General features: G+C 40.0%; 3 protein-coding genes and 1 long non-coding RNA gene across 9 annotated transcripts; 2 read left to right on the forward strand and 2 right to left on the reverse strand.

Moving 5' to 3' along the window:
• The first annotated feature begins 3,703 nt into the window (after window positions 1–3,703).
• On the forward strand, window positions 3,704–27,252 carry LRRC72 (leucine rich repeat containing 72). Its single transcript, XM_020781968.3, has 9 exons — window positions 3,704–3,748; window positions 6,213–6,286; window positions 11,619–11,688; window positions 13,398–13,479; window positions 14,256–14,369; window positions 20,205–20,294; window positions 23,115–23,273; window positions 24,741–24,768; window positions 26,976–27,252. The coding sequence occupies exons 1-9, from the start codon at window positions 3,704–3,706 to the stop codon at window positions 27,139–27,141; spliced, it is 828 nt and encodes a 275-aa protein (XP_020637627.3). The 3' UTR covers window positions 27,142–27,252.
• A 3,584-nt stretch (window positions 27,253–30,836) lies between these two features.
• ANKMY2 (ankyrin repeat and MYND domain containing 2) lies at window positions 30,837–53,319 on the reverse strand. The gene is made up of 10 exons (XM_020781484.3): window positions 52,991–53,319; window positions 49,660–49,724; window positions 42,776–42,914; window positions 41,364–41,462; window positions 38,663–38,823; window positions 37,570–37,784; window positions 35,444–35,579; window positions 33,475–33,603; window positions 32,722–32,863; window positions 30,837–31,490 (listed from the first exon to the last, which is right to left on the reverse strand). The coding sequence occupies exons 1-10, from the start codon at window positions 53,055–53,057 to the stop codon at window positions 31,267–31,269; spliced, it is 1,377 nt and encodes a 458-aa protein (XP_020637143.3). The 5' UTR covers window positions 53,058–53,319; the 3' UTR covers window positions 30,837–31,266.
• Window positions 53,320–53,324: 5 nt separating this feature from the next.
• BZW2 (basic leucine zipper and W2 domains 2) lies at window positions 53,325–106,881 on the forward strand. Of its 6 annotated transcripts, none has more exons than XM_078377164.1 (12): window positions 53,325–53,504; window positions 74,007–74,071; window positions 75,280–75,456; window positions 76,918–77,021; window positions 77,568–77,633; window positions 85,011–85,146; window positions 86,599–86,708; window positions 90,417–90,587; window positions 91,713–91,859; window positions 92,769–92,907; window positions 103,394–103,516; window positions 106,450–106,881. In XM_078377164.1, exons 2-12 carry the CDS (start codon window positions 74,014–74,016, stop codon window positions 106,485–106,487), a joined length of 1,269 nt encoding a protein of 422 aa, XP_078233290.1. In that variant the 5' UTR covers window positions 53,325–53,504; window positions 74,007–74,013; the 3' UTR covers window positions 106,488–106,881. The 6 variants fall into 6 exon arrangements, with proteins under 6 accessions (XP_078233290.1, XP_078233291.1, XP_072859363.2 ...); XM_078377165.1 differs by lacking the exon at window positions 53,325–53,504 and adding an exon at window positions 53,553–53,670; XM_073003262.2 differs by lacking the exon at window positions 53,325–53,504 and adding an exon at window positions 53,557–53,614.
• LOC144583437 (uncharacterized) lies at window positions 98,469–101,110 on the reverse strand. Its single transcript, XR_013537199.1, has 2 exons — window positions 100,954–101,110; window positions 98,469–99,860 (listed from the first exon to the last, which is right to left on the reverse strand). It is a non-coding gene; the product is annotated as an uncharacterized LOC144583437 (long non-coding RNA).
• Window positions 106,882–114,247: the final 7,366 nt, after the last annotated feature.

The raw sequence follows: 114,247 nt of genomic DNA on the forward strand, positions 1-114,247 counted from the left end.
CCCATTAGTGTCACGGCACTACTCTGGGTGAGCTACAACATATATAATAGAAAATAGAAATAGAAATAGGAATAGACCTCCCCCCTACCCCCTGCCCGCACTCCCCCCACACAGCCCTTTTGCGAATGCGCGCACGTGTGTGCCTGCAGGAGCATTCCCCCACCCCTTCGTGCAAGTGCACAAGTGCATGCGCGCCTGCACGAGTGCCCTCCTATTCCTTTGTGCATGTGCACAAGCACAGGGGTTCTCGCCTTCCCCAACCAGTCCACGGGGTTAAAAAGGTGGGGGCCGCTGCTGTAAAGGACCATAATGTTTCATTTGTTTATTTTTTATCATTAAAGGGGGCACCATTTGAAGTGCTGGCCTGAGGCACAGTCGCCAGCAAAACTCACCAAAGTCCTCTTGTAATTACCTCTGACCACAAAATTTCAGAAGAACTCTGTGTGATTACTTATCACTAAATTCAAAACTCTACAGAGACAAAATGCCAGTTTCTGTAGTCTTTCACATATCAAATTATTGTTCATAGGTACTGCTTTAAGATTTGTTGTCTTATCTTGCCCATCTAAGTCAAGAAAAAAAACCATGAATCGAGATTTGGCTTAAATTAACTAGGATAATCAGTCTTTGCTTGCAAATGTCAAAAAAAGATTACACTCTTCCTTTTACACATAAGGTAAAAGAATGAGGGAGGACCCCACCCTTTTGTAATCGTAACCGGCTTTAACTGAGAGTATGAAAGGGAGCTTAGAATTGTTCAAGATATTAAGATAAATACGTGTTAACTAATAATCTGCAGACTCTGTGGGCAGTATCCTACCACTGGTCCCACCCAGAGTAGACCCATGGACTGAATAGGATTTTTACTAGTGTCGCCTTAACAGTTAGCAATTGTTTTAATGGGTCTGCTCTTAGCTGGGAAAACCAATAAGACACTGGCATGTTTATCAAAGCTTGGTCCCTGGCAGACATAGGATCACAACACTTTGCTGTGTACTTTAACTTTTTTTAATACTTATTTTTTAACTACTAGGAATAGGATAGGGAATATAAAAGGTAAACTGAAGTGGGGGGGGAAGGGAAAGGATTAAAGGGATAGGAGAACACAAAGTATACAATTGTCCATTCTATTCATATTTCTATAACAAATCAACTTCCTGCTTTTTTTTTTACTATTTGATTGCCCTCAGCTATCAAATTACAGTTATGTTTTAGTTTAAATCTAAGTTACTCCAACACTATCAGGGAACCGAGGCCATTTGTAAAATACACCCCATCATTCAAGTTCCTTTTATTTGGACAGCCATTCAGCACGATTGAAAGAGCATCCATTTCTGTCGCTTCCCATACTTTCGCAGTAAGCTCCTCTTGTTTCTGTAGCTCTGCTTTCTTCCAATTTTTGGAAGAGAAGGATGAATCCAAGACAGTAGTCCAATTTTTAACATAACATTTTCTGACTGTAGTAGCTAAATAGCTCACTGGGTAACTCTCTATCCCATCTATGTTACCTGGTATCGTGCTCAATAAAAGCAGTTCTGGAGTTAGTACAGTTTCATTCAACTGTTGTTTAACATCTGATAATTTCTCTTTCATCAGATCTTCTGTCTGGCTAAGACGTTCATTTACCTGTTGAAATCCTGCTGTTATTATATTTTGCATGGTAGTCTGCCATTCTTTATCTGATTTTTGTGCGCCTCTTCCCAAATTTTGAGATTGGGCAAAGTCCCCAACATTTGATATTTTAATTTTTCGGAGGTCATTTCAATCTTTCCAATGAGTAGGGTCTGTATAAATAATACTATATCCTTGACCAAAATGGCCAACCCGCAAATATCTTTCAGAAATTTCCACTATTTTATCAACAAACCAAACATACAATCATAAACCTCCCCTAGGTTCTTCCTCCCATCCTTACACAGATATTATAATATATAAATCAACTTTTAGCCCAACAATTTAAAATACAACCGTGGCAATATTATCAGTGTCCCACACAGTCCAGCCAAAAAATATCCAGACTAAACAGCAGACACAGGGGTCAGTCTCTCCAGTAGATATCCTTATAATCCATCTAATGTTCTTTCCATTAATCCAAAGATTCAATAAAAGAAAAAAAATCCAGTTCTGATTTTTCTAGCTCCTTGGTCCAGTCGCCTACATCGTGATGATTCTCAGTCCATTTTCTTGCTTCCAAAAGCTTATTCCTTCTTCTCCAAAAAACCAACAAGATTCTGTTATCATAGTCCCACACAGTCTAGGGAGAAAGGTCCAGGCTAAACAGCATTCACAAAATTTCAGTCTCTTAAAGCCTGTCCAGTGGTATTTCACTCTGGGATTTTTTCCAGAAACAATTTTTTTTCTGTCTCACTGTCTCTCTTTGGGCCTTGAATCAGCCTGCTGTTTAAGAATCAGTTTCATTTTTGAAGAAGCAGGCTGGTAAGCAAAACTTGCTGCTTTTTGTCTTCTTTTGACCAAATATTTTCACTCTAATTTCTTTTTCAGCTTAATGGGGTTGTTCATAAATCAAACGTTTCGACTTACTTTGTTATTGTATATTTTTAACACAGTATTTTGTTCTCCTCTCCTCGGGGGGGGGGGTTTGCTCACAGTTCACTGCCAAAATGGCTCCCGCATCCGATCTGTGCTCGGGTGAATTTTCAGAGGAAAGAAATACCGGGCTGCTGCCCAATCTTCTTCCTTCTGTTGCTCACCAGCTGCTTCAGAAAGACCTCTCCTGGTCTTCCCTCCGATCCCCCATTTCTAGAGGGACCCCAGACTGGGCAGTTCCAGCTTTTCCTGGGAGCTCTTCCCGGAAGCTGCTGGCAGCACCGTGACGAAGCCCCGCCTCCCTGTGTACTTTCACTTCACCTACACAAAGTAATATTTATTATTGATTAATTAACATGAAGATACAACTCTTCATTAAATCTGACCTCACAATCAGGAAGGTAGATTAGAATCCAAAAATCATCCTTCAGATTACAGGGAAATGAACAAGATTTTGTTGTTGATTTTAAAAGCCCATGTTGAAGAATGTGTGATACATACAGTGGAAGCAGACTGTTGCTTCTTAAAATAAAACCAGAATAGAAAATTTCAAAGTTGTGAGTGTAGTTATAGAGTGTAGAACTATGGATGTGTCTGACAAAAGCCTTCGTATTGCCTTCATGGATAGACCTAACAAGCATCAAAGAGAATGCTCCTCGCAGTTGTCAACTTCTACATGTGGAAAATAACATGTCTGCAAAGGGGATCCTGGTGGTGTTGCACTGTTCATGTGCAAATAAGAACTCTGCTCTCCCTCCTTTTAGCAGACACCTCTCCTCTGCAGATGCACTGCTGTCCTCATGTAGACAGTGGAGAGGGTAGGGGCCAAGCACCCTCCTTGAGGCATGTTCATGAAGATAATATCTGAAAAGAACTCAGGAAAGGCAGGCATTAAATGTACAGCTTCTGATTTTACAGCCTACACTCCATCTTCCAACTGTCAATGAGGCTGTGTTCTCTCCCCCTCCCTACCCTGATTCCATCATGGAAGAGAGAACTTTTATCTTCACAGATAGCCCTCAGGTCAAGCTGCTATAACACAAACCCAATTGTCACACTGTTACCCCACTCATTCCTTGATTAGTATTCTTTTATTTCCCTGACAAAAAAAAAAAGGGAAATATGAGAATGGTTGCTCAGGAAATGGGTATCCAAAATGGCAGCCACATCTAGGATCAATGAAGGTCTCAAAAGCAGACAGGTGAGTGACTCAAAGTCTCCATTTATCCCCATACAGGGAAGCTTTTTCTTCCTTTCCCATAACCACCTTTCTCCAAAAAGTGGCTGGATTGGGACGGAAATATGCAACAGAGCTAGGAAAGTTACTTCAGAAAAGGAGCTAATTCAATGCCCAAAGCTAGTAAGGTAACATTTTGCTTATATTTGTCAAAGTAAGTCGTGTTGAGCAACTGAAATTGCTACTTGTGCTTAACATTTTTAAAGTAACATTTGAATGGCACAAGCTGAGGTATAAAATGTACTTCCATCATTCTTATTTATTTATTTATTTATTTATTTATTTATTTATTTATTTATTTATTTATTTATTTATTTAATGCCCCGCCCATTTGGCACACATGCCCACTCTGTTATAGACACTCTCAGTGTCTATAACAGAAGCATGTAATGAGACAGCAATATCTTACACTTGAATTATTTGATCTTCGTCCTCCCTCACTTACTGGGGCCACAACCATGTAACTGTAAAAGTAATGAAAGAGTTACAGTTATATTACAAATAAAGTGAAATCATCCCTCTTTAAGTTACAATTGTAAAACAACCGAATTATGCCTTTGTTATTCAAAAGACAAACAAAATTAAAGCAACTGGTTACATAGATTGTGCATGGACCAAGCAAGGAGATGCCTGCTCCTGAAATCTGGAGGTGAAGCGAGCTATACCATAGGCATCCTTCAGTCTCGAGAGACTACGGTAACGTGCTCTGCATGGAGGACTTAGAACAGTGTCTAGTGTGGCTGAGGAGGCCAATTCGAGAGTGACAATCCCTTCCACACTGAATTGTCAGAGTTCATTCAGACACAATAAGCTTCTATCAGAAAATTCCTCAATAATACATTCCTCATATTGTTCGTTGTAAAAGTCAAACACAAACCATTCCATTGAGTCCTTTTCTTAAAGAATCCCACATGTGCATGTCTCCCTTGATTCCCTTGGAGGTCTCCCTGTTTTCTTGTGACAAACACCTGGATTTAGAGATTAATCAAAACTGATGACAATGGCCATGGGCCAACTGAGCTGACACTAGGCCAGCTGAAGTTGTGTTGAACCAAAACTCTTCCTGGCCAAAGGTTGTTGGAAATTCCTTAGGATCCTTGCAGACTCACATAGGACCAGTCTTGTGGGATGTATTCTTGGGCTAGAAGAGGGCTGGATGTGGAGTTACACAGCAATTCCCTTGCCCCCTCACTTTCTCCACTTCCCCTTTTTTGGTTCTTCTGCCAGTGAGTCTCCTTGGTTTGTACAGGCACTGGGGCATTTCTGCTTGCATGAGAGGCTGGGAATGGTGAATCTTTGGCATGTCAGATGTTTTGGCACTCCAAACCCCACAAAATAATTGCCTTTATAATTGGCAATACAGGCTGGGAATTGTAGTCCAAAACATTCGGCTTATCAAAGGTTTGCCATCACTTGTCTAATCCCAACTCCTTACAAAGGGACTGCACTGCCCAATAGTTGCAATCCAATCTGTGCAGAATTTGTGTGAAACAGTCATGCTCATTTCCCCTCTGAGGTGGTGGCGGCTTGTGCGAGGGTGTTTTTTTTTACCACAACAGTAGACTATTCCTCCCTTTCCTATGTATCATTAGAAGTGGCTTGCCTATTTTAAGATTTATCTCCGTGGTAAAAACCACATGTCATACACAAAAGGTCCCAACTTCAGTTCCTGGAAAAGACTTCTGATGGAATTATTGGAGATGTGCCACCAGCCAGCATAGACCAGCCTTCTGCACTTCAGTACCCTTCAGATCTGTTGAAATATAGTTCACCGTCTTTGCCAAAGGGACAACTGCACTATACTAGGATGATGGGAGTTGTGGCTCAACATAGCAGAAGGCACCAGATTGGATGAGCCTGATGTGAACAGTGCCGAGCTAGATGGACTGATGGTCCCACTAGCTGTAGGCAGCATCTTACATTCCTTTAGCAGCCTCCTCCACATTCTCCGCTTTCTGAGATTTGATTTAGCAAATGACTCATCTGCAAACTTGGAGGTCTGTCTTTTCAACTCTTAGTTATCCAGGCTGGGCAAGAGAACAAGTTTTAAATATTCAGTCCACCAAGCAGCTTGCCTGCCTCCTCAGATCACACAAGCTAAAAGAAGAAGAATTAATAGCTGAAAGCTATATAAGAGTTCTCATATCTACTGTCTTCCAGGAGCCAAAATTGCCTTAGGCAGACATTCAGTGCAATCTTTCCCATAAAAAGGTTGAAATGCAGGCAGTAAAACAAAATAAAGTAACAAGGCTAAAAATGAGAATGTAATTGCTGCAGGTAATTCTTCTTTTTTAAACACAATTCTTAAAAAAACAAGTCTCAGAATTTCACTTTCTGCTTTCAAATATGTCAATGTATGTTGTTTGATTATAGCTCAATATAAATTATTGTAGTGCAGTTACTATTGCTGACACACAATCTATTTTAGGTTTTAGAAGAACAGTTGAAGATATGTGGCTTTAGGAACGATACAGAAGTCACAGATTTGTACCTCGGTGAAAAGTAAGTTCACTGTTTTGCAGGAATGTTGGCAAGTCTTTGGATCCATGTCTGGGTCTGGCACCAAGTCCTGAGTCTCACGCCCGAAGCCTTAGTCTCTATTAAAAACAAGATCTTCTCCCCCCCCCCCCAAAAAAAGGGTGGGTTCTGAGCCATGAGGCGAATCCCAGTGATTGGAAAAAAAAAAACCCTCAGGAGTTGTGTTCAGGTTGAGTTGTTGGTGAGACCTAAGTCCAACTTGACAAGTCCCCACCCCTTATTTTTTGATGGGGGAGAATGTAAGGAAGGATCCATTGCAAACTCCAGGCTGACATTTATACATAGGTTAACAACAAAGACAACAAATATAATAATGGGAGAACTTGAGAAACGTACAGTTTTGACTCCATGTTGAATGTTGCCTGGAGGATTCTGTAAACTGTAATTAAAGTATTATTTCTGGAAAAATAGGCAGATCTTTAACGTCACTGGCTAAAAGAAGCTTCTTTTAGGTTCTATGGAAATATTGCTTTCAATATTTTAAGGACTAGTATGATACAGTTTCATTTGCTCTTTTTTATTTTTCAGGGCCAAAAACTCTCTTAAGGCTCATCCTAACAGACTCCAAATATCAGAATTTAGAAAAACAGTACAAATATGCTGTTTTATGATGATGAACCTGTATGAAATCATTCAGTAATACATCTAGCAAATTTATTTCTGTTGTTCCTTTGAAAGCCTCAAGAAAGTCCATCTTGGTTTCATCCTTCTATCCTAAGCTACAGATTTATTTGTTAAGGGAGGATCTTCTGTTCCCAGAAAAAAAAAATTATGAAAGATGTTGCTTTTCAGGGAAGCTTTCTGCACCACCCCTTGCCCCTTGCCCTTTCCTACGCCTGCTCTGGGTTTATATGATTAGTATGTGCCATCTGTTTTTATAATTATTGCTGTTATTTTTAATATTATCTTTATTTTTGTTCTCTATTATATGTGTTGTAACCACCCAGAGTTGTGTCTCAGCACTAATGGGAGTGGGATACAAATTGAATAAATAAATAAACAAACAAACAAACAAACAAACAAACAAACAAACAAACAAATAAATAAATAAATAAATAAATAAATAAATAAATAAATAAATAAAACGTGGGGGGGGAATCACAATAATTCCATATAAGCAGCCATCAGCTAGTGTGGATAATGAGGCCAAGCCCTCTGTCTATATTCCGCCATATTTTTACCTCATTTCTAGTTTCCCTGTATCTGTCTTCCATGTCAAGAGAATGTATGGCAGACAATTGTTGCCTGTCACATGTTTTGACCTCCTCGCCCCCTGACAAAGATATGGTCACCAACTTTGCTGACCCTCTGATCTGACCCTTTTGCTGATTAATGCCAGATCTGTTAATAATAAATACCATCTTGTTAATGACCTTGTCTGTGAGGAGAGTGTGGATCTGGCTTGTGTAATGGAGACCTCGGTGCGTGATGAGGGTCGGCTTTCTCTCCCCCAGATGTACCCCCCTGGTTTTTCTCTACGGCATCAGGACAGATCAGAGGGGTGGGGCGGGGAGAGTCTCAGTCCATTACAAGGATTCCATCTATCAGCAGGACAGCTGTGCTCTCAAGCTCAGGCCTAGAGTGTTTATACAGTACTTGACAATGGGGCTCATGGATAGGTTGGGATAGTCCTGGACTGGTGTACCGCTCTCCCTGCAATCCAGTGCTCTCCCTACCAGGTCTGGCTGAGTTCATCTCAGTGGTGTCCTGGAGTTTCCATGACAATCATGAACCTATCCCAGCATGTCATCATCCTCAAGCATAAAGCGGGCCATACTCTGGACCTGGTATGTTCAACAGCACAGAATGAAAGTGACCTGAGGGTGCAGAATATGAAGTTCTGCCCATTGTCATGGACAGATCACTTTCTGCTGAGATTCAGCCTCTCTACTAAGACCCCTCTCTGCAGGCAGAATGGACTTGTGAAATTGGTCTGCCCTTGCAGGCTTCTTGACCCAGAATAGTTTTGTGAGATCTTGGGAGGTATTGGGCTGACCTGGTGGACAATCCTGTTGAAGCCGAGGTTGACCGGTGATATTCAGAGATAACCTGGGCTATTGACACGATCGTCCCCAAATGCCTTCTCTGCTTTGGAGCTTGCCTTGTCCCTTAGTATACCGAGAGGCAAGCTATGAAATCAACAAGGAGACAGCTAGAGAGCAGGTGAAGGAGAGACCAATCAGCACAAAACCTGGCTGCTGTTTAGAACAGGACCAACAAATTTGATCACATAACCCCAGTGCTGGCTAGCCTCCAATGCTTACCCATTGTGTCCCAGATCAAGGTTCAAGGTCCATGTACATGACACTCATGTATAAAGCCCTTCATAATTTGTACCACATTATTTGTCAGAGCATCTTTTCCCAATGTCATATGTGCAACTCACCAGATCTTCGCAGGCTGGGCTCCTCCATGTAGGTTCTCTATGGGTGATCTTCGCTGGACGATGAGGTATTTCCCCCATTGGAATGCATTGACCAGTTTTCAATGCATTTCAATGGTTTCTTTTCCCCCTGCTTGACGACGATTTCGCTTAACAGAGATTTTCCTGGAACGGATTATCGTCGTCAAGCGGGGCACCACTGTATCTACTTCTGTGTAGTTTAATCATCACAGAACCACCCAGAATAATGCTTAGGCACTAATGGGGCAGTATATAAAGGAAAGTAATAAGATAAATAAATAAATATCCCCCAAACACAGGCTAAATGTAGTGTGTTGAGAATCTCAATCATAAGTAAAGCCCTTCCTTCCTTCTCAAAAAGAACTGCATCTAAGATGAAGAGGAAGAAGCAAAATTTAGTTCAGGAGCCATTAGGCTCTCCCAGAACTACTATTGGACTCATAATATAGCTTGCCAAAGCAAGCACTGTTTATGTTTGATTATCAAATAAAAATTGCTCATCTGGATCTGATCTGCTTTGCATTAAACCAGGAATAACCCAACATGAATCTGAGTAAGGGGAAGGAGCAGAAAGTAAGTCCAAACCAAATTTCCACTCCTTCCACTCCTTCAGATCAGTATTTGCTGGACAAGAAACATGGCACCTGAACTAGCTCATCTGATTTTCTGTTGAGTAGAGCAAAGCTCGAACAGAAAGCTCATAACGAAAGTCTCAGTGTTCACATTTCCAGCACTATTAATGAAGCATAGGAAACTCTGCCTCAGAGAGCTGTCATCTTTAGCAGTAAATAGGAAGAGAATGCTGGAGGCCTCAAAAGCGGAGTTTGTAAAGGGCATGCAAAGACTAGAAGCCAGGCACAAAGAGGCAAGTTTGAAAAGAAGTTGGAATTAAACTCTATTTGGAACAAATTAAATGCCTTTGGGTATAATCCTCAGATGAATTTCTCTAGATTTGTACCATTGATTTCAGTGGAATGTCTCAAGAGTAAGTGAGTTGAGGATTGCAGTCTCATCATCAAAAAGAGGGCAAGAGGCCTGGAGATATAGAAAGAATGAAACCAATTAAAATTGAGTTTATACTTCTGGAGGGAGAAAAAAAATGAAGACAATTTTACATGCTGGAAGTTGAGATAGTTTTCTTTGGTCTTCATATTCACTTTTTTTAAAATTAAAGTATATTGGGATTAACAGTTTTACCCAGGTGTAGGAATTCTGGCCACAATGTTTTAACCCATAGTTCTGTTTTCAAGGCACCATTGCCAAAACAGAATTTGCTAGCTTGAAACAGGAATGCAAACCAGCAAGAACATCTGTTCCAGGCTGAGTTTTCACAAAGGATTACACCGACCCTACTAGCCTTTATTTGACACTACTTTACTAGTTCCTAAAAACTGGCAACAATCCAAATGGATGACTACTTGTCATCAGTTCTTCTATATCCTCCATGTGCAAGAAATGTTCTCCTGTATAATTTCATCTCCTCCAGATTGTCATTAGCTAATTTTTGGTGGAGGATGGGTATATAGTAGTCACATTACAAGGGAAGAGAATGTGTGGAAATAGCTATGTTTTTTTTAAAAAAAGATAATGCTGCACTCTTGTAATAATCAAATTACTTGGAAAGTTTTCAACAGGTAATCCCAATCTATACTGTTGTATCTGCTGCCTTCTTTGTCTTTTTTATTATGATGTAGTTTCAGTATCTTTATTATAATATGTATTTTAGTGATAGTTGTGTACTGCCTTGGTGTCTATAGGAATCAAGGATTGTTTTGCTGTAATAAACTAATATGGGATCAAATTGGTCAGTATATTCTACTTCCATCAGAAACAGAAACATGTGGAGCAGGGTGGGGAGAAAAATTAAGCGTTCAAAGTGAGGAATCCAACCAGATACATTAATTAGTGGCAATTTAATGCTATGAGTTATGTAATTCCCAGCAACACTATACAATAGGATTTTGCCCATTGTTTCCAAAATTGCAGGTGAATGTTGTGTTCTTCCCCCACCCCTTGTAACAATGAATGTTTTGCTTGTTTTAATTTGTAACTTTTGAGAGGCAATTTTAGAGTTTCATGGGCATTTTAATAATTCTTAAGTGTTCTGATTGTAATGATCTTAATAAATAAAATTAGTATGCCAACATAAATGTTATATTTTACTTCTGACATTTTAATGTAGCAAAATTCTTTAACCATTTAACATAGATCTGTTAGTGATAATGTAAATACTTCCGAGCTAATCAGCCATTATGTCTTATTTTGTCTGAACTGAGAAAGCATAGTTACAAATTTGGAACAAACCAGGATATGAAATTCTCCTATATATATAGCAGTTGATTTAATATCCATGGTTTAAAATCTTGGCTTCTTCTGGAAATATGACAAACCAGGAAATAATGGTTAGAAGTTTTTGTTGCTTATTCTGTGAATAGTTGAATGAAGATGCTGTATGGCAGACGGAATAATTGTTTGTAATCTTGACTTATTAAGATACAAATCTGAAATGAGCCACTGCACATATACAGAAACTGAAATGCTTCAGTCATGTAGTTTGAAGCAAGAAGTGTGAATTGTCACCAGTAATCATTCAAGAGAAAAATAAATGGGAAAACAAGTGCAAAAGGAAAAAGAACATCTTAGCTAAAAATAATAAGAACAAAAAATTAAGGAACACTTTGGTGCAAAATAACATCAGTCTTTGGAGCTGCCACATCCAAAGTCTGATTAACTATGGTCGTGTTTAACTTCAGGAAGAAGAGAATGAGAACAATTAGTAGTGGTATCCAGAAACAAGCCACTGAGTGTTTTTTTGTTTTTTTTTTTTGTGAACTACCAGGGTATAAAAGCTTCATCCACATGAGAAACTGACTGATATAACTTTTCTTTCAGAGGATTAAGGGAAGTTCCTGATTTATCACAATTCCAGATACTAAGATGCTTATGGCTAAATAATAATAAGGTAATACATAATAATAATTGTATAATATTAATGCTTTGGGCTAATTTTTGGTAATAAAACACCTATTAAAATGAAATATTAATGTTTAATATTTAAAAATATAAAAAACATTAGAAAACACAAGAAACAAAGATGCAGAAACCACTATGGCCCAAGAACAGTTCCTTGCTGGAAAAACAGTGTGAAGCTCATATATTTTCTTCTCCCCTTAGGCTGGGGAGTAAGGAGAGTGATACACACACACACACACACACACACACACACACACACACACACACACACACACACACACACACACACAGAGAGAGAGAGAGAGAGAGAGAGAGAGAGAGAGAGAGAGAGAGAGAGGTGCAATCAACCCCCTCTCTTCCTGCAGTCTTTCCACTTGCAAACACAGTCTTTGCCATCACCTTGCTCTCTTGAACAGGACTCACTCTGCCCTTGCCAGCATCTCCCCCTGTGGCCCCTGCGCAGGAGGCTGTAATTTTTAGGGATGCAGGAGTGGATGGGTGAGTAGGCAAAAACAACAACAACAAACAAAAAAAACAGAAGGGAAGTCCTTAAGAGAAGCTTACAAAGTTATTCCATGAATGTGTACACCGACACAAAACCCAGATGATGTAATATCGATTTTAAAAAATTTGAATTGGCTCCTAATTTAATTCAACAGTTTAGTTGTACCTATAGATTGCTAAGCGCAGATAAACTCTTTTGAGTGACAGATAATAATTAATGTTTACTCTCATAATCTTGTTAAATACACCATCTACTAAATGATATTGCATTTTAGGGACTAGCAGATTGTAGACTTTGCTCACGTTCTTCTTTTTCTGTGGCAAGATATTTGTACCTCTTCAGGACAAAAAGTGGAGAGTATAAAGACAGAGTTTTTCCAAGAGATCCGCTCCCCCCATGAAACACAATTTTATTTATTTATTTATTCCATTTATACCCCACCTATCTGGTCATTGCGACCACAACCAAAATGCCCCCCACCCTAAATCAAGGTGCACAGTACTCAAGGTCAGTCAGGTGGTCTTGACGGATGGGGCAAAAAAAATCCCACAAATGCCTCTTTCCCTTTCCCGTCATTAAAAATAGAGTAAATATGTAACAATGTGATGCCCTCGTGTAAAGTGCAAAACCAGCTGCCAGTGGTAGGTGCCTCACTCCATGTAATCATATCAGGCAAAATGCAAAGGAAATCAAAACCAAAACCCAAAAGAGACAAATAGACAGAAACACGTGGCACCTTAAAGACTATTATATTTTAATGTGAGCTTTTGTGGATCAAATCCACTTCTTCATACTTTACACTTCTTCTGTGTAATGTTAGGGCCAGGTTGGGTTTTATAATGATGCAGCAAACTCAGTTTATTCTGAGAAAATCAGTTTTGTCTCCCGTGCTGTGGAATTATTTCTATGTCGTGTTAAACTAAGATAGAACTAGACCAGTCTCATCATCAGATTGATTTAAAGACAAGTTTCCCAAAACATGACAGTCAGATGACATGTGAACTACATAGGTATGTGGTATATGTGTAAAAAAATTTACATCCACTTTTTTTTTAAGCACTAACATTTATTGATCATTTTACATTGTGTTTGGCGTTCTTTTGGAATCTCCTTGGGAGATACAGTGCACCAAACCAATTAAGTTGTGACTTTTTACCAACGCAATAATGTCATTATTATAATTTACACTTTAGATTCAGAATCTGCCCTCCCTGAAGCATAACTGCTGCCTGACTGAATTGTATCTCAATGATAATGAAATCCGAAGTATAGCAGGTATTGTATTCAGCTGATCCTTCTCGGATCATGAGTAAGGTATAGAAGGCCAGAGAATGGATACTTGGACAGAACTGTATGAATGTTTGGAGATAAAATATATAGTGCTTGGTGAAAATGAAAACACAGCTTTCTTGAAGAAAGAAAGAGATGAGCTGGTGGAGTAAATGCCATGGTAAGGAGAGGAAGAATAATATTTTAGCCCAACAGTTTCCAACCTTGCAAGTGAACAAGAGAGAAAGGAACACACTGGTTAATATGACCAGTGAATTATCTGGGTGTGTGGGATGCTACAGCACTGCTGAAGTTCAGTGAGTACAGATCTGGAAGTTCCCCAGGAAATAAAGGAGCCTGGCCTGCACATTTAGGCTGTGGTTTATAGAACATGTATATGTCTTCTGCATCACCTCAAATTCTGTGGTGCCCAACCTGATGAAGACCCATGTGAGATTAATAGCTAGCTGCTGTTTGCGATTTTTAAGTGGTTGAATAAAGGTATCGTCCATCCTTGCCTTCAGATTGTGTGCAAGAACCATACAAATGTTGTGTCTTCCTATTCAGTGGCAATAGGTATCACTTTTCATTATCAGCTGCTGGGAACTGTCAATGGGGGGGGGGTGTGTCGCTCTTTTCATAATAACTTTCTTGTATGCCTGGGGAATGGAACCCTGTCCTGCATTTTGTTGCCATTTTAGCAACTGGTGTTCAAAAGCATTTTGATTCAGCAATGCTTGGTTATATTAGAGACCCTATGATACTTCCTGCTGTCATTTTAGGTACTTTGAGACATCTGCATTCCTTAAATATTCTGCTGCTTCACAACAATCAGCTGAAAAACCTAGAGATGACTGTGAAGGAGCTGGAAAGAATGCACAACCTACGGACCTTAAGTAACAACTTCTCTCTCCCTTCTCTCTCTTTTTGTCATTTCCTGTATAGAACAGCATTGACAGGGGCCAGTTGCTCATTCCTTTGAAAACAATTTTAAGAGTATGGAGTGAAGCCACTCTATCTTTTTTTTTTTTTGAGGGGGGGAGGGTCTTTTACTGAGCAACTAGATTCTATAATTAAACATTCCAATATAAGTTTTAATGAGTATCTGCATTTTTGAAAGCTATACAGAGCAGCGTAAGGAGTAGATGAAAATGCCTGAGACTCTGAAATTTCATATGAAGATAAACAAGACAGTGCTGGCGCCACTACGTTTTGCTGTATGTAATTGCCTCCAGGGAAGTCGGATTAGAAATTGTTAACCTGTTGAAAGTGAAAGTATAAGCAATCTTTCTCCTTTTCTCTCTCTCTCTTTAAAGAATGCCCTCATAGATCATGCCTTCAGAACTTGCAGGCATAGGAACCAATTCAATGCTTTCGTCAAGTAATTAGCAGAGGTGTTTAATATCATCCACCCAGGCTGGGTGATTGAGGGCAAGAAATACAAAGGTGACTCGAACCTGAAGCTGAGCCAAGTTGAAGCTGAAATGAAGTCAAGTGTCAGAAGGATCCTATACCAGTCAAAGTATTCCAGGATGGTTTCATTAGGAATGCCCTTTTAAAAAGATCCTTTTAAATATTCCATGTTTTCTGGGGGCGGCCAGGTGCTTATTGTCAGGTTTGGGGGTAAAGGCAACGTTGGTCCTGGAAAAGTGGTGGCAGATGTTGGGAGGCAGCACTAAACTGTAGGAGGAGAGAGCCATGTGTCGTGCAGCTTGCCTTCTGCAGCCCCTAAGCTAGCCTGGTAACATTCTCCCTGCTGCTACCCACCTGCATATCCCAGCTGCTCCTCAGTTGGCTATAATTTTGGGAACAGCTGACCCAACATGTTGTCTGTTCACAGGCATTAATCACAGACCCAATCAGGGAGCAGCGAGGCATGCGGGCGGCCCACAGGAGTGGGAAGAAAGAAGCCAGAAGTGGCCATCTCAGCAAACAGTGGGCTTTTGTGGGGGCAATTACATACAGCAAAAAGTGATGGCAGCAGCACTGCTCGTTTATCGTAATATGCCATTTCAGCTCCTCAGGCATTTTCATCTACTTCCTACTGTGCTCAGTATAGCTTTCAAAAATGCAGGTACCCACAGCCTGCCACCCGAGGCTACAGCCTTGGCATGGCCTATGAAACTGAGTGGTGGGAAGTCCAGGACAGATAAAAGAGATTCTTAATGAAACACACAGTTGAACTGTGGAATTCAGTGCCACGAAACTAGAGATGGGGGTACAGTATTCGTATTCAAATACGAATACCCCCGCACAGGTGGCAATAACAAGTATCCGGCCCACAATCCTTCCTATCACTCCAAAGCTTGCAGTCAGCAAGCCACTCTTCGACCTGGCAGGGAGGCTTGTCATCCTGCCTCCTGCCAGGAGTGGCAAGCCGATCGCGAGCTCCAGAGTGATAGGAAGGATTGTGGAGCTCACGGCAGCAGTGGAATTGTGAGTGGGCTGTCCGGCCATATGGGGCTGGACCCTCGTTATCGCCACCTGTGCGGGGGCACTCGTATACGAATACCCCCATCTCTACCATCAATTTTGAAAGCGAACACAAATCACTTATATGAGTAAAATGCATAAAGGAACGCCTCCTCCCACCAAGGTCTACCCGGATCACCCACGCGAGTCAGGAGGTGAGGTTGAGGAGCCTGACGCCGAGAGAGGCCCGGAAGGAGAAGACACGAAACCGGGCCTTCTCGGCGGTGGCTCCTCGCCTCTGGAACAATCTCCCTCCGGCGATTCGCGCGGCCCCCACGCTGGGCACCTTTAAAACCCAATTAAAAACATGGCTGTTTATTCAGGCCTTCCCTCCAGCCAACTCTTGATTTTTTTCTTACTTTTCCTTTTTATCTTTACTGCTGTTCTTGTTTGATTATTATGTATTTGTCTATGTTTTATTATTTGATTTTATATTTAGAAGCCGCCTAGAGTGGTCCGGTGGGCCAGATAGGCGGGGTATAAATTAATTAATTAATTAATTAATTAATTAAAGAAAGAAAGAAAGAAAGAAAGAAAGAAAGAAAGAAAGAAAGAAACCTAATACTACAACACAAATATAGTTGTATTTCTTTCCTATTGGGATCAATGCCATGATTAACCTATCTTATTGATTTTAGTGTGATCTAGCTTCAGCTAATAAATCTTAATACAAATCAACAAATGCATCTTCATTCAGACAAAAGTGGATAACTTTCAACCAATTGAAGTTTGGCACATTATACAGTATTTAAAAGAACAATGTATATTGCCTAACAATATTAACATTATGTCAAGAGATGTTACAGAACATCTATGTTCATGCTACAAAAACAGTGTTCTTTCTACTGCTGCCACCTTGTGGTTTTTTTTGAAGAGAATTAATTAGAATAATTTTCTTGTTGATTTTTGAGTGAGGGGGAATTAATAGATTGATAACTTTTTGCAGGATTGTGGCTTATAGTTAGATATTGCCATTAATACAAGGAGCCTCTGAAAACTTTAGTGATAGACCAGAATTCAAATCCCCACATGGCCATGGAAACTCAGTGAAAACCTTAAATATTGCACTTACCTTGAATGCCCCATGAGAGTTGGTTCCAACTTGATGGCACAAAACTAACTAACTGATACCTTCAAAACGTCATCCTACACAATCAAAATCCATGGCAGTGTAACAGTGGCTTCTGCTGTGATCCATCTCAAACTTCTAAAGCTTTTCCCCAGAAACATGAGAAACAAGAGATAATAAAATAAAATTCATTCTGTTGAGTGATCCAAAAAGGCTATGTGTGAAGTTATCTCTGGTGCAAGGTGAGGAGTAGCAGCTGAACACAAAAGGGGAGCTATGTCAGCAGACATGCAAAAGTTCTTGCAAGCCTAAAGGAGGCCTTTGCAGAACTTAGAATGCTAACCTCTAAAAGCTATAGCTGCAGACAACATAAAGCAGTACCTCCAGTCCCTGGGTCATTCATTGTATATTCCAGTCAGCATTCAAGGAACAGTTAGTTGGGAGTAAGCACCATTGAACTGAGGGAGACATTGTCTTGCAAAGTAATAATAATAATAGTAATAATAGTAATAATAGTAACAACAACAACAACAACAACAACAATAATAATAATATGATGTCCATCAAGTCAATTCTGACTTATGGTGACCCTTTTTGGGGTTTTCCAGGTAGAGAATACTTAGAAGTAGATTACCATTCTCTTCTTCTGGGCATGCCATGGGACTGTGCCGCTTGCCCAAAGCTGGCGGTATTCTAAGAGAGACAGAGGAGAATTGAACTTCCAGCCTCTGGCTCTGCAGCAGATAGCTAACTCATTGAGCTATTTATTTATTTATTTATTTATTTATTTATTTATTTATTTATTTATTTATTTATTTATTTATTTATTTATTTATTTATTTATTTTCTGTACTCCCCCAAAGTGCAAATGCACTGCATGCATACAGTTGGGCATGCAATATGTATGGGTACATAAAATAGGCATACGAAAACAATTTTTTTAAATTATTTAAGTCAATGGTAATTTATCCTTCTCCATCCAAATCCCATTAATTTCCTCTGAAACATTATCATAAAGTAAACTATTGGAGCTAGAACCATAATGAGTAATTAGAAACTGTTATTAGACAATGTTAGTCATTACAGAGCCTGCACACATAGTTTTGAAGTGATAACATTTTAATGTAACGAGAAAATCCTCCTGAATATTGTGTTTTTAAGAGAGAAAAGGTGGCCATTTCCTTTGCCATCAAAGGAAATTTTCTTCACAAGGAAAATATTCTTCACAAAGAAAATATTTGCATTTCAGATTGACATTATTGCTTCAACAATGAAAAGCAATAGTCTGGAGCAGCATTAGAGTAACACATCAGACAATTTAATCATACAACATTGGGCAGAGATAGGATTGTAGGAATAACAGCCCGCCTCAGATTCTGAAGCATATTGGCCACATAGTCATTGATCTTGGATAGTCTTCTTCATAGTAGAATTTTTACAAACAATTAGCATTTATCGTTATAGTTAATGGGATAAATGAACCAGAGACAAATAACTGCATTTTCACACAGGGCATACTCTGTGGATGGTTTGTAGTCTCAGGGTGAGCCCCCCCAGGCTGTAGGCAATGAGCCAACTATGGCATAGTTAAACTATGGAATTTGCTGCACAAGAGGTAATGATAGCCACCAATACACGCTTGAATGGCTTTAAAAGAAAATTAGAAAATTTGTGATGGCTACAATGACGTGGTGGCGCTGCGGGCTAAACTGCAGAAGCCTGTGCTGCAGGGTCAGAAGACCAAGCAGTCGTAAGATCAAATCCACGCGACGGAGTGTGCTCCCATCACTTGTCCCAGCTCCCGCCAACCTAGCGGTTGGAAAGCATGCAAATGCAAGTAGATAAATAGGGACCACTCCGGTGGGAAGGTAACAGTGTTCCGTGTCTAAGTCGCACTGGCCATGTGACCAGGGAAGATTGTCTTCGGACAAACGCTGGCTCTATGGCTTGGAAACAGGGATGAACACTGCCCCCTAGAGTCGAACACGACTGGACAAAAATTGTCAAGGGGAACCTTTACCTTTATCTTTTTACAATGACTGCAGATCAGGTAATTGTATATTCCTTTGGTGACAGTGACAGTATGCCTTTGTATATTAGTTGCTAGTAAAAATGATAGAGAGGGAAGTGCCAACTTGTGGACTTAACAGAGACATCCAGATGGCCACTGTGGTGGTAGAATAGCCCCTTACTTTGATCAAGCATGGTTCAGATTTAATCTTCCTGCCTATCTTGGAATATTTATGTATTTGCCAGTATACAATTGTAAATATCTGATCCTAGAGTCATATTTATATAGGCATGTTGCTGAAGACAAAGTAATCTGTAAATGCTGAGTGGCATTTTTAATTGGGCCCACATTGTTAAAAAGTCTTCTACTTCTTTGACTCTATCAGTGAGCTAATGTCAAGTATGATATGCCACTAAATCAGGTTTTGTTACTTGATCTCAGGAGAGAACAGTGTAGTTGCAAAGCTGAGCTCACCTGAACTCCAGAACTCAAGACTGAAATATAACACTCAGTAATTCAAATGCTACTAATTGTATCAAAGTCCATTGAGAACTGTTGTGACTAGTCTGACCACAAACAAAGGTAAATGTTCCTTCTGTAAATTGCATTGGCAGGGGGAGATTTTTAGAGATTCTCTTTCTGTCCCACAGCTCACACGGTCTGTGTACAATGAGACATAAATCAGATAAGCTGTGAGGCAGAAGTAGAAACTCTTTTAATTGCCCCAAATCTCCACCCCTCTGGGGCTGACATCAGCATAATTTACAGAACAGGATTTTCACCAATATGTCCCATGTACGAGTGGAGGAATCACAAGTCTATTGTGACCAGTCTACAGTTGATGGCTACTAGATATTGTTTTGATTTTTCGGGGCTAATCTGCTTCATTTGGGAAGGCACATCAGTGCCATGCCTAATGGGAAAGTCATGGGTCTCGTCCTCCACTGGAATATCAAAGTTCCCCCTCACTCCTCCGCCCGCCCTTAATCATAAAGGATAAACAAGAAGTCAAAATATTTGTCGCTGCTTTTAAAAGTTACCTCACAATGTTCAGGACAGAGGCACATTCTGAATATAAACCAGGAGATTGTGTTTGCATAGTATCTGTTGAAGAGGAGGAAGTTGCCAAATTTTGCTTATAACTTTTGGCCATTGTTCTTTTTCTTTTAACTCATGCAGACCTGTTTAACAACCCCGTGTCACAAGACTGCAGATATCATCTGTATGTAATATACCACATTCCTTCTGTAACACTGCTTGACAGAAAAGGTAGAAATTGTTTTGCTTTGCCTCGTGGTTATGATTTATAATTGCAATAGTGAATAAGAAGCATTATTCTGGGGGATGCCCTCATACAGTAAAACTATTTGTAGGATTTGATATCCAGGATTTGTTTTGCTTTGCTCAGCCCCATTTCTTTAAATTTGGGATATTAATATTGGAAGTATGCGCTGCCCATAACTAGACTTCATGTTATTTTGGACATGCTTTAAGAAATCTGTGTGGAAATTATTTTGAAAATCCAGACAAGTTATAGCTGATTTATTTCACTTTCTGGAAAAGTAGCTGCGTCAATCCATAGCAGCAAAGGAACAAATAGTCTGATAGTTCCTTAGGACTGGCATATTTATCATCTGTACACTTTCATGTTAAATATCATCCACAGTTAACAGGTGTGTATATAAGTAACCACATAGAGAAACAGAGGGGAAAAAGGAGTTTGAATGTAGCTCAGGGAAATAACATACAAGAATATAATTAATAATTATGTAAAATAGAACTGTCTGCAAAGCAGGGAAATCATCATTCATGAACAGTGTTCATGATTATGACAGACATTAGCAGTTAAAATAAATATGAAAAATAAAAATAGAAATAAAGAACTAAGAATAAAAAATGAACAGTTAATTGCCAAAGTTAAGTAATAAATCTCAGTTTGCAAAAAGCATGCTTAGTGAGATCTGCACAATTTAAAACAAATACGTACTAATATTTTTCTTATAAAATACATGTTAAATTAAAAATTTAATGCTTAATACATTTTAAATTAAAAACCTGTGGGCGGGGAAACAAAACAAACATGCTTTATGAAATCACCTGAAATGGCCACTCCAGTTTCCCACTGGAGCAAAACATGGGGGGTGGGGAGTGGGGGAGGTCATGCAATTGGTATTTCACCAAATGTGAAAAGTAATTTTTCTTATAATTATTGCCCAACCAATTTATCAGTATGCAAGGGGTATTCCTAATGAGCTGTTAATGCTCTCAATAAGTGTCTTTGGACTGGATCCTCAGCTAGTTTTTAGAGATCAAAATCTAAGAACAAAGGTAGCAAGTCAACCTTTCAACCACAACTGCCAAGTATAGCAGGAGAATACTAGATATTTTGGCACTTCATATATTTTACTCACAACTCCCACAATCCCTTATCATTGACCTGGGCTTCTTCATGTTGTGGGAGTTCCAAAATATCTAGTGAGCCAAGAATTCTCCACACCTGAAACATAGTCTGCCAAATCTGTAGCTTCTGTTATCATTGCTCTTGAAAACAGAGGCGCTGTCAGAGCTGTCAGCTGGGCTAGGAAACAAAGAGCAGGGAACATGAGATGAGGAAAATTTCCCAGGTGGTTTGCATGAAGGAAGGTTTAACAAAAGAGGGAAAGATGTAAGAATGCAAAGCTTTTATGCAACCCCTCTTTCATTTAAACAAATGAACTCAAAAACTAAAGAAAGATAATCTTTTGCCCCCTATCTCTTCCTGTATGCCCCAAATTCCCATTCCTACCAACCACAATCTTTAGGTCCTGGATTTGGCCTAGATATCTCCAGCTGATCCCTGTTCATAGTCTTGCCTTCTTCTAAATCCAGGAGTGTTTATTTTTTTTTTAAAAAAAAATCCTTAGAACTCAATACATCTTTAAAACCTCTTAACCTTTTCTGGAAGAGCCATTAGTTGAGTTAACCATGTTAAAGTAACACAAAATTGATTTAAATAAACCTTAGTTGGATTAAACCAGCACATACCAGTAACTGCCCTAATGGGAATTACATAACTGCCTATGAAAAAGTGAGTGACAGTTAAATGTAAACTCTCTCATGGAAATCAATACCACGAACAAGCTAAACAAACTGCATTTTGCTTGGAGAATACTTGTAATGTTTACACTACTGGTATCGTGGAGCTAAATTTGTAAAAATAAACGATAAAGTCTTCTTTTCATACTAGACTTCAGAACCTATTAAAGAAAACCTTTCACGTAATAACAGTAGGAAAGGTGCTACACTTCTTAACAAAATTAGCTGAATTACAATTGTGAGCTGCTCAGGAATATTTTTAAAGCAGATGGCGACATAGTAAGAGAGGCTGATACTGAAAGAAAAATGTTGGAAGTTACACTCTATGCATAGAAGCCTCTTAGTGCATTTATAGGTGTACTCCTGACTCTACTTCATGAAAAATGTATCTGAAAAAATGGGGTACTCTAGGTTTGAGGCATATTTGGCATGCCAGATAGTAAGAAATTGGGATCCCGGAGTGTTGCAGCAAGCACCAGGGCAGTGAAAAGCTAGGCTATGAAGCCTTTCAGCTGGGCCTTTCTCCAGATGAGTTACATCTAGATTTCTGTAGGTGTGACTCTGTCAGGTAGAAGTCCCAGAATGGAACAGAAGTCCAAATCCAAATGGCACACCTCTAGTCTGCTCTGACCATGACCACCCACAAGTAAATTAGACATCTGTGTGATCTGAGGAGCTTTGCAAGCAGTTGACTATCCTGTGTGGACAACCTTTCACACAATAAAGTTAAGGCAAGATTTCCCAGACGTGGGAGTTGTGTGCTTAGAAGCTACTAATCAGAACTTTGTATTTAATCATGTGAATATTTGACTGATTTTCAGAGCCCATGTTTTCAGGCTGCAATGTTTGAACAGGGCTCATGATTTAACAGTATCTTGCTATACTGAACATGCAGAACCTATATGGAGGATATTTCATCTGATAAGCAGAGTTATCTCAAATTGGTATCAGCTGGAGACTCCAATATGCTAGCAGATGGCTATACTTAGATAACTTGGACTGCGTATTTTACAGAAGTAACCACAAAAGAAAGAGAATCAGCTCTGCATATTTACAACCATCGGAAGACACTTGTCCTCCAATCAATAGGCTTTGGGAAGAGAATAGATGTTCCACTATTGCCTAAGCCAGCATTTAGCCTGACGACTACCAAAGTGTTGCGTTTGCCTCCAGGTATTTCACAGTAATTTGGAGAAAATAACAATTTTTATTCACTCCTGTTTCCATTAACATGGCTTTTATAATGTATTATTAGCATCTATAATTTCCTTACTTTTAGATGTCTACTTGAGAAGACGTTTTGGAGGGTTTGCTGGAATTTAAATGCTTTGTCATTTTATAAGCTTATGTAAAAGCTTTTCTTTTTTTAAAATAACAAAGCATTACTGGATCATTCTTCAAGGCATTTACTTCAATTTAAATATTCTTGGCTTTTCTACCTTTTTCAATATTGAAGTATACTTAAGACTATGAACCTTGAAAAGAAAATCATGTTTATAAAACATGCTACATCAATAAGACTGCATTTTTTGTTTCTAGGGCAAACATTTCATTTAAACTCTTGGGGGGGGATATGAGGGTTTTTAACCACATTGTAATTCTTGGAAATGACTCACCAAAAGCCCACGATTAATGCTTAGAAAGGAAAGTTCTCTAGTCACTGGTCCTTTTCTCTCAATATGTATGCAGCTGATGTGGTGTTGGCTCTACCACTAGGCAGAGTGTGGTAGCTGCCTTAGACTACAGATGCCAAGGAGAGCCGCCTAGAGTGGTCTTAAGTGACTAGATAGGCGGGATATTAAATAAATAAATAAATAAATAAATAAATAAATAAATAAATAAATAAATAAATAAATAAATAAAACTAACAAGAGAAGTTGGGGATTTTTTTGTACACTTCAAATACACAAGATTTATTTTTATGAAAATAAAAACCCTTGTAAACAGGAATACATGTTTACTAGGTCCACATTGCATTATGCACACAACGATGCTGCATGCAATTATGAAAGATTTTCTTAGGAGTCAAACAAGAGAAGTTTTCGGCATGTGCTTTGTCCTGTTCTCACTAAGCTTAGGGGGCTAGCCTCAAGGGCACTGGTGCGGAAGAATATTGTCCTTCTTGTCTGTATTGAAATATTGTTCAATGTCCTGTCTGATTGACTTTAATAGATGGAATCAAGGGATGGGATACAACAAGGCACCATCTTTTCCTAGTAGCAAATTATTTGAAACAGGTCTGAGACTGAATCATGCTTTATTTGAAAGAAAAAGAAGAAAATCCTCAGTTTACAAATAAACACCAAAAACTGATAATAGGCAGTAGCCCCAGATGTTCTTGGACTACAACTATTATAAGCCCTGATTATTAACTGTGCTGGCCAGGGCTTCGGGGAGTTGCAGTCCAAAGTCATTCTGGTCTTTAAGTTTTGAAAACTCTGATAAATATCAGCACCTAGAAAAAACTCCCTAACTCAAGAAATATGTAAGTAAGACAATTTAGTGCAAACTGCAAAAAGTCAAGATTTATTGTTTAAAATGAATGAACACAGGTATGGCTTCACTTATATAGTTTTACATAACAGTTGAATAAAGTGATATACTTACTTACTTTAATAACTTTTTCTAAACCTACTTTAGGATGCGAGTTTGGAAATCACCTGGTTAAGTAAGTAGTCTGCCTTCTTACAGGATCTTAAGCATTACAAGGAACATTGAGAGTGTAATGTCACCTTAAAACTAACAGATTTATTGTGCTTTAAGTTTCAAGCAATATGTATATGTGTCTGCCTGTTTTTCTATCTATAAAATGTGCCCATCATTGCAGAATTCAAATGGAAGAAACTAAAATGTGATAGGTAAGTCATACTCTGTTGGATAAATTCTGTGGCAAGAAGGACGTTTGAGTCCTATGACCCTGGGATTGCCATGGGCTCTCCTGTGAGCCCAGGGCCTTCAGAGGTGCAAGGGGCTGCATCCTGAGATGGATGAGGGTTGGTTGCAAACCTGGACAAGGAAGTCAGATTCCTTCCTATTCTGTAAAAGTAATGTCAACAAAATGAGAGGAAAGGGCAACAGATACTGAGAGGGGTAACACAGCTCCATAGCAGGTATTCTTATGAGTAGAGGGTTCCCTTTAGAGCAATGGTCCCCAACCTTGGGCCTCCAGATGTTCTTGGACTACAGCTCCCGGAAGCCTTCACCACCACCTCTGCTGGCTAGGATTTCTGGGAGTTGAAGTCCAAGAACATCTGGAGGCCCAAGGTTGGGGAACCACTGCTTTAGAGGATTTCCTTGTGAGCAAATTGGCTTCTTGAGAGTCACCCCCTCTTTACAGCGTGGCCTAGAACTAGGTGGCTCACACTTGGGTGGAAGTTGCAGTAACAATAGCATCAGAAGCAGCATATAAGCAGTTGACTGTCAAAATCTCAGTTCTGGAAATTAACTGTTCATTATAGTTTGAACTACCAACTTTGCTGCTGGATTCCTTGTTGTGAATGGCTGAGATTGCTCAGTGTGACTCGGTGTACCTCCCTCACTGACCCCTTTTTATCTCCACCTGTTAATGATCTTGGACTGTAGACTTTGGTTGGATGCTCCTTGTTTACACCAATGCCACCAGTACAATGTTATGAGTTGCCTGCCCAGACTATGTATTATATTACTTAATGAAACTTTCCCACTTTTTGTGTGCTTCTGCAACACCTGTTCTGACTAGGAAATAGGACAGCGTGTCTTTAAAGTATGGGGGGGATCTATTCTCACAATAGCTGCATAACACCCTGGAATGCTAATTTACCATATTTTTCCATGTATAAGATGATACCTTTGTCTAAAATCTTTAGACTGAACATTGAGAGTCGTCTTGTACACTGAAGTAAGCTGAGGAGAGAACTGCACAATTGCAAAACTGCCCATACCTTGCTTCTGCAAACAGGCTTCTTTCAATCACAAGGCTTAGCTTCCTACAGTCAGAAGACTTAGCTTTCTCCAGTCACGAGCCTTATGTAACTAACATTAGCTGATGCTGAACAAACCAATTGGAACACACCTTGTTGGAGGTGGAGCATGTAGGCAGTGCTCAGATGCAACAGGGACTGGTAATGTTGGAGCGTTCTGAGCCCAAAGGCTGAATAGTGATATGCTCAAAGCTAAGTGATGCATAACATGACAGTACTGGTATGTAAATATTGCCTAAATATTAAATAAAACTGTGTTCTATTTTATGTTTAAAATACTGATTTCTTAATTTTGGGTTTGAAAAGTTGGGGGTGTCTTATACATGGGGGTGACTTATAGGAAACCCTTGCTTTTACTCAAACCTAAACAAGTAACATAAAAGTTGACTCCAACATATGCAATCCTATAGGGCACACTGTTCACTCTAAACTTCTATACTAGGCAGTTATTTACCTTGGCAGCTAACAAGCAATATCTGGATTAGAAGTTGTGTAAGGCAGCTGTGCTGGCTGTTGGTGATGATAGGAGCTGTAGTCCAACACGACTGAAGAGTACCAGATGTTTTGTGCAGAACTGTAGTTTTCCATAATGACAATCTGATTTTATCAAAAGAAGAATAAAGATGGTACCAAAGGCAAATAATGCAATCTAGTTACTGATCTTTTAAGATCCACTGTTTGTCTCATGAAGCACATGTAATTTTTGTGTACATTGGTTTGGCTGAATCACACTGTAAAAATTGAGCCTTGTTAGTTTTTTGACTTGGCAATATCTTTTCAGGAGGGCAGTTTACAAAATTAATTTATCAAAATGTTTAAAGTGTGTTAGTATAATAGTGTCAGAAATCCATCAAGTGGATTCTGGCTGTGTGGCAAAATTTCTTGTCTTTTACAAATTTGTGTTGCTCTGTTAAAGAATCCCATTCGAAGATCCAGAAGATGCTGTCCATGTGAGGGCAATGAACCGTTCCGTAATGGAGTACTCAACTTTTGACTGGGGAAAAATGCCCACGTCTGAAGAAAAATGCCTTGGCAGCAATCCAGAAAAGAGACCAGAGAGACTGACTGTCAAATTCAGATAATTAAACCTTTCCTTTAAAAAAAAGCAGTCTTTTAAGAACCTCTCTTTTGCTCTTACTGAATGTTCAGTGTTGTTCTGTATCTCAATTAAAGGCATTTCAAGATGAAAAAAATGTGTTACCATTTTAGTGTTTAACATACAGCATTTGGAATATTTCAAGCTATAAACGCTAAAACTTGTATCCTGTACAGATACAGTGCAGGATGAAAGTTGAAGAATGGTCATAGCTATTTTGAGAGGTGCCATCCAAACAGCCATGACCACTTTTGCAGTGCTTGTTCCACAAATGGTAATTAACCTAAAAATTTAATATATATCTATGCTCTGTATATAGAATAGTTACATAATTTCCTGTAGTCTGATTTCCTAACAGATATTAGGAAAACAAAGAAAACATCACAACTAAAATGTTACATAGTATAAATGGAATAATGGATGTAAGCCCTCTGAAAATATTAACAGATAATATATATCGATATGTAGTATAAAGAATGGTTCAATATTTTGAGAAAGACAGAGCATAATGAAAAGGTACATTAATCCAGCAGAAATGATGCTACTATTGATATGGATGGAGTTAACAGCAAAACAGGACAATGTAACATTTACAGTATTTCCCTTCTCCATTCCAACCAGCTCAAGAAAGGATACTTAGTTGAACTTGACTACTTAGTTCTCCTCCCTCCCTGCAGAACAGCTCAGGCTGAGACTGACCAGCCCAAGACCACCCTGTAATGGCTGAGCTAGAGCTGTAACCTCCATCTTTCAAATCCCATTGCAACACTCTTAACCACTCCAGCGCTCAAGCTGGAGAAGGTTCCTACCTACTAGGTGGACTCAAGTCGCAGTATCTCTCTCATACCACCCCAGTGCCAGAGATGAGTGCAGCACATGCTCAGTACACTCGGACTGTCTCAGAGCATTTCTGGAAGTAACAGCATAGGTGTTGAGTGGTGCCAGCAACTCTACAAATAACCTGGTCGCAAACCAAGATTTCTGTATGTTGCCTGAAGTCATTTAGGCAGCTTCATTCTGACTCACTGGGCAGTATTATCTATCATTTCCTTGCTTTACTCTTGGTTTAGAGGAAAACAAATTGTCTATTGGTCCATCTTGTTCTATCCATCCCATTTTTCATACAGATGCACAGCCCGGTTTTATGCTTATATTTCTATGGAACATGCACATAGCCTTGTCAACGTGTAAGTCCCAAATGGCATCTAGAAGCTGGAAACAGTGAGTGTGGTTCTATTTCCAAATCCTTGTGTGCACTTAAAGCAGAAACCATGTACCGGAGTCCACCTAGTCAACAATACACAGGTTACTACAACATATTGTTTTAGTACCTACTGCTACAAGTTCCAAGGACATTATTTCATTAAAGCAGATGTGGTTAGAGTGGAAGAGATTCTAAAGGTGGAAAACCCCAAAAGGAATGAACGTTACCTGCTGACTTGCAACAAGACCTACCATATTTATCCACCTTTCACATTTTTCTCCCATATTTCAAGGAGAGGTACATAGTAAGGCTTAAATGCACCTTGATAATTTGCTGAATGTTAATACTTTATGCAAACCTCACTGGCTAACAGCATTCACTATAATTGAGTCTAGTAACTCACTGAGTAATTAAAGATTAAGGACCAAGTGTAGGCAATACACTCTCTTCCCTAGGATGTATCTACTCATGCCCAGACATAAAGAGAAGGTGTGAGCTGACCCTTATAATAAAGGTATAAGAACAGGATTATGCTATTATGTAAAAACACTCTCCCTAGGTTTGCATGTACAGTAAACTGACAATAAGGCAATAGAACATTGGTGTCCATCCCTTGATTGGTAGGGTCTCTGCCTCTTTTGAGTCTCTCTGTTTAATTAACACCTTTTTCATGATTCAATGTGTGGTGTAATAGACTGCCTCTTGTAGCTCTGCCTGTACTTCCATTAAGTACAGCATTCACAGCAATTTATTGACCAGTTTTCTTCTTTTTTTAAAAATCCAAGCCAGGTTTCTTAGCAGGATGGATACCCTGAGCTACAATTTCAGAATTCCAGCTATCTTCAGCCTTTGCATGATATGAGCTGTCAAGAATCTATCAATCTACGCTGGCAGGGAAATATTTTTCTTGCCCTTCTTTTTTTGGGTTGTGTTTATACTTTTCCTGCAAATTTGAGGGACCTATAGATCAGATTAGCTTAGGCATCCTTCAGTCTCGAGAAACTATGGTAACATGCTCTGTATAGAGGAACAGCATCTAGTGTGGCTGAGAAGGCCAATTCGAGAGTGACAATCCCTTCCACACTGAAGACAATCTATCCCCTGTCCAACTCTCTGATTTTGCTGCTTTTGTGACTGCCTCTTTGCCTTGGCCTGCTGGACAAGAGTCTCTTCAAATTGGGAGAGGCTGTGATGCACCAGCTGCCTCCAGACTGAATGCTCAGATTTCAGGGTTTCCCATCTGTTGAGGCCCATTCCTAAGGCCTTCAGATCCCGCTTGCAGATATCCTTGTATCACAGCTGTGGTCTCCCTCTGTGGCGATTTCCCTGCACTAATTCTCCATACAGGAGATCTTTAGGAATCCGACCATCCGCCATTCTCATGACATGCCCAAGCCAACATAAACATTGCTGTTTCACTAATGTATACATGCTAAAAATTCCAGCTCGATCTAGGACTATTTTATTTGGAACTTTTTCCTGCCAGGTGATACCAAATATGCGTCGGGGACAACGAATATGCAATGTGTTCAGCTTCCTCTAATGCCATGCACAAAGGGTCCAGGACTCACTGCAGTACAGGAGTGTGATCAGGACACAGGCTCTATAGACCTGGATCTTGGTATATGCCATCAGCTTCTTATTGAGCCATACTCTCTTTGGGAGTATAGAGAACATGTTAGCTGCTTTGCTAATGCATTTATCCAGCTGAACATCTAGGGCGAGAGTGTCAGAGATTGTTGAGCCAAGGTGCACAAAGAGTATGAGTTAATGTAAGGCATACTGTTACAGGTGCAGCCGTATGTTTGGAGACTCACTTAGTGCTCTTCTCTATAATATTGTCCCAACTGAAAAATAAAACTAGCATGTGAATGGAGCAGTTCCCCCCCCCCAGTACCTGATCATCATTTTATATGGAAAACATGTTTCATTAAAATCAGATGGACTAAAGTGGAGTGTTACATTTTGTATAAACCCTGTAGCCTTAATCGTCTCTAGACTGCACCTATGGCCAATAGTGAAGTTTAGAACCTTTGGAACAACTATCTTGCATAATTATCTTGCAGAGAGAAATGTGACCTTACTTCTTCTACTTCCTTTTCAGAATATGTGTCTATGCAATTCACTTTTGCACTGCTTTCATTTAAAAGAATGAGCACTTAAGAATATAACTAATGCAGCACAGTTCAATAAATGTTCTTACCTTCCCCCTCAATATCCAACCTTCATGCTCAGACAGACCTCTCATATCCACACATTGGTATTTTGAAGATCATGTACAGATCAGGGTTTTGTGGCTTTCAGAAAAAAAATTGCTATGACAGAACTTTCCAGTGTGTAAGAGGACATTATTGTTCTGTGAACAGATTTTCTTCAAGAAATGCTATCTCAAATGTTAAGAGGTGATGTTTCATAACTGCAATGACTAACTCTGTTATTTAACTAGCAAGTGACAGTTCAAGCAAGTCAAGCCAACATAGATTAGCAGCATTGTTTAATGGAAATGAACAAGTAGCAAAAATGAATCTTCAAAATTTAGCTGAAGACCCAGCTTCTTTATCCTTGGATGTTACATTCAATACAACAATAGAATTATTTCAACTCCCCTGAAATCTATGTTGGTAGAATTCTGTACAGATCCAACTTAATATTCATGTTTTCTGTTTCATTCTCATTTTTATTTCCATTTTCCATGACTTTTTTTGTGAATCATTATAGTTACAATGATAGATTTTGTGTACTTTTAGTATTCTAAGCAGATGGTTAAGTGCTTGTCCTCACAATCTAGAATGATGTGGCAAAGTTACAGTTGACAAATGAGTTGACATATGCTGGGTTATAAAAGAATGCCAGGATAAGCATTATAACTCATGGACTGTACATTTAATGTGCTCCAAAAAGTACAATTCACTCCTCAGATTCTTGTGCTTTTTCAACAGCACTATTTTCTAAATTAGTTTCTCCTCCAAGAACATGGTCACTTAAAGGAGATGATGCAGGTGCCTCCTGGCTAGGAATAGTCTGCTCAGTTCTCTCTCCTGCACATTTTAGTTCCACTTCTTTATTTCCTTCAGATTCAGAAACCACATTTTCTTCACTTGTTAAAGCAGATTCCGCTGCTTCAGCTGCCTCTGGGGAGGAAAAACATGTTTAGTGTAACAATTACATAACATAACACAGAACCCTAGAACTCTCAGCTCAGAAACTAACAGCAATATCGGAAGCTATTTGATAACATTTGTAAATGAAGAATACAATTTAAAGTAAGTCCAACAAGGAAAACCACCTTCCCCCCCCTTTCCCCCCTCCTCTTCCCTCCCCTCTTTTCCTCCATCCACTCTGATATTAGTCAGTACCATCTGGTTTTCTTTTTTCTTTCTTTCTTTTTTTTCAGGTTTACTATTATCAGTTTTAATATTTCTATTTTCATTTGTGTTTTCTATTTTATGAGTTGTAACCTGCCCAGAGTAGTGCTGTGACACTCATCAGAGCGGGATACAAATTGAATAAATAAATAAAATATAAATAAACAATAAAGACAACCATATAGTGATTCCACAGACATTGTCAGAAAGCAGCTATGACTTAAGGAAATTCTTAGGAAGGTTCAAGCAACATTTGCTTCCACTACTCTAAACCAGCTGGAAGAGCTTAGGGTGTGCGCAACAACTACTGGAACAAAATAAAGAAGAAGGGGAATGCAATATGTGCAAGTGGCCCACCCAGACCATGGGAAAGGGGAAAGATAATTAAGCTAGGGGAAAAATGATTGATGCTGTGTTATCCACCTGGAACAACACACTAGCTGCAAGGAAAGAGAAAGAGCGAGAGAGCTCAATGCCAATTAAGCTGACCCTTTTCTGCTAACTGTGACTCAAATAGGGGTATGGGTAGGACATGGAAGATCATTTATCCAGATGAGCTCAGGTGACAGGCAGGAATACGGAAGGCAGATCTTTGTATATTCTGGGTTCCAAGCCAGTTAGGTCCTTCAAAGGTAAGGCCAACTGGGTAAGGCCCTTTGAATGATAATTATTCAAATGCAAGATCATAAAAAATGAAATTTACCCCCATCTTGCCTAGTGAAATTGTTTTCTTCCTCAGACCCACTTTAAACACAACATTCAAATCATAGCCCAACTGGACTTCTTTCCTATATAGTGTCAGGGGAGTGCCATTTAAAAAACATAAGCCCAAAAGCATAAAGAACTAGTTGGACTATTTTTTGCAACATAGCTTATGTGCTTTACCCCTCCTTCCTCTTAAACCATAGGAGGGGAAAAAGCATTGTAGTTTCTTTCAAATCTTTCATCCACGAGTGACACATTAATGAATACTACTACAATACTGATGTATCTCAACCTTTCTTGTGTTTATTCTCCTGTCGCTTTTTTTCTTTTGCAGCTTCCAACTCCTGCTTCTCATGGACTTCTTTTAGCATCTTGCATACTTTCTTGTGTGTAAACCAGTGCATTTTCTGGCAGTTTTGATCACAGTAGATCACCTAAAAATGGACACAGTCTGTTAATTGTTTTGGTATGTATTTTAGGCCCATACAGTAGTACTCGGTTTGCGAATCATTCAGTTTATGTCATTTTCAATTTACCAACTGAAATCCATAAGAAATAAAGCCTCGGTTTACGTTGTTTTCTTTTTCTTTTCCCCTGCACTACAAAAGGGTTTTCCCAGGGTACATTGCGCCTATAGCGCCACTCCTTTCGTAGTGTTTCGGTTTGCGAAATTTCCGTACTACACAACATCGCGTAGAATGGATCCATTTTGCAAACTAAGGTACTACTGTATTTTAACTATCTAAGGCACAGAGTGCTTCTTTCCACTTCAATAAGGAGAATTAAAACTCCAAACGTCGTAAAAACAAGTCCATCAGAACAAAAAATTAAATTTGTTTCTGATAGATTGTGAAAAAAGCCTGAAATCAAACAACCAGTGGGTATTTGTTCATGGGTTTCTAAATGATTTTGCAAATTAAGGGATAATACAGCACCAGTAGCATGTTATGATGCTGAAATCTTCTTTAAATTGGAAATGGCTGCATAATGGTAAACTATCACTAGTATTTCAGACCATCAGAGGTATTTACCTGTCGATTCTTACCATTTTGCATACAGAACATCTTTTGGCTGCACCTTTTTCACCACATGCTGTACAAAACTCTGCTTCCACAAATCCTACTTGACCAGTAATGGCTTGTGTAAGTACAGAGAAAGCTGTAGGATCAGAACCCTAAGGATGTGGGAAATAGAGTACATCAGAGCAAGTTGCTACAAATACACCCATTTATGTCAGAAGTCTGTACCTACAACACTCAAACCCAAATTCAGAAAAAGAACTGCTGATATTTTGATGCATATTTTGGCATGTTGTGCTACTCTTAACATTTAAGCTTTAGCTCATCCACGGAGAGACACAAAGAAAGTTTTATTTGCTACTCTGAGAGTTACCTTTCCAATTGTTGACCTTTCCAATGTGTGGTGTATTGGTAATGTTCTTATAAGCTGATTTCTCCATATTGTAAATAAGTTTTATTATGCAGTCATAGACCCACTTATAGTACTGTATTGACAAGATACGGAATGGAAGACTGAGCATTTTCTATCTTTAGAAGAAACAAAAACAATCCTTGATGATAATGGGAGAATAAAAATGCCTAATTATATGAACGTCAAGCAAAGACAATTATGAGAATGCTTACTGCAGGTGAATAATACACATGTTAAAACATCCTCCTGGTATTTTTACCCTTTATCCAAATATTGGTTACAGCCTATTATTAAACACATGTTGTTGTATTCAAAAAGAATGCAGCAACAACTTGTATCGTTACTGTGCCACCAGATCTCCCCCTATCCTTGGAGGCATGACAGAAAGGTTCATCTAGATTTCCCATTATGCGTATTATTTTCATTTTTTTTGCACATTTGCAAAGTTTGCTTTCCATTTAGAGAAAAAAATAAGGAATCCTCAGCAGCACTATAAGATTTGTGACTACCTAATCAAAGTATGAGACAACTGAAACAAAAAGTTGAATCAATGTCTAATACTCTTCTGTACTGATCTTAAGAATAGACTGAAACACTTTTCAAATGAAGTGTTTGCCAAATACATCAAAACACACACACACAGGCAAAATAAAAGAAAAAAATAATTGTAGCACTTTAAAGACTAATAGTTTTATTTCAGTAGGAGCTTCCATGGATTAAAATCCATGTACAGTGGTGCCTCGCTTAGCGACGTTAATCCGTTCCGGAAAAAACGTTGCGAAGTGCTTTCATTGCTAGGCGATATTTAAAAGCCCATAGAAACACATTAAAACGTGATTAAAGAATTCCTATGGGCTAAAAACTAACCTTTAAGCGAAGATCCTCCATAGGGGCAGCCATTTCCGGTGCCTCTAAAGCAAGAAAACACAGTGGGGGCCATTTTGTTTTCCTGGCAGCCATTTTAAAACCACCGGTCAGCTGTTAAAAAGGGTCACTTTGCCATGATCGCTTCCCAGTGATCATCGCAAAGCGAAAAAAAACCCCATAGGGACCATCGCAAAGCGATCGCTTTTGCGATCGCAAAAACTCCGTTGCTAAGCGATTTCGCCACTCAACGGAGTGATCACTAAGCGAGGCACCACTGTACATCTCCTCTGTATTTATTTAATGGTGGTGAGATTCATATCCAGATGGGGATACACATAATATTTGAAGCAAAAATGGTTTGTTAACAAGTGGATGGGATTATCAAGCTGTTAATTAGCAGATCTTAAGTAGGTAGACTTGGTTGTCATCAGAAGGCTTGGGACAGAGGTCAGAATCTATCAGAGAGACAATCTTATATCCGTAAGAAACTGCAGAAAGAAACTGCTGACTTCTTAGCATGCTACAAATATTATCAAGATAGCTTTCTGTAATTTCTTATGGGTATAAAATAGTTGTTTTCCTGGACTCTGACTTCTATCGCATAAACAACATGCCAGCATATATACTTCTCTGGAAACATACAGAGATGTAGATGTCGTGTATTTGCCAAATAAGTACAGAGCACACAGACAAGTCAGTCAAGCAAAGACACTCACAATTTCAACGGGAGCAATGCTTCTCACAAGCTGCTGGAGCAAGGTAGCTTCACAGTAAGGAAATTTCCTAATGCACTCCCTGATGAACTTCTCTTGATATACTGGAAAACCATCTGTATCTCTGCCTTTTAAAAGGCTGAAATTATTAAGGCAGACAATGAATAAGGAAGAAGTAATGGCAGTACTGTTCGACAAATTCCTTCCACTTGTCGTCCACAAAATGTCCTTCCCTACATATAATAACGTATTTAGGAAATCATTTAAAGGTCCAACTCCATGCCTGCAGCATCAGAGAGAGAACACCTACCAGTGCATAAACCTGGTGCACATTTTAGAATATATAAACAATAATGCATTCCAGTTCTGTTTATTTTCAATGCACGGTCAGCTGAATAGCATTTTTTTCCTCTAACACAAAACCCACTGAGAACCTTTTATGTAACAGGCTCCTGACCAGTTTAAATTCCAAAGCCTTTTTGGAAATTGTGAAGGATTGCATGGTAAAGTGGGCTCAAAATATAGAACATAATATAGAATTAAGTGCCTGGTCACAAATTTGGGAATGAAATATTAAAATGACTAAATCTATAAATCTAAAATAAAATATATACAAAATTTTTTATAGATGGTATGTAACACCAGACAAATTAACAAAAATGTATAAAAATGTTTCTAACAAGTGCTGGGAATGTGAAAAGAATGTAGGGAGCTTCTATCATGCATGGTGGATGTGCAAAAAGGCCAAGGAATTTTGGAAAATAATTCATGAAATGATAGAGAAAATTTTAGGGGTTAAAATTGCTTTGACACCAGAAATCTTCTTATTGAATATATTACCAGCTACATTAAAAAAAAACAAGACCTACTTGATCTTGCATCTGATAACTGCAGCTAGAATTGTATATGCCAGTAATTAGAAGACTACAAAAGTGCCGATAAGGAAGGAATTTATTGAGAAGATTTTGGAACTAGCAGAAATTGATATTTTGACAGATACATTAAATGATAGACTGGATAATAAATAATGGGAACCTCTTCATACCTGGATGAAATCTACATCCACTTAAGTAGAATAGATTAGATCAATACTATGTTAGAGAGTATAAGATTAAATGAATGGAATATATTGTAATAAATCACTCTGGTTGCAACGGATCGAAAAGTAGAAAAACTACAATAAAAATATTTTTAAAAAAATAAATAAATTCCAAAGCCTCTCATAGCAGGATTTTGAAACGTTAAATATGGCACTACTGTAGCACAACATCTAGAATCAGAGCCAGGAAAAAGCCGAACACATAAGATCACTATGAGATACATTATATATGTTGGTCCCAGAACCATAACAAGGGCAGGGTGACTAGTGATTTAAAGCAGGATGCCAAAATTTAGAGGATGCCAAAATCTTCTGCAGGAAGGGGAACAAAATCACCTGCCTCCCCAGGTGCATAAACTGCCTCAACTATTCTTCTCTGGGAAGAAGGAAATACAATACACAGCCTCAGCGCAGAACAAACATGGACACTGTAAACCTAGACCCAGTGATTCCTTCCCATTCTTCCATCCTGCCCCTAGATATGCTGATCTCACATGACCCAAACTTAGCTATAGGGCAGCAGAGGCAATATTGCTAGTTAATGGTTGTTCTTGGTCCTTCCATAAACCTGAAAATAAAGGACAAAGACTGAAATCAAGGATAGTACTCAAGTGATCAAAACAGGAAACAAACAGTAATAGAGGAGGTAGGCCAGAGAAGGAGACAGAACAGAAGACTTTCATTTTGGGTAGGGCTAATGTGTATTGCTGGATCTGGATCCACTAACCCCAGTGGGGGCTGGTGAAACCAATTTTACCCACTCATCCCAAAGTAGAAGACCCTTTCCCCCCAAAGAATGGCTCATCCTGTAGATGAATACAATGAACCTCCTTCTAAATGCTGTTCACACGGCTGTTTGAAGGTACACATTGTACCTCCTAATGATCTCCCACTGAATGGAAAGGAAAACAGCTCCAGTTTCCTAGTCTATGCTCAAATATGTTCCAAACCAAGGGTCTTCCTGTGTGCAAAAATAACATGTAATAATGTCATTCTGATGGATTCACTGTAATTTATCATTAGATCGTACCTTTTTATTAATCCATCCAATTTATCCTCTCGCTCTTTAAGGAAGAGGATACATTTTTGGAAAAGGCAGCTGAGGTAGTGCATTTTCATTGCCAAAACTTCATTCATGTCCCTTTGCTTCATGCATTTCTCACAAATCAAATCCAATACTTTGTAGCATTTCTGCATCGCTTCGACTTCTGCCAGAAGAGGATTTTCTTTCACTAGCAACACAATCTATAGGAAACATTAGTAAGAGATGTATTCCAAATGGAACTAACAGATGACTATAAATAAATAATCAGTGGGGCTTTTCCCCAGCATGATAAATAAATTGTTTAATGCAGATGCTCCAGGTAACTTGCTAAGAGTTCATCTTTTTGTCTTACTGCTCTTTATCACTGTTAAATAAAACTGTTTCATTTAAAGAAACTGGCTAAGCAATCAATACAATATATTGTGAATGTAGCTGAAGTACTTCAGTGTTAGAAAATACGCACCCTGATTGCAAGAAGTGATTATCACATGAAAGGTCTGACTCTTTGATCAAGGAGCTGCAAACAGTTTTCTAAGAGACAAAGATTCTTATTTAAATGTTCAAAGATTCACAAGAGCAGTTCCAGAGCACAGGAGAACATCACATAAACTCAATCAGCCTCCTTCTTCAGGTAAGCCCTCATATAAGTTACTGAGTTACTTTGGCTGAAGTAAACCGATGGAACTGATTATACAACAAAAAAAGTGGCATGACTACTGGCATTTGTGTCCTGGGAATTCTAGGAGCTGCAATAAAAAATAACATTTCCAAGCTATGTTGTAACTGAAAAGGTTGATAATCTTGAAGGAAATATTCTCATGCAAACCCTGCCTCCATCCCCTTGGTTACCACAGCAGAAAAATACACTTCTTTCTGATAAGGTAAACTCCCAAGTATTTCACATGGAGCTTATTTTAAATGAATAGTTTTCCATGTGAAAATGGGGCCAATGCAGTCAGTCTTGGGCAGTGGGATATAACAACTAACCAGATAATGTTTGATTTTCGCTATCATACTCTTTCCAAGTCCAATAAAGCTCACATTCTCTGGAAGAGAAGGCAGAGAAAGGACATGATACCTTAACTGGATGTAAATTTGTAGTCGTTATGATCTTATGCAGAGGTCCAGCTAACTTAACAGGCAGTTTGGGTTCTTTGTCAAGTCCTTGTGGTTTTGTGTAGTAATCTAGTCTTTCCCGAGGAAAGAAGTTGTTGATGATGGTTACACAGTCATGTTGACCTAAAAAGAAATTTGTCTGATTATGAAGGAGGAAGGACCATGAAATGGGTAATGCATAAAGCTGGCCAAGCACACTTCATCCTGGAGATCAGGGAGTATATTTTTTGACAAACTGGTGAAGAGCAGCTGGTTGGACAGCTCAGTGGGTTTAGTATCTCGCTGTAGAGCCAGACATTGGGAGTTCGATTCCCCATTGTGCCTCTGCGAGTATAGCCAGCTTGTGTGGCCTTGGGAAAACTGCACAGTCCCAGAGCTGGCCCCAGAAGGAGGGAATGGTAAACCACATTTGAGCATTCTTTACCTGGAAAACCCTGAGAAGGGTTGCCACAAGTCATAACTTTCTTGATAGCACAGAGCAGAGATACATAGAAATACTTGCTTATGAAGTTCAATAATAGGTTTTCAAGGATTGAAATACAACATACTGTATTAATAGATCCAAGCCAACTTTCCTATTCAGGAAATGTATGAACTGATGAACAACAACAACAAAAAAGAACAGTTCTAAAATTACTTCTACTTGTATAGGCCTGTGTTTATTTGTTCCCATTCACTGTACAAATTATACCTAAGAACCATCTCTGGTGCTGGTAACCAAGCAAAGATTAAGTTATGCTTGAAAAAGGGTAGTACATTTCATCAGCAGATTTGAAAATGGCTTATATAAGATTATGTGATTACACTTTGCTCCCCTCTTAAATAACTATGGATACATGGCAATCAAATTTCATTAACAGGTTTTTCTTTTTAAGGAACACTGACCACAGGGGTTCGTGTGTAGAGAATTGCCCCACACCTCCATCCAGCCTAACATACAACACTTATTTAGTCATGTAGACAAGTTATGACTCAAAAAAAGTGTAGCAACAGAATGTTAGTCTCACTGCCTGTCATTGTTTCCACCTGAAGAAGGACCTGCTGTAGAAAAGACAGTCTGCTATACACAGAACTTTGTCTCTTCTGATTTTTCAAGATCTATTGTGCGGAGAGACTCCATGTGTAGCAGAAACTTTTCTCTTCGAACAGTCCCTCTGAAGAAGGGATACTGACAAGCAGATAGTGGGACAAGAATTATCTCGCCACTCATGCTTTAATTTTAACCCCATCTTCTAATACCTGAATAAGGCTATAAAAGTGAATTATATTTTAAAAGGCTGTTCCACAAGGGCAGTTGAAGCTACTAAACTAGATCGTAGACTTTAGTCTCTTTTGACCTCCTCCATCATTTTTTTGCTGTGTGTGAAGTCTTAAGTAATACTTAAGAGGGGGACATCATCATCTCATTTCACAATTCTCTGTGTATATGTGTTGCTTTCAATGTACCCCTCAGAAAACGTAATGCTTGAGAATATTTTTCTAAAATTGCTGAAGTATTCCTCCTCATTCCTGGAGAGGCCTTCCATATAGATACTATTTTTTTCCTTGAAAGCTATATTTGAATAAAAATGAAGTGGATCATTTATGTATATAACTTTTCCTAAACTGGGTAGTATACCCCCTACAAGTGGGCTTGAAGGTATTCCAAAGGGGTGTGTAAGACACAGAGTTTTGTGACAAAACATTTTTATCACTTCAAGCACATTTCTAGATAGTCATCCAGATGAGAATTTCCATTTCTCAAGAAAAAAAATCTGTTCTTATTTTTAATTTAAAACAATGTTTTATTAAGCTTAGGGAATTCTTTTAATTTTCAATCATGATTTGAATTTTTGTTAATGGGGGCTAGATGATAGTAAAAGAAAATTGGGGATTCATTAGAGTTTCTCAAAGATTTTAAAAAAAAGAACCTGATTCCCATATTTCAATAATCAAAAAGCAAAGTGTGCTGCTTATATACTGCCCCATAGTGCTGAAAGCACTCTCAGAGCAGTTTACAATTTAATTATACAGGCTACACACTGTCCTCTGGAAAACTGGGTAGTCAGTTTACCAATCTTGGAAGGATGGAAGGCTAAGTCAACCTTGAACTGGTTACCAGAATCCATTGGGACTGGTTATGAGCAAAGTTTGACTGCAATTTAACCACTGTGTCACAAGGCTAATCTCTAATGTATATAAATGTTTTGCATCACATATTTCAACCCACAAACCCTACCCCTATCTAGTAAACTCTGCTAATGATTACCAGCTCCCAATTTTGAAAAAAAAAATTGAATTGGTTTTTTTTTCTCGGATGGTGCTGCTGCTGGTTAGTGGAAAAGAGAAACTGACAGAAAAATGTTGCTAAGTGCGAAAACCAAATCCCATTTTGAGCTGGAGCCATTTTGATTCATATCTGGTTCCAGCTGGAAATAAGGTGGCTTTTTGTAATGGGAGAACCCTGCTTCAATTTCTCCTGCTCAGTTCAACCTGCTAATATCAAAGATAATTAGCAACTTCATAGTAAATGAGCAACTACGCGGTGAATGTTTTTAATTCAGCATGGGAACAGTGAAAGTTTACTACTTCAAACAATTAAACACAATGTTAAAAAAAATTCAAATTCTGCCATCTCATAGCCTTAATGAAGTTGTTGAGGTGAAGACCGTTTTTCTACTTACCCACAAAGGCAGCCATCTGAGCTGCTGTCCTCCCCACAGAGTTGACTACATCTGTCTCAGCTCCAGCTTCTAACATCATCCAGGTTATTTCTTTGTTGCCTAAATACACACAAGACCAGGTTTTATTTAGATTATATTTCAGTCTTACAAACGCTTTAGCCGAGTAGGTGTTCTTCAATCCTAATTACATCTTCATCTTTCTTTGTTATATTATGGTGTTAACAGAACTGAGATCCAAAAAGCAGAGGGGAGAGAATGGGAGGGAATAAAGAGACATATATTAATAATGAAAAATTGTTCCCAATTTGAAGCCAAGGTATGGGGAACATTTTTCCAATTCATACTACAACTATCCTGCTTCCAACTTAATTGTTTATTAATACAGGAGAAAGAGCTATAATTTCTAACACCAAAAGTTAACACCTAGGATTTCTGTATATTTTTTTATTTTATTATTTTATTATTATTTTATTTCTGATCTTACAGTTTTATGCAGAGAAAAGCACAAGGAATATACCTGACATTACTTTCTTATTCCTGCAGTATGTCTTATGTATCAATAAATACTGTTTACTCTTTGTCTGTTATGCTTCTGCCATTTGCTGAAAACAGACATTTAACAGATCTCTCGAATCAAATGCAATTTGAGAAATATTACTCCACAGAAAAAATCTTCCCTCTATGTCTAAGCTCCCTAAATTGAGACAACATGCATTTAATTTTGAAAGTTATTTTATAATGACAACTCATCACTCTCAATGATGGGATATAAGAACAGATTGGCTTAGATCCACTATTAAGTCTCAATTAGAGTAAATCCATTAGACCAACAGGAACTTGACAAGTTAACACTTGAGTAAGCATCACTGATTCAATGGTCTACTCAGCATAAGGCAAATAAGTGAATTTAGGCCACTATAAATATTGTAGCCCAGTGTATATACAGTATTTACCAGCCTCCCTGTTAATTATTCTAAATTAGTGGTCCCCAACCTTTATGGGACTGTGACAGGTTGGGGGAGGCGGGGGCATACCTGCGCTTGTGGGGTGTGTGTCACGCTTGCAGAGGTGTGTGTCACACTCGTGGAGGGGTGTCTCACGCTCACGGTCATGCCCCTCCGCAAGTGCGACACGCCCCTCCGCAAGGGCAACATGCCTATTGTGCATGTGAGAGGGGCCGAGATCCGTGTCCATGGCCCAGTTCAAGGAAGCCCACGGACCTGCACCAGGCCGCGGACCAAGGGGTTTGGGACCCCTGTTCTAAATGACACATTATATTATCAAGAACAGAACAGCCAGATGTCAATAATAACAAGCATATCGAACCAAGTATAACCAATTTTGCCTATTGTCTAAAAGACAAGTTCTTGACCACAGCAATTATGCCATAAACATAAACAGAAAAAGCTTACCTGAGAGTCCAGCAAACATCAGGGCAGTATATCCATGCTCATGTTCATTGCAATTTACATCAGCCCCATGGCGCAAAAGGAGCTTGCACACATCCACTTTCCCTTTGTATGCTGAATGCATAAGAGGGGTCATGCCATGCTAATCAGAGAAGAAGAAAAATGCAAGTGTTTTAATATGTAACAGTTTGTTCTGCTTCAGTGGTAGTTAAATATCTATGAATGAGGTCCTGATTTGCGACATGAACTTGCAGAAGAAAAGCAAAGAGCTTCTAAAATGAAAATTTAAGTCTTCAAACATTGTTATACTGGTGTTCCATTTTATTCTCATGCTTTTTGCAAACATTATCTTTAAAATACTATTTCACTGCCTTTCAGTTCTTAGCAAACAAACTATCTTCTCCTTCTGTGCCAGACAATGCTTCTGTACCTATCGCACTTTAATGACATGGTGGCCGGCAGCACCGGCAGCCACAATTTCTTGGGCAAGCCTATCAAAGCCCTCCAAATGCTGTGGGAGGGGGTTCTAGAGTCAAGCAGCCATTAGACAAATGGGTAGCAATTGTTGAGGATTGGGGGAGAGGGAATGTGGAATTGCATGGTGCGGTTTAAAGGCAAAGAGAGCAGTTAGGAAAGTTCAGGGAAAGGTTAGAAGAGACACAGTTGTGACTGAAACAGTATTTTTCAATCATCCAACCTACCACTGACTGGGTTTTGTTCACATCTTGAAAATAAAATCTGACTCTTTTGTATTTCAATCGCAACTTGAGGCTTCTTGGTAAAGGGAGCTATTACTGGACTGCTGCCGTGCACTGACAAATAACAGGGAACACACCACCCCCTCCCCTTGGGAGAACTCTTGTTTCCTTTAAGACCCCCAAGGTGGGTTCTGGAAAAGAGAAAAAGGATCACAGGCCAGGAAAAAAAAAAGAGTGGACCCTATAGGGATGCGTGGTCACAGGCAATATGCAAGCTTGTAATGAGAAAGAAGTTTCAGCCATGACTACATGGGTTGTGTGTGTGTGCAGAAGTAATTCTTTTATTTCGAACACATATTTATGGTACTTATTAAGATAAGGACTATAGTATTGAGAAATTTTGACTGTATGTTTTGTAATAGCAATTATGCCTCGAAGGGTCACAGGCATACCGGCAAGTACAGTAGTACAGCCCCTTTACTGCTTGTCAAAAAGACGAGCAATGCCAAAGACTTTACATTTCCATTTTTGTTTGTTTCAAAGGAGAAACATGGTATCAAGCCTACATTGAAGTAGTTAAGCTTTTAATAGCCATGTAACCATTTTCATAATAACCGAGTGAAGCATTAATCTAAAAAACCCCTCCAGAATCTAGATATTAGAAGGATGAATTCAAAGTCCCCTTTCCAAAAACATGAAGCAGAACTGATTTTTGTTACTACAAAAATATTCCAAATGGAGAGGCAAGAGAAAGACTGCTATTGGAAATCACTGTGGAAGTGGACCAAAGAGACCACAACATCCAAGAGTCTTTATGCTGCTAGCAGTATGGTTTTAGCCAACAAGATGCTTTTTATCTGTGTTGCAGGTTTCACACCACCAGGGAACCATGGGTTTTATGTTCACTGCAACACCATACTCAAGCATAGCACTTTTAATCTTTTTCCCTTACAGTGGACCCTCGACTTACAGACGGCTTGACTTACAGACTTTTCGAGTTACAGACTTCTCTGGCTGCAAAATTTAGATTCGACTTACAGACAGAGAATCGACTTACAGACCAGAAAAAAACCAAAATGGAATAAAAATAGAATAAAAACCACTGGTTATGGGATTAATCGGTTTTCAGTGCATTGTAGGTCAATGGAGATTCGACTTACAGACTTTTCGACTTGCAGTCATCATACCAATACGGATTAATTCCTTAAGTAGAGGGTCCACTGTATTTAAGTTATGGGAGAAAATACTGTAAAGTACTATACCTGGGCATGGGAAGGGGAGAAACGTTCTCCTTATCACAACAATTCTCCTAACCAGGAGAGTTACTCAACCCAATTCACCCAACATGTAACCAGAGGAATGTCTAGTCCTGCCCGTGTTTGTTATCACTTTATACAGAAGGAAAGGATATGTCTGGAAGGAGGTACTTATCTCCATGCAGGAACATAAGCAGGAGCCTCCTCTCTGTAGATGCAACGCTTTCCAATCCATGAGGATTGTTAAACTGATGATGGCTGCTTCCCTATTTGCACACTGGATAAAGCAGGATGCATAATGGCTGAATAGGGCTTCTGCTACAACCCACCACTAATAGGACTTCTTTTCTTCATAAGAACCTTTCAAATCTACTCAATTTGGGACTAATAATTGCATTTAGCCTAGTATTTCCAACTGGGGTCGAGCATATACCAGTTGCATTACTAAAGTGAGAATTGCATTCATAGATATGTTGACTGCAAAGTCAGCACGCATGCATGAATTATCTGCTACTGCTAAATAAGGTTAAACACAGCACAACCACTGTTCAGGGATTATAGGATCTGTAATCCAGAATCAGTGCAAAGGACCAGACTCTTCACTTTCCACACTGCAAGGTGCAGCCCCTCTTAGTCTCTACAGCCAAACAATCTCTACAGAAGGGCTGTGGAACGTGTCACCTTTCAGCAGATGATATTGGGCCTTCATATCCATTATCTTTATCACTGGATATGCTGGCTAAGGCTATTGATACCATTTGGAGAGTTTCACGCAAATGAAACAATTTCTTCTTTGACTTCATTCCTAGGGAGTGGAAAGGAGAGGGAAAAGCCTTGTACTCGCATCATTTAATGCTGGTTTACTGTTCACTATTTCAGAAAATTGTGTATTTTGGGAGAGATGAGTGATCATTCCCACTTTTTACAGTTGCATTCATAGCAACCTATGTTGAAAAACTGGCATTTTAAACAGTTATTTACTTATACTTTTATATGTGTCAGTATCACACAACATGCACTTAAAAGCTTAGAAAAGCACAATTACACTAAGGTCCCTGCTTACACTGTTTCTTCTTCCCAATAGTTTTTATTGTCTAGCATTCATTATAAAGAAGCTACCGAAATATAATTAAGATAAATCATTTTTTAAAATATTTTCCACATACTGAAATTATCACTGAGATTTTAAAATAGTGGGAGGAAATTCTGCATTAAATTAGATTCTCATAAAGAGCACTGTTATATATGCAAGCCACCTGCATAGAAATTCACCAGGGGAATGAATTTCCCTTGCCTTAATATATGCCTTACAAAGGGATAACAAACACAAAAAGAACAATCTGACTACAGGAATTCTCTGAGAAAAAGCTACAGGAGTGCTGACTCATAAGAGCACACCTCTTTGAAGTTTATTTTAAAAACATACAAATAATTAATAATTGTGTTTTAAGTGCTAATAAAACTAACACAACTGTACAGTATAACACAATGTTATACAGAGAAAATGTAGATCTCCCTAATGAACATGAAAAGTAGGGTCCATAGAACACCAACATAGCAGCTGGATCCCAAAAAGTTTATTTATTCTGCTTTCCATCAATGCAACTCCCGGAGAGGCTTGCATAAATCAATAAAAGAAAGACAATCCCTGCAGATGTTAGTGTACACTTCTCCCTTGAATTGCATGTTTCTGAGCAGCATGGTTTTTGTTATACATGGATTTCCCCCCAATAAATAAATATTTCAATAAATACATAAATATTGAACAAAAATATTCAATAAATAGTGTGTCTCTGGACCCAGAAACAAGAGCATGAGTCCAACACTGAAGGTGTCAAAATGCTCTACTTGCCCCCCGCAACACAACACCTCTAATTCAGCCTCTAAATCAGGGAGTCAAAAGACCTTTAAGGCTCATTAGACATGGTACTGTACGGAATGGACTGTCAACACTATGGAAGAGAACTCCAACAGAGATAATTGTTATCTCTCTCTCTCTCTCTCTTTCTCTTTCTCTTTCTCTGTGTGTATCAACTGTTTATGCTTTGTAATGTTTTGGGGGGCATAAATTTTTCACTACTCGGGTTCTGGTGCCCTTAATCCAGCATTGTTGAAGGGGGAAGTGTATACTGTAATTAGAAAGATACTGCACAAAAGCAACAAGGCAGAAGGGGAAAAGACAAAAAAGGACACTCAAATAATGCTTCTTTAAATTACTTAGTGTCTTCTTATGAGAACCAGGTAGAACAGTCTGGGACAAGAACAGTCTGGGACAAGAAGCAGAGTGGATGTTATGTTACCCCTTTCTATTGATTCCTCGGCTGCAGCCTGGCAGAGAGTCTGCTATGGGAGGCAGCTAATGGAGGAAGAGCCTAACAGACTGAGACAACTATAGTTTCCATTGAAATCAGTGGGACTTATAACTAGGGCACAAATAAATTATTAGGACAACTTCATTAATGCATTTCTTAGCCATTTTTCAAGACTGCAGACGCCATTTGCAGACTTAAGTGTGAATACATCCAGAATGGATACCATTTTCCTTACTTGAAAACACTGGACTTAGACTTGTATCCAAATGGGACCAAATGCATCCACATACTCCATTCCAAATGTACCAGCTAAACATGTATCTGCACAACGTATGAATCACTCAACCACATGTAGTGGAAGGCAGTATTTCCAAGTCCATAGACCAAGGAAGATGAATGTCTAACCACCACCCACAAGTTGCCAGATTACAACTCTGACTCAGTTCTAGCCAGCATAGGCCCCATATTCTCAATCACTGTTTTACAAAACTCCAGCATTTTCCAGACCTTGCAGTACCACAGTGCAGTGTGATTCTGAACATGGTTACACAGCTACTGAAGCAGGTTTTCTTGATGGAATCCTATTATTGAAAACATAGAAAGCACTTTTCCCAGGGAAAATTTAGAGATGAACAGCTCCCACAGAGACAAACAATTCCAGAAAAGTAACAAAGTGCAACTTTATAAGGACAACAGCCACAATCAAGGATAGATGAAACATGCTTAGCCACAATCCAACACAGATATTAACCAAAGGGCACCAACTGTATTATGATACACAAATATTCTCATGCAGAAACTGATTTATGATGATGCTTGCAGCTTCCCACCATGGTAACCACCATGAGAGTCCCACCTTTGACTGAAAGAAACAAGGTCAAGTGGTAATAACTATCAATATCACAGCTGACATTTCAAAATAAATTATTCATTCGTTTTCCATTGGGTGAGGGAAGATCATAGGTCCTGAGGGTCGGTGGCCCCTCCATCGGCAGCTTAGGAAACTCCTTCTCTTTTTGGGGGGGGTGACTCTTGCAGCTTGGGAGTACTGTATTTTTCCATGTATAAGACTATACTTTTGTCTAAAATCTTTAGACTAAAAATTGAGGGTCATCTTATACACGGAAGTAAGCTGAGGAGAGAAAAACAAGTGGAGGGGAAAGCAGGAATCAAAGTGATCCTGCAGGGCTTTGATCCATATTTTCCCCTCCAGTTGCTAAGCCACACTTAGATTTCTTAATTTTGGGTTAGAAAAGTGGGGGGCGTCTTATACATGGGGGCGTCTTACGGTATGTCTGGACCCGGTGCTTACCATGGAAACCCAGGTGGCATCAGTGGTCCATTCTGCCTATTACCATCTGTGGCGGATTGCCCAGCTGTGTACCAATCTTGATGGCGGGGCCCTCATCACTTTGGTCCACCTGCTTGTAATCTCAAGATTAGACCACTGTAATGCGCTCTACGTGGGGCTACCTTTGAAATTGATGCGGAAGCTTCAAATGGTGCAGAATACGGAGGCCAGACTACATAGTGGGATGAGAAGATACCAGCATATCTCTCCCACTCTGGCTGCCTTGCATTGACTGCCCATTCATTTCCGCATGGATTTCAAAGTGTTAATGATGACATATAAAGCCCTAAATGGTTTAGGACCTCAATACCTAGCAGAACGCCTTTTCCCACCTAGATCTACTTGAGTCACTTGCTATAGCCAGAAAAGATAGCTGAGGGGCCTAACGCTGAGAGAGGCCCGGAAAGCAAGAAGAAGAAACCGGGCCTTCTCGGCAGTGGCCCCGCGACTTTGGAATAGCCTGCTGTCAGAGATCTGCCTGGCACCCTTGCTGGGTGCTCTTAAGAGCCAATTAAAGACCTGGCTCTTTAGGCAGGCCTTCCCTCCTGTCAATACTTGACTTTTACTTTTTACTTCATCTTTTGTTTCATATTCTCTATCTTGATCAATATTAATATTGTCAATGTAAATCTTTGTTTTAATTGTTTTAATGAATAATTTATTGTGAGCTGCCCTGAGTAGACATATGTCTGGAAGGGCGGGATAAAAATCTAATAAACAAACAAACAAACAAACAAACAAACAAATAAATAACAAGTATTTTAAAAACAAACCACTATCTCATTTGTAATATGTTCCTCCTGTTCTTCAATTAATCTTGAAATTTGACTGAGAAGTATGAAATTTTATCTCAGAAGATGATTAGCAAAACTGACATTAACAAAAGTAGTAAACCACTTCTTTCAAAGCTTCATGTAAATCACAGTTAAGCCCCATTAAACTCAGTGGGGCTTACTTCTGAGTAAATAAATTGCATTGCAGAGAAAATTCTAAATGCAATAAAACTTAAATGTTACCTTATATTACACAACTCTATTCTAGCATAAAACATTTGTAACATTAAAACAGAAAGCACAAACTTTGAATATTAGCTTATCTACGATTATTTTCAGATATACATTCAAGAGTGAGGAAAAGATAACAAAGACCTATTATGATTTCTTTGATAATATTATTTTCCTTAAGAAAATATGTCAGACTTTGAATTTCCTGATATTTGCTAATTTGACTCTCCCCAATCCAGAATCTTGTTTTCAGTCAAGTCTTTTACCTCATCCAAACAATTCACACGGACATTCTTGCTGCCCAGTAGTCTTGCGGCTTCTTCAGTATTTCCTAAAGGAAGAAAAAGCTCATAAATTCGAAGTAATTTTTAAAAATATACAAAAATGCAAATTACATCTAGTTATCACTTTGCTTATTTTGATGAACTCATGACATCATATATTATACCTACAAGGTAGAGATCTTTATTCTACTGTACCATCAAAAGTATGTTATGAGGCAACTTAGCCTGAGCTATCATGATCCATCCAAGGTCATACAATAACCTTTACTTGGATCTGTCAGTCCTAGTTCAGCATTTCATCCAATATAACACCCTATCATTTTCTAAATTTCAGGAAGAATTATTTAAGCAACAGTTAACTAGTTATTTAATGTAATGTGTTAGTAACAAAATACAATGGGCACACAATTATAGCAGGTAAAAAAATCAATCAAGTGCATAAGATTGTTTTATCCTCTTCTGCACTACTTTATTTTATTTATCTGTTTCATTCCCAAGTGCCTTTCTCTGAATGAAACCAACTTCTTAACTTTGGTTAACAAATGAAGTGCAAATGAAACAGATATAACTCCCTTTCTGCACCCAGTTGGTACTATCACTCCCTCCCTTGAAGGATGCAGAAACACTGACCTTAATGGCAGTAACACCAGTAGCCTGGTTCCCTTCCTAACCTGAATCCCACGACAGACCTAAGAAAGACCGTGGGTGCCCACAATGCTAGCAGCAGCGCAGCAGTTTTCCCCCTGCCACTGATCTAGTATGTGGAAGAAACTGGAGGACATATCTGCACAATGTGGCAGAGGACCATATGAGTAGTGCAATTAGTGCACTCAGATGTATAACAATAATTATGTGCCATCAAGATGATCCTCATTTATGGTGACCCTCCCAGCATTTTCTAGACATAAAGCATACAAAAACTGTCTACTCTTCCTTCCTTCTGGTACTGATCTAGGACCATGTAATTTGCCCATGGCCAAACCGTTGGCAAGGTGTGCAACCCCATTAGCTGCATATTCTCCGTAAGATCTCAGCTGGCCTCCTTTCCGGGCAGCATAGTAGGGTCTTGAACCCTCAGCCCCTGGCTCCATACCCAGACACTTCTATCCACAAGCTATACCAGTTAAGATTGAAGTACCACTCTCTTCCTTCAAGAGGGGGAAATACTCACACAGTCTTTAAAAATGGTAATTTTTCTATTTGGTTAGTTCATGGTATCTTGCTATATTCATAAAAATGCTAACAAGCTGGCATATTCTGTATCTTTTTCCTTTAAGGGCATTCTTTGAGGCAGGAAAACACTTGAGATCGGCTTAATTTTGCCACAAGAGTTCTGCAATGAATAGTAACAGTTGTCAAACATTCACATTAACACACAAACAGTAAGGTTACTACAATGTTCTTGCTAATTCCCTCCAAATGAATGCTCAAAATGGAGGCCCGTAGCCCACAAGTTTTGAAAATCTCATGCCTACTAGGGATGGGATGGTCATATTTCAAGGACTCCCAACCTAGAATTCACTGGGAATCCACCAGGAAGAATTCTGGGAGTGGGAGAGCACATATGACCAGCAAAAGAGAGGCCTCCACACTGTCATTCTACTCCATTTCACATGATTCAGGTTTGAAGAGGGAGGGAGCCCTACTGTGTGCTGGTAATACAGCAAGGTTGCATGGACTTTCTATAAGGCTGAATGGGTAAGGGAGTTCTATGAGTGGCTCCCTGTGTAGAGCCTAAAGGGTAGCAAGATTAGGCTTCCCATGCAGGTGAACAGCACATGCAAAACTCTGCATACACTGAGTTTTAACGGACTGTTATTACTTAAGAAATCAACAGCCTGCTAAAACTCCCTAGCTGCAATTTTAAGCAAGCAGCTAGTCATCACATGCCTAACTTGCATTCCTGATGTTAATAAATTGCATTTAGTAGAAATAGTGGGTATTAGAATAAAATTAAGTTGGCTGGACAGTTCAATGAGTTAGATGTCTGGTTGAGGAGCCAGAGGTTGAGAATTCAATTCCCCACAGTGCCTTTTGGGAAAAGAGACAACCTGTGTGATCTTGGGCAAGCTGCACAGTCCCAGGGTGCCCTCAAAAGAAGAGAATGGTGAACCACTTCTGAGTATTCTCTACCTCAAAAACTCTGGAAACGGCACACACGGCATGCATACAAAAAAACTGGTTGCACAAAACTCTACCAACCCTTTAGATTACACTTTGTTACTATCATCAAGAGCAATCATGGAATTTTGCTGCACTAATCTATCAGTTCATTAAGAAGAAGGGGAGATTCGTCTACAAAACAAGAAAGCAATCTTATACAGTAATGCTTATATTTTTCACCCACAAATTTTGCCCAGCCAAACCAGCAAGGCGGTCAAGTAAGTACAGTAACTCTTTCCTAGTCAGTGGTACTTCAAATAAAGATGCTGCTTTGGACGAGCCACTGAGAAAGATTGCCAGTGTACTGGTTTTCACACAGCCAGGTTGTCATGACCTTTCTCATGACCGAGAATGAACTTTTGACACAAAATAACACAAAATAGCCAGAAAGCTGTGTAGTGTAACAATTACAATGTAAACGTCAAAGAGGAACCAGGTTCCAAACATCAAGCTCACGGGTGACCTTGGGGCCCTCACAATCTCTCTCATCCTATCCCACTTCCCTCCCTCTTAGTGAAGCTAGGATGGGAAGGGGAGGAGGAGAAGAAAATCACCCCATTACTATGAGCCCCAAAGGTCCTTAAAAGATAGGATGCTAAATGCTTATCAGAGAAATAAAAGCGTTTCCTCAGGTCATGACTGTTCCAGAGCTGCACACAAGCATGCCACGACGCACGTGATCCAAACAGGAACTGTGGATAACACGAGACCTGCTGCCGGCTGTTGCATACGTGCGACGACACGAGACTAACAGTCCACCGTTGCATACGTTCAGAACTTCAGGTCGCCTTCACACGAAACCTCCAGACGGTCCAGCAACTGCCGGTCAAAACGCCACGAAGGGCAGCCTCCTCTACGCCAGCAGACTAACCTGCTCCTCACACCTCCCCTCGCCTTTGCTAGACCTGAGCTGCACTGCCTTCCTGGCCACCCCCTCCAAAACAGCGGCATGACTGCGGGGCCTCAAGCAAGCGACGCGATTCGGGGCTTCGAGCGATTTCTGCCGGGCTGCCACGGCGCCGTCGGCCCGGCCTGCCCCACGCACTCCTTCCTCTCCCCCCCCCCCCCGGTTGCAAGGCCCACGACCTGCAAACCCACCAGCTTGGCCGAAGAAGGCGTCCCCCCCCCCCGGCGTCGGCACACGCCTTACCTTTCCCAATGGCTTCCAGCAGTTGCTTCTCCTCCTCGCTCAAGTCCCCTTTCTTCGGAAGCGCCATGGCTGGCTTGAGGAGTTACACTCTTTGGTTTCTCGCCCCACTCCACCGCTCCTCTCCTCCCTTGCGAACCTCCCTCCTCACAGCCCCAACATGGAGGCTCCCTGCCTTGTTTTCGCACTCGAGGAAAGGCAGACCCAGGCAAACGCACCAATCCTCAGCCGGGGCCGCGAACGCACGAAGGCGCACGAGCCAACCCCGCCCGGTTCTCCCCGGCCAGCGTCGCTGGACACCCGGCTCCCGCCTCCTCGCGGGCAGCGCTGTCACTTCTCCTCGCAATCCTGAGCAAGAGAGGGGGGGGGAGAGGATTAAACCATTCCCTCCAAGGGGAGAGAGGGGTACACACTCTTACACTCCCCGCCACGGGCTAGCAGCACAGCCGAGGCGCTCTTGCTTTTATTCCTTGGGCAGCTCAAAGCAACCAGGTAGAACAAACAAGAGACAGCTAAAGTAAGGCACACGTGTTTTCCCATTTGTTAGCGTTACCCCCCTCCCCTCCGCTTCATGGCACAATGGTACGTCCGGGTGGCGAAGGAGGAGGGGCCGGAGCTCGTTCGGGGGTATGTCAATGTGTCTGTCCTTCACGTCTCCATTGTCTCTGGCTTTTGCAGTTGCGGTGGGTGCTGCTGCTGCTGCTGCTTCGCTTCTTCTTCTTTCTTAGAGAAGAGCCACTTCCCCGACAAGAGGTAGAAAGGGAGGCTGGCTCGCTGGCGGGCTGGGTGGGTGAGAGGATGGACGGATGGACGCGGGGACCGCAAGTAGAAAGGGAGCGGGGGGGGGGGGCTTGTTCAGCGCTGTAACGGCGCAAAAGAAGCCGGAGCGGCGGGCACGCTGGCCACCCTTGCTTGCAGCGAGGGAGAGGTGCCAACCTGGGGACCCGTCACCCGAAAGCTAGTCCTTCAGCCGAGGTGATTGAGGCGGGAGAGCGCCTGGGGTGGCCAAGGGCAGCTTCTCTTTGTATGGCTAACTTCGTGGTTGTACAGTACTAGATGTGCTTGTGTATATATGTTCGTCAGGTGACACGGAGCAGCGGGGCGGGGTAGTGAGTGGTTTTAAAATGGCAAGGTATAAAAGCCAAGCTTAACGAGAGCCGGAATAAAATAACCCTAGGGCTGGGTCCTAAATGGTGTTTGGATTTTTGGGGGGAGAGAGTAGGAGAAAGCCATAGACTTCCTTGGTAAACTACGGTGTAAAGAAACGTGTTGTGCGACGGAGGTTCTGGGGTGGGGGTGTTCAGACGTTCGGTCGCGTTCCTCTCCTCCCTTTGGCATCTTTATGGAGGCCCTTGGTTTGAGGCACCGGGTTGCGAAGAAAGGAGGAGTTTCTTTGGGTCACTTGCAGCCCGCGCACGGACTCTTTGGAAGAGGAGACTGGCTTGGCTTGGTCTCTCCCGAGGCTTGCGTTCTGGTTGCAGAGCTGGTAAGGATGTCACCCCCTCAGCGCCCGTGACACCAAGGCTCTGTGCGGAAGCTCTGCAGGCCGTTTTGTGTGTCCTCCCACCCCCACCCCGTAACCCAGGCGCCATTGAAGTTCAGGAGTCCTGAACCCGTCTGAATGGATTAGGGCAGCCTCGCTTCATGAGGGAGCTTCCCTTTACCTTGTCCGGCGATCTTGAGGCTGCAATGCCTGAGCCACTCACCTCGAGGAAGTCCCTCACTGGGAGTTACGTTGGAGTAGACCAGGCAAATGTTTCATTTAAATACATATAAGATTTAAGATTTATATAAGATACATATACTTACTTGTAAGCCATAGGTCATTATAAGTCCATGGATCTTGATGCATTTCTTTCAAGATTTTATATATATATATATATATATATATAAATCTTGAAAGAAATGCATCAAGATCCATGGACTTAAAATGACCTGTAGCTTACAAGTCAGCAGATATTTAGTTGGTCTAGTGGATTAGTTGGTCTAGTGGTTACAGGTGGTTACAGGTGTCTTGTAAACCTCCCAGTGGGGAACTTCTGCTTATCACTAAGGCAGGTTCGTTTCTCTCAGTTGCCTATTTTCTGCTCAAATTAAATCAGGGAGCTGACTGTTTAAAATGAATTCTAGTTTGCCCTCTTTCACCTTAACAAATAAATATATAAAAAGTCCAAGGCAGCTGGCTGCTCAAAAATAGTAAAGAATCCATTGAAAATGAATTTATGCACTTGTCCATAATAATGCAGCAGAAGAGACTGCCCTTATTAACCTGTAAATTTTAGTGAGATTTAGCTGATTTTTTTGGTGTTTTTCCCATCCTTTTCGGATTGAGTAGTTTTTGGACTGCAGCTTAAATGATGATTGACCTGTGAAATAAGTGGAAAGCCTTTTGGTGCTCTTTTTTTCAGCTGAGGATTAATAGAATTTCCATTTGCCATCTATGGTTTGTGAAGTGGTTTGCTTTCTGAATGCTGCTTTCAACTGCTTTCTGTAGCTAAACTACATTAAAAGGATTTAATTTAAATGTAGCTTTTAACCTATAAGGACCCTGACTCTAAATGCTGACCAAACCTGAACGCGTTTACTTCATCATAAGTCCCAATATTATGTTCCATGGTGAGCTTCTGCTAAGTGTGCTTACTCTTCCAAATACAGTACATATTTTCATTTAGATATTCTAGCATGCTCCTTTACAGTGGTGCTTCCTTCTTTCGGTGATTTTGGGTGAAATGTGATGTTAAGCAGTATTCACAGCTTCCATACCTGTTAGTATGGGTTAGACTGGTTTATATTTACATCTGAACAAGATAGTGTACCATTATACTGTGTGATGCCATTAATACATTTCCTTGTCATTAAAGAAATCAAAACATCTGGTTTTCACCATGTTTTCTGGTTTATGGGGACCAAGTTATAATCCAACCTTATGTTTTCATTTTTCCTATCTCAGTTATGCTGCACAACATCTCGTTGAGATTTACAAATATCTCGTTAGCCACTGAGAACTGTCTCTCAAGATTTCCCTTTACAATACCTTGTGACAATTTGTGCAAAATTGTTGAATAGTTCTTGTTTGTCTATATGAGGTAATGGTGGTAACGTACGAAAAGTCTGCAGAAGTATAAATATCTTCTCCACAGATTAATTTATTAGACACTGTATGTAGAGGAAGGGCTTTATATGAAAGGAAAAAAAATGTTGAAGTTAGTGTAGCTTAACAGTTTAGGAGTTTATGAGCATTGTTTGTACCTAGCCAAAGTTTCTACCAACGACATTAGCATTGTTTGCTTCTAGCTGACAACTCAGGATGATGCAGATTCCTGAGGCAAAATAGAAACCCCCCATTGGAGTCTGCAAAGTCTTGCACCCAAATTCACCTGAGTTTTTCCTGCTCGTAAGACCACCAAGTACCATTTTCCCTGGAAGAAAAATGACTAGTTTAGATGTCATGGATATCTAAACATACACTAGACCGGAGAGATCTGAATTGGACCAACATGTTTGACTTGAACAAAAGTTGTGGGGTGGGGAGATAAAATTGACATCAGTAGTTATCTTTCTCCTTTGGACTACTCTGAGAATGTCTTCTGCCACCCCTTCCCTGTCTGTCCCTGTTTTTTAAAAAAGCAACCCCCTCTGTAGATAGTGGGGGTGCCTGCTATCGCTGCAGCTTTTCCTTGTTGTGTAACTATTACATGCACCGAAGACACTATTTAAACTTTGCTTTCTCTTCTTCTGTAGTTTCTTTTAGAAGCACAAAAAACAACTGCCTCTGAAGGATAATATTATACAAAGTATTGTAGGTTACTATTTATGGTATGCAGTATTTTATTTGGCATATTTAAGCATGATCCTGTTGCAGATGCTAATTCTATCTATAAGTAGATAAATATATACACTGGGTAGGATTCAGACTTAGTCATACTTTGAATACTCCCACTCAAATTGATAGGACTTAAGTTAGTCATGACCTCAATGGGTTTACTCAGAGTATGACTATACTGGAATCCAACATGTTATCAGCTTAATCTTGCCAACTCAGCTACGTGTAGATTGAGTGATTGTCTCATTTATGTTTCTGTGAGAATGCCTGTTATGGAAAAACAAATTGTATCTCTGGTTCTTTTAAATGTGCAAATATGTGGTTTAAGAGCCAGTATGGTGTAGGGGGACAGAGTGTCAGCAGAGTTTAAAAGGCAACGCCTTAACCACTATCACAAGGAGATGCAGACAGCAATTCACATACCATGTGACTGTCACATGGCTTTAAATCACAGGAAAAAACTCCTATGCATATTGCAGGGTTAATCGGTAATGTAGATAAACCCTCAGATTAGGATACAAGATATTTATATTCAAGTCTTTGCTCAGCCATGGAAATTTGTGGGTGGTAGTGGCAATGGAAACATAAATGGCTTCTTTAGTACCTGGAAAACCCTGTTAGGGTTGCTGTAAATTGGAAGTGATTTGATGGCATGTAATAGCAACAAAGAATTGGAAGAAGATTTTCCATAGAAATAAATAAAATTACAGAAAGTTCAGTGATTACTGAACAAATATCCTAGTTGGAACTAAGCTCCTCTTCTAAAACAACACTCTTCCCCATTAAAGCAGGATGAGACATTTTTAATTTATTCCCTCTTTTGTCATACTGACAAAACTGTCTTTGCAGAAAACTTCAGTTATATTTGAAATACAAAAGAATGTGATAAGAACTCGTTTTGCAACCTGGTGGGGTAGGTGGATGCCATAGGATGAAATGGAGCCTTCAACTATGTCACGTTTGAGGTCTAAGAGTATTACCTTTCCAGAAATGTAATAGTCTAACAGTTGTGGAAAACTTGAAATTTAGTGGTTTTTTTTTAATTTAGGGGCGACTCAATACATGAGGTCCTCCAGAGGTCCAGAACTGTAGCATATGTGTACACCTGACACAAACTATAGTGGTGCCCCGCTTAATGATTACCCCGCTTGATGACGAATCCGCTTCATGACAATGTTTTTGCGATTGCAATTGCAATCGCAAAATGATGTTTTAATGGGCTTTTTTTGCTTCCCGACGATCGGTTCCCTGCTTCGGGAACCAATTCTTCGCATTACGACAATCAAAACAGCTGATCGTTGGGTTTTCAAAATGGCCACCAGCTGCTCAAAATGGCTCCCCGCTGTTTTTAGGAGGCATTTTTTGCTGCACAGGCACGTGAAAATGGCAGCCTTATGGAGGATCTTCGCTGGACGAGCAGGTATTTCGCTCATTGGAATGCATTGAACAGTTTTCATTGTGTTTCAGTGGACTTTTTTATTTCGCTTGACGAGGATTTCACTCTACAGCGATTTTACTGGAATGGATTATCCTCGTCAAGCAAGGCACCACTGTACAGTATACGGAAGTCTAATGTCTTTTCCTTCTACCCCATATGTGAGAAAGAATATGCAAACTTTATTTGCTATTATGTTTCTCTCCCGGCTTTCCAGAAATGAGCTCATAACTATCTTCTTTCTTGCTTTGTCCTGTGAGGAAGGTCACACAGAGAGAATGATTGGCTCAAAGTCTCTGAGTGAGCTTCGAGGCCAAGTGAGATTTTGAACCCAGCCATCCTATCCTAATCCTGCATTCTAACCAGTTCACCACACTGGCTCTTATTTTCCCCACAGTCAGAGCTAGTGACTAGAATCCTGTGGGTGTTTTTGTAAGGTTTGCATAACCTGCCAAAGCAAATTGCAACTAATTTACAAGATGATGCTCTGTGTCCCAGTCATGTGTTCAATCCCCTGCCTGATAGTGTAGTTGAGATCTGCCCCAGGACCTCCTCAATTAGCCATGGCAAGTTTTGAAAAGCTTATGTGAACATCAGTAGGATTCTGACCGTTATTTGCCAATTTAAATTGCTCTTATAATTGGGAATTTGGATCCTGTACAGTCATTGTTATTTTGCTTTTACCCAAATAGTAACGTATGCTATCTGAAAAAATAAAAACAAGGCAAAACAGAAAACAGACATGGCTGTGATTCTGACTCCGATTTCTGCAGGTACACACTTCCACTGTTTCAATATAGCAACTGATGGTAAATGCATATGCAGAGGAACTGTATGTTAATACAGATAATTCAGGAAGGGATGGGAAGGAAGAATAAAGAAAATGCTGAATATATCTGCAAGAAAGTGGTTCTGATTTCAGTGGAAGCAGCCCTCTCAGGTACTGTACTCAGGATGAAGATATTTCAGATAGATTTTTAATTAACTTTCTGTACTTCGTCACTGAAGTCTGTGGCCATGCTGTAAGAATCTCCTGTATTTGTCTTTCACTAAAGGCAAGTAAATTTATGGCAGAAAGTTGTTTCCTGTCTTACACAAACAAAGTAATCACAAGGGTGAAGGATTCATAGGGGCCATATCACTACTCCATCTACCAGCACCTGAGTTTCAGAGCTTGGAAAACAAGATTGTAAACATAGATACCTGTTATGTGAAGGTCAACTGCTTGGTTTGATGAAAAGTTATGCCACCTGATTTTTTCAAAAAAAAAATTGCATTGTTGCAATCCACGATAAATCCACAGTCACCCTCATGTATATTTTATTTTTCCAGAATCATTATATTCATGTGATCTGTGGTTAAAACAAAAGTGAACATTTTATTTGTTTAGACAGTCACTCAAATTTTAACAGTCAGTCTCTTTTAGACAAACATCTTTTATTCTGGAACAGGAGAGGATGTCTAATATATTACATATTTCTTTTAAAGAAATCAGAAGCAGGAATCACTGTATTAAATGGAAGCACACTGTAGTGGCCTTAAATACAGTGGCTTGGATCCTGAGGTAAGTTAGGATATTCAGCAGAAGAGAATTCCCAGTTGCCACCTCCTTTTTGAACACCCTGAAAATCTTGCCTGGAGGTTTGAAAGAGGTCTCCTGAACATTTTGGGATGTGAAAAGGCTGCTCAGGGAAGGCCGAAATGAAGCTGCAATAAATGTACAGTACCTTAGGATCTAAGCCAATGCCTGTTGAATTTCAAAAGACAAAGTTCCAGGAACAAGATCTAAATAAATAGAAGAGTCTTGGCTTTATAGTGAGGAAAGTTTCCTTGTTATATATTAGAAAATAGGATGATGCAGGAGTGAAACATCTGTTCTAGTTTAATATGGTGTTAATAATAATCTTAATAATCTTAGAACTGAAGAGCTTGAAGGGACCCTAAGGAGGCCCCATCAAGGAGAAACAGTGGGGAATTCAACTCCCAACCCTTGGCTCCACAGCCAGAAACCCAAACCACTGAACTATCCAGCAGATCTCAACTTACGTCTTGATACAGCACATTCAAGTGTGAAGAGTGACGTGAATGTTCATTTTCTTATACATAAGAAACCAGTGTGTGCACACATCTCTGCCTAGAAGGGAAAAGGGACCTGTTAGGTGGTCTGAGGTAAAACTTAACACAGACTGTCTCCTGGCACTGTTTCAACTTTCGTCACTTTGCTGCTGGTTTTTAAATCTTCAGAACCTCAAATTCTAGTAATCTATGCTACTCTCTGTTTTGCACCTGGCAAGAAGAAATCTGGTGTGTACTTCAGTCTTAAATAGGCTCATGTTTCTTGAGGAAGGCCCGCTGAACACAGTGAGAGGCAATTCCAGGTACGTACTATAAGCTCCCCCCCCCCCAATTTTAAGGGTCATTCAGCCAATCAGACATTTGAAATGTTAAAATACTAGGATGGTTAGGTAAAGGTAAAGGTTCCCCTTGACAATTTTTGCCAGTCGTGTTCAACTCTAGAGGGCGGCGCTTATCCCCGTTTCCAAGCCGTAGAGCCAGCGTTTTGTCAGAAGACAATCTTCCGTGGTCATATGGCCAGTGCGACTTGGAACGCTGTTACCAGAGCCAGCAGTAAATTTTAAGGAGGGAAAACAAGAGATCAAGTACTAAGTTTCTGCTGGTAGAGGAAGTCGTTAGCCTGGCATCTAAAACTATGTAGTGCAGGTGCCGGACTGTTTTTCCAGGGGGACAGCAGACCTCTACTGAGAAGTTGGTTCCCTAGTAGCTACCTGTCCTATTGTTATGGTCAACTGTATCTAAAGAAGTTCCTCTAGTGCTGATTTTTATGATTGGACAGGAGCGTATTGATTATTATTCCTCCTGCAGGAAACTTGTAGGGAACTTAAACTTGCAGATTCGTAACTAATGGCATTTTAATTCATCCTTGGACTCATAACTTTAATTCATCAATTCATTCATTCAGCCCAGAAACATTTACCAGCCTGCAAAATGAAAAAAAAAGGTTGTAAAAAGCCTAGCAGAGGATACTTCTTTTCTCTGGGGCTTTTCTTTAATTACACGCTCACTTTCAGTGCTGGGCACAGGAGAGTGATAACATGCACTGGTATTCCCATCTACCCCCAGACCCCCACTGCACCAATCATTTGCTTAAATGCAGAGAAGTGCTTATAGGCAGAAGACCTCAGGCTCAAACCTCAGTCTCTGGAAGAGTTGCAAGGAAGTATATAAGGATGGTTAGCAGAACACAGAATATTTGTTTTTTCATAAGTTTTCTATGTTTTTCAGAGCTTAAGAGGGTTTTGTGACAGTAGTTTTTAGCTAAGCATTTGCCAAAGCTGATACTGTAGACTGTAAAGGGATTATAATGATTTCGGTGTACTGTGGTGGCAGAATCTGAGAGCAGACAAATACCTGCGAACATGGTCACCTTGGCTGCTACCTCTGCATAGTGGATAAAGGCAGATCACAATCACCGTTAAGTCAAGTTAGCAGATAGAGCTCAATAGGGAGATGTTCACGCAGGAGAGATTTGCATGGAACCTGTGAGAAAGAGGTGATAGAAAGCAGCTGCCGTGAGGGGTTTAGACTGGCTGAATGTTGGGAAATGGAAAGACTGAAGACAATGAACTACTCAGAATTAAGCTTTACTGGGGGGTCAGTGGAGCCTACTCCTAGATAACTGGGTTGAGGATTGGAGCCTTAGCTGTATTCATTCATTCCTTTTTTTCATTGCCCATCTAGCAATTTGCTACTTTGGATGGTGTATCACAAGTGAAACATTCATTGTACAATAATACAAACAATAAACTATCCAAGACATAAATCATAATCCAAGACAGAGAGGGAAAGAATTTCCAGAACACACTAGAATGGTGATTTATTCCTCTCCTCCTTCGCAAAGGCTTATCTAAATAGTTCAGTTTTTAGGAGCTTTTTAAGTATACGAAGGGAGGGTGCCTATTATATTTCTTGCAGGACAGCATATCATAGAGACGGTGCCACTGCAGAGAATGCCCAATTTCTGGTTACCATTTTCCAGGCTTCTCTGTGAATCAACACCTGCAGGCGTGAGGTCTGTGAGGACCAAGTCAATCTTGGCAGAAGATGTGCAGACAAGTAGCAAGGTCTCAAACCATTTAGGGCTTTATATATTAGAACCAGGACTTGGTTACAGTGGTGAGCAGGTTCTAAATTTGTTTTCTGCATCTACTGTATTATGTTAATACAAAAAGACTATTATGGATAGCATGATATTCACATTAGAAAAGTTGAATGTTCTATTAAAATGTATTAGTCAACAGTACTGAAATATACAAGAGAAGACCTCATAAAGTGGCCTAGAAAGATTGTGGGATGGTAGTAAATACAACTTGGGACTTTTCCCACATACTGTAGTTGGGAAAAAAGCTGATTCGTCATTATTTCCATTATGTGGTACCTTTATCCATCCATTTTCCTCTTGAAATTGGGAGAAAGGTAGCCTATAAAATAAGATAAACAAACAAATACATAAATGCAAAAAAGGCCTTTGCATTTATATTTCTCAGGACTGCCCAAACCGTTTCTGAAAATGAGGAGACTTGCAAAGGCAGTTTGTGCTTGGGAATCAGCTATTCAAAGAGGATTTTAAAAAAATTCTTATTTGATTTTCTCAATGCCTAAACTTGAGACACTAGTCTTTTGATATTTATTGTTTCAAGTTCCCTTCTTTTAAAAATCCTCCTCCTACTTCTGATATCCATATCCTTTTTCTAAAAAACCCAGCTAATGGAACCTTTGTTTTCTTTACTGTTTGTGTTTTCTGTTTTTATCCCAAATTGCCTTTCTTAAGCATATACTTTAAACACCTGCCTGGGGATAATATGCAGCCTGCAGTTCCATTTGGAGAAAAGAGCATACTAGCAGTTATTGAAGCAGTATTGTGATTTTTATTTCTTCTGACCGCTTTAAGAATACAACAGTTAGTTATTGACTTATAAAGAAAACATTGCATATATTTTAGTTTTCCCCATGACTTTTATACTCTTTCCATCCCATACCCCAGTAAGTGCTTTTGCATGCTTTTATACTCTCCAAAAACTTCATATTGAAAGCAAGGCTCTAGTTCCAGTTTTCCTATGCTACCTTAAACTGATCAGCGTGATCAAGAGATATGAGAAGGGAACCCATATACTGAGAGCACAGGACGGCAACTTCTGAATCTTGTGCAGTGTTAACTGCCCAAATAAATCATGGTTCGGAGGAACTGAGTTTGTATGTTGGAACGGAGGCAGTAGTAAGAGTAATACAGTGAGACCAGTTACTTCTTCAGAAAGGTTTTGAACTTCAGGATCTGCCGGGATTGGAAGGTATTGTTAGTTGGTTGTTGTTGTTTTTAAAGTTGAAGCAAGATTAATTGACAGTGCTCAGGACCTCCCTTTAGTAATTCATCTTTATTGGTTCTTTTCTTTCATGTATGAAGAGTGCTTTGCTAGGGGATTGTTAATCTGTTCTGAAACTTCTAGACTAGGCTGCAGTGAGCTTAGTTGGACAATGAAGTTGGGTTCAAATGCTGCTCCATACCTTTAAATGAGTTTGGGAGGCATTTCATACCCTTTTGTGCCCATTGCACAGGTTGCCTGTATCTTTCCAAACTTATTTCCCTAACCTTCAGCTGGCAGAAAGACCATGGCTTTGTGTGCTTACTTTTTATATGGAAAGGGGTCGTTTTTTGTGTATCTTTTAACTTTAAACATTTAAAATGACTAGCCTTTGACCTATATTGACAGTTTTGGCGAGCTTGCAGACTTTTTAAAGGAGAACATGGAAACCCTGTTACTTGTCTCCTGATTGACTGTTCCAGAACAGGGAGCCTCCTTCTGCTATGTGTTCTGGCTGCCATCTGCACCGTCACTCTAATCTTTGTAGTTTTTAAGAACAAAATGTGCTACTAGAGAGAATATTCTTGGCTGATAGCTTGGAGGGTAATATCGAACTTATGCTTTAATGGTCTTACCTGTGATTAGTTGTGCCAGGTTGACAGTGTGCATATTTGAATCTGAAACCTGAATTGAAAGCAGTTCTGTGTGGATGGGCTGCAGCAGTACATGGATACAGTATGTATGTACTGTTTGTGCCTATAGTTCTTGATTCTTCAAGTTATGTATGTGCAGAAGCTTATTTACTTGTGTGGATCTTTTTAGCTAGACTGGAACACATTTTGGAAATTGTTTTCCATGAAACACACACCATGTACCACTATAAGTAACTATTACAAGAAATACTATATAGCTTTATCCAAGTGATTCAAAACAAACATTGGTGCATCCCAAGAAGGTTACTTCAAGAATAACTTTTATTTATTATGTGTGGTACTAGTGTCATTTTTTTATGATTTTGCAGTCCCTCTTTTATTCATTTCATTTCCACTGTATCTTGATTTCATTTTGACATGCTTTAATGCTGGATTGTTTTACGAAGATACTTAAATAATCCTATTTACTGGCTTAGACAACAGCACAAGTAATACTCTTAGGCTCAGACATATTAAATGTTTGGTGAAAAGATCAAATCCAGTTCCTTGAGTTCATCCTGCTTAAAGCATTCCCCCCCCCCACGGGGAGGGGATTTAATTTTTCTAAATAATTATTTAATTATATATAAAAATATGGTAAAATACGGTTGCATTATTTTTACTGCTAAGATGTCAATTATGTATTGATTCCTCTTTTTCTGTACTTTTTGTGTACTTACACTCAGTGCCATTCAGCTTGAATAGAACTATTAAATGAATGATGTTAATGGAACATTGTTTATTCCTAGGCTTCAAATTAATTCAGCCCAGTTTTTCATTCTCTCTATCACTTCTCCCTGTCAGTCTCCCACCCAGACTGTGGTGAAACACAGCCTAGGCTGATCTCTCCCCAGACTCCACTGCCACAGACTCCCACTCCCCTCTCTTTATTTTGTTTCTCTCCCAGCCAATCAGAACCATTCTTACCAACATTCAGTGCTCCTCACTTAACCCATCCCATCCCCTCCCATGGTTACCAAACCAATGCATTTCAAGCAATAAATTTACCATCACAATATAAACCATGTGTTTAAATATAACTAGGCATCACAGCTACCCCTGAACTCAGTTCAGAAACTTCAACTGGTGGAGAGCATAACCTTCCAGTTGCTTGTTGAGACTAAGAGGTGAGAACACTGATAAGGTAGCAACTGTGTTGATTGTTGAGGCATTGCTCAACTGAGCTTCTGATATTAACCTTTTAAAGTCTTTAATGGCTTGAGATTATATTATTTGAACCCTGCCTGGCCCCTTCTGCCCAGGAAATGCCAAGGTCAGTTGCAAAGATGTGCTTATAGGCTTGCCTGTGAATCCAATTGTTTCTGAAGGTGATAGAGATGAGGTGTTTGTTTTTTTCTTGTTGTGGCTCCATATGTTGCATTTGGTATCTGGCTGCAGTGCCAGAGGCTGGGAGTTGGATTCCCCACTGTGCCTCTTTGACAAGACTCAATGATCCATAGGGGTCCCTTCTAGCTCTGCAGTTCTAAGATTATTATTAATGCCCATGGAACTTTTGTTTGGTTCTACCTGTAGTGTTTTGTTTTTAAAGCCATGGGAGTCTATTTTCAGCTGCTGTTAGATCTGACTGCTGTTGTCTTAAATTATTCCCTTCCTCCCTATGCTATTAAAAATAATTTTGTGCCATCATGTCACTTCTGACCTGTTATACCTCCTTCCAGGGGCTTTGAGGTATAGAGTATGAGAAACTGATCTGTCACTCTCTTCTTCTGGGACACTGTGAGCCCACGTAGTTCGTTCAAGCAACACAGGCTGGCTCTTCTGTGAGGCAAAGCAAAGCTGCTTATATATACCGCCCCATAGTGCTTCAAGCACTCTCTGGGCGGTTTACAAGTTAATTATGCAGGCTACACATTGCCCCCATCCCCAGCAAGCTGGGTACTCATTTTACTGACCTCAGAAGGATAGAAGGCTGAGTCAACCTTGAGCCGGCTACCTGGGATTGAACCCTGGGTGGTGAGCATAGTTTTGGCTGCAGTACAGTAGTTTAACCACTGTGCCACGAGGCTCTTCATGGGAATCAAACTCCACAGCTAGGTGGGATTGTCCTTACAGCCTGTTAGAGTCAAGGCAGGCCCTGTCAAGGCTCTTGGTTCAGTTGGTATATTAGAATGACTGAGGAATTGGACTTCTTCAAGCTGATATTGATCATCTTAGACTTTAAAACTCCTCTGAGAAAGACCTTGAAGTTCACAGAGCTAAGCATTCTTAATTTTTTCTCCTCCTGGATTTTGCTTTTTCTAGAGTGTGACACTGCCTTGGATTAGGTCTCCTTCTATAGTCACTCTCCCACATTACCCTTCTTGTCCTGGGGTGGGTGAGTCCAGTAATGAGCTAGCTGGAGGGGAGACTATGGACCATGATGGAGACTATGTTACTCCCAAATACTCCACTTTACTCAGTTCTGGCACTGTCTCTAGGGAGTTTAAAACAAACAAACAAACAAATTACAAGACTAGGCACTTATTAGAACAGGAGCCAACCTTGTAAAGTTGAGAGCTGCCACCAAACTCACTCACAAACCCCCAAATCCCAGTAAACTGGTCAAGGCAAGACATGGTTTTAGTACCATCACCAACACTCTCATTCAAAAATCTTAAAAGATTTTTTTTTTGTATTTTCCTTAAAGAAGGAAGGTTAAAGTGCAAATCTTCCCAAAAGGTTGCAAAAGATACTTGTAGCAAAATACCAAGACAGTCTCAGGCAATTTAAGAGAAATACAGCAAAAGCAACAAAGGCTAAACTTATCTACCTAATGCTCATACTTTAGCAGATTATTAGCTTGGATCTGGGACGTACACAGAGTGCATCCTTTCCAGGTATGGCTTCATTGAACAGCTGTTGAGCAAAAGCTCCCCTCCTTAGAGGAAAGCTGAGTTATCTGGTTGTTGTGGGTTTTTCAGGCTCTTTGGCCCTGTTCTGAAGGTTGTTCTTCCTGACACCAGCATCTTCAGAGGACTGGGGTAGGAACTCATTAGGTTCCTTTTTGGGCTGCTGTGATATATATGCCTTCTGATAAAAGATAAGCCCGGAAGTGTCGGTTTCCTTCCCAGACTTTTCTTTGAAGTGTTCATTAACAGGAGGTAAATTGAGGGTGTGAGTTGTCCTTTTTTTTCTGAGCACCTGCTGACCTTTGCCTGATTGGCCAGCTTCCCAGGCACTCACAAAAGAAGCATCAAAGCTTCCAGTAACTGAATTCCATATTCTCCACTTCCTCAGTTTCTTCACAAGTTAAATGCCTCCTGGTTTTGGTGTACTGTTCTAATTATACAGCAACTGTTGAACCACATCAGCTGGTGGCAAGAACTGCTACCAGCTCTGTCTTGGAGAAGGCCCAGGCCACTGGGGTCCAAGCAGCCCTGGCTATTCAGGTCTATTCCTGCTGTACTCCTGCTGCAGGAATTATCCAAGGACACTCACATTACCAGCCAGCAGCAACAGTGGCTAAAGCAGCACTTGTGGTGGTGACAGCAGACTGCCCAGCTACAATAGAGACTTTCTCTGTTTTCTTTTCTTCTCTCTTAAAGGAGGAGGAACACAAAAGAACAGGGAGATGCCACTGATTTTTGTTCATCCTCCTCCATCCAGTGACAAATGGTAACAAGAGCAGATGACAAAATGATTTGGGTCAGCTCTGAATTCCTCCCAGATTTGGCAGTTCGTTATTAATTGGTATGTTTAGGTCAGGTGTAGGAATATGTGCATTTATATATATACACATACATAAATTTTTAATCTATGTCCTGAAAGGTTGAGCATCAACTTGTCAGTAACACTTAAAATAGCTTGCTTATAAATGAAACGTATTGAATTGGAATTGCATCAATAATTGCCTAGCAAACATCAAGCTGACACATCCATAAAAATGTTTTCTCCGGGCCTTTAATTATCCACTTTCTCTTCACTGTGTATTTTAGGGATAAGTGTGCTGATGAAATTACTAGGTCCTTGGAACATGCATCATTTCACAAATAATTCATTCGTGACTTGTCAGGCCTTTCAAACTAGTTTGGGAAAACAAGGATATAGCTATGTGGCAGAGGGGCACATTTCGATAATGAGTGAGAGCTTGTTCATTCACCCTAGGCAACTGTATATTGTGAATCTCTCCACAGTGGTGAATCAAACTCCCAACTCAAGTGCTCCAAGCTCCTGAAATACCCAGTGAGTTAAAATCCAGTTATAAGGATCCTAGGAACATATGCAGTACAGGAAAATAACATAGATCTCCACTATATCATTTATTTATGTATTTGATTTATATACCGCCCCATTAGTGCATGCTCTACTTTGGGAGGTTTGCAAGCTAAAATTTGTGAAGTTACAAATCTTGAATACCTCACACAACAATACATATAACAATATGGTAATTTTTAAAAAATCATAAAAAAGAAAAAACAAGAAAAATAAAATATTTTAGCAGCATCTGGAAGACTCAATTGTCCAAAATAGTTTTGATTAGTTCTGTTTTTAACAGTTTCTGAACATTAGGAGGGTAAGAGAATGCCCTGTTTCCACTGGTAGCTATTCCAGAGAATAGGAGCCACCACTGAGAAAGCCTGATTCCTTGTCTTCATCTCTCAGTGCAGCCACAATTAACATAGTGGATTGAGAGGAGTGAATGAAACAGGTAGCTGATTTCTGGGAGAGATGTTCCAACAGTATCAAGGTGCTAAACTGTTCAAAGTTTTGTAAGTCATAGCTAGAGATAGGCACAAACTGCCAAATCTCTAATCATAACCATAATAATGTATAAGCAGTTCTCCATCATATAAAACATATCATGATTACCATATATTTAGCAGCAGATATGAGTGCTTTGTGCCACAGCTGCCACGTGGACCTTCTCCCCACCCCACCCCGAGTGGTTGGGCCACTTATCTGTCGTCACGCATCACCGGGGTCCTTCTGCTCTGTTGGTGTGGCAGTCTGGGCAGGAGCTTGGGCTGCCCATCCTCATCTCCTCAAGCAGCCAAACATTCTGTCAATGAGGTGGGACAGGGATTATCCCCATGTAGCTGACAAATGATTGGCTGCCTGAGGAGGCAGGGAGAGATATCCCGAGCTCCTGCCTGGATTGGAATCCCGCAGGAACAGAAGGACCCCAGCGAAGGTCTGGGGAGAAGCTCTGCATGGCAGCTGTGGTGCCACGATGATAGCTTTGTACAAAGCTGTCGGTGGCACAAAGCACCCATCTGTAATTAGGAATTCATAATTAAATGATTATAAGGCATCCTGATAATACTTTCGCCTTGAATTGCATGAGTTTGAGTAGCACAGTTTTTGTTATGCAGATTTTTTTTCAATAAATAAATGAATAAGTTGTTTATGTGTTTTAGTTATGTTTGGGGGGCATAAGAGCTATATGTGGATTTTGATCTACATGGAGATCTGGCACCCCTAACCCTAGCATTGTTAGAGGGAGAAGTGTATTTTGCTTCTGCAGAGGAGTCTTTATCAAATCCTGTTGGAAAATGGCCTGGTCCTTGACAGAAGACTTATCATTCTTTTTTATACCCTTCAAGATTCCCATTCATTTTTATGGGTCTATTCATTGGATTCAGCCTTGTTTTCTTTTTTGTAGTAGTTTATAGTAAATTATTTCTCTACCAGTCTGACAAGCATGGAGTCACAAAATCTGTATATTCCCTAGGAGTACTTGATGAGCATTTGGGCATTTGGCAAGAAATTGCTGTTCTATCTCATCCAGCTGGATCCTTTCATCCTGCCCTCACCTTCCAGTACTTTGCTTTTTCCCTGTTGAGTGATGTGAACAAATTTAGTTACTGTCTAATTTTAGGTATCATCTACATTCCTGCACAGCAGCTTGGGTACTTCATTGCACTTTTTTTCCCCATACACTTCCCTTCCCAACTTTACATGCATGCTTTTTTTTAAAGGCTAACCCATCCACTGGGCTATGGTTTATATAAGATCTCTCCCCCCCCCCCTCAGTAACTGTGTTGGTGTGATGCTTGTGGGTGTTAAGATGCAGGATAATAACTAATCAAGGCATTTTGAATTTCTTGTAAAATATCAGAGCATCCCTTCCTCCAAGAGTAAGTGTGATTTCATATCCACATTCCCATATCCTTGTTTGAAAATGCTACTCCAGTGTTTTCCTCTGGTCAGTCCCCTGACATGTGGCCAACAGGTTCCTCAGTCAAATGGGTCCCATGCCATATGGACTGTGACTGGAGAATGGTATGAACCTCAGTTTGGAGGTTTGTACTGGTTCATTCTCTTTCATCACCTCCCCATCCAGTAACCCACTCATCAGTTGGAGTGTCCTCCTCTCTTCTTCCTTTTTGGCTTTCTGACCAGTCTCCAGCAGGAGTATGGGTTTGCCTGTCCTGCCTCCTTGTCTGAGTGGGCGAACAGCCAAGGAGGCAGGACGGGGAAGCCCATGCTCCTGCCAGAGGCTGGTTGAACAGCTGGAGAGGAGAAGGAGAGGAGCGTGTGCCAGCTGGAGAGTGGGAAATCCAGCTGGGGAGACGGGAAAAGGGAACACACAGCACCTGTGTTGCCACGTGGATGAAGCAGCACGAACCTCCAAACTGAGGTTTGTGCCCATCTCTAACTGACCGCTACTGAGTCTGCATTTGATGCCAAGTTCAGCCACTTGGCAAAAAAATGAGGACAACACTTTTCAGGGCCCTGGTTTTTAGCACAGTTCTGCCCACATTGCAGAGTCTGTGATGCCACATGGCAGAGATGAGCATTTAACTTTGCTTTGGTGCCATGCAGTTTAGGCTATGTTGTTTGACATACTTGAGAACTGAAGTATTGCACAGTTAGGATTTGTTCTTCAATACCTGTGGCCAACATGGGACTTGATGGTGTAGCTGCCATGTAATCTGAGAGCCAGTAGCTGAAATGTAGTAGTAAAGTTCAACTAGAGTAGGCCCATTGAATGAATCAGTGTGCCCTTGATGAGACAGCTCTGTAAATTCCATGGATTCAGTGCAACTACTCTAGTTCTGATTTACTGCTGTGTTGTAGTGGTTGGAGTGCTGAGTTTGAGCTTGGGAGACCTGGACTTTCGCACACACTCCTCCAAAAAAAAAACCCTGTGAAATTGAAAAGGTGACCTTCAGTCTGTTGTTCACTCTCAGTCTGACCTACCTCACAGGATTGTTTTGAGGAAAAAAATTGGGAGATTAAGAAATTTGTGTGCTCACTTAAGAAAAGGCAGGATAGAAGTATAACTAATACATATTACATAGTTGCTTCTGTAAATTTCAGTGACAAACTGCTGCAAGTTAAGAAGTTTCCATAGGTTTTGCATAGGAGAGATTTGCTAAGAATGGGGACTGGAGTAAACCCTTCATTAAATATAATGGCACAGCAAGGGATGGATATAGAAGGCAATGTCTGGTGCTTTTCATAAATCTCATCCCCTCTATTTGACCTCTGGCAGCCTTATTTAGCCCGATGCAGCCTGCTCCAATGAGCCCATGTAGTCTCCAATGAGCCCTAAGTCTAGCCATTATGTCCCACTTTGCCACTTCTAATTGTGACTGTATGTAAGCTGATGACATGTTCCCTGAGAGCAGTGTTCCTCTTTAGCCGCTTTGGATTACAATTCCTGACATAACTTGTTTGTGGGAGGTGTATCCTGGCCCATCTGTAGGTCACTAGTTTATGACACCTGCCTAAAAGAAAGTGTGCTTCTTTTACGCTTTCTCTTGTCCTCTTCTCCCCTAGCACAATCTTTAAAATATTAACTTGATAAATTACCAATATTTTCAAATGAGATACGAGAAATACTTTCTTATTCCAGTCAGACACTGCTAGTGTATGGCTTCTGCTTGTTCTCACAGAGCAATTCTGTGTCTATTTAGAAGTAAGCTTCAGTTTTTTATGTAGATTTTTACATCTCTCTCTCTGAGTAAGAACTGTGGATTCATCCTTGACATTCCTGAGGTACATCTAAACATTGCTACTTTTTGCTTAGTCCTTTCTCCTGTCTCCTTCCCAGTCAGATGCCTTTATAAGCTACTACCTTATAAAGCCTGACCAAAGCAGATTAGAGTGTGATGCATTTTAATGCTAAATATAGAAACCAGATCCTATTTTGGTCCTAATAACCTCTGGAGTGACACTCCTGTTTTGCACTGAAACTCAAGTTTGTTAAATCAGCTACAAGTGGTGAGTTTGCTTTTTCTCCTTTTGGTTCTTTTGCTTTAAATTCTCCACTCCCACCAAGCTATCATTTCAGTGGTTTTTGAGGGCTCATACTGTTTTGGAGAGATACTAGCTGTCCTGTCCTTACCCACCCACAAAGAGGAACTTGCATTAATATAAATTAAGATAGTGTGCACTTGGAACAACTGTTTGAGAATCTTTCGTCCTATGGAAAGACAAATGGGTTTTGTTAGTCTGCTTGCCTAAATTTGATTTAAATGCTTCTTTGTCCCAGGAAATAAGGGACTTATGTGCATAAAAAGAAACTTTTATATACTTTAGCTGTTTATTGCAACAGAGTCAAGACCCTGTTGTATTTATTCCCCAGTTTGGATGTATCAGTACCAGTGGCTTGTTCTGGGAAAGAAAAACATAATTATTGAACTATACAAATTATTGCTTTTGTTGCACAAGGAAAATGCCACTACAATCCAAGGGAGAGGATGGTTTAGGACAAACATATAAAGACCTTTCCTGTGCTTGTAATGGCATGAGGAACAGTGTTCTGTTTTTTCCCCCCTAAGGCAATTTATTTACCTTGCGTGGACCAAATTATCAGTTTTGTTCTGGGGTTCTTTAAAAAGTATAGAAAGAAGTGAGGTTTTGCTAGCAACCAGACTGAAGGAAGGGAGCAGCTGCCAGAATCCTATTCTTGTTTATGAGTTCTGGTTTGTTTTCTTACATTACCAGTTGCCCTTCTTTGAGGGCAATGTTTGCTGAACTGATCTTACGTCAGAATTCAACTGAGCTGGAAATTCTAGCATGTGATTGGTAATGTTTATCCATTCCTTCCTTTGAGTACATGTTCGGTATAATTACACTGTGGTGAAGGAGAAATATCCTACATAAATTCACAGATATTGTTCTTCTTATAATTATTGCATATCCTCTAGAATTCAGCCCTAGAAATAAAGAAGGTTCTAGAGGGGTGTTCCAGGATTTTCCTTAGGTGTCATGTGTATAGGCAAGATTACAGTAATCAGATAGCTGTTAACACAGAAGAGGGAAACTGTGTTGCTGCAGAGCACTTATTAAACCAAAACCAACCAACTAGACTGTGTAGTGGTACTAATACAGTATGGTTGGTATTTCTATAGCCCAGACCATATAGTCAAACATGTTTCATGTTTGATGAGCATGCCCATTTACCAGTTGTGTAGCTTCTTGTGAAGTTCCAATAATAACAGCTTTTTGTAAGTGATCTCTCGGAATCAAGATTCAGATATCACAGACTCATGGAATCATAGAAAAATGAAGTTCAAAGGGGTCTACAAGGCCATCAAGTCCAACCCCCTGCTCAATGCAGGAATACAATCAAAAGATATCTGCCGGGTTGATTATCCAAGTTTTTCTTGAATGCCTCCAATGTAAGAGGCTAATTTGTCCTACTGCTAATTCAGTGTATTTGTTTGCTTATGCTAAGCTTATTTTTATATATTTTTAAAATTTAAATTGGTATTTAAAATATTCTAAATTTGTGTTCTAGAAATTTTATGAATAAGCATCAGAAGCCGGTGCTAACAGGCCAACGGTTCAAAACTAGGAAGAGGGGTAAGTTTGCTTGTTTCATTTTGTGAAAATTTATGTTACAGTTCAGAAGTCTTTACATGACATTGCTAGCTGAGTTATGTCTTGCTGTTCTCCTCACCTGTCAAAGCAGTGGTTAATATGAAAAGAATGGATGAATTGAGTAGCTTTAAGCTGGTAACAACCACGTAACTATTTATGAAGCTAAATGTCATGTATATTAATCATACCTGGAATACTGCTCTAAAGGAGTGTCTATTGTTTTGACATACTGGCAAACTGCAATTTATTTTAAAAAGCCAACTTGAAAATGTGGTTGTGTCAATCTCACTCACAGAATCTCCCTTCATATTCCATACACCAGCCTTTATATCCAGCCCCCTACCCCCTTGGCTCCACCTTCTATCCTCTCATTGGCTCCTTCTCCACTGTTTAGCAGTGACGGACAGGTGAGGGCAGGGCTGTTCGCTACAGTGGTTGATCCTGGTTTGCTTCAATAAATCATAGTTAATATGATTAGCTGCTAAAATGTTTATCATAGCTACTGAACAACAGTTAAAGTATGTCTATAGTTGTAGTTTTGAGAGATACAAAGAATTCTCTGCTAAGTGCTCTAGCACAGTGGTTCTCAACCGTGGGCCTCCAGATGTTCTTGAACTTCAACTCCCAGAAATTCTGGCCAGCAGAGGTGGTGGTGAAGGCTTCTGGGAGTTGTAGACCAAGAACTTCTGGAGGCCCAGGATTGGGGACCACTGCTCTAGCACACCCTGCTGAACTATAGCACTAGAACTCTAGCAGAGAATACTAATTAGCTCACCAAACTATAAATCCCAGGATTTTGTAGGATGGAGCCATGGCAGTTAAATGGTGTCAAACAGCTATAGATGTGTAGTGTAAGATCCATTTTCAATTCAAAAGAGCAGGGTTTCTTTTAAAAACAAAACTCTTTTTTTGAGGCTGGAACCACAGGAGGGGTAAGATTGTAAATCTAAGGCTCAGGCAAATAAAACTGGCCAATTTATTTATTTATTTAGCTTAAATAAATTACATTGTACATTGTCTTCTTGGCCAGTACAACTACATACCAATAAAATTTATACAATATTTATGAGCTATGGTGATATCCCATCTTTTTTTCAGTATGCTCAGAACAGCGTACATATTTTACTTATTTTAATGTTAGGCATGCAAATTCTATTATAAAGGACTGAGTACTGGATCTTTTTTTGTAGATGAAAAGGAGAAATTTGAACCCACGGTCTTCCGGGATACAATTGTCCAAGGTCTCAACGAAGCCGGCGATGACTTGGAAGCTGTAGCCAAGTTTCTGGATACAACAGGCTCAAGGCTAGATTACCGTCGCTATGCCGACACTCTTTTTGACATCTTGATAGCTGGCAGCATGCTAGGTATGCATGTGACATAGAAAATGTCAACACTTTTTTTAGAGCTAATCCTGTAAACATGCCTTCTTGGTTTTGTCTGTCCGTCAGCTAATGTTTTGCTCCTGTATTAAACCCCTTCCTCCTCCTTCATATGTGCATATCTTAAGCTTGCTTGCATATTTTTCATAAATCTTTGTATATTACGAGAAGCTGTGTTTTGATATCTGTGGCTAATGTAACTTGTTGAAATAATATTTTGTGTTGAAACTAAAATTAGATGCAGAGAATATCTTTAATCACAATTCTTCAGCCTTATAGAAGATGACAGCATTCTGGACCCCAATGACCTATATAATTAGTTGATCAATGAGATGTCAATAAACAGAAAGTTATTCAGTGGGTTTTATGAAAACTATAGAGGCCAGGATCCATTAGTAATTTACATTTGCAGAAGTGAAATTACAGTGAGTAAGTCGCAGTGGCAAATTGCTGCTAATGAATGAAATGCCAGTTGTGTTCCTGGTCATGTGTTTATCGCATGACTGGGCATGTGACCAGGAATGTTACCAGCATTTAGTTAATCAGTGGTAATTTGCTGCTACAACTTACATAGTTTCACTTATGCACATGTAAATTGCCAGGTGGATTCTGACCAGTGTTTTGTAAGTTCACAACACCACATTAGTGGTGAGACTGGATGGGACCAGTCCCATCAGGAAACACCCACTGCCCATTAGCGCATTTTTTTTCTTTGGGGGATTTTCTGTGTCTATTTTCCATCCAGTCTCTAAAAAACTCTGGTACCATTTCATTGGAAAACATGCAGCATCCATAGTTGTTTTTCACTGGTATGTGGTATTTATTGTTTTTGAGCCTTTTGTACAGAGCCACTGTCGGTGAGTGGGGAGAGTTAGCCAGCACCATCTAAAGCTTCGTGGTGCTATTCCATAGTAGGGAGCTGTAGATGCCTCCATGAAAATACTGTATGCTCCATGTGTATATTATATAAAGTATGAACACCAGCTATATTAATGCTAATAAATAATTGTGTGCCATCAAGTCAGTTCTGATTTATGTTACGTTATTTTGATATGTTACATTCTTTTATGATTGTGATGTTTATTTTGTCACTTCTATATATTATTTTGGACTGAATGTTTTGTTACATGTTCTTTTGTAAGCTGCCCAGAATAGTGATTCACCCCTAGATGGATGGGATATAAGTAAAATTAATTAATTAATGTTGACCCTCTTCAGGGTTTTCTAGGTACAGAGTACTCAGAAATGGTGTACCATTCTGTTTTTCTGGGGGCATCGTGGGGCAGTGCCCAAGGATAAATAGGCTGGCTCTTCTATGATGCACAGTGGGGAATAAACTTCCAGCCTCTGGCTCAGCAACCAGATACCTAATTCACTGATCTACCCAGCCAGCTGTAAAGTAATATCTAAATTTACATTGTTTTTGAGATCGTTGTGTCTTTTCAGCCCCAGGAGGGACAAGAATAGATGACAATGATAAGACCAAGATGACCAGCCACTGTGTATTTTCTGCAGAAGAAGACCATGATGCCCTCCGACATTATGCTCAGGTTAGATCAAAAGGCAGCTGGTGCAGACAATGAATGGACTTCAGTAGGTGTTTATTTTAACTTGAATGTGGGGTACAGTAGTGGGTTTTACTACTACTACCCAGTCATGAAATGACTACAATAAAAGAGTTTGAATTTACTACTGGTAGTCTTTGTTTTTGACTTATTCTGTAAAAATGAAATTTATTTACTGACTGCTTGGTGAGGTCGGGAGGGTGGCATAATTATTCAAATATGTATTGTTTGTGCTGCTAGCTTCTGATTTAAGGACAAGATTGATGTATGCTTTTTTTGCACTGTAACACAAACAAAATCTGAATGTAACAGAACTAGATTGAGAGGCAATGTGATCCTTTCACGTTTACATCCATAGTATTCTAAGTTTTTCAACACACCTGCAGTTTAGCTATTTACAAAGCAAACTAGATTTTAGTAAAGGACCTAATGCAGAGACATATATTTTAAAATGTATTTCAGATTTATTGTAGAGTAGTTGTGTACACTTGTAGAAATATCTAAGTTTCTCTTGATATTGGCTATATTTAGGTCTTCAATAAACTCATCAGGAGATATAAATATTTGGAAAAGGCATTTGAAGATGAAATTAAAAAGGTAACATTTCTGATATTTGTATCCTGGAGATTAGTTGTTAATACACACTGGCTGATATCCTGTTTGTATAAGTTCTGTGGGGTTGAGGGATGAGAGGTGAAAAATATTTTATTATTAAAAATTGCCATTGATTCCTGATAATGAAATGAATTACTTGGGACCTAAGAGCAGAAGCGGAAAATGTTTAATTTTCAAAAAATTGCCCTGGTATATGATGCCATCAGTCTTATGCTGTGGAATTTATTCAGACAGGATTTCACTTGATGTCTTTTTTGTCACATACAAACAGAATTAGCAAATATTTTAAGATACCTGGCTGCTGACTTGTGAGCCTCTGTAGTGACTCCATGTTTACGTACATCTAGTAGATAAATCCAGTCCAACTTTGGTGGCAACAGGGAATCATCTTTCTTTTAAAATCTTAACCAGTGGAATGCAAGTGTTGACTTACCAAATTCACATTGATTTTTGTTTGGACTAACAATTGGATTTAGGTCAATGAATGAAACAGCATGTGCAGTCATGTGACCTTTAGAAGGGCAGCACTGTTCGACTTGTATATTGGCAGAGCGACAGTTCAGCAAAGACTTTAATTGATGCTAAGTGCTTGATGTGCTTTATATGCAACTCTTCCCACTCTATAAGCATAAATGTACTGTTAATTACAATAATCTGTTATGAGTAATCCTGACTCAAGCACAGGGAACACTTCATGCTCATTCAAGTTCTTATTTCTCCTTTCCACCTCCACCTGATTATTGGCAGTGTTTAGCACAGTTGTGGCAAATGATGCCCAGTGTATATAATTGCAGGGTGTGTTTTTTTTTTTTTTTTTAAACACTTCATGCTTGCCGTTTGTTGAAGACTTTGTGTGCAAAGTAAAAAATGGTCAACAGCCAGTTTATTATTTCAATGTCTTTTGAAATTACAATAATAAGGTGTATTTTCAGTACGAAAGAGAGTTTACTACAGCACTCATTGTACCCTATCTGTAGTTAACCAAGGGCACAGCATGATGTAACATATAGTATGCATAGAAAGGGCACGTGTGCAGAACCATATTTTACAATACGGCTATGCATTTGGTGTGACCAACAGTAAGTAAATAATGTGGGCTAGGTGGAACTGCTCTTCTGAACATGCATTTAAGAAATATGTTGCTCTGCCCAAGCTTGCTGGACTGCATTTTCCATCAGTCCCAGCTAGAAGTAATGGGAATTGTAATCTGGAGTACCATGCATTTCAAATCTGTTTAAATGCTTGCTTCTTTTTCTCTATTTCTTTAGGTTAGCTCATTGGGTATTTATAATTGCTACACCTGGGGAAGTAGGCAATTGCCTCTGATAGCTCATGACAGAATAAAACACTTAAATTGCAGGGATAAATTCAGTTGTGAATCCCAACTAGAGAAGACAGATTGAATCAGTGGGACTTCATAGTGTTGATTTACCAAGTTCCATTCTTTTTCTCAGATTTGCTGTAGAAGGATTACCTAAAGACTTCCGTGTGTTCTTTCATTTGATAGTGTGTATGCTTTGCTTATGGAAGCTCTTGTGTTTAGTCCCAAGAATTTCCAGATATAGCAGTGAAATATTTATTTATTTATTTATTTATTTATTTATTTATTTATTTATTTATTTATTTATTTATTTATTTATTTATTTATTTATTTATTTATTTATTTATTTAATTTATACCCCGCCCCTCTAGACTATGTCTACTCGGGGCGGCTGAAATGTTAAAGACCAGCTGCTAGTGAATGTAAATAGTCCTAAACTAGACGGAATAATCCCAGGGATGTGGTGGCGCTGTGGGCTAAACCGCAGAAGCCTGTGCTGCAGGGTCAGAAGACCAGCAGTCATAAGATCGAATCCACGTGACGGAGTGAGCTCCTGTTGCTTTGTCCCAGCTCCTCGCCAACCTAGCAGTTTGAAAGCATGCAAATGCGAGTAGATAAATAGGTACCATCTCGGTGGGAAGGTAAAACGTCATTCCCTAGTCACGCTGGCCACGTGGCAACGGAAACTGTCTTCGGACAAGCGCTGGCTCTATGGCTTGAAAACTAGATGAGGACCACCCCCTAAAGTTGGACACGAGTGGACTGAAAATGTCAAGGGGAACCTTTACCTTTTTAGATGGAATAATGATATGATTCAAAATCTTCACTTTAGTAGCCACTCTATTAAGAACTGAGCAGATTTCTTCTCTATCTCTTGGGAAAGAAAGTTGCCAATGAGACATGTGTGCTTCTAATAAAAGTTACATTGAAGCCCAAGTAGACTTCTCATGCGAAGCAAATGTACAGTGACAGTGAACTACTCATTTAGAGGAAATGGACCATTAGATGTGCTGCTGTGAACATTCAACATCTTAAAACTTCTGCTGCAAAAGGTGAGAGTTTGATCAGGGACTGAGAAGGGAGATGGTGGTTTTCTAAAAGCCAAGCTCTGTCCATACAGCACATGTAGTTATCCCAGTGATTGTCTAATGGCAGACAAATTGGCGCCCAAGAGCTGAGAGTTCAGTATTATAGCTATAAAGTAGTGCAGCTATGCTGCTGTGCAGCAGAGCAAATCAACGTTCTACAAGGCAATTCTAAAAATGGGGGCAGCCCAAACAAAAGCTCATAACTTTGAAACTGCACTTCAGAGCAACCCCAAATTTGGCACAGACATAGCAGACAGTTGGCTCTTGCTGTTTGTCAGATATGGGGAAGTTTAAGGGATGGGTTTTCAAGCTATGATTTTTTAAATGTAAACCTCTTCCCTTTCCATGCAGAAATAAGGGATCCGGATATCCTCAGATTTAAAATAGCTCATATAAATTGAAAAGCCTGATCTTGTTTAATTTGAAAGAGAATGGTCGGTGTCTCTTTCTCTTTTTTCTTTTTTCTTTTCTTTTCTTTTCTTTTTTCTTTTCTTTTCTTTCTTTTTCTTTCTTTCTTTCTTTCTTTCTTTCTTTCTTTCTTTCTTTCTTTCTTTCTTTCTTTCTTTCTTTCTTTCTTTCTTTCTTTCTTTCTTTCTTTCTTTCTTTCTTTCTTTCTTTCTTTCTTTCTTTCTTTCTTTCTTTTTAAATTTGGAAAGAATCTAGGCTATAACGTTCCTCAAAAAAAGGCCTTTTGAAAGAGTGAAACAATGACTTTGTTATAAGCTAAGTGTGGAACAGGCTTGCCAGGGAGACAATACAGTGTATGTAGAGGCAAGGGAGAATTACAAGTTACTAACAATTCACAGTTATTATGGAAGGAGTTAAAAAAAGGGGGGGTTTGCTTTAAAGAAAGTAATGACCTGACAGTCTTCGAGAAAGGGAGAGACTTTGCCATGTATTTCCAGGGAATTAGCATACAATTTTGTAAGGCATTTTCAGAGTATTTCTGTATTACAAAAGCACAAAGCTGTTGTGTTTCTCTTGGCCCATGATTCAGAATGCTCGGAAATGGCCTGATATTCACACTTTTCAAAAAACAAATTGTGTTGTGTTTGACTGAGAAATGGTTAACGATAAAAAGAGTCAGCTTCTGGGATCTTCCCTTGCTTGGTGTCACTTTGTGAATGGTGGTGAGTACAAGAAGGTTTCCTGTAGACTATCTTGACTGCTGTCATTGGTGTTGCCAACATTCAGGCTGCCCTTTGCTATGTAAAGCTTGGCATCCTTTTTCCCACTGGCAACATGGGCATCAAATTGTGCATGGATATTGGACTATTTCTTGGCATTTTGAATCCTGGATACAGAAGCACAAATCCTTCATTTATATACAGAAGGTTTTTTAAAAGAAGGCCTTCCCGTGTGAAACTGGTAATCAAAACTGAAATAGTTATAGAAAGCAAATTGCTTCGAAAGCAGTTTGTTGTGCACATTTGGAGTGATAATAGCAATGGTGAAGCTGAATGCCATGTTCATTTTGGGTAGTTTCTAAGTAGGTTAATTAGGCTTGGAATTTTCCCCCAGAAGCTAATTCAAGCCGGACTTAACAGTTGAGTAAGCAACAAATAATGCTTTTTGAACATAGAAAAATGATTCCCAAAGTATATATAAATGCATCATAAAGTGGCCTGATGCCAGAAACTCAGATGTTGTTTACATTGTGCTAGGCATCCTTGAAGCATGTATGAATGCAAGATCCTTGGCCTCTGTCAAGTGCTGTATCCTACACAAAGACTAAATCAAACAAGAATCTTTAGGAAGTATGTGTGTGCTTCATATTTGTATTTGAATGTGTACTCAAAAATAATATGGCTCAGCAACCAGGTGTAGGAATTGAGAGTTCCTGTTTTTGTGCCTGGCACTTGTAAGTTGAATATCTTGTTTATTATTAATGATTATATGCTATGTATTACATAAGCTTCAGAAATAGCTTGTGTATTTTCACAGCAAGATATCCCACAAGCAACATGCATATTGGAAACTATATTAATAGTTTTGGCCGGTCTGCAATCTACACTTTGAAATCTAGTTCTCTTGGAATTGTGTGTTCTTGTTGTTTAGTCGTTTAGTCATGTCCAACTTTTTGTGACCCCATGGACCAGAGCACGCCAGGCCCTCCTGTCTTCCACTGCCTCCCAGAGTTGGGTCAAATTCCTGTTGGTTGCTTCGCAGACACTGTCCAACCATCTCGTCCTCTGTTGTCCCCTTCTCCTCTTGCCTTCGCTCTTCCCCAACATCAGAGTCTTTTCCAGGGAGTCTTCTCTTCTCATGAGATGGCCAAAATATTGGAGCCTCAGCTTCAGGATCTGTACTTCCAGTGAGCACTCAGGGTTGATTTCCTTTAGAACTGATAGGTTTGTTCTCCTTGCAGTCCAGGGGATTCTCAAGAGCCTCCTCCAGCACCACAATTCAAAAGCATCAATTCTTTGGCGGTCAGCATTTTTATGGTCCAGCTCTCACTTCCGTACATCACTACAGGAAAAACCATAGCTTTGACTATTCAGACTTTTGTTGGCAAGGTGATGTCTCTGCTTTTTAAAATGCTGTCGAGGTTTGTCATCGCTTTCCTCCCAAGAAGCAGGCGTCTTTTAATTTTGTGGCTGCTGTCACCATCTGCAGTGATCATAGAGCCCAAGAAAGTAAAACCTGTCATTGCCTCTATATCTTCCCCTTCTATTTGCCAGGAGGTGATGGGACCAGTGGCCATGATCTGAGTTTTTCTGATGTTGAGCTTCAGACCGTTATTTGCACTCTCCTCTTTCACCCTCATTACAAGGTTCCTTAATTCCTCCTCACTTTCTGCCATCTGAGTGTGTTCTGATGCCAGAAACTCAGATGTTGTTTACACTGAGTGTTCTTCCCTGCTCAAGCCCCCTCACCAAAACAAAACAAAAACAAACCATGACAAATTCTATCTGGAGTGAGGCCAAAAGGTTTATTAAGAGATCCCCTCAGAATGTATTGACTGTCCACAGAGGAACGCACATAGGAGGAACTCACAACCTCGTATGCATAGCTTCTCTTTCAGAAATCAATTTCTGCCTAAGGAGACAGGTGTCAGGGTGGTAGAGAGAGATCTTGTCCCTGAGGCAACACATTTCAAGGTATACCATTTTCCTTTTCTTATACTGGTGAACAACAGCTTTTCACATACACTGAAGCAGGAAACTGACCCTTCAGGTAGGATGGTTTTTTCTTTGTTGGTTTGTTGGTTTTTGGACTGGAGATCACTATGCTAGCTAAGGTTTTGGGGAGCTGTAGGTTGAAAACATCCAGAGGATCACAGATGCCCATCCTTAGCTTCTCTTTAAGGAAACCAAGAAATGCTCTTAAGATCTTTGGAGGGTAGAAGTTTATTGGCTGTGGTATCTGTGAGGAAGAATAGGGTACGCCTGGTATTAAGTGTATTGTATTAAATTGCATAATATTCTAACTACTGTACCTTGTGTTCTATCTCTTAATAAATTATGAAGATAAGGTGTGGTGTTTGTCTCTCCTTTCAGTAAATTGTAGAGGGAGAGTTTGTACTAAGATCAATAGCAAAGGTGGGCAGTCTCCTGCTGATGGATCCTTTTTTTTTTTTAGGAGAAAGGTGGAGTAAAAATATTTTAAATAAATAATAAATATATAGATGTGTACCAAACCAGCTGTGTGTTGCCTACTCCTGATCTATAGGTAATTTGTTCAGATAGAGAAAGACAAATCAGTAAATATAAATCTTATCTATGTCTAACTACATATCATCATCATCATCATTTTAGAACTGGAGAGCTGGAAGGGACCTATGGAGTCTAGCCCCTGTCAAGCATGGACAGTGGGTGAACTCCCAACCTCTGGCAGTGCAGCCAGATACCTAAATCGCTGGTATTCTCTTGATGGGTGCTGTTCTTACCCTTGAAAACTGACAACATTGCTTCATTTCCCCATGCAAACCAAAAGCCTTTCCTAAAACTAATATCATGTCTTTGATGTCGATTAAATCAATAATCTGTATCTGTTTAAAGCCCTTTCTCTGTGATAAATGAGAATGTTCCTGGTATACATTAATTTTTTTTCAAACCTATTTTATACTGCGTTGTGAGTTGCAGTTAGTGTAAACAAAGATGAAAATGACGCTTGAGATGATATATTTTCAGAGGTTGTCTGAAACCTAAATATTCAGGTTTCTAGGTAATTGGCCCGCTAAAAAGCTAAATGAATTTTCTTTCATCCAGACCATTCAGGGGTTGTGTCAGCTATAATTTTACAGCCTTTTTTATGTAGTCAGTGCTGTTTGACAGGACGTGCTTAATATTTAGTGGTAATTTCCCCCCTTGCTAATGTGGTTTGTACATTAGTGAGTATTTTATGTGGAAACTTGAATGAAGGTAAGAACTTTGTTTGTATGATAGGTGTTAGAATAGTGGCACAGTTGAGGAAATTTGTGGAGAAATTATTTCTATTTATACACAAACCTGTGTTTGTGGTTATATTACCTAGTGGTAAAATTAATGTGAAGGTGTCTTTTAAAATTATTTAAAAACTGGCAAATATTATGGGTGAGACACAGACAAGGTCAAGCAGTTTTGCACTGTAGCTGAATTTAACGAGCGGGTTAAAGAAAGCCTAATAGTTTTAAAAGTTGGACAATGCATCATTGGTATCATGTATACATGTGAGGCCTACTGTTGTTCCCCTGGCTGAATGCTTCCTTGTTTGTACATAGTAAACTTGTCCAGATCAGGTTCCTGCATGCTTCCTTGTGAGTAAAAAGTAAAGATCTTAGAGCTGGATATTATTCACTTAATGTGTTGTATTAAGTTGCATCCTCAGACTAGGTTTTAAAAACCTGTAGCGAATAATATTTATAGGAATGTAAGTAACATTAATGAATCTGTGCAAACACAGACACTGTGTGGGATATGTGTGTAATAACAGCTTATATACTAATGAAATGTCTTTCCTGCCTCACAGCTCCTGTTATTTCTTAAAGCCTTTTCTGAAACAGAGCAGACAAAGTTGGCGATGCTCACTGGAATTTTGCTAGCCAACGGGACACTTCCTGCTACTATTTTAACAAGCCTTTTCACTGACAACATTGTCAAAGAAGGTAATCTGTCTCTCTCCCCCCCCCCCCTTGTGTTGCTAGTTTTGTGTGCCTTTCTGTAAGGTCAGACTTCCCACACAAAGGAAGGATCTTAAGTGGCCTGTTCTTTGGACAGGTTTTCTCTTGCTCAAGGGAGAACTGAGCTGACCAGGATATCCATATGGCCTGATGACCCAATAGACCTGTCTCCACTCATTTTGATGATGTGGAATGCATAGCAGACCTTGATCTGAATGGGAGCCTTCTGGTGTACAAAATAGATACCAGGCATGAATAGGCACCGTTTTGAAGGTTAGGTTCCACTATACTGACTTTGATCACAATTTCAGTGCTGGAAATGGAGTAAAGATTACTCATGAATATTGAAATAGACTCTGTTGACCTCTCTCTCTCTCTGTCTCTCTCTCTCTCACTCTCAGCAAATACATTTTGTGCCATTTCATGACCCCCAGATATTTTGATTGAATTCAGCATTCTGGATATCATGCAGAATCACAGCTAGTTAATAGATTTTTAAGAACATTATTTTTAAAATTATTAATCTAGCCGCCTAGAGTGGTCTATCGACTAGATAGGCGGGATATAAATAAAATAAATAAATAAATAAATTTGCCCTTATCCTGATTTGTCTTGGAAATGAGACATCCTGTAGACTTCTGATTATGTACAAAGGACCTCAGTGTAAATAGGGGCACAACTCAAAGCTAAATGGAAAACCTCTTCCAGCTTAAGATCAAAACAAAAGGTTCTGATCTCAGTGTAGCTTTTGTTGCTTTTTTGTGCTCCTGTTTTATAGAAAAGATTTAAGGTCTGGCACCATAAGGTACATTTTAGTGGTTATCAACAGATGATAACCATGGTAACCCAGCTGCTTGCATCCTGCCTTTGTCCAAATAAGACACATAGTTCTCATTATTTGTCTCCTAATTTTGCTTCTTGTGTCTGTGGTCTACTAAGATATGCAGTCATCTAAATGTTTAGTTAATTCAGAAGAAAAAAATCAAGTTCTGTGAACAGCCCAGTGTTCTTACCATACCGCTCTAGTCCCATACAACTGTCAAGGGTTTAAGACAGACATAACTCTTGGCATGAAGTGTGAACAATCATTTTAGATTCATGTGGTGTTGCTCATGCTGAAACCTACCTTTTTAAAAACTTCTATATACAAAAGTAACACAGCTAGTGTTGCTTCTCTGCCCTAGAACAGATTTCTGTCTTGCGTACACCTCCAACATTATGAGTTTGGATTGTATGAAGCAAGGATCTGTAATTTGGAAACTCTGAAACCATAATATATAGAGCACTCAAGCCATATGTACAGTTTTTACTTATCTGCGTATGCAGTATGATTAATTTTGTTGCTTCCAACTCCACTCTTCCAAAAATCCTTCCAAGTATGTCTACTTTAGACTGATGCATATTTATGCTCCCATTATTATTTTCATTTTCCTCCAGGCATTGCAGCCTCATTTGCTGTCAAGCTTTTTAAAGCATGGATGCTAGAGAAAGATGCCAATTCAGTTACCTCCTCTTTAAGGAAAGCTAACTTAGACAAGAGGTTGCTAGTAAGTATTTTTTTTTTCTTTCATTGTTCTTCTTCCTCCTTCATCCATTTTTCACACTCCCTATAATTAGTATAATAACTATTGTTATTATTACTACGATTATCATCCTATAATGTGAGTTTATCTTGGATGTTTATTTTAAAATTTCAAAACTACAAAAGAAGCAAAATATAGCAGTAGCTTAAAAGAACATTAGTGCGTTTTTTAAAGAACCAAAAGAGTTTAAGATTAAAAAGCCAAAGAATATAAACCATACATTTTAACTGGATACTCAAGATATCATAAAGTTGATGCAACATCATTGCTTCTGGGGAGAGCATTCCACAGCTGGGATGTTAGGACTGAAAAGGCCATCATTCCTGGATCAATACACTGCTCTGTTTTTCTAACGATTTACTTTGCTGATGTTTACTATGAGTGCTGTGAAATAGATAAGCATGTCCTACTCTTCCACACATTTTGACTTTTGCCTTGATGACCCATAATACTTTAGAAAGCTTTCTGTGTCCAGTTCTTGCCTTTTGACCAATGTGAGCTTTTCAGGTGGCTAAGCTTGTTTGGAGTCTGCTTGGAAAAGGAGTCAGAAATTACTAGGAGAACCCAGCTTCTTTCATGATGCCTCTTCCATCCTGCTCTAAATATACATCTAAAGTGGACCAAGAGAGCAGCCAGAGAGAGTTCTTGAGGCAGCACAAGAACAGTTTAGTTCAAAAAGTCAAATGTTCCTCTATGGATGTACAGAACCCCATTTGTTGTGTTCTCTTGGAGCTTAGAGGGCTAAACTCTCTCCCCACCCCCTGATCTTCCTGATAACTCAGGAAAAAAATCCCCTCAAAACACAGTTCTCCATATAAGTATAATCCTTCCTTCCCCAGGCCTGATTTAACATCTGCGTAATTTATATTTATCGTGTAATGGACATTATTTATATTTGCCAGATAATCCTGTGTTAGGCCTTAAAAGACCTTTTCAAAAACACAGATTTGGCTGACTGGTCACTTAAAATCTGAATAGGCTGGTGGGGATGAATTGCATTTAAACGGTAGATCCAGGATTCTTGGGGACATAGGTTTGATTTTGGGAGGTGAATTGGGGGTGCAGGGAATCTGGGGAAGCCCTGGAGAGTGACTTCTGGACACTGGGAGGCATGCAGTCAATGAGCCCCCCTCTTCCTTGCCTCTGCTTTTGCCTAAGATTGTGAAAATGACTATAAATATTTCTGAGATGAGGGTCCTTGAATAAACCTGACTCTCTACAGATAGAACAATGCACTAACTGTCAATGCAAATTGAATTATGCCAGCTTAAGTGGTTTTTGAGCTGTGTGATTTGTTTTGTTTCTCAGTTATAGCAAATTCATGTTCTGCATATGCAACTTTATTACAGAAGATATTTCAGAAGTTGAATATCAAACCCTTGTTATTCCTGATGGAGCCACACTTTTCTACCAAATCAGACTATTGATTCACTTAGCTCTATATTGTCTACAGTAACTGGTAGTGGCTCTTCCAGTATTCCAGGAAGCATTCTTGTCCAGTCAAATGCTGGAGAGTAAAACTGGAACTTTCTCTATGGATAATGTATATGTTCTACCATTGAGCTACCACTCAATAGTCTCCTGCCCTTGTAGCTCTATCCATATCTTCTGGTGCCCTGAAATAATTGTCTGAGCCAAGTCTGCTGTAATATATTTCACTGACACACACACACACACACACACACACACACACACACACACACACACACACACACACACAGAGAGAGAGAGAGAGAGAGAGAGAGAGAGAGAGAGAGAGAGAGAGAGAGAGTCTTCATAGTATTCTCTCAGCTTTTTGGTGCCATGTGATATATAGGGAGCCACGTCTCAGTTCTGCGTTGTTGTTGTTGTTGTTGTTGTTGGTGGTGGTGGTGGTGATGGTGATGGTGTGCGTGTGTGTTTTGCCACAAGACTGGGAAATATCCAAGTATCTCTTAGCTAGGACTAGGTGCTTCTCCTAATGTAATTTCACGAGTTCTTTTGGCCCTTCAAAGTTGTGGTTCCCAACCAGTGGAATATGTGCTATTGGTAGGTGTGGCATTCGCCCAGGTCATGAATTTTCATATGCTATTTGCATAGACCAGTGGAAGTGCTGGAGGGACAGAGTCATGAGGTATAAGAGACTTAGCAGGAGGAGGAGTTGTTTAGATAGACATAGGTAGGGAGTTTGAGGGAGAGATGAAGAGATTGAGAGAGATGGTTGTTGTAGGTTTTTCGGGCTCTTTGGCCATGTTCTGAAGGTTGTTCTTCCTAACGTTTTGCCAATCTCTGTGGCTGGCATCTTCAGAGGACAGGGGTCAGAACTCTATCTGTTCTCTGGTGCAGTTTTGTGGAATAGCTGAGTATTTATAGTTGTGGGATCAGCTTTTGTCCTTTTTGGAGATTGGGTGATTATGGTGATCAGCCGTTTTTTTGTTGTGAGTGTATTGTTGTGATAAGGGGGAGAGATGATCTGTCACTGTGATTGATGGGTATCATTAGTTTGTGTGCAGTGATCACCTGTGCTTGTGGCTGGTAGAGTTCATTGTCCTTTTGCAGGCTGTATTTTTCAGTGCTGGGAGCCAGGCTTTGTTGAGTTGAGATTGAGAGAGAGTTTCGGAGTTTGGGCGGGAGAGTGGTGGTTGAGAGGGATAAAGGAGAATGTTTGTTTAAGATTTAACATCATTGCTTGTTCTGTCAACACCCATATCAATAAACAATTTCTATTTGGTTCTTTTAAAATGACATATGGCCTGGACATTGGTTATTAATAATAGGTATTGTTGATGAAATCAACTGGTGGCAGCTGAGGGGCACATAGCATGAGCTCCTTTTTTTTTGGTGAAACAAACAGGGGCCATGTTAAATCGTGACAGTAAGATACAGGTGTAGTCTAGGTAGGAAGCAGAGTTTTGGCAGTGGTTAGTAAGAACATTGTCCTTGCATCCCTATCTGCTACAGGTGTGATGTGCCATTTCATAGTCACCTACTTGCCACAGTTTATTTCATAGGCTGGTAGTAATTCTGGGCACTTGGTGTTTACTCAAATCCCCCATTTGCCTTGCTCTCAAACTTACCACACATGATAACTATAATAACAGAATGCTTGTTCATGTATAAATGGCCATTCTTAAAGAGGATGGCTTTTTGTTTCTTTCTTAGTGGTGTGTATGATGACAAAGTGCTGGGTGGAATATAACATAAAAGGTTGAGGACCATAGCTTTAGAAAACTTGAGTCCTTAAGGCAAAATTAACAAGTCACGTGCAATCTCTGGAGCCTCCTAAGCAGCTAGTAGCTATGCTTGGCCAGTTCCACATACAGACTCAGTGTTGCCAGCATCCTATTGGGATTTTATTTTGGAGTACACGCAATCATATAAGTCACAACAGCAAATTGCAGCTAATTAGCAAGCTGCCTGGCTCTGTGACCAGCCACAAAACTGGTACCTTGGTCATTAGCTGCAATTACCTTGGTAATTAGATTCTGTGCAGTGGCTCCCTAAGTGCTGCCCAGGGCAGCTGTTGCTTCCCGGAGTAAAGTGGTGGTTTGCAACCATGCACTGCTACAGTCTCTTGGCACATTAGAAAGACATCTTCCCCGTTCTTGTATTTCCCCATCTCATCCCAGGTTATGTACATCTTTGTAGAATTATTTCAGTCTGTTCTTCAATAAGCAACTCTCTTCGTTCCAGGAACTGTTTCCACCCAACCGACAGAATGTGGAGCATTTTGCCAAGTATTTCACTGATGCTGGCCTCAAAGAGCTTTCAGATTTCCTTCGAGTCCAGCAATCACTAGGGACTCGGAAAGAGTTACAAAAAGAACTCCAGGAGCGCCTTTCTCAGGAATGTCCAATTAAAGAGGTAGAGAAAGTGATTTTTCCCCTTATTATTCAAATGAGAAAGAAAGTGGAAAGTTTAAACAAGACACGCAAAATGTTTGTAAAAGATGCAAAATGTCGCACTTAAGACTGGGATGGCTATATAATGAAAAAAACATTGTTCTGTAGGTCATTGCAATTAATTTGTGTGGTTGGGTTTTTACAAGGATTTTTATGCATGAAAATGAACTGCGTAAATGCCAGATCCATGAGAAAGATGAAATGTAGTGATGATCATCCACTTGTATTGCTTTAGAAAGGGATTAGACAAATTCATGACGGTTCAGACAATCACTGGCGATTAGTCATGACACATCTAGCTATCATTTGCCTTTGTCAGTGTGTGTGTGTCTCTGTAGATACTGTGGGGAAAAGTAAGATGATGCTGTTGCTTTCAAGTACTGTTTCCAGGCTCCCCATAGGGACCTGTTTGATCACTGTCTGAACAGAAGGCCAGGCTAGGTAGACTATTTCCCATGAGCTTGCAAGCAGTGTGTTAAAAGTAACAAGCTATCTCTTTGTTGGCAAGGGAGGAACAAAGCTAAATTTAAAAAATGATTTCATGAGTGAAAAGAGGTACTTGGTAAGTAGAATGAGTATCTTCTAGTTACTTTTTGAAAAAAATGTATTATTAAAGGGCCTTTCAAAAGACAAATTTGACATACATTTTAAAAGTTTTCTGCCATTCCCATATGAATCCTAAGGTTTTCTTCCCAAAGGGACCAAAAAAATTAAAACAGTAATGGAACCAGTAACACACAGTGCTTGTACAGTATTATTATAATATCAATAGATTACTCTTCAGTAATAGGGCAAACTACTTTTTAAAGCTCTACAACAAACAGCTTTTAATCTGTGTTATTGGCTATTTCCTCCAATGTGAATGTGCTGTGGAGATATACTGTCAAACCAAAGCAAAAGCTCAAGAGTTTAATATGCCGTGCTTCCTTTTTATATTCCTCTCAACTCTCCGTTTTCTCTGTAGGCCACTTACATTCATATTAACACCATGAAAAAAAATATTGTTGGCAAGAATCTGTAGCAGACGGGAGGTACTTTTTAAGACAGTGCTTTTAATATAACTTTTTCTGTTAATCTCTCCTTGCAGATGGTGCTTTATGTGAAAGAAGAAATGAAGAGAAACGATTTGCCAGAGCCAGCGGTGATTGGACTCCTGTGGACCTGCATAATGAATGCTGTGGAATGGAACAAGAAAGAAGAACTAGTTGCTGAACAAGCACTCAAGCACCTGAAGGTGTGAAAGGGAAGGGATGCTTGTACAGTAGAAACACTGGATGGGAGATATGTAGGTGCCCTTTGGGTCCAGCTTGTGAACTTCCATGTGCATAGCCATCAAGTGCAGGAGGGGTATCCAATGTGAAGCCTGCATTAGAATCTCGATCTCCATGATAATACAGTGGTGCCTCACAAGACAAATTTAATTCATTCTGCAGTTAATGTTGTCTCGCGAAAAATTCATCTTGCGAAACGCGTTTTCCCATAGGAATGCACTGAAATCTAATTAATGCGTTCCTATGGGCAAAAAAAGTCAGAACAAAGTCAAATTTGGTTTGCAAAGGGTTTATTAAGTGCTCTTTAAAGCCATACATACTGTGCAGATGATTTAAAATTTTTCAATTAAAAAAACTTTAACTTTTTAAACATCATAGAAAAACATTTAAAAACCAGCAAACATGAGGCAGGAACAAAAAACGGAAAACATTCGTCTTGCGAAGCACGGCCATAGGAACATTTGTCTTGCAAGTCATCAACCCCATTGCCAAAACGATTTGTCTTGCGAGTTTTTTTTTTTTTGCGAGGCACCACTGTATGTTCCATTCCTTTTGGATCCATAGGGCATAGAGCTCTCTAAACAATCAACCATTGTAGAGCAAAGCTCCCAGAGCCATTTGCTCTAGACTGTCTGGCCAATTTGAATGTGATATGTAAGAAATAGTTTAATAAAATTATTGCTTGCTTGTTTGTTTACATATTTGTATATCTCCCTTCTGATATTCCTTGCACACCAATTCAACCAGCTGACAACATTTGAGACTGACCAGAAAATATAGTAAAATTCCAGATTGCCATCCTAATGATTACCCTAACGATCTCTTCCATTAGTTATTGAATAACTAAACAATTTCTCTTCTGCTTGTTTTAGCAATATGCACCTTTGCTGGCTGTTTTCAGCACCCAAGGCCAGTCCGAGTTGATCCTTCTCCAGAAGGTTCAGGAATATTGTTATGATAACATCCACTTTATGAAAGCCTTTCAGAAGATTGTGGTGCTCTTTTATAAAGGTATCGGTCCATACCTTGTTTCTTTTATTTGAATGATTATGTTCTCATTAAATGAATGGCCAGCACAATTTTACATAACATATAAAAGGTTAAATTAATAACGACATATACTTAATGATGTGGTCTGTGCCTCATAACTGTCTTTTGTTCTGTCAAGAACAGCAAAGAGTCTTGCGATACTGTAGATTTTGTTTGACATAAACATTTTTTGTGGACTGCCACCTTTTACATGTGTTTCATCAGATTTTCTATCATGCTATCTGCAGAGCCAGTAGTGCTATATTGGAATGCCTCTCCTAGCCTCTGCCATCTGTATGGCCACTGACCATGATGGCTGGGGCATTCTGCAAGTTATGGTACAAAAGATTAACTTTTCTGAATATGACTGCTCCAGTCAGACTGTGCCATCAAGTGCATCCCCTTCTCTTGCATATAGAAAATGGATAAGGCACATCTGGGATTTAGCATAGCTCAAGGTTGTTTTGCTTTCAAACATCATTTGTATTTGAGAGGGCTACAGTTACACTGCTCAGTTTCCAGGGTGGCAGAATGTTGTTGGATGGGGTTTGTTTACTAGAATCCTTGTATCTGAAGGGGCGGGAGTCCTGTTGCTGTTGTTTCTTGTAGCATTCTCTTTCCAATCTTCTCATCTCATAAAATGTAACATTGAGCGTCTGTGATGAGCATGACGTGATTCTCCCCTCTAGCTTTTTCTTTTACACGGTCATGCTGTTTTGGTACCCGGGGATCCTGCTATCGTGCAGTTCTTACAGTAGTTTTGATTTTTAAAAATTGCTTATCCAAGACAGTAGCATAGTCATTTTGTCATGCATTCCAGCATGAGGTGTGGAGGGATGAAGTGGGTGCTGCTGCTGGTGGTGATGGGGATTGTCATTGACAACAGGAACATTGCAGGTAGCAGGAGACATAGAGCAAATTGAAATATTTTGCCCGTGCTCTTAGTCTGGCATATCATACAACACCGGACGCATTCTGGTACTGTTCAAGAGCTGCTAGACATGAACCTTGTAATGGAGGTCCCCTAGACTCTGTTCAGAAGTAGTGGAAAGATCCACCATGCACAGTTCTTTGGGCAATTGCAAGAATTAAGTGAAAAGCAAGCTTACTTGGCATTGTAGGGTGCTCTTATATGTTATCTGTTCCTGGTACATTCTTGTCCCCTTATTGTTTTTGCAACAATGAAATACTAGAAGACTATTCAAAACTGCAGATCGCACATGTGATGTGCAGATTTCTCATACAGTTTCCAATTTAATTGCCAATTAAATGTTATTCAGAGACTTGATGTCTGCTAGTCTTGATGGCTACATGCAGAATTTGAAGGGTTCCTCCCCCCCCCCACATTATTCCCTAGTGTCCATATGGGTTGGAAAATTCTGCGGGAGGGGGTAATTTTTCTTATCTCTGCCGGCTTGGATGTTCCATAGTCAGAATGCCTCAGAATACCAGCAAACAGGAAGAGAGTTCCCCAGTATCCTGCTTGGATTTTTCCCAAGAGCTTGTGGTTGACCACTGTGGGGTCAGGGTTGCTCTTGAAGTAATCCAGCATGGCTCTTATATTTTCAGACAGTATCATTAACAGAAGTGTCCAGAACCTGATTGTGTTTCATGGGTCCATGAGGGTAGAGATTTGCTCTGGTCATATGAATGGCAACCATGTGCTTTACTCCCAGGGATCAAGAAAAAGATCCGTGGATTGCCTTCAAGGCAGCAAAAGCCTAGAAGAGTTTTTTTTTTTTTTTACATGGCCATGGTCAGTCCCTGGGGTTGTTGATGCATCACTGCCAGCTGAACATAACTTGAATCGACCCTTAGGTTAAAAAGCTTGAAAGGTAATTACGAATCCTAAAAAAAGAATATTGAATAGATTCTAAATATACACGTGTAAAAGTTTCCCTGAGAGATTTAAATGAAAACACATCTCCTGTCTCTTTGTTCAAGAAGATACAAGAAGGCACTGAGTTCTTTGGAGAAATTATTGGTTCCCTTATTTCCTTTTATATAAAGATTGAATTCAGAGGTAGTTTAGGCTGGGTTGTCATAGAGACTAAAAGTCTTTCTTTTGCTGGATGCTGATTGATATTGATGCTATAAATCATTGAAACAGTGGGGATTTCTTCAGAACTATTTTATAATGGCCATTGTCTGTATTGATTTTTGTGTCATGATGACCTCTGTTAGCTGAAGGTATTGGGTCTGACTGCTTGAAAGTCAAGGACCGTAATTCTTATCCATTGGCCTAATTTAAAAATAAAAAACTCAAACTTTTAATGCAACGGTGGATGATACACAACTCTCCAGATGTTCACAAGCTGCAAATCCTATTGTCCTTCACCCTTGTTATGCTGGAGCTTCTGCAAGTTGCCATCAAACAACATCTGGACACATTCCTTACCTGTGCTTTAATGAAATAGGGATGGTAAAATATTGGGCCAGCTTGGATTACATGATCTCAATTCGCTAAACCACATTTTAGCAAGCAGGGAATGAGTGCATCTCCTTCATCCTTTGCCCACGTCTTACTGTGGTGTCTCTTTTTTGACAAAATGCTGGTCCGTGTGATTTGGAGCTTCATTTTATCCCATTTCCTGTTTTTTTTAAAAAGAAAGTCAGTCTCTAGCACAGTGGTTCCCAGCCTGAGTCACAGATGTTCTTGGACTACAACTTCCAGAAGCCTTCACCTCTGTCTGTGCTGGCCAGGTTTTCTAGGATTTGTAGTCCAAGAACATCTGAGGACCCAAGGTTGGGAACCACCGGCATAAAGAAGGCCAAAGGTAAATAGATATGGTTTGTGGAAGGAAAATATGGTTCACTGTGGTCTAAGGAGAAAAATCACTATCAGAAGTTGCCTAACATGTATTTAAAGACAGCAAGACTGAAACTAGTACTTGTGGGTACAAGAAAGAGGGATGAAGGAGAAGTCTGGGAATCCATTAACAAGTGAGAAATTTTGCATCCAGCCTAGTATTCTACTTGTACATCTTCAATAGAATGAAAAACCTGTTACTTTGCATTCATTATTCTAAATGACACTTTCAAGTATGAATTATTGTAATCAAATATGTTACAATTGAGTTCAGTTTAAAGTCAGTCTCCTTTAATGCATACTTCTGTTCTTCCTACGTGTGTGGCCCAGAGAGTAGATTCTCTGTCCTCCATCAGGTTCCTGGAAGAATGATGCAACTAGGGGCTGTGCTAAAAAAGATCTCCTCCCACCCTTACCCCTCAAAAAAAGGGAAGAGGGAAGGAAACCCCACATGATATTAATTTCTTATAAACAGAAATATTTGGTTTTTTGGAAGCAATGCAACGTGCACACTTTGAAGGGCCAATGATCATGCTGGCTATGGGTTTGTGAGAGTTGTAATCCAAAAACAACTATTTCTCATCTCTCTCTGTTCCATTTTGTGAGTTCTAAGTGGTCCCAATGCTTTCAATGTTTTAATGAACACAAGCTGTTAACCATTTTGTGTGTATTTTAAATTATGAATGTAACATGCAAGAATGCTATCTTTTCCCCCACCCATTCTTGTATTTCTGTTACTTTTAAGTTTGGAAGGAACTTTAAGCTTGTGAAATACAACCATTTATTAATGCCACTGTTTTTAGTTCAATTTCAGTGCTTTGACAAGTTAAATCTTTAGTAACTGGGTCATTGCCACTGGCAATGGTGCGGCTAAAAAACACTGTAAATAAATAAATAAATAAATAAATATCATTACTTTTTTTAAGCTCAGTGAGTTAGGTATCTGGCTGTGGGTCCAGAAGCTGGGAGTTCAGTTCTCAATGGGCCTCCCAGAAGAGCCAGCCTGTGTAGCTTGGGGCACGTTGTGCCATCTCAGGGTGGCCCCAGAAGAAGGGAATGGTAAATCCCTTCTGAGTACTCTCTACCCAGAAAGCCCTAAAAAAGGTTTGCCATCAGTCAGAATTGACTCGACGGAACACATTGATAATTATTTTGGGGCACAGTGATATACATAAAGCAGCACCAAATTCTAAACCAGTGGTTCTTAACCTTTTTGAAAGAAACGCCCCCTTGAGCCATTGAGGAAGTTATCATCGCCCCCCTCCCCGCGGTGATGATATCTTATTTATTTATTTATTTATTTATTTATTCATTCATTCATTCATTCATTCATTCATTCATTCATTTATTTATTTATTTAAGACACTTAAATCCAATGACCCCTGAAAACAAAATTCAATTCCAAGAAAATGAAATGCCCCCCAAAAGTAACATTTAATGATTTAGTTGCAAGCGAATTTTAAGACGCAAAAAGAAATTAAAAAGGGCATAAAAACAAACCGCAATGCAGGAACTAAAAATTTTAAGATGAAAACTCTGAAACTAAATTAAGATTGGAGGAAAATATATATTCATGCACATTGTAAAAAGACTGCAGCCATCTTCACAGGTTTGGCTTGCCCCAGCGCCCCCCTACCGCCCCCTTCTGCTCCAGCGCCCCCACGCTGCCCCTTTTCGTTCTACCGCCCCCCTGAAAAATGAAATCGCCCCCTGGGGGGCATTATCGCCCACGTTAAGAACCACTGTTCTAAACAATACCTAATTTCTGTAGAGTTACAACCTATAATTCTAGCATTGCCTTCTATTCCCAGCCACTGTGTATTTGATTTCTTCATCAATATAACTTCCCAATTAATAGCACACTCCTAATACAATGATGTGTTGCCATGTGTAGGGGGATTAGGAACAGGCAGAAGCCTCTTCTACCAGCAGAAATCTTCTCATACCAGCAGAAATGCCATTAATGATCTCTGGGATCTGCCAGTAGAATTAATCTGCTAACTAATCTGCTAGTAGAGAACCAAAAAAGAGACAGGAAAGAGATGAAGAGAGGCCAGAGCAGAGTTATGCCAGATCCAAACCTTCTGCAGTCCAGGAACATACCAACTATGCTGGCAAAAAATTAAGCAAGGGTGAGCATAGTCTTAAGTCATTTCCAGCATTCCAAGGCTGAGAGGGGTTTAGATTTTGCGTAGCTTCAGTTGGCTTGGGATTTCCAGTGTGGTGTGGTGGATAGAGTGGTGGATTAGGACTCTGGAGAACAGGGTTTGAATCCCCACTCGGCCATTAAAATTCACTGGGAGTGTGGAACTGGTGAAACCACTCCTTGGATATGTCACTTGCCTTGAAAGCCCTATTAGGGTCATTGTAAGCTGGTTCCGAGAACACACACGATCAATTGGCCTCGGCCATCTTGGTAGTAAGGCTCACACCTTACCCTTGTGTGTTTGGCTTTTCTATACTGCTATTTTGATGTAACAGCGTTCCATGTCTAGTCGCACTAGCCACATGACCACGGAAGATTGTCTTCAGACAAACGCTAGCTCTATGGCTTTGAAACGGGGATGAGCACTGCCCCCTAGAGTTGGACATGACTGGACAAATTGTCAAGGGAAACCTTTACCTTTACCTATTTTGATGTAAACTTCCTGAAGTCAAATTTGAGTCAATTTCATCCGAGTTTCATAAATCAGTAATCATCTGCCAATCTTGTGTGGCTTTCCTGCCTGTGGTGTTTTTGTGTCTTTTCTTTGCATGTCTATAATCGTCCCTCAGGGTTGAGATAGTGGGTGGCTAGAGGATGTTATAGCCACTGGAATCACTCTCATATCACTCTTATATGTTTTACGTAAAGCGACATTGCTTTGGGCTGGAATGAGAACTGCACATCCCATTAAAGTTCAGCTAAAATTGCAGCAGCAGTTAAAATGTCATCTTAATCATCTTTAATCATAAATAGCTAAATATAATATAATTTACCCCCGGTGTTCCTTGTTCTGCAGAAAGGAAGCAACCTAGGGGTGTGATTAACTATGCCCTGTCCTGCATGATTACTTAATTGAGCATTTCTGTGTCTCTGCTGACAAGAGAAGATTATTTGGAGTGAAGCACTGAAGGCATGCATACATTACAAGTCATCTATTTCAAATTAAAGGAAAATTCAGATGACCTTTTCATTCATTCCATTGCCTAGTTTCTTTCTTCATTTATAGCCTATTCAAGATCGTTTTTGTTCTCTTTATTCTTAAGCACATACATAACGCAGCCAGTGCTTCTTCATCTCCCTCGTAATCAACCTTTTCTACCCCCAAGTTCTGTTGTCTCCTTCAGAAAGCTGTAGCTAAATGGGTTCCAGACTTTCACAGCGGGAGAATCCAGACACTTTAAACGTGTGCCTGCATGCCTCTCCAATCAATAGGACTTCAAGTAATGCATAAATTAAGTGCTAAGTGAGCCGAATAAAGCCCTCAACCAAATACCTGTCAGCATTTCTATTGCAATTAATTGCAATGTCTCTGATATAGCAGATGTGTAATAGCTGCACTCCTTCTCAGCCAAGTTAAGAAAATGTGTATAAAATGATTCATACTAGGTGACGCTGGATCTGTCCCCCAGCATGTATCCTATTAATGGATTCTATCCCTGTACAGTGTGGGGGGCAGAACTTCCTGTACGGAAAAATGTACAAGAAAAGCTTTTTGGGAGGACAGGACTACAACTCCCAGAATCCCCTAAGCAGCATGGATGTAATGTGTATAGGTATAACACAAGATTATCTCGCAGTAAAAAGCCCCCTAAAATCAGAATGCTGGCCCTCATTTAGGAGAACAGCATTTCATCATTAGGCATGGGATTTTTGTGTTTTAATTAAAGGGGGTGGGGCAAAAAAGGCTTTCCCTCCATTTTTGTGTTCTTTCAAAACACAATTATTCATAGTAACAAAAGAGAGATACACAAATGTTTTATGTTCTTTTGTGTTTCCCTCTTTCTTTTAACTTTTATGTCACCCCGTGTCTGTCAAACTGCCCAGTAAAATTTTCACCCAGTAGTATTGCAAGAGCCGCTGTTGGAAGCCAATCAGAATGTCCAGGAGGAGGGAATGGGAATTTTGACTCTGTTAAAGTGCCTTGACTATGCGAAAGCCTTTGACTGTGTGGACCACAGCAAACTATGGCAAGTTCTTAAAGAAATGGGAGTGCCTGACCACTTTATCTGTCTCCTGAGAAACCTATATGTGGGACAGGAAGCAACAGTTAGAACTGGTCATGGAACAACTGAGTGGTTCAAAATTGGGAAAGGAGTACGGCAAGGCTGTATATTGTCCCCCAGCTTATTTAACTTATATGCAGAATACATCATGCGGAAGGCTGGACTGGAAGAAACCCAAGCCGGAATTAAGATTGCCGGAAGAAATATCAACAACCTCTGATATGCAGATGATACCACTCTGATGGCAGAAAGTGAGGAGGAATTAAAGAACCTTGTAATGAGGGTGAAAGAGGAGAGTGCAAAAAACGGTCTGAAACTCAACATAAAAAAAACTAAGATCATGGCCACTGGTCCCATCACCTCCTGGGAAATAGAAGGGGAAGATATGGAGGCAGTGTCAAATTTTATCTTCCTGGGCTCCATGATTTCTTCAGATGGAGACAGCAGCCCTGAAATTAAAAGGCGCCTTCTTCTTGGGAGGAAAGCAATGACAAATCTTGACAGCATCTTGAAAAGCAGAGACATCACCTTGCCAACAAAAGTCCGAATAGTCAAAGCTATGGTTTTTCCTGTCGTGATGTATGGAAGTGAGAGCTGGACCATAAAGAAGGCAGACCGCCGAAGAATTGATGCCTTTGAATTGTGGTGCTGGAGGAGGCTCTTGAGAGTCCCCTGGACTGCAAGGAGAGCAAACCTATCAGTTCTAAAGGAAATCAACCCTGAATGCTCACTTGAAGGACAGATCCTGAAGCTGAGGCTCCAGTACTTTGGCCATCTCATGAGAAGAAAAGAGTCCTTGGAAAAGGCCTTGATGTTGGGAAGGTGTGATGGCAAGAGGAGAAGGGGACGACCAAGGATGAGATGGCTGGACAGTGTCTGCGAAGCAACCAACATGAACCTGACACAACTCCGGGAGGCAGTGGAAGACAGGGGGGCCTGGCGTGCTCTGGTCCATGGGGTCACGAAGAGTCGGACACGACTAAACGACTAAACACACACACACAAAGTGCCTGGATTGGTTAGACTCCTGTGAGGAGTGCTCTTCCTTTGTTTCAGTAGTTCTTTGGGGATGAATGAGCTCCAGGCACCCTCTATCTTGGATTTTGCTGTGTGCCTGCCTCTGTGCCTCTCTATCTTGCACCCTTTCTCCTTTTTCACCTTTCCCCCTTCATTATTGTTTTACAGGTTTGTGTGTGATTTTTTTCAGTCTCTATGGATTATTTTTCCTATTGCCACTGAGTAGTCTGCCTACGCCAGAGTGCCTCCCCAGGTCCCCCCCCTTCCTGTCACACACAGTTCTTTATTTTTCTCCCACCCTTTTGTCCTTTCATTTCTTGGGTTATTTTTGATGTCTGCTTGTTGCTGTCCACTTGATAAGAGAGGACATCAAGTTATGGGGAACAGAAGTCTTCCCAGATTCTAGTAGTTGTCCCGGGGGTGGGGGTTGATTGTATTTTTGTTTATTTTACTTGTTTGCTTTTCTTGCTTTTTGAGACAGAGGGCTATGTGTGCTCTGTTTAAAATTTTGATATTCTCCTGGTTATTTGTCCAATTTACAGGTACTATGGATTTTTCCTGTTCAAAGTGTATATTTTGTTGGGGAGCGTTGAGACTGTTTTGTTTGGTGATGGTTACCTTGCCTCTGCTCTTTTGAATATATTTATTTTTCCCTATCTTAAACTATATTATTATTATTATTATTATTATTATTATTATTATTATTATTATTATTATTATTATTATTATTATTATTATTATTATTATTATTATTATTATTATTATTATTATTATTATTATTATTATTATTATTATTATGTATTTATTTTAGTGTATTTTTATTCCATTTCTTATTGTTAGCCACCCAGAGTAGACTTTGGTTTAGATAGGCGGAGTTATGAATGAATGAATGAATGAATGAATGAATGAATGAATGAATGAATGAATGAATGAATAAATAAATAAATAAATAAATAAATACATTTTGGAATAGTTTAAAGATTCTTTAGGGTTTTTTTGAACTAGTGTGAGAAAACACAAAAGAGGCATACCCTTTTCTGTTAAACAAAAAAGAATAGTTCCTGGAAAAATTAGGCATCCCCTGAAAGAACCTGAAATGAATACAGATACAGTGACGCCTCACAAGACGAAAGTAATTCATTCCACGAGTCATTTCGTATTACGAAAATTTCGTCTTGCGAATTTTCCCATAGGAATGCATTGCAAAAAAAATCATATTGCGAAGCACGGCCATAGAAAAATTCATCCTGCCAACCACCAAAAATCGCAAAACACTTTCGGCTTGCGAGTTTTTTTTGTTGCATAAGGCATTCGTCTTGCGCTTCATCATTGTACAAAACTTTTTACTATGTACATCCCCTCTCATTGCCAGTGTTAAAGTAACAAATAATCTGTGAGTTCTATTTCTTTTTCTATGTGGAACTCTATCTTGCTCCTCCCTTCAGATTCTAACTTCCATTGTTCTGGCCATAGAGGGAAGAGCAAGCATCCAACACCTGTCCCTCATGTTTTCTCTCCAGATTCCAGCTGTTGTTGCTCCGGCTACAGAAGGGGAAAAAAAGAATCTGGCACACCTCCATCATGCCTTTTCCTCTAAAAGTACTTAACATGGGTCGAGACACAGGCTGCAAGGTGTTTCTGACCCAGATTTTCACTCTCCTCTCTCCATATTCTGTATTCTTTATGCATCATAGCCCAGGGCTGAGGGCAGGAATTGCCATATCTCCTACTTTGCCTTTAACTTTGGCTAAAGGGCAGAGTTTAAATGTATCCAGTAATAATAAAATAACCAGAGAAGTGGGGCAACTTGCCCTTTGCCTCAGGCAGCAATATCTCTTGGACCGTGTTAGCCTTTATTGCTGGCGCACAGGAATGGTCATATTCACAAAATCAGCAGCTGTGACCATTTTCATGTGAGGTTTCTGCAGATCTGAAATGTGAAGAAGCCCTGAACTTATGAAATTGACTAGTACAGCTGGAGTGAATACAGCCAGTGTGAATAGTGTTCTTGTGAGAATCAATAAGAAATGGACTAGTCAAGGCAGCTAGAAAGTCTCCGTTTTTGCACTACGCAAATCCGTATACCATAGAGTGATAGTAACATAACAAGATATTACCATGGAGAGATACAATATTATCTCCTTGTGAAGGATTGAAGAGACCAGAGCAGAAATGACAATAAGAAGAAAGTGATTTTATGTACTATAAAATGAAATTATTATAAGTGCTAATAACCAAATAGTATTAATACAGTTAAGGCTTCTCTTGTTACATTAGTTTTCAGCTACAGACTGCTTTGTGGATAGTGAGCTAAGTAGTATGGCTAGTTTTTTTTTTAAGTTCAAAACAAAACAAAACCCTAGCAGCACCTATAGAGAACTTAATTTTCTGTCCAGAAACATGTAATGGTTATCTCCTTGCTTTGGATTTCAGCGGATGTCTTAAGTGAAGAAGCCATCCTGAAATGGTACAAAGAGGCACATGTTGCTAAAGGGAAAAGTGTGTTCCTTGACCAGATGAAGAAATTTGTTGAGTGGCTACAGAATGCTGAGGAAGGTAATGTTTCACTTGAACATTCAGCCTCTTGGACAATTTGTTCCTGGGTTTATCTAGAATGCCAAGTCTTTACTTCTGATGCAGTATTCTAAGTCTTCTATGTCACCCATGTTCTGAAACTCAAGATCTAAGTGTTCCATGTCACCCATGTTCCAAAACTCAAGCAATTCTTTACCTGAGCACCTCCAGCTGAGATACTCTGTATTATTCAATTGTGTTTTTATAGAGTAGCCAGGGGCATAACTGGTTGCTTTTGTCAGCCATATGCCATTTTAAATCACTTGGATTTTTATTTTTTTCAGTTATTATTATTTGATGACACGGCCATTTTATTTATTGATGATATAAGAAAATGTTATACTGTTTTTCATTTAAGAGAGGTGGCTTACAATAATTAAAAACAAAAATATGATAGATCAATCAGTAAAATGATCAAATAATGAGTGTCATCTAAAACCAGAGAGATGCATGCTCCTAGTCCTTATGTTAACCTTCTTGATAGACTGATTATTCTCATGCTGGTTGGAAACAAAAGCCACATGTATGATGATCAGCCTGAGCTACACTGAGCTGAACTACACTGAGCTGTAGTTGTTCTTTACAAGAGTCACTAAGAAAAACTGGAAGCAGAATGTGCCAGATAAGAGGGAGTTTTGGGTCAACTCTTTACAGCACAGCAGTAAAACAATATGTATTGGAAATGGTCTTGAGCTAGCATTTGAAAATATTTTTGATGCTACCATGTCCCAAGATATACATAAATTTATCTATCCATTTTCTAACTTGTCCATCAATGGAAATTCACAGTGTGGCAATAACTATGACTATATTTGCTTATTCTGTTTCTAAGCCAGAGGTCCCAACTGGGCTCAGTAACAGGATGGATTGTTCCATTCACATACATAACAACTCTGGGTGCACCATGTCTGTTGCATCTTTAGAAACTGGTCCTGAAGTGGTAAATGGAACAATCTCTGCTCGCTTTGGATCTCATGGTTGGGAACCAAAGAACAACATTACAATTTAAGCACACCCAAGTGGATATCTGATTTGTGTCTCAATCAACAGTTCTTCATGCCAGACTCTGTACTTACCGTATGGCACGGGTACCTAGTGATTTAAAGGAGGAGAGAACCCCTACATGGCATATCCAGGCCTTTGTTATGCAAGTTTCTCTAAAAGGCACACGAGCTACTGAATAACATGTTAAGTAGGACTTCAAACTAATAGGCATAACTTGAATCCATTGAGCAGTATACGTTTTTTTGGGAGAAGATGGGGTGGGAAGAAGCTGCATTTGGGGAAACTGTTCATTTCCTAAATCAGGAGAGAAGAATCTCTAAACTTCTGGCCTAATCCAGCTGATAGATATTTCCAGCTTGCCTCCAGAGTTTCTGGGCAAGCCCTATTGGCCAACATGAAATAAATATCCACTATTCCTGCAGGAATAGGCTACCTTTCCCTCAAACAGTAGGAGCCCCATAACTGCTGAGGATTGGTTCCAAGTCCCCAAGGATACTGAAAACAGCAGATAATACTGAACACTGTATATATAACATGATAAAAGACAAAAAAGACCCAGAAGAATTATTTTCACATGCATTACCAGAACTGGCTAATAGAGTACAATACATAGCCAGAGAAAGCTATGTATTGATGTATTCGCGAAGGCTTTCGCGGCTGGGATCTAATGGTTGTTGTGGGTTTTTTGGGCTCTTTGGCCATGTTCTGAAGGTTGTTCTTCCTAACGTTTCGCCAGTCTATGTGGCCGGCAAATACTCCACTCCCAAGCCATCTACAACAGAGCACAGAGTGCTGTCCTCTGAAGATGCTGGCCACAGAGACTGGTAAAACGTTAGGAAGAACAACCTCCAGAACACGGCCAAAGAGCCCGAAAAACCCACAACAACCAAAGCTATGTATTCTTCATTAACAAGTATTCATAGCATGGTCTCTGGCTCCCTCTAGTGTCAGGTTTTGGTAATATATATGAAAATAATTCTTCCAGATTTTCTTTTAATATTTTCAATATTTTCAGACCGTGGAAAAGTGAAATAGTGGATTCGAGGGTGCTATTGTACTTTTAGTTGTGTTCTGAAGGACATGATGAAAGAACGACATGTTAAAGACCTTAATCCGCCTGTAGCTTTTGCTAGAGGTTATTTAAATAAAAAAGGATTAATTTTCTGATGGCAAGAAGTTTCTCCATCCTTATCTTGACCTCCCATAGAGAAGCATTTTTTGCTCACTGCTGAAAGTTTTGAAACCACTTCCCTGTTGAAGTATAATTGTATATTAGCTGCAGACGTGATTGGCAGGTTTAATTATTAGTTCTCCCTTGTTTCCCTTCCAAGTTCAAGACATATTATTTGCTCAACTATTTTAGGATACAGATCCCCTGTACCTTTTTTCAAACTGGCTGCTAAGCAAAATGTACCATTTTTAGATTCTGTTAGATTCTGAAATGGTAGATTCTTAGAACCGGTGCAATATGTAACAACATGTAGCAAGATTTAGTAAGTGATGCTACTGGGGAAGTTATTTTAAAAGCAGTTGGTCTAAAAATAACATCTCAAGATTTTTTTTATATTTTAGTGAACAGCAGGATCCTGTTCTTATCCTAATGTCACTGTGGTTTACTGTCTTAACTTTTCATCAGTCTGGCTTGCCCGTAGCAGATTCAAGAATCTTAAGTGAAATCAGTGAAGAATTCAACTTGTAAAATAAGAATAAATGTATCCATTTGAGTGTTATTAATTTAATATGCTATTTCCAAACACATACTTGAGCTTATGTGACTTAGCTATTGTATATCCTTGACAACTTGATCTAGATAACTGCATACATTTGAATCACTGACTTACATAATGTTTTTTCAACAGTTGGAGGAAAAGCTTCACATTTTCCCTGCTCTTTCTTTTTTTACCCTTTAGAATCCGAATCTGAAGGTGAAGAAAATCAAGATGGCTGATCAAAGCACAAAACACATAAGTCACAGCTGACTACTTCTTGGGGACTTTTGTACTGTTCAAGCAAAGACTCTTGTTTCCGTGTCATACCGAAAATTCTAGGCTAGGCTTTCCTTTTATTTAGAAGAATAAAATGTTGGAGCCCTGAGTCATTAGACGCTGTACTTGAAACTCTTCGTCTGGCGCGCTGTACGCTAATGTAGGCCAAGACATTCAACAAGAGACATATAGGGAAACTGAAATAAAATACTTAAGGACTCCTTTTTATTAGCATCTTTCAGATACTTTGGTGTCTGTCCATAGGGTTGTTTGATCTGTGCGTGTAGCTTGACATTTGCTTATGTATGTAATTTGATGTCACCAATTTTTTTTTGAATTAAATGGCTTTTATATCTATCTACGTTGCATGCATTTTTGTTTCAGAAGTAGCTTTTATGTGACTAAATCACTGTTGGAAGTTCTTCAGAAGGATGCTAGAAGATCTGAGCTACCTTTAACCTGTTCAACATGGCAAACTACTTCCTATGTGTGACTGTCTGTAGAGCTGATATCAACATTTATATCTCACCTTCCCTAGGAAAGGAAAACAAGCCCTAGGAGGGTAGAAGGACCCCATATTCTTATTCTAGAAAAGATACTGGGAGACATGGTTATTAATCTTCAAATACCTGAAAGGACTGTCACACAGAAGATAACAAAGATGGATTTCCTGTTGTTGTAGAGAACAGGATTTGATCTATAAATTGTATTAAGTCACAGGATAGATTTCAGTCTGTTATTAGGAGAAGCTTGACAACAAAGGCCGTCCAGCAGTGGAACCAAAGTGGAGGCTCCTTCTTCACCAAAGATGTTCAGACAGACACTTGAATAGCCATCAGGAGCTGTTCTAGTTATGGATTTCTCCATCTGGTGGGGTGTTGAACTAAAAAGCCCTCCCTCAGTCCATGGTTGTGTGATATCTCCAAGGTGGTCAAAGTGGCATGCATTGCTCCTTCTCCCTCCCACTTTGTACTTATAACAAACCCATGGAATAAGCATGGCAAGAGATCTCTCCAGTGTATAGATGCTGGAAGTAAAACAGCAAACACTCTTATATTGAAAAATATAAGAAAATGCTCTCAGGTTTCCCAAACAAAATGCCTCAAACACCCCTCCTCATCTCTAAAATATGCCAATACAACGTGATAAGTTAAATTATGAATCAGGTTAATTAATTTGCTGCTGTCTCATTGTGGCAGCCTGTGGGGAGAAAGAAATGTCTGCATCTGTTTGCGAGCAATTTTCAGCAGTGTGCCACAGATTTTATACAGCTAAACCACGAGATCTTGGCGCGGACAGTATTAAAATTTTAAATGCATTTTCAGTGATGCTGCTTCATTTTCAGGGTTTCTATGATATTCTAATTCTGTAGGAGGTAGAATGCTTGGTATAAAACAGAAAACCATTATCCATTTTTACAAAACATTGGAATATTGGGATATAAGTGGAAGGGCTCAGCTGTGTTCATGTCCTTTTATGTCATCCCTTTATACATTGGAGCAGGGTGTGACAAATAGGCATGTGTAGTGTTTTTGGACTGATTTTCCGCAATTCTGGGGTTTCTGCATTAGAGAGCATGCTGCCGCTGTTCACCCCTGGGGCAGAGCAATACCACAACAGATTCTTCATATTCCATTTTGGCATTTATGGGGTTAGAAAGCTAGCCAACTATTTGAATTGAGCGAAGGAAAAAGTGAAAGTAACACAGTACACTGGGGCTGAAAGTGAGAGACAGCTGAACCCCTCAATAAACCCAAAGATCTCCTCTGGACATGCTAATCAAGGGCATGATAGGGAAGCCTCAGATGAGGTCACTACATGATGCATCTATTCTCTTGCAGTTCTTCAACCAGTCATTTCACAAAGCTGCAGGACAAAAGGAGAGCCTTGTATCACCGTTTAGGTAGCCCTTTTGTATTCTGGGACCTTCTTTTCCTCAGTTCTTTGAATCAATTTAATTTATTAAAATTTACTGAAAGATTATTTCACTCTTAAGACTGAAGTTTCCAGTGTGGTGGACAAAGTGACTGACTAGGACTCTGGAGAACAGGGCTCAAATCCCTGCTTAGCCATGGAAGCTCACAAGGACAGTGGAGCTGGTAAAAACAATCTTTAAATATTTCACTTACCTCAAAAGCCCCATTAGGGACACTAGAAGTCAGCTCTGACTTGACAGCACAGAACTCACACTTTAGAATTGAGAATATATGGGATGGTAGAAGGATAATTATGAGCTTTGACTGGAAAGTCACACAATTAGGGTGTTGCACCGAGTCCCCCAATCATAACCATTTATGTTCTGCCCTATTTGCAAGATTTTGGGTTTTGTTTTTGTTTTCTGTGTGTATTTTAAGCAGAGATAATAAATGTACGGATGACGTCATGGACTCTAGGATGAAACGGGGGCAGAATGTCTTCTGAAGGGTAGAGGTCCTAATCTATATGCTATTTATTTGGGTACAGAGTGGATTGGGGAGATTTCTACACATCCCCTAGTGACAAATCTGAAGCCGTGGGCTTCCATTATTATGGTACACTCTCTGTGTGAGCATGGACATTGACTTTTTCAGAGGTATTACTCATGTGAAGATCATCTACTGATAGCACAACTGTCTGTCTTCAAACTGGTTGCCCTCCACATGTAGGAGAGCAACAAAACCTTAAACGGAAAGGATGAACTAGAGCAGCCTCTACCCATGATGAACATATATGACATTCACAATACCAGCTCATTCACAATATCCACTCATTCTTCACCTCTTGTTGGATCAATTCACTTCCCTCCTCCTCCTCCTCCTCTGTCTTCTACAGCTGTCCCTGCTTTGTCACTCAATCTCACTTCCTCTTGTTGCTGTCATATCATCTGTTCTTGCTTTGCTGTACAATATCTTAAACACACACACACACACACACCCAAACAAGGCAGCAAAACAGAGTGAGGCACTCCCTCCTCCCCCTGCTGAAGCCACACAGCAGCCATTCCGCATCCACTGAAAAATAAACCAGCGAGCATCACAGGCAAAAAAAAAAGTAATTTCATTCCGGCCTCTTTTCTCTAAAAGATAATTAATTCCAGAATAATTCACTAGGAAAAAAGTTACTTCCAAGCCCTGGTCAGACCAAAGGCTTCCTAGTCCAGTATTCCTCTCTTCCAGTGACCAAGCAGACTCCAGCTTGAAGCCTAGAAGTCCAGTAGCTCTCTGTCCTGCTTTCAGACTACAAGTACCCATCCAGCGGGGAGATGTATCCAGTATGCATGCAGTCCCTGCAATGGTAGCCCAGAGCTATTGTTGAGTCAATACAGAAGGGAGACATAACAAAGAGTGCAGAGAATGGGCAAAAAAGCAGTCAAAGTTCAAGCTGGTCACGCTGTATATCCAAGGCATGCCAGGTCATCAATCCTAACCGGGTAGCCAGAAATGACATCAATGGGTAGTCTAGGTCAGGTCATCAAGACAGTAAAGGAGGAACAAAAGGCTGAGCCAGAGCAAGGAGGACAATGTTGGATGGTCGTCCTCCATGGTCAGCTGAGATTTGAACAGCATATTCACACAGTTATGATATGCCGTTACTTGGCTAAACCATACCACTGAGATGTACTCTGGTGATGCTGTATGCTCAACGGGGGCCTTGCTGGCCTGCACTGTGAAACACCTTCACTCTCTTGAGGTCATTTTTCTTCAGAGGCTTGCTTCTCATCTAGAAGGCATGGATTCCTTCAAGAGAGGCCAGAAACTGTGACAAACCCAGACCTACTGGGATATGCCACAGTTTCACTAAGCTGCCACCAACCATTCCCTGTAAGGAGTCACACAGACCAGGAATGGATTTTTAACAAACAAAGGAATAAGGTTTATTTAACTAACACACAGGGAAAATAAAATGATCAAGTGAATAAGATACAGTAACGTGGCTTAGTCTCAATCATACATACACCAGTTTGGTTCACACAGAACACCTTTAAAGAAAGCACAGACCCTGAACCTATCAGTTCTGGCTAACCATACAGACACCTGAACCTATCAGGTAGGTACTGACTGACACACAGTAGTACCCTGTCTGACACACAGACTCCCACACCAGCTTCTTCTCTCAGCTCTCCTCCAGCTTCTTCACACAAGCTCCACATATATATACAGTACAGCCCCTCCTCCTGATGTCCCGCCTTCCACTCCCCATAGGATGGAACTTTCCCTCCAAACCCATGACAGACAGGTAACATCAGTGCTGTATGTAACACCTCCCCTCTTTATAAGTTGTTTTGTAGGGGGAAAGCTAAAGTGCTTTTCTCCAAAAAACAACCTGGATCCAAAACATACAAAAACAGTTATACAATAACATACAATACCATACTTACTCTAGGATAAACATATCAATTAGGCATTTAAACATTTACCATTTACAATACATCCAGTTACCTTTATTCATACAAACCAAGCATGTTTAATAAACAAGCCCATTTAACCTTTAGTCACCAACATATATACATAGTCCATGTTTCTTTCGCCGTCTTCATTCTTCGGGTCTTCTTGACAAGGCGTCAGCAACACAGTTCACTGACCCTCTGACCACTTTCACTTCAAAGTCATAGTCTTGCAGGTTTAAAGCCCACCTCATAAGTTTACTATTGTGGGTTTTCATTGTCTTTAACCATTGCAGTGGTGAATGGTCAGTGCACAGAATAAAATGTCTTCCCCAGATGTAAGGCTTGGCCTTCTGGATCGCGTAGACTATGGCCAGGCACTCCTTTTCCACGGTTGCCAAATGTCTCTCACCTTTCTGGAGTTTCCTACTCAGGTAGGACACTGGATGCTGGTCACCATTCTCATCCTCCTGGCAAAGAACTGCTCCTACCCCGCTGTTAGACGCATCGGTGTAGATGATGAACTCCCGGTCGAAGTCTGGAGCACGCAGCACTGGATAGTTGATGAGGGCCTCCTTCAACCTCTGGAATGCCTCCTCACAGTCGCTGGTCCACGGGATGCGGTCATCAGTCTTCTTCCTCGTCAGATCGGTCAGCGGAGCCGCAATCTCGCTAAACCTCGGGATGAACTTTCTGTAGTAGCCCACCAACCCAAGAAATGATTTGACTTTTTTCTTGGTGTTGGGTCTAGGCCAATCATGAACTGCTTCTATCTTGGCCTCTAGGGGTTTGATCACTCCTTCCCCTACCATGTGACCCAAGTATTTTATTTCTGGGCTACCCAGCTGCAGTTTGTTCTCTTTGCAGAGCCTAGGCCAAAGCACTTCCTCCCCTGGGTCAAAGTGCCTCTCCCTGCCTTCCTGGTCATCCCAAGTTTTCTTTCTGACCTTTTGAGCTTGCAGGGTCTCTGCTGCTAGCTCTAGGTTTCTCTTTAGGTCATTCCTTAAAGAGTCTATATATATCACAACATCTTGTGGGTCATCCTGGATGATCTGCTCCCAATTTTGTTTGATCAAATCAAGGGGCCCTTTCACCCTTCTCCCAAACAAAAGTTCAAACGGACTGAACCCGGTACTGGCTTGTGGCACTGATCGATAAGCAAACAAAAGGGATTGCAGCTTCTGGTCCCAATTGTTTGGATTCTCTGCCAAGTAAGCCCTAATCATGCGCATTAGAGTCCCATTGAACTTCTCCGTTAACCCATTACTTTCAGGGTGATAGGCAGTGGTTTCCTTGTGTTTAATTCCACAGATTTGCCATAACCGTTTCATGAGCTTTGATGTAAACGATGCGCCCAAATCTGTGATTATTTCTGAGGCAAATCCCATCCTGGACATATACCCCACCAAGGCATCTGCCACTGTGTTAGTTTCAATGTTAGTCAAGGGTATGGCTTCAGGGTACCTCGTGGCATGGTCCACAATGGTGAGAATGAACCTGTTCCCCCTCTTTGTGGCCTTGGGCAAAGGTCCCACAATATCCACCCCTATGCATTTGAACGGAGTGTCAATCACAGGCAAAGGGCACAACTTGGCTTTAGTCCTGTCACGGTTATTCCCCTGCCTCTGACACACATCACATTGCTTACAGAACTCCTTGATCTGCTTCCCTATTTCAGGCCAGTAAAAATTCTGTGTGATTCTCTGCTGTGTTTTGTTCACCCCTAAGTGCGCAGCAAACATGTCAGAGTGCCCCCTTTGTAAGATCATGGGGCGATACTTTTCAGGTACCACTAGCTGACTTCTGATCCCATCTCCCCCTTTTGAGATATTCCTCAGGGTCTCTCTATATAAAATTCCCCTTTTCTCTCGAAATCTCACTGGGGTTTCAGGTGTTGGCTGGGCGTCTGTCACCTGTTCAAAACACTTTTGGAGAGTGGCGTCTGCCTTTTGCTCTTGGCCAAATCGGCTGTCTGTGGTTAAGGTTTCCACCACAGCCTCGGAACTCCCCTCTGCTTCCGTCTCGGGCTCATCAGTGCCCCCCTGAACTGTCCCCTTGGTAGCTTGTGAACGTGTAATCACTAGCACCCGTTTCACATGTTCAGCCAGGTCATTTCCCACGAGCACGGCTGCTGGCAGAGTCGATGAAATCGCTAGCCGCCAAACTCCCCTCCAGCCTTGAAAGTTCACAGGTACCTCAGCTACTGGCAGCGAGATCACCTGTCTCTCAATCCCTGCCACCTTTATGCTCTCATTCGGGATTATATACTCCCTAGGAATAATATCTGGATGGCACAGGGTCACCTGGGAACAAGTATCTCTCAGCCCCCTATACTGATGGTCAAGTATTCCTACGTCCACCCCTGCGGTTTCAAACAACTGCGAATCTGTTCTCACTAGCAAGCAGCGCTTGACCTCCACAAGAGGACCATTTTCCCCAGCCTGATCAGCAGATGTCACTGTTCCAGATTGAGTAGCCATGGCAACAGGCTCCCTCAGTGACAAGGAGCTTTGCTCTTTCTGGACACAGAACACAGCTTTTGGCTTGGTTCCACTCAAATCATGAGGCACATTTCCTTTTAGCTGCTTTAATTTCTCACACTCTGAGATTAGATGGCCCTTTCCTTGACAGAAATAACATTTTCTGCTGTATTTTGAGTCTTTCTCATCTTGTTTTGGTTTTCCCTCCAAAATCTGAGGTCTTTGTTTCATGTCTGAGGGCTTCCCTTCACCATGGGCCCCTCCCACTTGCTGATTTTTCCCTGGTCCCTGAGAGTACTTGCTGTAGGTTTCTTTAGGTTTACCTACAGATTTCCCCTCACCTAAGGGCTTTCTTATTTGGGAAATAAAATCTGCGATCTCTGCTGCTTCTGCCACAGATTTTGGTTTCCTTTCCCTCACCTGGAACTTCAGTTCCCCATGCAGGACTGAATAAAACTGTTCCAGCGCTATCAGGTCTTTGAGCTGCTGGAAGGTCTCTGTTCCCTCCTGAGATAGCCATTTCTCTAGCAGCCTCACCAGTTGGGCCCCCACTTGGGTAAAAGTCTGCTCTGGTTTCTTGGTGAGTGACCTGAATCTTTGCCTCAGCTGTTCCGCATTTATCCCATGTCTGGCAAACACCAGTTTTTTAAACTCTGCGAAATCTTTCAACAGCTCCTCTGGCATCTCTGCATAGACTTCTGCCAGGCTGCCACTGATTAAAGATCGCATGATGGTCATCTTCTCAGTTTCCCTCACTGAGAAGTCCACAAACGCTCTTTCCACTAAGGAAAAGAACACCTCAGGGCAATCTCCCTTGTGGTATACAGGGAATTTCTTCAGGTCAGTTTTAGACAATTGGCCTCCCTCAGAATCCCTATTG

This window comes from Pogona vitticeps, chromosome 6 (genome assembly GCF_051106095.1).
Source record: "Pogona vitticeps strain Pit_001003342236 chromosome 6, PviZW2.1, whole genome shotgun sequence".
NCBI classification, from domain to species: Eukaryota; Metazoa; Chordata; class Lepidosauria; order Squamata; family Agamidae; genus Pogona; species Pogona vitticeps.

Excerpts from the sequence above, each read along its gene's own strand:
- LRRC72 (XM_020781968.3), top strand. The coding sequence starts at position 3,704 with ATGGCAGCCACATCTAGGATCAATGAAGGTCTCAAAAGCAGACAG. Across the intron at positions 11,689-13,397 it reads TATGGCTAAATAATAATAAG|ATTCAGAATCTGCCCTCCCT; the intron begins GTAATACATAAT and ends TTTACACTTTAG. Across the intron at positions 20,295-23,114 it reads AACACTGCTTGACAGAAAAG|AAGTAACCACAAAAGAAAGA; the intron begins GTAGAAATTGTT and ends CGTATTTTACAG.
- ANKMY2 (XM_020781484.3), bottom strand. The coding sequence starts at position 53,057 with ATGGCGCTTCCGAAGAAAGGGGACTTGAGCGAGGAGGAGAAGCAACTG. Across the intron at positions 32,864-33,474 it reads GATGTTCTGTATGCAAAATG|GTGATCTACTGTGATCAAAA; the intron begins GTAAGAATCGAC and ends GTCCATTTTTAG. Across the intron at positions 31,491-32,721 it reads GGAGAATAAACACAAGAAAG|AGGCAGCTGAAGCAGCGGAA; the intron begins GTTGAGATACAT and ends TTTCCTCCCCAG.
- BZW2 (XM_078377165.1), top strand. The coding sequence starts at position 53,567 with ATGGTACGTCCGGGTGGCGAAGGAGGAGGGGCCGGAGCTCGTTCGGGG. Across the intron at positions 74,072-75,279 it reads GTTCAAAACTAGGAAGAGGG|ATGAAAAGGAGAAATTTGAA; the intron begins GTAAGTTTGCTT and ends CTTTTTTTGTAG. Across the intron at positions 85,147-86,598 it reads TGACAACATTGTCAAAGAAG|GCATTGCAGCCTCATTTGCT; the intron begins GTAATCTGTCTC and ends ATTTTCCTCCAG.